This window comes from Parasteatoda tepidariorum, chromosome 4, assembly GCF_982258835.1.
Source record: "Parasteatoda tepidariorum strain Cologne lab strain chromosome 4, Ptep-v5.0, whole genome shotgun sequence".
Lineage (NCBI taxonomy): Eukaryota > Metazoa > Arthropoda > Arachnida > Araneae > Theridiidae > Parasteatoda > Parasteatoda tepidariorum.
Window position 1 is genome coordinate 22876537 of NC_141758.1, and position 144179 is coordinate 23020715.

The following is a 144179-nucleotide window of genomic DNA, read 5'->3' on the forward strand; positions in this document are numbered from 1 at the left end:
GTCTGGTACAAAGTATTCGATTCAGTAGTTTTGGAATAGGGTAAGAAAATGAGGGTTTAGACTGGGGTGGTTTTTTGGAACATAACGATGACAATAATTTTTACAATGTAATCAGATAAAGTGCTTTTTTATCAATGTTTTCAATGTTCTTTTTTTTTATCAAAGTTTTCGATGCAAAGTTGGAGTAATTTAGTAAAAAATAAATTCTATCGATGAAGAAGATCATGGAGAAAAGGTAGATATTAAAAAAAAAAAGAAAATAAAATTATTCGCAACTTAGCGGTTATAAATCTCATTTTATATCACTGAATTCCAGTGTTTTTCCTAAGCCTTGATGTTCGAATAAGATCTTTTTCGACCATAAGATATACAATATATATATTATAAATACCATAATAAGACCTTAAATATTCTAAAAATATTTTGAATTAAAAAAATAATATTAACTCACTAAATTGAGAAAACATTCAAAAGGAATTTTAAGCAAACGGAGATAATTTTAAAAGGCGGAAAAACTGCCTTGTTTGTATAGTGTTTCAGATATATTACATTTTGCAAATGTATTTTTTAAAAGTACTGTTAAGTGTTTTGTTTTGTGAGTAAAAAATTGTAATTTAATCACAGATCTAAGTTAATCTTAATGGTTAGTAATAAATTGGAGAAAATAATTGAAATTCTCAAATTTTAAGTTGACAAATTGTCACTTGACAAATTGTCCAGTTGGCAAATTTTAAGTTGACAAAAATTAGGACCATCATATTGCTGTCCAATATTTGACCAACTAATGCAGGTTTTGCTGTATAACTCTAAAAAATTTACAAAGCAATTTTTGCAGGTAGGATTTATATAAGCTCAACACCATTAAACCTAATTATCTCTCTCAATTCACGCTATTAGAAGCTTCTCGGAAAAAGTGGTTAATTAACAATTTATTTAATTGTTATTTTGCCATGTTCAAACAAAACAGTCGAATAACCATAAATAAGATGATATTCTGTTAACTGTGGGAAAAACCGTTTATTAACTGTATTCACATAACTAGGTTAAACAACCAGAATTTTATGGTACCAACTAAACCCACATAATAGAGCCACTTAGCTCCTTGCAGCTGGGTTGATATTATAGCGGTGAGGGCTAATCTGTCAGTCTCAGGACTGACCGAAGGGGAGTTCGAGTTCCAGACCAGAATATTTCCTCCATTTTCCCTTCAATATATGTTCTCCACGCTTTCCAATCTGTGTTCTGCATTCTTCAATTCCCATTATTATAAGAAAGGCCTAGATTTAATGTCCAGTTAAATTTCGTTTTTGCGGTTTTGAAACCAAGCTAGTTGTAAATGGTTAAAAAAACGTAAAGTTTTGTAATCATGATTTTGTAACCATGGTAGTTGTAAACGGTTTTAAAACTATTAAAAGTTCTTTAAAACTATTCTTTACCGTAAGCTTTACCGTAAACTTTACAGTTAACGGGATGGACAGACTGCTATCGGTTATTTTACCATAATTTTAGAATAAAATTTCTTACAGTGCAATTATGTATTAAAATTTTCAGTATTTACTTATTCACATTAATACAATATTAATATAATTCAGGACTCAATGATAGAAAAATTTTCAATAAATACCTTTGATAACATTAAACTCAACAATTTTTAATTACAACAAATAGGAATTTAATTACGTATACGAATTAAATAATTTTATCGGCTTAGAAAATGGAACTCTTTCAGCGAATTATTGCAAAACTAGTTTAAATATTTTGACTATATCAGAATTAATACTATTCACAATTGCATGAAAGCAGCAATTTAAAAAATATATAATAAACTTGATTTTTAATGATATTTATACAATATTGTAGTAAAATATGAAAATTTCTAATATTATTAATATTCCTCAATTATAATATTAAAGATTTATTAATGTTAATCAGGAAATTTTAATAAATCATCTTAATCTTACGTATATTCTGAATAATTTTAATATTTTTCATTAATATTAAATCAAAGAAAAAATGTTTTGTTTGAAGACATTTCAAAATTGTTTCTGTATTTTCTTTAAGATAGAAAAATGATAATCTTTGAAATGACTTATTGGAAGTTAATTTATCATTTTCTTTTTGAAATATTATTTGGTTGTCAGAAAAACTTATACTTTTTTCTTACAAGAAAACTCGAAACTACATTTTGTATACTTCTGAACTCATAAATGTTTCATAATTTTCAAAAATCTATTCGACTTTTCATATTAGATTAAAAAAAAGTTCTTAAAAATAGCATGAAAAAAAGCTACGATTAAAAAAAAACTAAGCTTCTTTTTTTTTCAACTCGTCCTCTCTCTCATATATATTCTGCCCTTTTTATTCATAAATTTTCAAAGTGTCAATCAATTCCTTTCAAAGTGTCAGGAATCGTTTCACTGTATAGAGTTTTGTTGGAAATGGATTAACGGTAAATAAAATTCAAAATGAAAAAAAAAAGAACATTTTAGAAATCAGAAATCTTTGGATATCTAATGCAAAAAAAATTTATATTTATTCGAAACAGACAAACGTTATGTTTAAAGATATAATAAATTTAAAATTATTAACATCATTTATAACACCTTACATTACTAAATTCTTACACTCACTGTAACTCAAGGTAAAGTAAAACTAATTTTAATTTTGCACCGATGAGAAAAGTATTTTCAAATATATAAGAATATGATAAAATTTACCTCGTTTCTGAACACCATTCTGAACCCATGTGAACACCATAAGGCTCAGTAATTTTTACCGAAGCGCGCTGTTAATGATTTTGTTAAAGTAACAATAAAATATTATTTCATAATGAGAGCTAAAATTCGGTAAATTTATCATGATACTTAAAAGCATGGAATAAGAAATATTTTATTCGATTAAATTTACTTTGCAGTTTTGTATTTTGTTTTCTAAATGTGTGGAAATAAGAAATATAACTTTAAAAACTAAAGTTTCCTTTAAACCATTACCATATGAATAGAAAAATTGCCTAATGAATTATTTAAATACCGTTTGGTTTGGTTTTAGCACTAGAATTATGTTTGTTTGTTTTTAACCAGAAATGTCCTTGTTATATGGTAAGTTAATTTTACCAAATTTTTTTCTTTCTCTTTTCATAAATTATTCTTATTTTTATAGTATTTATAAACCAAGACAGCGTTTCGAAGAAACTTGGTGCATATTTATCAGCAGATCGAACATTCTACTGATTATCAAGTATCAGATCATCATAATAAAACCATCAACTACAAGATAAAAATTCTGTTGATTACCAAGAATCTAATTATCTTAGTAAACTATCAGCAGCATAAAAATCTAACAGATTATCATAATAAACCATTATCTAAAGGATAAAAATCCTACCGATTATCATCGTAAGCCATCAGCAGCAAGATAAAAATCTTATTGATTTATCATGTATCTAATTATCATAGTAAACCATCATCAACAGGCTAATAATACTAGTAATTATCAAGTATCTAATTACCATAGTAAACCATCATCAACAGGATAATAATAATACTAATTATCAAGTATCTAATTATCATAGTAAACTATCATTAGCGGGATAAAAATTTTACAAATTATCAAGTACTTAATTATCATCACAAACCATCATCGACAGGATAAAAATCCGACTGATGAAGTCCCATCGAAACGCTTCTAGGTCTTAAGAAATATATTATTTGTGATTTTAAAACTATTTTTATTTAATAATAACAAAATTGAAGTATTTTATCAATAAAAAAATAGCAAGCTTAAAATACGTTTATCAATTTTTTTCTAAAATTGCGAAATTAAATTTATGCATGAGTCCTCATTACAGCGTCAATTTTAATTAGTCATTAATTCTGATGATACTGTGAGTAATGTAATCCATACATTTATCTGATAATACGATGAATATAATTTTTTGATTCCATCGAAATTATTCTTTACAGTCAGGACTATAATCATAATTGATCACTTACATCCTAAGTAATGAATGCTATTAAGCATAAAAATATAAAGAATTTGTCTCACATATATATTTATCTGAATATAAGCTCGCTAATGACAGGAAAATTTCGGTTTGAAATATTTTGAACTGACATGCTATCATACCTGATAGGAAGTAACATTTTGTTCGGGGGAGCATAAAATTAGAAGAAGTTCCAGAATTTTCCAAGAATTTAGGGGCCTCTTTAACCTAGGCCCCCATAAAGAGGCTGTGTTTGGGATAATGTCCCGAGGCTATTGAAAAGAAAGCAGTTTAGGGACCAGACAACGTCTAAGACAAATTTTTTTTATTCTCCTTGGAAATATTATTTATTTTCAAGGTTTAGTGAAAGTAATATTAGGCCAATCTGGTTAAATGCTATAAGATTTTGAAACTTAAATTAAAAATCATTTTTAACTAGAATCACGTAAACTCAGTTAAAGAATCAAAATATTATACACATATTTTAAATAAAAAGTTATAACAACGTAAAAAAAAACGGAAATAATATCCCATAAACTGGCATATATTCGTTTAAAGATTCTGAATCAAATTACGGTATAAAGTACCGGCATCATCCGTTTAATCCATTTTACCGTAAAATGGCATGGCCATAATTTTTACAGTGATATTTCTTTAATTGGAGTGATTCAGTGATTTACAGTTATTATTACTTTAAAAATCAGTTATTTTGTTCCGTAACATATTCCAGTGATAAAGGGATTTTGCAATAAAGAGTACCGGGATCCTGAGTACCGGTACTTTTTACCAGAATTTTTTACAGTGTAGTTTCAAAATCAGACTTTTTTTTACAGTGAAGTTGCATTTCTTTCTTCCTCTAACAATTTTTTTAGTTTTTACCTATCTTGACTAAAAATTCAATTTCAATTGCCAAGGCACCGAATGAAAAATGAAATTATGTCGAATGAAATTATGAAATTATGTTACTTGAATGAAAATGACGAATTTCGAAGTGGCGCTATTTTTGACCTAATATGAACGTTTTTTCGCATCTTGGGATTCCTTGTTGGATTAAATGGGTTAATTAATTCATTAAAACTAATATTTTAAACAAAACATTGAAAAAATTTAATGCAAAACTAATATGTCTTATGCCATCAAAATTAATTGCTCTAGTAATAAAATGTTTAAGCATAAAAAAAGTAAATTCTTTGTAAAATTAAATAAAATTTGAATTTATAAAAACAAATATTTCTAACTATCTCGCTGTTTGCTTAACAAATTATAAAGCTAAATTGAACGAAAAAAGACTAATATATTGATGTTAAATAGAATAAATATGTGTATAAAATTTATTTCCTCTAAAAAGAAGCTAAAATTATAATCGAATTACTGATAAACTGAAAATTCTGGCACTCAAAAATTTTGAATGATTATAAAAAGTGCAGAATTTTACAGTGAATTTCATAAATATGATAAATATTTTTTTATGGAATGGCAATTATTATTTTTCGAATTTCTTTCTTCAAAATCACTCTTTTTTTAATCTATTTGCTACAATTTTTATTTAAGATTAATTAAAAATTGTATTTATGCAAATGGGAGACATTATTTGGTTCATAACAAAAAACTACGAATATAATTATGTTTAATGAGATTGATTCTATTCACCTATATTAATAATGTACACTGAATAAAACTTATTATTTGTTTAATTCAAAAATTATTTGTTTATTTTAAAAATGTAAAAACACATTATTAGTAATGTATTTAATAAAAAAAGAGTATGCTTATTTTTTTACAGCAGTATAATTATAAAGGCGCTTAAAATAAACTATAAAACTAAAACAAAAAAACATTTTTGACTAGTTTTTCTAATTTATAACTCCTATAACTAATTTCAAAACTTACAAAAAATAGTGTTTATTATTTCACAAAGGACTTGTCTTAATAGGAATTCGAGGTCAATGTATCAAACTTGAATAATTAATATTGAAATACATTTAGTTTAAAATGAGAAATATGAAATTCAGTGCCTTTATTAAATATGGATAATTAGATACATATTTTTTTATATAATAGAGCAAAGCTATTTAATTCAAATAAATTCAGAAAATAATTCAGTCGCTTAGTAAATACATTATTTAAATTGAATAAATTCGAGTAATTTCCCTATAAAATTCTTTTTCTTGATTGATTAAGAACTTTTTTTAATACATTCAAAAATGGTTCTTAAATCTTTAGTTCTTTTAAATCATATAGATTTTTTTTTAAAGATATAGTATTTTTTCTTTTAGAATCTTTACCTATTGAATAAAAAGATACGTAACAAGAAAATATTTTAAATGTATAGATAAAGTAAATAGCCAAATTATTCGAATTTCATTCATTTTTTTTAAAAACAAAAACCCTATCATTTACAACTCACACACTACCTAGCCATGACTAAAGACTAACCTTACCCCGTTTTAAGAACTCAATCTTTCAAGTGTTATGTTGACCCCAGCCAGTTGACGTGGACAGCGGGGCGGATGAATAAATGTAACATAGCTATAATAAATGTAACATAGCTATTTAATTGTCAAAATCTCTCAAATGCTGGTCAAACCTCCCTTAATATCCATATTGCAAAAAAATTTATAAACTAAAAGTTAAAGGTGAAAAATATTATACTGATTTTTAGTATATTAATCAGAATACGCAAAGAGTACAACTTTTTTAGACTTACAGTGCACAGAAAAGAGCCACCTTGTAAAACTTTTGATCAAATGGCCAGATCTTCATGTTCTAGGAAGTCTAGGATCATGTTTCAGGATGGTGAAATACGCAATAATAAAGAGGTCTAAGTTTTGGACTGATCTCCTAACCAAATTAAGGGAATTATATTTTCTAGATTTCGGCTACACGAGCGGTTACCTAGATTACGGATCGATTTCTCAGGATTTATGCAACCGATTTCTCTCAAATTTTGAATTTTGCCATGTTAAAGGAAGTGAAAAATTGTACAACTTACGGTTCCAACTTTTTTCGACCATTTTTAAATAAAATAATAAAAAATAATGAATATTTACTAAAATTTATTTTTTGAGTGGAATTAGCTTTGGATAAACGAATTTTATAATTGTGTGCAAAATGTTTCAATTCGCTTGAAAAGTTCTCATGATATGGCGATCATACTTTGGATCGCTCTACTGACCAAACCATGGTGACCATATTTCCCAGATTGCGGCTATTCTCGATATTTTGCAGCTCAGAAATCCGAATCCATAGAATGAAAAGCTAGGTTTATTCAGAGAAAGTACATCCTTGGGCCTGATTTTTATAACTTTAAATATCGCCTGCATTAATTTATTAACATATTTGAGGTTACCCCCTCGTACCATTAAGATTGAGTTAGAACGTGAGGATACAATTATTAGATAAAAAATTTTTTCAAGGTAGTCCATTTGTTTTTTCCTTTTTTTTGCACTCTGTACGTTAATGATAGGTGGCGCCAGAGAGAACGTTTTGGAACAAAAAAAATACTCGTTCAAATGAAAATGAAATCACGTACGATTTCCACTTGATTTTACTTGTAAATGTCAACCATTTACAGGTAAATATCATACAAATAAGAATAAAACAGAATTACATGTTGAAAAAAAAAGTAATTCTGTTTGATTCCGTGATACAATCTGGTGCTCACGTAATCTTGAGCTTTTTAAGTACAAAATAGATAGGAATGGTCAAACCACCCATACTTTATCATTCTTACGCTTTACATTGGACACTAAAAGTGCCTGCTACTTATTTGGCTAATAATCCATAGTTTAATATTCAGCAAGCAAAGATCAAAGCCATTTAAACTTTGCCAGATTAACGAGCCTTTTTAAATTATTAAAGTTCGTAAACATCAATATTTACAAATCTCATTATCGAATTAATCTTTTCGCAGATTCCTTTTGCACCATTTTCTAATTAAAATAACTCATTATGCTACCATGAAGTAATTCTTCTTTAATGGCTGGAAACATCGCATTTTAGGAAATATAAATTTCCATTACCGAACTCTTAATTCTTTCACGATGCAAATCATGGCAGTTAAAGTTCCATAAATGCCAAAATTTGCAGCTTCAAAATCGCCAAACCAGGTCTTAATTTATGCGCTATGCAAATTGCTTCAAAGAATATGAGAATTTTGTCTGAAAGATTCGAATGAAATTCGATGACACTTTTAACTATTACTTAAGACTAAAAATGCAAATATTTGCTTCGCTAAATGCGCTAGTTAAATATTATGAAACGCTTCTGATGAGTATTGTCACGCTGAAATATGCGTAACATATTTCCTAACATTTAAAAACCAAATTAGTTTCATATTTAATCCTTTTTCAATAAATAAAAATCATTAATATATTCTATAAACTTTTAATTCCACAACCTTGAGTTGAATGCAGAATAAAATCTATTTTAGAGATTTCCTCTACATCTGCCTAACACATTAGCATAGAGTTCGAAATTTCTGAAATGAAACATTTTTATTTATTATAATTGGAATCTTTATTAAGCAAGTTATGATTTTTGTTAAATAATTGCTTGCCTACTTCATATTGGAATAAAATATGGACAAATACACCAATCAACATCTTCAACAAATAGTAAATTTCATCTAGCACCAAAACTATTTTCCTAGATATGTATAAATAAATAAACTGTATATTTTTAAAAAAACGAAACTTCAATCCAAAATATGATGACTCCCAGCCCTTTGAAAAACTCGTTGTGTTTTTTCAGTTAATAAATCCCACATTGACATAATATTTTTATTTTTATTTTATGTTCATAAATTAGCAGAACAGAATTTTGTCCCACATTTACCCTGAATCAAAGTAACCCCTTTATAAAGGATCTCGATCGTATTTATATTTAATTGGCCCAAAACTTCAGAACCGGTGTTATTCCAATTACTTCACTGAGAAAAAAAAGCATGGTCAAAAATACCAAAATATGGTAAAATTTACTGTATTTCTGGCTCTATGAGAACACTAAAAAGCTCCGTAATTTTAACCGAGGCACTCTGGTAAGGATTTTGTTAAAATTAACAATAAAATAGGGTTTTATACTATGAGAAAAAGTTTAGTCAATGTGGTAAATTTGGTAATTTTTATCATGATACCTTAGAGCATGGTATAACAACCTGTATTCGGTTAAAATTACTTTTCCTTTTATTTTTTACTTTATGAATATTAATAAGAATTATTTTGAAAACCAGAATTTCTGTCAAACCGTTACTATATGAACGGAAAAATTAATTACCCGATGAATGTATTATATACCGTATATTTTAATTTTATTTACGAGAATTATGTTGCTTTTAAGTTGAGTAATGGTGTTTTTATCTTTACTATACAATTAAAAGGGAAAAAAGTTAGTTTAGGATGGGTGCACACACTCATTTGTAAGATAAAATAAGTTTGCAAATCAAGCATACGCATAGAACAGAAAGAATGGCAAATTCTTAAGAGAACGGAAGTTGAAAAAATTAAATATTGCAAAATTATTTAATACATTGACAAATATTTAAAAAATAAATATAATAATCCTTGTTACACAATTAAACACATGCGTTCATTTTGATATATTGCTGCGTGCAGGAGAAACAACAGATTTAGCTTTTCATACTTGAATGTGAACAATCTAATGACGATATCCAAAATTTGCATTTTTGGAAGTAAAAAATTCGTGAATGATGAATGCGGGCTATCTCGGTGTAAATATTCTCCATTATTGTTGATTAGATGTAACAAAAACCTTATAAGTATATATGAACTCGGCGTTAGCTTAACATAAAGTGCTTTTCATGCAAATTTTCGGATAGTTCAACATTAAATATGCCATCATATAAATAATCATAAAATAATCACCATATAATAATAATCACAATATAAATAATCACAAAAATTCAACGTTGAATTGTACTATCGGTACTTCAAATCATAATTCGATGCAAATTTCTTACAAACTTAATAAGCGAACCATATTTTGTGTAATAATATGGTTCAAATGGGCACCATATTAAGAATATATCATATTTAATTGATATTATAATTCAACATTTCCAACTGCATGTTATTAAAACATAACTTGTAATATATTATTTTAAAATTTCAAAAATAGATTTAATATGATTTTGTGGATAATAATATCCATTATATCTTTTCCTTTTTTTTTATTTCTTTCCTTATCACCCATGCTAACATTTTTAGAACAACAATTTCCATTAGATATTCAATTTCTTCCCTTATCATTCCATGTCCTTCGAGAATTTCTGAAAAACGTGCACAAAACGATCGCCCTACAAAACAAGACAAATAAGAAATTTCTTACGCTTGAGGATATAGTCTGTGAGATAATACTTGTATCACAAACAAGGCCTCACTTAATTTTTTTTTTATTAATGTTTTCTTTGGGATTCTTTTTACTTTTGGCAAAGTTTTTCTTGGCGAAAAAGCATCTAATGACTCGCGGTGCTTATTGGGCGAGTCTTGGCTGACTCAAAACGAAAAAGCTTAAATTAAAGAACTTTTCAGTAACTTATTGTTAACTGGGAAGGAAGATATAATTAAATGTCAAGGATCCACCGTCGAGTTTTATTCTAAATCCTTGGAAAGTGGAGAAAGTTTTAGAATGAATATAATTGGGTGAGAAAGCCTAGTATTTTTACTTGGGTGCCTGGTATGGAATTCTAGGTTTCTTCTTAATCTTTATTTTACTACTCATGGTTTTTCTACGAAATATTAGTTTTGCTTTTATTATGACTTGGATTATAAAGATAAAAGGTGGAATTTAGTTTTCATTCCTTGCTGTCAACACATAAAGAGTTTAATGTGAAAGCATTGTAATCAGTCATTAAAAGTGTACAAATACAAATTATAATTTATTATATTAGTGGGACTGGAAAGTAATGTCGTTTTGGTGCATTTGATATTTGTTATCAAGATTATATTTTTTATCAATAATGTATTCAACCTCGTTAGCAACAACCTTTCAATGCCGGATAGAAAATGAATCGAAATGGAAAAATCTGATGGGAAAAAATGAATTGGTTTTTACGAATAGCAAATATTTAATGCTCCGAAACGACATTAGTTTCCGGTCTCCCTAATAAAATAACATAAAATAGCACTTTTTAAATCAAACCATTTTTTAACCAGACGCCTAGCTTTCAAATGTAATTGCGTAAAATTATATCACGCATTCAGCACAGTTTTTCTCTAAGTATTGGTATCAATTTTCCAGTTTTTATGTAATTTTTTAAGTTCATCTTAGGTAACAGAAACAATGCAAAAACAAATCTGTTATATTACGGAAAATTTCTGCCGGAGATTAACTGTATGTACAGAAAAAGCACGTTAACAGAAATTTTCCGTAAAAAAAAAAAAAAAAAAAAAAAAAAAAAAAAAAAAAAAGAGACAGTACGCATTAGATATTTTTGTAGTTCAGGGTACGACAGAGAAATTTGGCATAAAGGTAGCTGCGTACCATCCGGCATGCACAGGCAAATATATTTCTAAAACTTTGAATGATATTTTAATTATTCTATCTTTTTGCGCAATTTTTCGAGTTATTAAAAATCATCACTCATTATACATCACTCTGCTGTAATTGTTTTACCGTAGAATTTTAATTTTTTTCCATCATTAAGTTCTGTCTCTCCTAAGCTGGATTCGAACCCGGGACTTTATTGGTAGGGGACCAACTCCTAGACCAACATGCATACCAGTCGGCGTGTGTTTCAATATATCAAATTATTTGCTTCTGCTTTCATATCTACTTTAATATCAAAGTTCATATTCGAAACTGAAAAATCTATAACCAACAGATACATTCTGTATCGATGGTTAAAGATTAAATTTGTTAGCAAAAAATGTCTCTTTTGACAGATTATGACAGTTTAACAGTAAATTTCTGAAGTTTCAGAGAGCAAAAATTTTCTGTGGGAAAATTACAGAATGATTCTCCTTTTTAATTTTTGTTATTTTAACCAATTTTCACTTAAACAATATCTAATAACTGAAATATAAATTTGTAAAAAATATAAATCAGCAAATAGAGATGAACTCTTAGCTTATCCAAGTTTTTTAGTTTAACCAAGTTTTTTAGCTTATCCAATATATCAGCTATATATTGGATAAGCTAAAAAGATAATGAAGAAAAAAAAACATTATCTTTTCGTCCACGTAACGTTTTTTTTTTTAAAGGGAAAAAATAAATTTTATTTTAAAAAATTCCCTAGACTGATTCCCCAGAATCATTTCCTGATACGTTTGAAACAATTCTTCAAAAATACTTTAAACATATTGGTTGTTTTAACTAAATTTTACATAAGCAATTTCAAACAATATCTAATAATTAAAATATAAATTTGTGAAAAAAACGAATCAGCAAATAAAGATGAACTCAATATTTCTACAAAACATAAAATAAAAGAAAATTTAGTTAAAAAAATATTAAACTATAGATCTGTCCTGAAAACAAACCAGAGACTTTAAATAAGAAATTTATCTTAATTATTTAAACTAAATTTAATTTTATAATTTAATTTATATATTATGTAAACTTAAGCTATATAAGTTTTAAATTACTCTTTTATGCAAATTATTCTTCTCCCTAAAAGAGGAAAACAAAATGACAAAAATAATTTAGAAATGCATAAATTTCCATTTCAACTATTCATCTTCCGCTTTATCTTAACGTCAGCTATGTATTTGATAAGCTAAAAAGACAGTTCAAGAAAGAAAAAAAGAAACATTATCTTTTCGTCCATGTAACGTTTTTTTTTTAAAAGGAAAAAAGTAAATTTCATTTTCGAAAATTCCCCAGAATAAAAAATGCATATACTGTATCCAAAAGGATTGAGTTGAAGAGTTTGCTGTAAATAAGGTTTCCTCACTCAATCTTCCTGCAGGCGGAAAAAACGCATTTACAGTTTTTTCCGAACTCTTTTTTTTTTCAATCGGAGTAGGAATTCATCATTACTTTTTCACTTCGGATTTTTTTCTCCCTTTTTATTTAAAAGAATGGCTGATTTTTTTTTTCTTCCTTTGTACTAGAGTTTCTTCTAGCTATACAAATATAAGGTACAACTTTCACCAAAAGAAAGAAAGAGAAACAGAACTTTTTTTTCGTTCCTTTTGAAAAGCAATTTATTTCTTGTTCGAGTGTTAACAATTCAAAAACTGCCGAAAATTTTTTTTCTCTGAAGAAGTTTTTTCGATAAATCAGAATCTAGTGCTTCCAATTTGCATTTATTTGATAAATTTTTAAATTCATATACATATTAAAGTACCCTGGAGTTTATCTTGAATTTTACAAATTATCGTGTTAGAATTCAATGAATAGAGAATATGATAGCCTAGCACTGCAGATAGCGTGATATCCAACAAACAGTAAACATATTTTAGATTTTACTTCCATTTTTTTTATTTATCTTTTGTAATATGTTTTGCTAATTCAATTTTGATGTTAGATATTGACTTTTATATTCGGATTTCCATTTTTTCCCTCCATATTTGCTAAAGAGATATTTTCTTTGATTCGAAGTATAAAATGAGATTTAAATAAAATTGAGAAGAAAAATGCTGAAACAAAGTTATATTAGATTTTCTGTCTCTGCTTCCTCCCGTGATTTAAAGAAAATTTTGAAAAAGTATGTTTTTTATCCGATTTTATTTCCTTACGCTTCACATAGATATTTATTAAAAAACAGACAAAGTTTGTTAAATAATGTTGCAAATCCAATAAATCCGTACATTTTCTTTCATCGATTAATGATACAAAAGCATATTAGTTTATGACAAAGCATCGGGCAATTTATTTTAATATGTTAATTTTATAAACAGATTTAAAAATTGATTTTCAAGGACTTCTGTTTTCTTTGTTTTGTACAGAAACTGGCAAAAAGTGTATCTTAGAAATTTGAAAATATATTGCAATTTGTTATATGTAATTTATAAAAATCTAACTGAACAATATAATAAAATTAAATATTGTTCAAAGAAAGGGAATGTAGTTTTTAGTTTCAACATACTATACTATAAATTAGTAAATAAAGGAATTCGATTGTGATACGCTTTACTTTTTTTACAATTTTTGTTGAGGTCCTGTGTTCTAAAAATCCATAAAGAATTTCAAAGTTTTATCTTGATCGGTATTTAACATCCGCTAATAAATATAAGAAATTGCTTCAGGGCAAGTCCAGGAGAGATATAGCCTTATTTTTTCAAATGGAAATAAAAGTACTAAATATGCAAGCAATGTTTATGCATATTTCATACTTCTATGCATGTAATCAACATATTTTGTTCAAAATCTAATCGAATATTGAAAACAAAATATGAAAAAAAAATTTAAATTTAACTAGCAAGTGGTAGTCTCTCTTTATTGTCGAGATGAGATTGCAATCTAATTCAGTAAAAGAAACGTAAAGCTAGAAATGAAAATTAACACATTTTATAAAATTAAGAATAAAATATTTACAATAAGCTGTAAATAATGAATTGTATCTTGGCAAATAAGTAAAAAGCATGTAAAATTTAATGCATATTTCGAAAAATGTTTTCTATGATTTCACTGAATAGGAATTATAACAAAATTACAAATAACACAATATGTATATTTCAAGAAATGTTTTCTAAGGTTCCACTGAATAGGAATTATAACAAAATTACAAATAACACAATCTGTATGTTTCAGGAAATGTTTTCTATAGTTTCATCGAACAGGGATTATAACAAAATTATAACATAACACAGATGTATGTTTCACGAAATGTTTTCTAATGTTCCATCGAATGTGGATAATAATAAAATTGCAAATAACATGGTAATTACGTTACAAGAAATATTTTCGATGGTTTTACTGAATAAGGATTATAACAAAATAACACCCAAAAAAAAACATTACATTTCTTGTATTATATTAAACAAGAAATGTTTCAGAAAATGCTTTCTATGGTTACATAGAACAAGGATTGTAACAAAACCATTCATGTGGTTACAAAACCATTCGATGTAACAAAACCATTGAATAGGAATTATAAAAAAATTACAAATAACATACTATGTATGTTTCAAAAGTCTTTTCTGCTGAATAGGTATTGTAACAAAATTATAACACAACATAGTATGTATATTTTAAGAAATATTTATGTGGTTTTACCGCTCAGGAGGTTAAAAAATATAACATTTTAGTACTAAATACTAATATTTTAGTTTCTTTTTTTTTAAATGTTACCTTAGCGTAGATGAAAGATTTTGCTTTGTGTTTCAGCAAAGCGGATTGTGATAATTTAGGAAGTAAAAAATAATATTTTTAGGAATTTATAAGCTTTTTAAACTTTTCAAAGCATCAAGATACTTTTACTTCGCTTTTGTAACTATCGGTACTGCACGGATTATTCTTTTGAAAAGAGGTGAGCACTATCTATTTATTTATTAATTATGCGAAGATTATGATTGTTGTAAGATTTCAAAGAAGCATCTTAAAATGAAACATTATCTAAATTAATGTTTTTAAACAGTAAATTATCGGCATTATTTAAGGAATAATGTTTTTTTTTATTTATCTGTGTAATGCTTAATAATAGCTGTGTAATGTGTTTATAATAAATAATGTATTTTTATTTATTTTTATCATCTTTAGTTACGCAAATAACTATTAAAAAAAGTAAGGGCAGCTATTTATAAAAGTTAATGATGAACTTTTTAAAATAATTCCTAATTCCAAAAACTAATTTTTTTTTCTTTTTTGTTCTCTTAAAATGTGTATATTTTTAAACATAATTAAATGTAATTATTAATAGATCTCTTGCTTCTATAATAAAAATAATAAAAAAGAATCCTGATAATTTTCATTTATCATAGTAATGTCATTACCCGAACTAAAAACTTATAGTTTTTTAAGTGTTTAAATATAAGTTTATGAAGGACATTGCTGAAATGTTTCTAATAAATCATTTTTCTCAACAATAAAGGCAAATTTTTCTTTAATAATAATTTGGCAGCATAATCCCATAAATTTACTTCCAAATTTTAATAAAAAATGAGAAGCAGTTTTTTTAGGGGAAGGGAACCTTAAAATCCTTAAATTTTGTTTATAAAAACTGGAGAAGTTTTATTGTAAATAATAGTTTTATAACATTTTCTACTAGATTTCAATTTTTAACTCAGAGAACATAGCTTATAAATTCCCTTACTACTGCGTTGTTATACTTTTAAGAAATAAACTGCACGCTTTAGTTGAGTTTTCAAACTCAGTATAGATTATAAAAATAAAATAAAAAGTACATAGCTTGAATAATTCTATGAAAAATAATAACAATTATCTACTAGATTAACAGCAATAATGCTAACAATAGCAACAATAGCAACAGCAATAATGCTAAGCTTGCTAACTTTTATCAATTTAATTAATTGTTGCAGATAATTGTTGTAATAGCAGTTGTCTACAAAATTTAATAAAAATTATTTTGTTGACAAGAACATTTTTATTAATTCACTTTTCTTCAAACATATAAGAAGATAACAATTTTCGTAAAAGTCTGCGCAATATAATTATTTTATCAAGAATAAAACGAAAGATCATTTTGTTCTTTATATTCCAGCCTTTTCTTCGATTTTGAAAGAATTAGAAAGTTGTTGTAGATAATTGTTGTAATAACATGGTTTAATAAAAATTATCTTGCTTGCAAGAACATTATTTCTTAATTCACTTCCCTTCATTTAAAAAGATAACATTTTTCGCTAAAGTCAATTAATTCGTTAATTATTTTATATAGAATGAAACGAAAGATCATTTTGTTCTTTTTACTCCCGCCTTTTCTTTTATTTCACCCGCTAACACACTACTTCAGAGTCGGAAGTGTGAACTACATTCTCTCAGATAATGGAATAAATTTTCGAACAATTAACCAACTCCCAAATAGAATTCAATAGAGCGCCACCGACTCCTACACGAAATTAAGAAGGAACAGAAAAATGCAAATCAGACGATCGATTAGATTCCATTTCTGGAGGAACCAAGCCAAGCGGGTGTCTGTTGGTAAACAACCTTGACGGCCCTGACCCCCAAAATATTCTCTGAAAATCTGTAGCAAAAGATGTGTTTGCTTCGAAAAAAATAAATAAATAAATAAGATGCGCAAGATTTTTCTTTTTTAACATTGACCTTACATCAGAGCGAAGTCACGTGGCTCCATGTCAACGACCAACGGCTGACGGCGATGGGTTTCCATTGGCTGTGACGTCACAGGCGGCGGGATGGGATAAACGGCAGGTAAAAGAGTGACCACGGGTCAATTTTGTTGAGGTTCTCTGCTCATCCTGAGATTTGTCATTTCATCTTGAGGATTCCGAGAAGACATTGGTGGGATCCAGGAGCTCCACAAATTAACTCATCTTCTTAATTGAATTTTTTTTTCAAGGTAGGTTAGTTTCGAATTAAAGTGCATGAAATATCCTATTTAATAAGAGATATTGTGATAGAAAAAAAACTTATTTTTTCGAAGAAAGCTTTAAAAAACTTTTCTTATATTTCTTTTGAAATATTTTATTCTTCCGTTTTTTCTAATTATTTTATGGTATGGAATTTAAACGCAATATTTTTCAGCTAAAAAATAATTCCAATTCTTAATAAGATAAAAAAGAATGCGCTCATATCTCTCTATTTTTGCTGTTAAAAGTTATATGCATTTATATATGTATATAAAAAGAATTGTATCCAAATATTTTTTTTAAAAAATTAAACGGGCTCTTTAAAAAAATTGGATAAAATACCTATTTCTCCATTCTTTTTGCTAAAATAATGCAAAGAAAAAAAATTAACATTATGTGTTGCTTTATAAACATTTTGATAATTTCATTAATGCTTCCTTTCATTTGAAAAATGATATGAAATATTGTGATACAACAATCTAGTTTCGTAAAGAAAATTTAAGAAAACTTCTTGGACAATTTTCATGCTTTTATTTCTATTTCTGTGCAAGTTTAATTTCAATTTTTATACTATTTATTTATTACTCCGCGATAAATAATTTGCATTCAATATCTTTTAACTCAAATATTTTAAATCTTGGTTAAAGTGACATGAATGAAAAAAGTACATAAATTTTTATTTTTTTATCTAAACTTATTTAAAACAGATGCATTGGATAGAAGTAAGTTTGAAAACTCCGTAAATTTTAGCAAAATTTAATGTGTATATGCGTTATTTGTTTTGATACAAAAATCGTGTATTATTTAATTCAAAAATCTTATTATATTATTATCAAATATTTTTAATAATATTTTTTTTTGAAAAGTGACTATAATATATCTTGTTTCAATATTTTTACTTCTCATAAATGTATGTGCTTACTGATACACTTATTTTTGGACCCGCAAAAAATATTTTCTGAATATTAATTTACTATTTTCAAATAATACTCTCTTAATGAATTCTCCGAAATTTTACTACATTTAGTATAAGTAAATGTCTAGTTTAGTTTTCAATAATTAAAAGAATTGATAATTTATTATGAGTGCTTAATGTTTATAAGCGAGAGCTGATGACTTCAATGTTAAATAATTATTTTAATTCATTTTTTTCTAAAAAATGCATTTTTCGATAAGTAAATATTAATTCTCTTATATTTTTTGAAAGGAATAATATAGTTTTTAATTATATTTTCATTTAAATCACATTATTTTATTGTAAAAGAAAATATGCGTTGTGATGTATCAATGATAACTTGTCTTAGACTAGCCCTTTTTTTATGTCGCTTAATCAAAGTTTCAAAATGTTACATTAATAAATTATCAAACGCAAATTTGAAAAACATTCTACAAATATTTTTACACAAATTACTTAGACTTTAAATAGAGAAAAATTAGCCCTTGTTAATTTATAACTGAAAATGTAAATGGAGACAGCTGCAAGTTCTCTCGTAAATAAATTTACGTCATTAGTTTTTATTACGATTGTAACTTAGTTATAATTCATTATTTTTATCAAAATTCTTTTATAATTCAAAGAACAAATTATAAAAATATCATTTTATTTTTATCTAAGAATATTTATATTTTAAATTTTTCTTAAATAATCATAAAATAATCTTAAAAATGATAAACCAAAAAGGTTTTTTTTTAAATTTTATCATTTTATACAAACACTGTTTTGATTCATCAGGGCACTTTATAATACGATCAATTTAATTTTCCTTTTGAAAATCATGGTTTTTTTAAAAATTTCGAAAAAGAGAAGTGATGAATTTAAATATGTGTTTTTACTATAAACCAGTTATTAAAAAATAGCTAACAAAATATAAGGGTGAAATTTTAAAAATATATTTAATAACTATATAATTTAATGATAAAAATGTATTCTAGGTTCACGAAGTTTATTTTGAAGCACGATATACTTAATTAAAATGTATTCATGCGATGTTATTGATTTATTATAAAAAATTTATTTGTGGTGCAAAAAACGCTATAGTTTTCAAAAACTTTAATCTAGTCTTAAACCACAAAATACATTAATTTAAATTTACAAGTCAAAGAAAGGTCGGGAAAAGTATTAAAATATGCAATTAAATTTTCATTAGCATAAAAATTATTAAAATAACAATATTAATATAACTATTTCCAAAACCTTTTGACAAATATGCTATTTTAATTTACGATTTTTTTTTCACAAAATAACTATTTTTTTCTTTAAAAAATATTTTTTTTTCCTACTTGCTTACTAACTCGGGTTCCCACAGTGCACAATTTTTAAAAAGTGGGAAAGAAAACTAAACAAATGTTGATATTTAAGCACAACTCAGGGGATAAAGCAATTGGGTGGCCCAAGTTCGAATCCCTGCGATGGCGGATCGATACCAGATTTTTATCATGAAATTAAAATATCCTTAGTGGTAGACAGATCATGGGTTAAAATCTCATTGCAGTCGGGATAACAATAGTTTTCGTGGTTTTTCACTTCATGTAACCAAATGCAGGTTAGTTTCATAAAATTTCTCTTAAAAAGCTAGTTTGTCCCAATGCTTGAACTTGTCTCTCTGGGCTGGATTTAAAATTACAAAGATTTGAATATTGATAGTCACAAAACTGCAAACACCACTGCAAACTATTTTTCAATACATCTATATAAGTGTTCTAAGCTGCCAGTTCTCTAAATGGTTAAGCAATAACTTAAAGGAAATTCTTGTTCGAATTAACGTAAATTATAAATTTGCAAAACACATGACAACATAATTTTTTTAAAATTAAAATAGCTGTAACTTCTAATTTAATTTCAAAAGGATAATTTTCCAAAAGATTTGGTTTGTATATTCTAAAACTTGTGATAGCGTATTAACTTTGGATATTTTTGACATCACATTTGCATTTTCGCTCGATTAACTTTAAGATATTCCATTTATCGCGAAAATGTTTAGATTGCGCACCTTCGACAACGAGACTCTTAAAATTTCTTTAGAAGCACCAAAAAATGGCCCCACCCCTCAAAAGATCTGACAACCTTCACCCCGACTTTCGACGACAAAAACCTTGAACCACCCCTCACACTAAAATTACTTATCGCCACCCCCACTACCTCCCCACGTCTATAATAAACTACCATCAACAACAACACATACCTGAGGAAGAAAATAAATGCGCACACTATTCTGCGCATGCCAACTATTTCTTCTCATATCTGCTATTGATGGAACAGCAATTGATGATAGAAAGTGAAAGAGGAAATTCTTCTCGCATGAAAGAACTTTTCTTTTCTTTCGATAAAGAAAACGCTGAGAAGGGAGAAAAAGTCATGATAATAATGATGATGATAACATCCAGAAAACTGCTTACCTGAATCATTTTCGTTTAACCTTTCTCGTATTGGCTGCATTGGCGAGTTCAAGCGTTCTCTCTGACTGATGTCATAATGAGGGGTTTATGATACAAAAGGGGTTAGATGGCTTGTTAAATGGCGAGAGATAATAAATAGTGTCGATTTTTATGAAGTAATTGAATTTGATTTGGCAGCTACCGATGCAAATTGGCGCTTTTTTTGCGAGGGAAAACAATGGAAGGTTTTGTTTTCTATTTAATTTATGATGCTATTGCTGGTAAATTGCATGGTAGAAACGATTATGTTAGGCTTTATTTTTTTAAACAAAGGTGATTATTAGTATTTTGGTGATTAAGCATTGCTATTTTTTGGTGAAGTTATTATTACGTATATTTTCTTCATTTGATCATTTTCAAACGAGGAATGGGTTAGTTTTAAAAACATTTATTACTTCTGGGTACACTGAAAATATATTTATGGTCAAAAGTATCAAAACATGGTGAAATTTACCATGTTTATGGTTATGGAAGCACTAAAACGTTTCGAAGCGTTTCGGTTATGATGTTGGAAGAATTAACAATAAAATATGGTTTTAAAATATGTTATAAAATTTGGTAAATGCTGTAACATTTGGTAATTTTATCATGATACTTTGGAGCATAGTATAAAAACCATTTGCTCGATTAAATTTGCTTTTCAGTTTCGGTTTTGCTTGTTTTTTTAATATATATATACATTTTTTTTTACTAAATGTTTAGTAAGACTAACTATAATTTTGAAAACCACAATTTTCCGAATAGCATTGTCTTACGAACGGAAAAATTACCAAAGGAATGGTTAAAAGGAATGGTTTTTGACTTCATTGACCAGAATTATGACATTTTTTGTAATTTCCTATTATAATTTCTTCCGAATTTTTTTATCTCTATATGAAAAAAAAGTAATAAAAAGTAAAGTGGGTCATTTTAAATTTTCAAGGAAACTACCATTGCCTATATTTGAATATTTCTAGAAATAAATGAGTTTTAAAAACAAATACCACTTAGAAATATTAAAAAGAATTTATCAAGTTAGACTGACGGATTTTATAATTTAATAAAAACAATTCCTGCGTATATCAAGAAATATTTCGCGCGTGGAATGAGTTTAAAAAGCAAATATTACTCTCAGACATTTAAAGTTATCAAAGCTGGAATAGACAGTTATGTATTTTCAAAGAAACTACTCTTTATAATTGAAGTGGTGTACGTTTTGATGGAACTAACTAGCATTTGCATTCCATGGAGAGGAAAACCACGAAAACCTCCTTCTATTAGACTGACGGCAAGGAGACTCTAACCCATGATCCGACAACTACTGAGGATATTTTACGTCAGTACTGTGGTCGGGCCGGTGTGACCCGGATGCGGAATTCGTATCGACCAGCCATCGCTGGGATTAAAACCAAGTTCACCACATTGGAAGGCGAATACTCTATCCCTTGAACCATCACGGCTCTTAACCTTATCGTTTAATTTTTTTTTTATAACTGTCGTTGAATAGCCGACCCAATTTGGGGTTTAAGACTACTAATGTTCAACTCCGTAGCCTTGTAATTTTGAACCAATCCGGAAGACAAGGAAACTCCTGAATCAGTACCCCCAGAGGTTTGATTTGTTAAGAGAACATGGAAAAATTTGTGACTCGGTAGTTTTAACGTGCATCAGTCACCATTTACTACACGGGGAGTCTTCGGCCGGCGGGGATCGAACCCACGACCTTTTGTACATGAGCCCAGTGCCCTACCAACCAGGCCATCCCGTCTACCCTTCTCATTTGAAGTAAAGGTATTACGGTCAAAATTGTTTTGTAGAGACCCGAACAAATATTGAAGACAATCTATTTCTTGTTCCTAGTAATGATTCCAAAAGGGATAATTTTCTTAACGTTTAAAAAGAAAATCACAGATGTCTAATGCAACGACATACATTTCTTTCCTGAAAAATATGTAGAACCCATATGTCGAGCTTAGAGAAAAAACTTGGTCGTTTCAAATTATCATGAACAACCGAATTCGATCAATTTAATCTCTCACTTATATAACGAGTTCACCAGTTTGCATTAATTAATGTCTTGTGCTTTCTTCAGCCTAAGCTGTCGTAGTGTATCTTTATGCATCCTAAGCGAAATTTTGCGAACCAGTTTGTTAAGGTTGTTTTTCGAAAGCTCCATCGTAGTATGAAAATAATGTGCTATTTGCTAATAATGTGCTAATTTTATGCTAATTATGCTAATTTTGCTAATAATGTGCTATTTTTGTAACTGCTGTGAGTTGCAACTGTTACTTATGACTGTTAGGTCGACTTCAGTCTATCTAAAGCCAGCGTTGTCTACGCTTATTTTGAAAATGTCGCAAAACGTCAATATGGAGGAATGTCACAGTTTCGTGAAAACGAAAAGCGCTTGCAGACTAATTTTTTTGATACTTAAAAACTTACTCCAGGGCTGATAATAATTTGTAAAAACTGAGAATAAGGCTGTGATTTTGATAATTTTTGTCTAAGTGGCTAAATGTCGCCAAATTGATGAATTTTAAAAAAAGTTTAATTACTTTCAAAACACTTAAGTTATTCGTCTGTTCTAAAGCCAAGATACTTCTTCACGGCAGATTATATGCATAGTTTCAAATCACTGCAATGCTTCAAGTGTAAAGCACTTAAACTGCTTTTTTTCCCCTTGGCGACAGAGTTTTAAAAAACAGCCTTCATACACCTTCTCCAGACGAAACCAAAAAATTTTTTCTTACTTCAATAGAATTTTCAGCGTTCCTACAGTAAAAAAGTAAAATATAATGAGCATGCTGTTTTTCACTTTCTTTATTTGAAAGGGCGCCAACCAAAAACTATTGCGTAGAATCTATCTTTTTCACTAGTAAGCCTTTTTATTTTGCTTTCAAAATTTATAGTGATTACACGACTTCAGTGTGAAATTGGCTATGAAAAAATGCAATTAAGTAATCTGTTGGGGAAAAAAATGAAATTACTCTCCGAACAATATAATAAGATACACAGTAGCACTTGGAATTATTGCTTCATTTACGAACATGATTTATTGTGCAATTTACCATATCTACGTTCGTAAAAGAAATTATTTCGAACTACATATATTGCTCCGTTAAATTCGTTTCCATCTAACTGCTTTCTTAGCATTCAAAAATTTAATTTCTAAAAAGGTAAAGAAAACGATAAACGCTAGTTAAAACAAAAGAAGTGAAAAAAAAAACTGCGGATCATATCTTCATTATTTAAAGTCTCTCATGCTTAACCATTCATAGATAAGAAAAAATATTTTACAATTATCCGTATATAAAAACAAAATATAAAAATTCTTTTAGAACCGCTATCATGTTGAAATTTTGAAAATCTTTCTAACTGTTTTCTTCTTACATGAGTACGAAGGTCTTTACAACATAATAAGCCGACCAAGATGATGTGATAAACGTCTATTAGAATTTCTGACAAATTCTTAACCTGCCTTACCTCACGATATGAATCTACGGTTGATTTTCTTCTGAGTTTAAACAATGAGAATCATTACGCAAGAAATTAAAAAAAAAAAGGTAGATTCTCTTGGATGAAATTTATTTCGAAGAATGCATAATTAGTGATATATTTTTCAATGCATTCAAGGGTTTATGTTTTATGTTAGTGTTTGTACCAACCAAAACATGTCGTGCGTTGAAAGAATTTAAATCATCGTCTGAAAATAACGGTCGGCAGTTAAATGTCGTTTGGCGAAAAGCTTGTATGCTTTCAAGTTCTGTGTTTTTGTTCCATAATATATATTCAGAGAATATCTAAGTTAGTCAATTTACTTTTAACAGAATTCATATACCCGTGATATTAAAAAGGGCACGGAGAAAAATATTCGGTAAAATTACCGTAATGTATAGTAATAGCATTTCAGTAAAAAAAATTTTTTTAAAAAAACGTAATTCTGGTTTAAAGAAAAAACCCTAAATATAAGGTATTGAAGCCATTCATTTTGTAATTTTTCTGTTCATTTGGTAACGGTTTAACAGAAATTCTGGCTTTCAAAATTATAGAAATTATTGCCTCGAAAAGATTTTTATACCCTTAATGGTTTCCCAGTTTTAGTGGTAACAAATACACTTTCATTAATTTAATGAGGTTTTTTTGAAAAAAAAAAAAACTTTTTTAAAACGCTTTTTTTTTCTTAAAAAAATATTGATTAGAATATTTTTAGAAAATGTTTATTTAATATCAAATGAGGAATTGTTTTTTAAAAAAATGACGAAATCATCACAATTTTCTCAATAAATTTTTTCAAATAAATATCTGAATAAAAGTCGTCCTAAAATGTATGTAAATAGTATAAGGATTGTGCACTACAAAATTCAAGTTTATCGGTGCCGTAATTTTGGAAAAGAAAAAAACGTTACATGAGCTTATAGCTCTTAATTAAAGTTTCTTATAAATCTTTCCACTCAGTACAAGGCTTAATTTTAAGTCTGAAAATGTTAGAGCAAATTTTAGATGCATCATAGAAAAAAAGCATAAAAATAAATTAATATATATAGTTTCACAACACTCCATTAAATCTTTTGCAAAACGAGCAGTTGCCTACCTGAAGATTAACTTTTTTTTCTGTTTCAATATAAACTAAAAAAATTTTAATTTGTGCTCCGATATCTTACCACACGAAGTTTTTATCATATTTTACTTCTCAACTAAAAATTTTAAATTTAAAATTCAATGCATTTTGATATCGTATACATCAATTCAAAAAATTATTTAAAAGTATTAACTCTCAATTATTAGATTTTATTCTTATACATTAGTTCTAATTTCTCTACCAAACTATGAAATCGTTTGGGGAAAAAAACGAGGCAGTTGACCTCCTAGAAGAGATTAATGTCCTCTTTTTTTTCCTTTTTTTTTAAATAATTTTTTTTATCTTTAATCCTTTGATCCATACCTTTCAAGTTTGATAAAATCTCAAATCAAACGATAATTGAAAATTTTACGATCGCACTTATTGAGGCAAGTATGAGAGGTCATTTCGTATCAAAGCTTCACTCCCTTAGTTTACATACGGTGTGATTTTAGGGCGGGCAGAAGTAGAAGGCTGAATTCTTTGTGGAATGTGGCCCTCTACGGGCGGCATGTTTATTCACAAGTTTCGACCTCTGTGAACTAGTTAAAGCGTCACCAGAAAAACATCTCCACTAATTCTTAGTGACGCAACATACATGACAAGTTCAGAATAAAGCCAACAAACACTTCTTTTTTTTTTTCTATTGAAGTGTTGAAAAAAAAAATGCAGTTGCGGATTACTACTGTTTTCTCACCAATAGTGGACGACCTTTACTCGTCACGTTTCATCACAAACATTGATATAACAGATATTTCTGATATTGCATCATATTTGTTAAGAATTATATAAAATAGTCTGGGTCATTTAATGTTATTACAAACCTAATGTAGAGTTTTATTGAACAAAGAAAAACGTCTTAAGGTTTTCGTTTCGGATCAATAGTCGAAGTAATATGATTTTGAAATAACAAAGTTTGGTTTCTAAAAAAAATTGCTGTTATTACAGGGCCCGTCATAATTTCTTGTATTAAGACATTTTATACAAACTTATTAAGTAATTGTAGAAGACCAGTTGACTTTTATAACGTGTAACGATAGTGCAAATATTTATTTTAAATTAACTCCTCAATACATTTAGAGATTAAAAAGGAAATTCTTCCTTATAAATAAATATTAAAACATGACTGCAGCATATTTATATAAACAAATTCCGTTTCCTAATAATTTAGGTTTTAAAAGTTTAAATTTTTCGGGATACATCATGATGCTTTGATCTCCTTATTCCTCTACCCATTTCTCTATGGAGCTTAAAATTAGAAGAGAAATTAATCGCTTTAATTTATTTATGAATATGAAAATATATTATTAAAACCATAACTTCTTAGAATTACAAAGTATGAAGATTGTTGAAACTCCATCAAATACAAATCTTCAGCTATCAAATTTTAAATCTTGTTCATCTATTATTTAAAGCTTATTTTTCCTTGTAGATATTGAAGAATATATTTTAACATTCTACATTCATTTCTTTGTTTTTTGTTAAGAAAATTTATTGCATATTGAAGTTTGAAACCCATATTTTCCAGCATTAGTAATCGTGAATAATTATTTAGAACTTTTGCTATACTTTAACGTCTTTTGCATCACAATTTGTTGCATATTAAAATCTAAAACTGATATTTTCCAGCATTAGTAATTGTGAATAATAATTTAGAACTTTTGCTATACTTTAACGTCTCTCGCATCAAAATTTGTTGCATATTAAAATCTAAAACCGATATTTTCTACAATCTGTAATTGTGAATAGTTATTTAGAAGTTCTGCTATACTTTAACGTCTTTTGCATCACAATTTGTTACATATTAAAATCTAAAACCGATATTCTCCACCATTAGTAATTGTGAATATTCATTTAGAAATACTGCTATACTTTAACGTCTTTTGCATCACAAATCGCACTAAGCTGATTAAAGAAAAGTAGAAACACTGCAAAAATGTTATAAAACCGATTAAATGTATTTAGCCAAATTAGGTATTCATCATACATCATCATTTTTAGAAAAATAGAATTCTAGTTGATTTAAAATAAGCCAAGTGTTCTTAAGTTGCAGGAATAGACAAATGAAATTTTAGATATTTCTTTAGCTATTTTACTTCTTTTATTGAAAAAATTGAAAACAATTCCATTTTGAGATGAAAATAAAATAAATTTGAAAGTATTATCAGTAACTAAAAATATTAAAAATTAGCCAAAGAAAGTAAAAACACATATGAAATATTACATTCATTATTTTATCCCTCTTATCAAAATTGGTAATAAAAATTTAGGTCTCGCACATTGCTTAAAATATGAAGAAAAAAAATGTGCACCAATTTTACTGTAGACAGATCACAAAATTAATATGCTTAGCTTTCCAATTAAAATGTTAAATTCCTGAATTTTATATCTACACTGTAGAAAACAGTCAATTCTACAGAAAGAAAATATACATATTGTTTGCTTATTTTTACGGAAAAACTGTTTAAGGATATCGATTTTTTTTTCTGTCTTTAACCGTTAACCACGCGCCGTAAAATAATTCTATTTCTTACAGACATTCCTCGTATATTTGAGAATTTACAGATGAAAAACTGTTTTTTTTCCCGTCACAAAAGAGTTTCTCTCCATTTTTCAAACTAATCATAAGCAGATAAAAACTGTAAATTCAAAATCTAGTTTTTGTGTGCATTTTTGCTTAACATACTATAATTTTATATATATTGTAACTTTATAGCATATTATAACTTTATATATATACGCTGTAATACATCATGACATTTTACAGCGTATTAGTTATGTTACGTTTTTGCGTGATTCAAAATATGTCTTATGTTCATGGAGAAACTTATAAAAGTGATAATGAGTGAGATGAATCGTATTTCCTGAATATGTGCTAAAATAAATAAACAACTAAAATCTAAACAGCCTTCAGTGAAATAACTAACTAAAAATTTTATAGTTAAAAGCAAAACAAAAAATCAATGTGTTCTTAATGATAGAGTTACAAAGAGTTGTTGAAAAGAAAATTACATTACTCATCTTTATGAAGGGTGACGAATTATTGCGAAAAAGTTTGTTCTTCAACATAATTAAAAAAAATTTAAATTCTTCGAAGGACTTTAATTATTTACTCACATTTGAATGAAATCAAAAATCTATCGTTTGTCAGTATAAAAAATTTACTTCGAATTTCTTAATGGAATGTTTTTAATGTGCTTCCATAGAAAACAAAATGCGTGTTAATTACAAGAACATAATGTGTTTTGTAATTTAACAGAAATTGTGCCCGGAATTTTTCAATTTTAATTGAAGGTCATCAGTTTAAAATAACAATGCAAACCTTAAAATTATTGAAATTTTTCAGTTAAATGAAAAGCATGCGTCCAAATCAAGGTTAACATTTCGCCAAGGTCGATTTTTTTAAATCAAGTATTAAAAAAAACACATTGAAATTTAAAGAATATGTTCATTTACAGTTGGTATTAACTTCACAAACTGATTTTACTTTTTAAAAGAATAACCTTTTTAAATGTAATTTTCTATAAAATCATATAACTTTAGAAACATAATAACAAATTATTCTTCAATCTTATACTATTTTCATGTTACTCATTTTTTATTTGAACGGATTTTTTAAGTTTTATCTGCATGGTTTGTTAAAGTTTATTATGAATCGAAATGAGGAGGAATATCTACTTCTAGTTTCAGTTTTTATAAAATGATGACTCTTAAATATTAGAAATTGGCAACTTTATCCTTAAATTTGTCAAAAGGGACGAATTTAAAATATCTATATTTAAAAAAAACTGAATAGATATGTAAGAAGATTTCGAAAAATGTTTGTTTTTATTTTTTTCACTAAATGAAAGCTTTTTGATCTTACAGTCTAACGGTCGATTGAAATATATTGAACTTAAGGTTCTCGTTCATAAATGATTTTATTTTGCACTTAATTATAATGATATTTATGGTTCAATTAGACATGTTCACAGCATTTTATTCTTCTTTTTGCGTTTAAAAAGTAAACTCGGTTGCTTCGATTAAATGGCGACCCAAACTATAAAATTTCCATTAAATAGTAACCCAAACTATAAGAAATTTTAAAGTTAAAGTTACCTGCGCTATGTAATACACGTACTTTCTGAAAGAATATTACACCCTTCTTTATATGACAACGATAATAACGAAAAAAATCGTTAATTTTAATGCAATATAGGAAATTATTTTAGTGTAGTAATAGCATATTTTAGTGCCCTAAATTATAAATTTTTGGTGACTCTTAATTCTAAATTTTAAATAAAGCAAATAATTCGACTTACCTTCATAAGAGATGTGTTTCCCTTTCAGTGGTCAAAGTGTATTATGTCCTTCGAGAAAATGAATTCCCGTTAAGTGGCCTCTGCCCTCATTTTTCTTACTGACCTCGTTTTCCTTAACTTGAATTTGGCTCAGATTTTTCCTCATTACCTGATGGAAGTAATAAATTCTGGTTTCTTGGAAGAATTTTTTTTTATAGATAACAACGTTGTGGTACTTTATCTATGTAGAATTGGTAATTTTGGATTCGTTTGAAAATAAAATAAAAAATTTGAGTATAAAGGTATTAAGCTAACAATGTTATAGTGACTGAGTATGTGAAATTAATAAATGCCGCAACGTATAAAAAGGGAATGAAGGTTCTTATACATAAAGAGAGAAATTTATTGTGGTACCTTAAATGATTAATATCGATAAATACAAAAGCGTTATATAAAGCAATAAGAAATTGGGCATATAATAAATTAATAAATGATTGGATAGATTTTTTTTCCTCTTAGGTGAGATTTTTTAACAGATCTTAGATACTTTTATATCGTTTATCTCAAATCTGCAATCAATTTGTCTCTTCCAGTTACAAAATTGTTTTAAATGACATTTTTAGTCTATTTTTGTCGAAATGTACAAATTTAAAAACGTTATATGTAACAGGCGGATGCAAAAATATTGCGAAAACCTTCTAGAGGAGTTAAAGCTCATCATCAGAATTAAAACTGCATAGGAACCAATTGCTCGAAAATGTCGTCATATACCTCTAGGGGAGCTTCGCTACCATAAACTATTTTGTGTGCTTCTGAGAGCAGAAACTGGATTCGAATCCATATATTTGGCGTGTTATTCCAGCTGCTCTAGCCACTGGGTTATAGAAGCTTTTTTTTGTTCGAAATTATTGCATATATTTAAGTACTAAAATCATGAGTTGTATGGACGGTTTTTAAACTTTTGATTTTAATTTTTCTAATTATTGTTTGATGTTTGTTTAAAAACTTCTAAGTCTATTGTTAGTCGCCCTTTATGTAGAACGGCTAAAGCAAAAATTATAAAAAAACATTAATTGCAAGTTTTAAAAGATCCTTATAAAACTTCAAATGTTACACAAAATATCAAATTCTGATAAAATGCTATTTCCGATAACAGTATTTAAAATATTTGTTTCTAAAATGTCAACTTTTACTTTCCCTTATTCTTTTCTCTTTTTCCCTATTCTAATGTAAATGTCCCTATTCTAATATAATCTAGCTTTGCTTATTTACCAACTCAAACAGAATGAAATAATTCTGAAATGTATATACAGAAGTTTAAACTGCTTTACATAAGCAAAGATAAGTTTTAATTGATAAAAGTATCTAAAAAAAACTTTTTTTTAATTTTTGACGATAATGAATTAATAATCGCTTGCCTAGTTGCATTCCGAGAAGAATATTTAATGACGCAAACCTAAACTAGCATATAGCCAATACTTGAGCTAACTAAAGGCTTAAGCATTTAAATCATTGCTGTACCTTAAGTGAAAATTATTGCGACTCATACTCATTTTTCATTCTAAAACAAGCAATGTCTCAGTCCTGTATATTTGTTGCAAATTTCTTAATAGAATAAATTCTAATTCTATATCTTCATATCTCATTAAAAATAATGCGTTGATTCATTTGAGTCATTTAATTTTGATTCAAAAATGAATTCTAAAATATTAATAAAGTATGGCATATGTGCAATTTATTTAAAAATGCGAATAGGCGAGTTTAAAATGTCAATTATTGAAACGAAGTATAAATGTGAAATAGTATTAATGTATATATAAATGATTAAAAGTTGACATAAACTGTTAACATTAAGAATTCTTCATATTCGACATATTTTTGCACAGATTTTTTTCACACAATGAATTAATTTTTGTCTCATTTGAATATTTCCTGTTTTTTATTAATCAGCTTTAATTGTTGTTAATGTAATTGGTAATAAAAGAATAAAGTATATAAATGAAAAAAAGTCTGTTTCAAAAGATTAAAAATATTTTAGATCGTCTGCTTTATTTCAATTATATTAGCCTAAATCGTGAGCTTATGTATTTATTAACTTCGACTTTCATTCAAATTGGAACTCCGAAACAAGGCAATTTCAAATAATGTGACATCTAATCATTTCCTCATTAAACGAAATCACGAAAGTTAAATTAAACCGATGTTGACGACACCTCTTTCAAACATCGTGAACTCCGCATATGTTTGGAAATAAATGAAAACAGTCACGTTAAGTAATTGCTTTTAAATTGGCATCCTCTGAAGTACTACGTTAATTTAGTCGCCAAATAAGAGTTATTTACTCTCATTTTCCCCTCCAGGAGGGAAAAAGTTCGTTCAACTTATAATCATTGAATATTGATAACACATTCTCCCTTCCGCCTAGTGGTCATCTCTAAAGATAAACGTGTAGAAATTCTATTGTTTGTTTACATTGTTTTAACATTGTTTTCGCTACTTTGTATGAGAAATAATGAAAAGCCATTCAATGGCATTCATTAATCATTAAAGTGAACATCTTAAATTGTCCAAAGGCATTTTATCGTGAATATCGTGTCATTGAAAGTATTGCATTTACCTTGTTTGGATCGGCAATGGCTTGAAGACAGTGCATTTATTTTGGAGAATTTTTAATTGAAAATTGTTTTCTTTCTTAATTTAAACTGATTTAATGATCATAATTGTGACAGTTTTATTGAAAATTTATAAATATGATTTTAAATTTTATTTGGGATAAAATGCTTCCAAATATATAATTCTGATTGTGATAACTTTCTAATCATTTTATTCGAATATTGATTCACTATACAATTATTTTTATATATGCCTGGAGTTAAACAGCCGACCCAATTCTGAGTTTACGGCTATCAATGTTCAACTCCGCGGTCTCATAATTGTGAACCTAACCCAGAAGATAAGGGAACTCCTGGATCATACATTGCATTTCGACGAGGACTTTTTGATGGAACTAACCCGCATTTGTTCGATATCGAGAGGAAAATTACGATATGACCTGACATTAAACAGCCGACCTTATTCTGAGCTTATGACTATCATGTTCAACTCCACGGCCTCATAATTTTGAGCCTAACCCAGAAGATAAGGGAACGCCTGGATCAAACACTGCATTTCGACGAGGAATGTTTGATGGAATTAACTGGCATTTGTTCTATATCGAAGGGAAAAGTACGAAAACCTCCTATGGTTAGCTTGATGACAAGGGATTTGAACCTGTGATTCGACTACCACTGAGGATATTTTACGGCAACACTGTGGTCAATACGAGTCGGATGCAGAATTCGTCTCAATCAGCTATATCTGAGAGTCGAACTTGGATCATCTCATTGCAAACGCTCTATCCCTTAAGTCAACGCAGCACTCACTGAGAACTTCCACAAAAAAAGCTAAAAATTTCGAAAACAAATAAGTAAATAGAAAAACTTTAAAGTTTTTGTTTTACCGTTGTTTACTTGTTCTGGATAGCTTATAAAGATTTCGATTTTTTTTCTTTATCAAATGCGTTAATTTGTTTTTAAGAACTAGAAACTTTACTTTCAAAAAAACTTAAAATGTAAAATTGTTTGAATTTAATACCTGAAAGAATTTTTCAGAAACTTTTTTAATATCCCTTACACATACGATTAATACAATGATTCATTAGTACAATGCGAGGGCGAAAAAAAATTTCATAGAAAAACGTAATAATGACAACCTTTATTTATTGATGTTGAAGCAATACTATAAATTTTTGAACTTTTGTGCATATGAAGTGAGTGTCTACTCACGCTAATAAATCATTGCTTACTACTCTTCCAAATTTAAATGGAATAAAATTTTAATATTAAATAACATTTAAACAATGGACTTCTACTGAACTTGAAATATAATATTCAGTTTACGAACGTCAACTTTTTATATTAATGAATCATAAGAATTATTAATGATATAAAATGCCCGTATGCGTTTTAACTTAATAGATAATCTCACTTTATAAACATGTTATTAGAATAGTGTAAAAGCAATTAGTTGCAGTAGTAAAAGAAATTAGAAAACAGATAGCAATTGCTCTGTGATATAATGTTCGAATTCTGTTGTGAATATCAAATCTGTTGCGAAATTGTTTTGTGAATATCAAATGTTCGAAGTGCAAAAACAACGTCAAATGTGTTTCCTTATCAATAATTATTAAAACTGATAATAATTCACATAAGGAAAAACATAAGATTGTGAATTATATGCAATATTTTAATTTACTAGTCAAGAGGAAATAAATTATTTAAATCAAGGGAGAAAACATTGAAAACCTAGCCTTCACCTTATGTAAATTCTGCAAAAGATTTCTTTTTATATAATTGATGATACGTTTTGAATTTAAATAGTTAGTTGAAACCTAAAATTCGATACGAATTTAATATTTAGATTCTGACACTTACCACAAATTTTTTGTCTTAATATTTTTTATTTTTTTTAAATTCAGAAAATTTTTTACTCGTGTTGTTAGTTAATTAGGCGTTATTCTTTTAATTTGCTATAAAAAGTCGTTGCTTAAAAGAAAAACAAATATACATTAATACTGACAACGAAGATACCGATTACGGTGATGTTTACATAAATAACTAATTGATTAAAATATATATTTATAAAAGAATTATTACAGAGTTCTCTTCACTTATGAAAACACAAATTTTACTCTTTTTACTATATTACTTAATTTTGAGAGATACTTCTTTGCAATAAAAAACAAAGAATTTGTCAAGTAAATTGAAAGTTAAAATTACGTTTCTTACAGCACAAAACTAATTTGGTGGGATTTTGCTTTCCCTAGTAAAATTATAATTTTGATCTTTAACATCTTATTAACTAAATTTTATTAAAAAAATTCACGTGCTATTCTTTCCTCTGCTAACAAATTTAAAGCGTGTTTACAACGTTGTATCGTTTAAATTTTTTTTAAAATTTAATATGATGTTAAACTGAACCATACTATAGTTCATACTATTCTTGATTACGCTATAGTATGGCTCAGTTTTAACTGAAACTTGTTTCATTTTTTACGCCTTGTTAATGTAGATGCAAATTTGTACCATATTATGGTATAAAAAATCAAATGTTACGGTTTAATGGTGAACTGATTTATTTGAGAATGTATTCGAGAAAGTATAAAAAATAATATGAGATGTTCACACTCTCGGTGTCTACCTTAATACAAGTCTATATTAATTTTCTCTACAACTTAAAAGAAACAAATCTAATTTAGATATTTAAAGCACTCCTTAAAAGAAAGAAATCCAAATGAAATCAACGATGATGAAAATCTATTTTTTAATAAAATTTTTTTTAATTTAAAACTAGATTTATTATGTTATAGCAGGCATAATGGAACATAATTTTTTTTGTGAAATGAAAGGCTGCTTCAACCTGAATACTTAAAATTAGCATTACAATGAAATTCATTTACATAGAAATATTTTAACATAATAGGTGACAATAACACTATAAATAACATTTCATTGCTACATTAACCAACAAAACCTTTTCTAAATGGCTAACAAAAACGTCAAGTCAATTTGTACACATTTTTCGAGGTAAGAACAAAAGGTCTTATTCAATGCAAATAAATATCTTCAATGTTCCATTATTCTTCCTTAACAACATTAAAGACTCTAGAGGCTACCTCAAAGGACATTAGAATGCACTTTAGACGACAAAAAAGATACTAACTAACGAACGAAATTTGAAAGCCATTTGCGTGGATATTTTGACATTTTGAATAAAATGAGAAAAAAAAATTCATGTAAAATCGTCTGCTCTTATAGGGAAACTCAGAACAATAGTTGAATTATTATTCCTTTTAAATACTTAAATTAAATATAAAAAAAACACCAAAAAGGGTAACTATTATTATCAAGCAAAATTCGGGAGCCATTTGCGTTACTATTTATATAAAATGTCACAAATCAATGAATACGTTAACATCATTTTTAATTAAATAAAGTTTCCATACGTAACGTATTTACAGAAATTGATAAATAACGCCATTTTGAATGAAGTGAAGATGTTTTCGTGTAAAATATTGCCTGCCCTTATAAAGAAACTCAGAACAATAGATGAACCATAATTTCTTTTTTTTAATATCTTAAGTGAAAAATATTTGAATTCTTGAATGGATTTTATGAAAATTTGGAAAATTTATCTGAGTATTTGAAGCACCAATTGACTTTGGTAAAAAAAAATTAACAATAAAACAATGGTACGTAAAAGCCCCAAAATATTCTTTTATAGCCGAGAATTTGCATTTTAGTATAGTTATTCTAATATGAAATGACTTCATTTCGGGATGAAATAACTTTTTTTAGTTCCAAGAATACTTATTAGCATTTTTATTGTTGCGTTGAAAGAAAGTATCGCACTTGAGTTCAAAAAGCTTTTACGGTGTCTGTCATTTAAATGTAATATAAGACTAGAAATTAGCATATTCTTAGAATGTTAATGGAACATTATTTCATCTAGATGTAAGATGTTTCTAGAATATATTTCTGAATTCAAAAATACCTTGTAACTGCTATTGAAATAAAGAAACGGTTACTTATTCGCCATGGAATTTTTCAAAAGAATATTATTATTTTTACAAAAGAATATTAATGCATGAATATTTGCTTTAGATATTGATTTATTCTGTGTAAATTAAAAACGATCTTAGATTTTACTGGAATTAATAAGAAATACATACCATAATAACATACATAATATATTACCATATAATACCATAATATCATCCATACCATGAATATGTATAAAAATATAAAAAATAAACTTTTTTTTTCCTTTGTAAACTTAGAATAAAAAATAAACTTCAGGTTTTAACACCTGTCACTTTTTATGCAAATATCAACTAATTTGAACCACTCCTTATTTGTGTTTAAATCACTCCAGCTGCCACTCTAATCCATCAAAACCTGTCCAAAAATAATCTTCTTATTTTATTTAATAATACGTTTAATATGATGGACTGCCCAATGTTTTTAATTAAATTAAGCGCTTTGCAACATTTATTTAACCACGCATGACAAAACGAAGCTCTTATTTACTTTAGTTTTGATTGATATTCAATTTAAGAGAATGTAGGAAAAATGTAATTTTCCATCCTTTTTTTTTTGCTGTTAAAAACTTGTTTTAAATTATTTATAAAAAAAATCGCATTGTTCGCGATATATATGTAATATATACATATCTAAATGAATGCAATTTTTTTCCAATATATTCTTAATAATTACTGATAACTTTATAAGAAAATAATTGTTTGAAACAAAGAGATAGATAAAAACTTCAGAGTATGAAATTTTAGTAACATTTTAATGAACCTTTCCAGAATATAAACAGCAAAACGCAGTTGTAAAACACATTTTCTAATTAAAAACTGGTTAATTTCCAATTAAAAACTTCTTAATTAACTGGTTAACGCAGTTGACCTTACTATGTTTTTGAGCCCAATACTTTGTGCTCAAATACATAGTATTCTACTATCTTCAGTGTACTTCTATGTCAGTATGTACTTGTCTTCTCTCAAAGTTTAAATATGAACATATTATCAAAATATTCTCCCATTTAAACAATTCGTGATGTGTAAATAAAATCTTAGTGTGTATTCTGCAAACAGTTAGTGAATTAATTGATTAGTTCCATGGAATAGTTTCTTCTTTTTAAGAAAGTTGCTCTTGCATTAATTATGCCTTCATTTAAATTTTTTTTAATAATTTTTCAGAGTAAACACAGTCATTACTAAATTAATAATTAGTGTAAGGAATCTGTAAGAGAAGAAAATAAAATTGATACAAAAATTAATAAGTATGAAAGTCTAGACGTAATTTCATAAATATTTGATAAATAAATGTATATGTTTAGCCATTCGAAAACTGAATTTCTGTATTATGGATATCATTGTATTTAAATCTATCAAATTACTTTGTTTTGGCAGGAAGAAAAAGTGCAAATGTATGTTTTTTTAGATTTATTAACTACAAAAATGATTGAACTCACTGCAACGTTCCTTCTTCAAACTATCAATTATTGCGTTCAACATAAATTCATGGCTCTAACTTATCAGTAATTGAACTCTAAATAATAATTGAGACTTATGTCTTGCTTCGAGCAATAATTTCATCTTTCATCTCCAGAGCAAGTCAATCGACATAGCTGCATTATCAACACAATTAAAGTTCTATTATTATCCTGCTAATGATTAGACTGTATCATTAAGTAAAGAAAAATACATTAACTTCATTTTATTTTGTTTTCGTAATTTCAATTTTTTGAATTCCTCCCAATATGCAATCTAAGAAATAAATGTACCAATATAAATTAAGAAACAATTTTTAATGAAGATAAGAATCGAAAATGCCAACTGTGACTAATTTATTTTGAGGCTAGTATAAAAAATAAATTACGGAGAAAAAAATAATTCTCACAAAAAGAATCTATGGAAGTCATAACCTGTTTGGTGATTGTGAATGTTCGTGCCTGATTTCAAATCCAATTAAATACAACTCATTTTCATTATAATTATGAGTTATCAATTTTTTATTATTTTCTATAACAGTCTTTTAACGTTCAACACACTTTTAAATTATGTTCTTCTTTGTACAGAAATGGTGTGGTATTTCTTCAAAGAAAGCTTTAAAAAAAAGTTTTGCTTTTTCTTATGTTATGATTTTTCCCATTTGTATTGTTTTGCCGGGAAAAGAAATGAATTACCCGGAATGTACCATCAGTTCAGGAATCTGGTGATAATTTCCATCCCCTTAAGATCTATGTCAAAATTGTGAAAGTGGTCTCACAAATGAGGAGTGCTGCCATCTTTCCGGGAGGTTTTGAGCTAAGACGTATTTTCACCATGGTGGTACTCTCTGGTCAAACGAAACGCGCACTTTCCTGAATTAATTCGCAAAGGCTGGTATGCTTGGCTTGCTTGCTCAATTGTCCAAAAAAATGCAACAATATTTCGCCGGTCATGCAATGCAATATTTTATATCTATTCCTCTTTTATGCAAATCATATTACTCAGACAAAAATTCAGAAAAGTTTTAAAGTAAATATTGATATAAAAAGTAGTTTCCTTTTAGTAGTAACTATTTTTACAGTAAATCATACCATTCGATAATAGTAGGCGTTTCTTTCATTCACTATAACGTCACAATTGGTTTTCCAACAGATTTTAGCAATTTTCAAAATCGGGTACATTGTGTGACGGTATGGTACAAGGCTTAATGTGTTTAGCTTTCTAAACAGGTCTCCCGGGTTCGAAATACAGCTGTGACTAGCAAGATCTTCATTTATATTTATTTTCTCTTTTTATTCCTAAATTTTTGTTGTAAATCTGGAATTTCCAGTGAAAAGTATTAGTATCCTGGAGCAGGTATTTTTTACTTTAATTTTTGTGAAATATTTAGCAGTACTTCTGTCATAACCTAATGTATCCAGAATATTTTAAATTCTAATTTTGAAAATCTAACCATAAAAAAATTTATTAACATTTCCCATGCAAATCTGGTAACAGCACAAAGTAAAGAAAAAAGATCACAGTTGACAACAATGGCTAATTGTTTTGATGCCACTGTATGGAAACAAACTACGGAAAAAAATAATAATTTTAACGATAAAGATCATCATGCATTTGTCGACAACGCAAACTATAGATGAATTTTACGAACGAAAACTGTGTCTAATTGTTTTGATGCTACTGTGAGTAAACAAACTACGGGGACAAAATAATTCTGACGAGGAGAATCCATGAGATTGCACCTACAAGGTTGAAGCTAAGATCACTATCTTAGGGATAAGGTCCCCCCTTGAAGGTAAAAGTCACCTCTGCTGCGCTTTTTACGCATCTATGGTTGATTGATGAGTTAAACTTAGTTGATTAGAATTCTTTCCAAGAAAGGAATTATCAAGATTTATGACAAGCAGGTAGTGAGATGCCATGCTAATCAGAGATGGGAGCTATTTCGGACAGGCAAGAATTCAATGGCGCCTCATCAGTTCTATGTCATAAATTATTATAAATTGCGGGCTACTGGTCAATTAGTCATTGTAACGGGTTCTATATGAATGCATATTTAATAATTAGTATTCCAGAAAGGATCTCAGAGTGAAAAGAAATTAATCAATCAGTGTGAGAAGAATGCAGGTTTTGTGATAAGTGAATTTTGTGAAATTTTTTCTGCTGTACGAAAACGGGTTTGCTTATTACGTATAGAAAAAGTTATCGTAGATTGAAATTGTGATAAGCAAATGATAATATAAGGGTACAATTAGCATTGGATGTAAATTACCTATTCGTTCGAAGATGTTATATAAACATTGAAAGATTTTCGATTTAGGGACGCATTTTATTTATTTTAAACAGTTTTGGATTTTTAATATACAGTTACTCTATAACAAAAAAATATTATGTAATTCTTTTTTTTTAGCTTTTTAAATAATACACTTTATGTGTGAAGAAAATTTCATATCAATATGATCATTAATATTAATACGATTAAATTTCGTATCAATACGATTTTTGAATACACTAATTTACAATAATAGCTTACAGTCTTTGTTAATTTAGATATATTTCTGAAAAACAATAACAAATCAATTTTGATTATGTCGTCGAATAGAGAGGAGCTTCTTTGACCCAGAGGTATCGCAGTTTTGGAGGTAGCGGGTTTGAATCCCACAGTAACCCTGGAATTTTCTTTGCGCTGTCCTTCTCTTATTTGTGTTATCTGTTTTATAATTAACACTGACTTATAATCCGTTCTTGTATTGAGCACACGCGCTTGTATGTATGCATATAATAATATAAAAATAAAAACTGAATATAAGGAGAAGATATTTAACAAACGTAAGTGGTTTTATCATAAATTAAACTTAAGACAAGAGTTAGATGAAATGCTTTCACTTAATTACAATAAAACTGATATATTAATTTAGTTACAGTTTTGTGCAATATAAAGTTTTACAATAATTTAAACATTATATTTTGCAACTTAATGGAATGTCTTTTTTTCTTGCAGAAGTCATTCCTATATGACGAATATCTTAAGAGATTTTCAAACGAAGAAGTGAACATATTGCAGGTAAGTGTTTTTTTCAATTGTTTAATGATAAAAATTAAAGAATGTAAGCAACTCTTTTGTTTAGGCTCGCTATAGCGTTGCTAATACTTCGGTTTGTTGATGAATGTCTTGCACGTGACCAGGCCCACCCAATGGGAGTCACCTGGGTCAAACCCTTCCGAACGTTTGTCTTCCAAAGTTAGCAGACAACTCAGTAACAAGATTTTTACACAGTTAAAAACACGTTACGCAAGTTTGTTTCCCCCTCTAGTATTCTGAATATAAACAAAAAAAAGTGATCGTATGAAAGAAATATAGCTACTTGTGTTATAAATGATTTGGAAAATTATGCTAATAAATCAAATGGAATTTTTTTTTCAACTCTTCCATGGTTTTTTTCCATTCCTTTGCAACATGATATCGGTTAAAATTTTGTAGATGAAAAATGTACCGCTTTAATCTTTCATCATGTACTTCAATCTTTTATCGTGTATTATATAAGTAGTATAAAAAAAAAGAAAGTAAGTTACTGTGGTATAACTCTATTTTATAACGTTAAAGCCTTTTCTCAAAATTAATTTGTAATTAAAATTTTTTTGAAAAATCTTTAGAAATATACTGCTAGGAACGATGAGAACAGAATATCCATTAATTAAAATAAGAAATATCTAATAATTTTTTGCTTCGTTGTTCTGTTTTATTTCGTGTAAACTGAAAATCTTTCATTATAACGTTTTTTTATAATGTTTAAAAACATTTTAAAGTATTTTCTTCAGAAAATTGCATTTTGTATTATGAGTGCAAATATAAAAATCTATAGCTAAGCTCTCAATATTCAGTGCAGTGTAGAAACAATTATAAAATTGCAATGCAGTGAAGTGTGAAAACAATTATAAAATTTCTTACGCAACAATTATTAAAATCTCAAAATGCAGTGTAAAAACAATTATAAAATTTCTCATGATGAACAAAAAAAGGAATATTTACAGTAGGAAGTACCTATTTAATTTTTATTTTACGTTATATAAATACAAAAATTCTTGAAGGCCCCTAAAAGTTTATACTTAAATCTTTAAGTGATTTTTTAAAACTTGTGATATCCTACGAAAAACCCTACTTTGTTAAAATTTTTTAAAAAACTAGTTTATTTGTTTTATTATATGTAAAAACTTATATAACTAAAAAGAAAGTCTATTTTTTTTGCATACTTTTATTTGAATGGCCATTCTTAGGTGAAAATAAGGCATTTTTTGCATATACGTTAAGCACTGTAAAAAAAATTCTATTGCTTAAAAAGAAATATCTTTTACTGATTTTTATCATCTACCTTTTTATCAACTTTTATCAACTATGCTTTGAACTATTAACTTAAAAGCAAGTGCATCCACTACTGAGTTAGAAGCAGATAAATTTAAAAAAGCAAATTTTTAAAAAACTTCCGCATTTGTCTTTGCCAAAAAACATACAAAATAATTTAATTCTTCTTTTTTCTCTTAGTTTGTAGTTCAAAACATGCTTGCTATAATCATAAACACTCGTTAAAAATTGAGGACAATTAATTTTAAAAACAACATGAGATATCGTGTTTAAGGTGGCGTTAAATGTGAAAAAATCTGCTTTTGAAATAAGCCCATTTAAAGCCTTAAAATCATAAGTCAATCCCCTGCTATCACCTCGCACAGAAACAGCTACAATTTTGTAAATAGTGAGAGTACAAAAAAAAGTAAAGTATTTTTAGAAAACTAAGAGCGCAGGTTTTCTAAATTTTGCACGAAATCATGATTTTGCACTATTTTGATACCTTAAAATGCTAAAACTTGAAGATTAAATTTGAAAATTCCATTCTTAGTTAATAAATTCTAAAACTCTTATTTATTTTTACATTTTGCAAGAGTTTTTGAAATTACGATTTATTGTATAAATTAGAACTCTAGTGAGAAATCTTTTGCAATTTATTACTTTTGTGTATTTTAAAATATTTGCGTTTTGACGTATTTATATAGTTTGAAATATTTACGTTTAAAACTAAAATATTATGCTTAGAATGCAATGAATTTTCGAATCCTTCATTTACCTGTGCATCTCACAATAATTTTTATAACAATTTATTGGCTTAACTAGAACTCTAATCAGAAATCATCTGCAATTTGTTTTTTGACTATGAAAATCTTTTTTTACGAATCTTTTTTCTATCCTTCCCTACAAATCTTTTTTCACTCCTTCCTATAAATCTTTTTTTTTTTAAATCTTTCAATTTTTCAACCCTTTTTCAAAAACACGATGCTTCATTTATCAAATATCGCTTATTTTGTATTTAAATCTGTAAATGTCAGAAATAAGAATAACCAAATCTTACGCCATCAAATTTTGAAATAAATATTACAGTTGAAATTACAACTGTATTCGTTACTCGAAGATGTGCTTAACAATCACTTTTCAACTCCTCGCTGTGTCCTCCAGCTATCAATTCGCTTTTGGTGCTTTGCGTCCTGCCTTCCTCACTAGTAAAAAGACAGACTATCTTGTTTTTGCTTTTGCCTCGCTTGATTATAAATTTGTGATCCCTAATGTGCATAAGAATTCTAAAATATATGTTAAGGGTGGTTGGTACGTATTACTTTGCATAATACTTATAATATGAACAAAAGCTCGATCATTTTACAGCTGTTTCAATTGCTTATAAACAAATGTTCGCTATTTCTTGCAACATTTATTCATAGCATTAAAATGCATCATGACATTTGGCATTGTATTTTCATGAGTATAATTTTGAAAATCAAAAATGTTATTTAACGTTCGGACCCTAATTTTATCGTTTTAGTCAATAATCATTTTAATTCATTGTTTTAAGGCAATTTAATGATTATTTCTGCTAACGCAATTCGAAACCTAAGTTAGAAAAATACTTAATGTCTTTAAAAATGTAATTAAATTTAGACCCTTTTTAGTCCCTTTTATGATTTAAAGAGTAAAATGAATGAAACAAAATTCTAAACTGAAAAAATGAGTTCATTAATTTTAAATGATTGCAATTTAGAAATAAATATACCACTCACAGAAGTTGATGAGAAAGGAACTTATTTTACTTTTATCTTAAAGGCTTTTTAGAGTGTCAAAAAAAGTAATTACTCATGTCCTTCATTTAAATTCTACACTTATTTTCATTTTTTTGATTACGTGGGGCATTTATATAATAGGTATTTTAATTGCAATTCAAATAAGGATTACGTCTTAAAATCATTAGAAATATATTCAACTTATAATTATTTTCTTAATTTCTCCTGATGAAACGCAAGGTAAATAAGTAATTTTTTTATTTCTCTTTTAAGTTCATAGTGAAAATTAAAATTGTCCTTTGAATAATTAAAAGCAAGTCTATTAAATATTAAGTAAAAGTCACGCACGTGAAGAAATAATTGCTAGTAAAAGAGTTTTAAAAAATAAATCTTTCCACGTCTTATGTGTCTTTAAATCTTTATAATGAAACAAAAAAATAAAAAAGAAGTGTTTTAATTTTCTGCATAATTAATGTTTCGTGGGCGAATTTTATTTCTTCTGTGTTTTAAACTTTGATGCCTAAAATTGTTCTTATGTTGATAAAATATTTTTTTATAAATTTTCAATTTAATCAACAAACCACTTTGCTTACGATGAAAAATAAAACAGTCATTTAAATTTGGCTAATTGGTTGTTATTTTAATCTTCTGTATCAAATTTTATCTTGGTTTTTATCGCTAAATTAATCCAAAAATTCATACATATTTATGAATTCTTGATCGGATTTGTCTCTGAGAATTTTTTTAAGAAGTATTCTCTCGTGAATTAAACTTTATAAGCTAATATTCTTATAGGAATTTTGCGATAAATATTTATGATTTAAAATTTATAAAGAAAAGAAAAATAAAATAAGACGTGTTTCTAAAGCCTGTCGTATTTTAATTAGGTATACCTTAGGGGTATCTTAAAAAAGGTTTTATTCTGCTATCTTGTAATATTTGAAGTAAATAGCAAATACTATAACTTGTATAGTACTTAACATAATGCATTAATATAAAATTGTAATTTATTTCCTTAGCATGATTTGTAAAAGAAGTTATTTTTAAGTTTCAAACTTTCTGCGTATATTTACTAAATTAGTAGTACAAATAGAATTTCCTTAAAAAAATAGCTTCTAAAAATTGTATATATTTTTGGCTTTGAGCATTTTTATCATAAACCAATTTCATTATAAATAACAGTTTCAAAATTAAACATTTCAATAAACGCAATATACTTTAAAGTGCATGAAAAATCTTCCGAATTAGAATCAGCGTTGGGGGGGGGGCAGTGCAATAGACAAAAGAAAATATTAAAATAAAAGACTAGAATATTACCTCATAAAATAATTTTGCGAATTTTGGAAAATATCATTTAGTTTTGTCTCTATGCTTATAAGAACCTAACGAAACTGCTTTGTTATTCAGTGTTTTACATGTAAAAACAAAAGTTGTGAACAAAAGGCATTCATTTTGAGATATTATTATCATTATTCAGTGCTTTACGTGTGCAAACAGACTCTGGATAAAAGCATGTATTTTCAGATATTATTATCATTATTCAGTGCTTTACATGTAAAAACAAAAGTTGTGTATAAAAAGCATGCATTTTTGGATATTATTATCATTTGAACCAAAATATCATTGACATTTTCTGCTACTTTAATATTCATGTTATGTTCAGGTAAATTTACAGGAGTAAAATCGTACGAATAATTATTTATAAGAATCATTTATTTCCTTAAATAAACGATCTTCCTGAAGAAAAAAAATGTTTGGCTTTGATAAGCTCTAGAACTGAACCATACATAAACTCGATTTTTTAAGGCTGAAATCAAAAGCATCCTTGTTTCAATTGTATGAATACACATTTTGAATCACCCATTAAGTTTTAATTCAAATAATTCTGCACTTTATTACCCATTGGCAAAATGGGTCTTGTTTTGGGTTGGATGGCGTGCGCAACTTATTTGGACGTCATCACACTTTTCAACTTCGTTCAAGAGTAATAGTAAACAGTGCGCATGCGTCATCATTGCATGCGTTTCTATGGCGACCGGTGCTGTTTTTTCATATTATTCTCACTAGCAGGCATTTTTAATGTATTTACATAATAATAATTTAAAGTACTTTTACATTCTTTTTATTATTAACGTATAATTACTGGCTCGACTGTGATCTTAACATAAATGTGAGTCTTGAAACACGTACATAGGCAGGATTTGAAAACCGATCTGACGACAAACATCAATTGAGACAGTTTTTGCAATCCATGATTCTAAATGTTGGGGCGTTTATCGGAGTCAATCCAGAAAGAAAAAGTATTTAACCAATGGGTAACCAGTGATTATAATAAGGCTATCCCAACTTTTTTTTAAAATCATTTTTTAGTTTAAAAAAAAGTAATCTGAACCTATTAAAGAATCGTTGAATGGGTTCTGAAATTATGAGCCTCTAGAATTCAAATCTTAAAGAGAGATAAGAATTCTGGTAGAATTAGTGTAGTGTATTGTATTGACCTTTCTGGTGGGAAAAAAAACCATAATTATAGTAAATGAAACCAAAATATGTGATACGTAAACCATTCATTCAATAATTTTTCTATTCATAAGGCAATGGTTTACCGGAAATTCTGATTTCAAAGTTATAGTTCTTATTATCACATTTTTAGTAAAAAATTCAAAGCATAAAAGTAAATTTAACCGTATAAATGGTTTTTATGCCATGCTCTAAAGTAGTGTTAAAAAATTACCAAATTTTATTTTAATTACCAAATTTTATCGCATATTATAAAACCATATTTTATTGTTTGTTTTACCAAAATCGTTACTAAAGCTCTTCTGTGAAAATTTACAAACTTTTTGATGTTCCCATAGAGGTAAATTTTACCGTATTCTGGTAGTTTCCACCATATTGTTTTTTCAGTGTAGAGGCAACTATAAAAAGCATACTCCTCTCAACAGTAAAAAATATATAAATCTGAATACCATTCAATAACCTCTAAGCCAAATCAAATTCAAAAAAAAAATTTTTGTTTTCAAACAATTGTCACAAAAAGTAAACATCCCAATAAAAGACGAAACAGTGCAGTTACAACATATTTCATTTCTCATCGCGTGATTGAACACCAAAACCTTTATAACTTACACCACTTAATCGTGAATAAGGAAACGAATTCGATTCCTTTAAAAGAATTTCTTTCACTTTTTCTTCAAGAATGATAGAAAAAAACGCAAGGATAATAGGCAAGGGCGTTCGTTATCATATTGGTCACCCCAATGACCCGCTGACTGACGCCTACAGCTGCTGGCGCGTGCGAGTCGAGTTAAACAGGGATATAAAAAAAAGCAATATGCATACATATTATTCAATACACTTTTTTTAAAGAAAATATAAATGATTATTATGCAACGTTTGTAAGATTTTAAATAATTTCGTATGTTTATTTGTGTAAGATTACTTGGTTACAAGGTTTATTTATAGGTACGCAATTCTTCAAGGATGATTAAATGTTGAGTTGAGCTGTTTTCGACCTAAACAAGTTTTTTTCGATAGAGTAAAAATGGTGTTTTAGATAAAGGACATGTAAATTCTTGTAGAGTGTCAGCCTGTCTTGTATGTTTCTTTTAATCGATACATTAAGTTTCTGTTAGAGCGATATTGATTTGACGTATTGGAATTGTTGTGATAGGATCTCTAAACCATGGAATTTTAATTCGTTATTAATGATGCAAAAGTTTAATTATTCATAGTTATTGACTTATAAATAATGTTTCAGCTAAATCCAGGTCTAACGCAAGAAAAAGTGGACATTTAGTCTTCACTAAATCAATAGACTCCAAATTAATGTTCAAATTTGCAACTATGGTAATTTGGAATATATTAACGAGATTTTGCAGAGGATTACGGTTTCTCCTGACTTTAATTCTATTTGTGTTTCCCAGTTCATCGGCCAAAAAGTCCTTACAAATCTTAGTTTCGCTTAAGAGGAGAAAACTATGTTTTACGATTAACGTAATACAAAAGCTATGCAAAAACTCTCTATTATCATGCCAATTTAACTTTTGTAAACTTTGGTTACAAATTTAACTTTCTTAAACTTGGTTTCCAAATTTTGTGTAACCAAAAGCTAGTAAGTAGACTAGTTTTTTGGGAATGTACTTATGATGGTTATCAATATTATAAAGAATCTAGAATAAATCCTTGTTGCATAATGTATTTTAGGAGTCTAGTGTTTTTTTAGTAATAATTTAAACAAAATCATTCTTGAATTCTTCGATACTAAAAGAGTAAGCAGTTATATAATTAACGGAAAAAAGTATTTTTCTTTATATTATAGTCATTGTTTTTGCCAACACTACTATGATTATGTAGCGACAAAACAAAATAGAGGCTTTTTACAAAATTTGTTTTCGTTCTTTCTTTTTCTTTCTTTCTTTTTCGTTTGTTAACATTCTAAACTTTCCAGTTTGGCATCGTTTGATAGAAGAGTTTAAATCTTAAACACTATTTGAAAATCAAATTCCAACTGATAAAATATTAAGCTTGCTTCTGGAATAAAATTTAGACTGATAAAGACCGTGTTAAGCACTTTTTAAAAATTAAATTTCAACTGATGAAAATTACAGTCGCTTTCAATTATGTCTTTAACACTAAATAGACTGGTGTAGAAAAGTAAGAGAATTTTCAAACTTGGTCGATTGTCTCCAGAAATATTGAACCGATTTTAATAAAATTTGATATGTACACACATTGATACAATGCAAAACAAATACCCTTTCAACAATTGTAACACACATGCATGATCATGCGTAACACTCGCTTTAGTCGGAAGGTATGAAATTGCACACGGGACAATTCAGGCCAATTGCCCAAGGAAACTGACTTATTCCAGGTATGAAATCACCCTGCTAGGCCTATACAGGTTGATTCTAAAAAGATGGGGAAAATTTTAGGAAGTGATAGTACACACCCAGACAAACAATTTTTATCAAAGAATGCATGGTCGAAAACAAAACCCAAAACCGCTAGAGGGCGTCAAAGTTTATGTTCTTATATGAGGCAAAAACACACAAAGAACGATGAAGTTAAGTTATAAAAGCAAATTTAATGGCATGTGATTACAATAAGAGTTCAAAACAGTGGCCGGCAGCGGTTATGCTGGTACAACGGCGAAGAAAAGATAGGCGAACTTTCCCTGCAGCGGCCGAAAGCTTGGCGACAAATAACGTAGCGCAGTAACTCGCAATAGGAATGGAGCTTTCTCGTTTGCATGAAAAAACTTTCCAAATGCGCCAGCACCTTTGCGTTTTGTTTTCGACCATGCACTCTTTGATAAAAATTGTTTGTCTGGGTGTGTACTATCAGGTGTGTACTATTTTTCCCATCTTTTTAGAATCACCCTGTATATCTGTAAGAGGGGACCATACAATTTTTATCTATTAACAATCTATTGACAATTTTTTTTTAATTATGCAACCACTGTTTCATACCTTTCTACTACAACGAGTGATATTATGTAATACGCACGATCATGCGTGCGTATTACAATTGTTGTATGGTTATTTGTTTTGTATTGTAACAATGTATGTATATATCAAATTTCATTAAAATCGGTCCAATAGCTCTAGAGATAATCAACGAAGTCTACAATTTCTCATAATTTTTTACACCAATGTACCAAGCTCTAAAATTTTTATTTCCTACAGCGTCTGAGAATTTCAAAAAAAAGGAAGAAAAAAAAAATCATTTCCATGAATATTGTTTGTGCAATAAGGCATAACAACGATGAAATATATTTCCCTAACATTTCACACGGACTAGGAAATTTTATAGTGCAATAAAATCATCGTCATAAGTTCACAACATTACATGGACCACATCAGTCGCGCGAGAATCATTGGTGATTTATGAATCTTAAAGTTATTTCGTTTCCCGGGTAATAGCCGACCTTCAATGACGTTTTTCGGAAGATGATGCCTGGCTTTGTAGCCAACCTCTGGACATAAATTTCATGTCCTCAAGGTAAACAATGACAGTGCCCTTTATTGTTAGCCGGCTTGCTAGTGTCGTCTGCACCGTCTCCTGTATACCTAAGATTAGTGTCAGTTTCAAAAAAAGCACGCGTTCAGAATGAGTTTCTTAACACAACGACCAATTTGTTGTAGTTGGTGACTATTTGTTCTGCCTAATGGACCTTGCTGTTGAGAAAATTGGCAAGCAATAGGTGAAAAAGAGAGAAATTTTTTTTTGTCTGGACGAATTATTTGTGAGTTTTGAATTTTTTCTCCTTTGTGTACAAATAGCATCACGATTATGCAATTTGTAAACATATTTATTTCCTAAAAAAGTAGATATTATGTTATGATTTGGAATAAACAATTGATGGTCACTGAGAACACAAAATCTATTTTTGTTTCTGTGGAAGAAAAATGGATTTGAATATCGTGAAATTTGATTCGTGATATTATGCAGTATGAATAATTTTTGATACATAACTTGAGGACTGTGTTGTTTGGATTGATAATTATGTAACTATTTGTGAATTCTAAACCATCCTTCTTTGGTTATAAATCCCAACATGATTATCTAGTATGTAAAGTATTTATTTCTAAAAAAAGTATAGATTACATTGTTTCTGAGGTTGACCATTGGAAACACAATTATATTTGACGGTCACGGGAAACACAATTATTTTGTTCCAATGTGAGAATAATGGATTTGAACCCTATTTTGTTCGGTAAATTTTATTACATTCTTTGAAGTTTTTCTATGCTATTTGTATAATTTTAAAAAAAGTAACGTGATAACTTCATAACTTATATAAGATTTATTATCGAGTTATTTCTACATTCTGAGTCTTTCTTATTTCATTATAAATGGCATCACGTTTCTCAAGTTTATAAACATATTTATTTTACAAAGAAATTAAGTTATAAATTTTAATGAATGACTAAGGTAGAAACGTACCGTTTCCTACTTGAAAATATATTTGAATTTAAAATTTTACTGTAATCATCAAACTCAGTTGAAATCTTTAAAACATATTAGGTAGTTTTTATATTTGAAATATATCTAATCAAAATCATTTATTGGGAAAAAAATTTAATTCCTTCAAATTAATTACACTCTAGCTTAAGTAACTTAAAATTAAAATGCACTGTGTAAAAAATTCCCGATCAAATTACGGTAAAAAGTGCTGGCACCTCGAATGCCTATACTTTTTACTGTAATTTGATCCTGAGTTTTTAACAGTGCGAGTAAATATTGATGCAACAATTTTAGTATAAAAGGGGATTTTTTTATAATTACATGATTAATACTAAATAGACTTCTAGAGAATAATTACTTTGATTTTAATTATAAATACTAAATAGAGTCAAAGGCTTAACATTATTATTTAAATACAAGAATTATTGTTAATTTTTTGTAATTCGTTGCATTTATTACTAATACTTTGTCTCTTTTACACCATTATGTAAAGTTTATAAAATTAAATGCTAATTAAAGTCATGACAATGTTTTAAATACTGTCATTTGGAAGTAATAATAATTAAGTAGAAATAATTACTATTTCTACTATTACTATAATTACTAAACTGATAATTAAAAGATAATTACTAACAAAGAAATATGTTCTTCATTTTTAATTTTCTTTAAATTGCATAAATTAAATTTTCTTACAATTATCTATTTTTATCATAATAGTTTTATTTCTACCAATTATAGGCAAATGCATATTTATGACATTGCAGATATTTTCATTTTTGTTAAGTTATAAATACAGACTTTAATTAATTATTAATAATTGTATTTTTAATTAAATTTAATTTTAAAGAAATCTAATATTTTATTATCTAAACTGCAAAAAATTCAGATCAATTTATGGTTAAAACTACCGGCACTCAGGGTGTTGGTGTAAAATTCATTTTTACCGGAACATGTTGAAAAACAACAAATATGATTTACCGTAATTTTTACTGATTTTTTTTGCAGTAAATTCACGTAATTTACATAATTTTTACAGTAAACTTACGTAATTTTTACTTTAAATTCATTGAATCATCGATTAAATAAATATTACTGTAAAAATTCGGACATAATATTTTACGGTAAAAATGGATTTTGCGGATGATGCACCCCAAGCACCGGCACCTTATACCGTAATTTGAACAGAAATTTTTTACAGTGTAGTTAGCATTTTATTAAAAATATATATTTATAATTTTATTATTCATTTATGACATTTAATTCATCATACTCAGTTATTAAAAAACATGATTTCGGTGAAAATCTAAAACTGATTTTCCCTCTAATTAAATTTAAATAACTACAACAGAAAAAATATTTTGAAAATAAAGTATACACTGATTAATATCAACATTCGATTTTGCTATTATGCTTTAACAATTTTTAAAAGTCGAATATAAATTTAAACAATGAGTTTTTGTTTATCTTAAAATATCAATTATTTAAAAGAAATAAGGGGCGATTAAAATGTAATTGTAATTTTTTTCAAACTTATTGTTCCAAATATCATTAATTTTAGCATGAATAATTAACATTTTTTATATTTCTAGCTCAAGTTTATATGCAAGTGTTTTAGTATATTTTTTTCCTGCTCTTTAAAATATTTAAAATCACAACTATGTTTCTAAAAGTATGCAATTTATAATAAGTTTAATATCTGAAGTATTAATTTTTAAACCAACCATTATTTTAATGCTCATGTTAATAAATTTAGGATAAAAAGAATATAATAAACTTGATGTGTTTTTTGTCAAAAGCATTGTTGTCACAATAGAATTCGAAAACTTTTTTTCAATTTTAAGATTACCTTTCAATATATTACCGATTTTAACAATTTTGCTTTAATTATTACCTAATTGTTTTATTTTTTTATTAAATTGTCTAAATAAAGAAAGTTTGATATCATAATTAAAATTTTTGACCAGTTTTGTTTATTTTCAAATTTGTACACAGTATATATAAAATGTTTCAATTCATAAGAAATGCAATATTTTTCACTGAAATACACTTTTTGACCAACATTAATTTTTATAACATTTTTATGAATAAGTTAAATAAAAAATTTATAAGTTGATATGCGTTTGTATAAATCAAATCATTATTTATTAAAATGTGATTTAAAAAGTTTCATTAAGATCTTAATACTAATTTTGAATTATTTTTTAAACAAATTTTTGCAAATCAGCATTTATTGTTGCTCGTAATTTATTCACTTCTTTTAAAAGTGCCTAGTAATTTCTTAACAATTTAGAGTAAATATATATCACACAGTAAAAATAGCTGTTAAAATTACAGTAAAAAGTACTAGGACCCTAAGTACAGCATCCGTAAAATCCATTTTCACTGTAAAATTTTATACTGAAATTTTTACTGTAAATATTACTGTAAAAGTTACTGTATATGAGATTTTTAGTTCCATAAGATTTTACGGTAAAAATGGTTACTACTGTAAAATGTACTGACGCCCTGGGTGCTGGTACTTTTTATCGTAATTTTATCTGCAAACCTCTCTTGATATTAGATGATTCTCTAGCTGATTCAAATCATTATTTGTAACGATGCAAATTAAAAACTTTCGTTAAGATTTTAATACTCATTTTCAATTATTTTTTAAATCAATTTTAACGAGTTATTTTTTACAGTTGCTCGTAATTTAATCACTTCTTTTAAAAATATCTAGAAATTACTGAACAATTTAGTGTAAAATAATGAAAGATAAAATTGTGATAAATAGTACTGCCATCCTAATTGTAGCATCCTTAAAATCCATTTTTCTCGCAAAATTTTGAGCTGTAATATTTACCGTATTTATTTAATTACAGTGATTCAGCAAATATTACTGTAAAAATCATCATCATGTACAACAGATTTTGTGCTCCATAAAATTTTACGGAAAAAAATATGGACTCCTTAAATTTTTCAAACTGTAATTTTATCCTAAATCTTCTACAAGGCATATCCTAAGTTGAAGAGTTCTCCATATAGGTATTAAAATGAATAATAACTTCTTCTCCGATCCCTTTGGCTAAGTTTATTTAAGTCAATAAAAGAAATTAACATTTTATTAAGTGTATTCTTAAAATCTTTATTTAAGATCGTGTGTGTGAATTGTCTTGAAAATGTTTGAATAAATCGAGCTTTTAGTCAAGTTGCGCTATGATACAAAGCGTTTGTCAAAATAGGTTCTTTTATATGGTTGTGAAAGTTACTTACGTGCAAAAGATATAAGTGCATATTTGGAAACATTTGATATTTGTATAATCGGAACACTTTTACCTTATTTAGTTGAGAGTTTGCTCGGCAACACTTTCAGAAATTATATTACATTTTTCGAGAATAATAGATGTCATGGAATTTCTAAAACTTGTAATAACATTTAAAACTTTTACAAAAAGAAATCGTACTGAATAGATAACATAGTAATACGTTTAGAAATTAGTCGATAAGATAACATTAGGTTTAAAAATAAGCAAAGAACGGAATATAAGATTTTAAATAGTAAACATAGTATTAGATTTTAAATGAATATAGAACATGGTATTAGATTTTAAATAGAAAGTGTAATCCTCATCATAGGCCAGACAGCCCAATGTGAGCCAATGCCTTTCTCTGAAAATTTTTCCATAACGACTTCCGATTTATCTTTGATCTCAAATTCTTTTCATTAATAGCAAGAAAATCAGACTCCGCCGAGTCAGCTCATCTCAACCGCAACCTTCCGCTCTTTCTTGCTCTACTGGGTCTAAAGAGCAGCATCTTTTTTTTAATTGTATTGTCATCACTCATTCGAATAGAAAGTGTAATATTACATTTTAAATAAAGAGCATAGTAGTAGGTTTTGAATAGCGAACGTAGTACAGTCAAACCCCGCTATAGTGAACCTTCAAGGAACCGAAATTTCAGTTCACTATAACCGAGTGTTCACTATATCCGTAACGCAGGCAATTTAACTAATGGTTCCCAAACTCCTCCCTTTTATTACACATTATTCAAATAAATGACTGAAAAATATTATGTAGTAGCAAAAAATGTGTTATTTTTCATTACTCTTCGTCTTGCGTACAAAAAAAGATTAGTAATCTTTAGCTGATGAGCAATCCTCTACATCAGCTCTGGAAACACTTCCCGACTCTCAGATAATTTTTCCTGAATTTCTGTTATTCCGTTTTTTAAACCTGTCCAACCAGCCATTCGAGCACATGAAAGTAGTCTCATAAAATCACTTAGCAAATTTATCCACATTTGTCCAGATTGCGGCTTCTTCGAATGGTGAATCACTTCAGTAATGCTTCTTCAACATCCTTGTAATCTGCTTTTCTCAACTTTTTCTGCCATCTAAATTTTTTTTTATGAGCAGAAATTATTAGTTGCCTATTTTTCCATATGTTACAAACTTCAGATTTGGATAGTTTATATTCCCTAAAAATTAAAAAAAAAAAATAATGAAGAAAAAAATCAGTCGAAGTTCATTATATCCAACTTCCTTACTTTTTTGGTTCACTATATCCACAAAAAATAACATTATGCGTGTATAGCAAGGCACGGGACCGAAAATTTGGTTCACTATATCCGGGAGTTCACTATAAGTCGTGTTCACTATAGCGGGGTTTGACTGTATTTGATTTTAAATAGCGAATATAGCATTATTTAATACATAGCATAAATGCATAAATTTATTTAAATAGCGACCGTAGTATCACATTTTATATAGAGAGTGTAATATTACATTTAAAATAGAGAACATAGTATTGAGAGAGTAATATTACATTTAAAATTTCGAATATTTTTCCCAAATCTTCTACAGAGCATATCCTAAGTTGAAGAGTTCTCTATAAAGGTGTTAAAATGAATAGTAACTACTATTCCAATCCCTTTGGCTAAGTTTATTTAAGCCAATAAAAGAGAATAAAACTTTATTAAGTGTTTTCTTTAGATCTTCACTCTTTCTCCGGAGATCTTATGTGTAACTCCGTATTGTAAGTATAATTGAATTGTCTTGAAAACGTTCAAATAAATCGAACTTTTCCTTTAGTCAATTTACGCTATGATACAAAGCATTCGATAAAATAGTTCCTTTTATATAAAAGTGAAAGCTACTTAAGTGCAAATGAGATGAGTGTAAACTTGGAAGAATTGATAATTGAATAACCGGGAATACGTTTAGCTTATTTAGTAGAGAGTTTGTTCGTCAACACTTTTAGAAATTATATTACATTCTTTGAGAATAATAGATTTCACGTAATTTCTTAAACTTTTTATAATTTTAAGAACTTTGAAAAAGATCGTACAAAGGGAAAACATAGTAATACGCTTAAAAATTAATCGAGAGCATACTATTAGCTATAAAAATAAACGGAGAACATGATTCTATATTTTAAAACAATAGAGAACATAATAATAGATTTTTAATACCAAACATATTATCAGATTTTAAATAGAGAGTGTAATAAGACATTTTAAATGGAGTACATAGTAGTAGATTTTAAGTAGCTAGCATATTATTATATTTTAAATAGGGAACATAATATTAGATTCAAATAGAGAACTTAATATTCGATTTTTAATAGCGACCATAATATCACCTTTTATGTAGAGAGAGTAATATTAAATTTTAAATAGAGAACATTGTATTACCCTTTTAAAAGATAACATAATATTAGATTTTAAAAAGTAAAGCTAATTTTAGATTTTAAATAGAGAAAGTAATATTACATTTTAAATACAGAACTTAGTACTAGATTTTAAAATGAGAGCATAGTATTACATTTAAGTAGCGAGTTTAATATTCGATTTTAAATAGAAAAAAGGTATCACATTTTATATAAAAAATGTAATATTATATTTTAAATAGAGATCGAGATCATATAGTATTACATTCAAAAATGGAACATAATATAAGATTTTAAATAGTAAAAGTTGTATGAGATTTTAAATAAAAAGTGCAATATTACCTTTAAAATAGTAGATTTAAAATAACAAAAAAATATTAGATTTTAAAAAGAGAAAACATTAGATTTAATAAGAGACGGTAGTGTTCGATTTTATATAGAGATCACACTATCCCATTTTATATAGAGAGCGTAATATTACATTTTAAAAATAGAGCATAATATTAGATTTTAAATATCGAAAGTTGTGTCAGATTTTAAATAAAGAGTGCAATATTACACTTTGAATAACGAACATAGCATTAGATTTTAATAACAGAATATTGTATTAGATTATATTCTAAATAAAGAACATATTATTAGATTTTAAATTAAGGCCGATGTATTCTTTTTGAATTGCGAATCTAGTATAAAATTTTAGAAACAGTAAAGATGTAGATGAATGAATTATAATTTATCAATTGTATGCTATTCACACCAAATTTTATGAAATATCGAAATTAATCTTAATTGCTTGCTATTCAGCTCAGTATAAACGTAAAGTGAGAAAAGTTGCGTAAATAGTAAACGAACAAATATGAAAGTTTATATTCTGCTATTCTGTGACATCTAAGAGTGTAGCCGTTATGAATATATATATATATGTGAATTGCGCAATCACTGATAACAATTTCAGTCAAATAAATGTTTAATTCTGTTAAAAAAGCCACATCAATGAGCCATATATAATTTTAAAATGCGGCTTAGTGTATTATTACCCCAAGCCATTCATATATATATCAAAGTTAATTTCCTTATCATACGTATGAACTTCAGTCTAATAAATATTTAATTTTGTTAACAAAGCCATATCAATAAAGTCTGAGCTCTACATTTAATTCTGATAATTTGTTATTTTTGCGCAGAAAGTGAAAACATAATTTCTTTTTTTCTTCAAGCATTCAATGTAAATATAGCTGAGTAATGCTTCTGTTAGGCATTCAGAAAATGTGTCTTTTTTGGGGAAATAGAATTGGCTGTCGTGACTACATTGTGCTTTCTTAGAAAGATGAACCGATTCAGCGTTTTCCCTCTGTCTATGTCATCATTATTCTGAGAGATATTATTTCTCCTACGTTTCTTTTTTTCCGCGTTAACTTTCAGACATTTTTATGCTATACAATAATTTAATATTAAATGGTAATTTATTTGCACTTGTATTATGAAATTTATACGATTTTGAAACGGAAAATATCTTATCGGGACACATTTCTGTTGCAACAAAAAATTACGAACTCAAATTATATAAAAGTATAAAAACATTAACACAAGTTACATCTATAATAAGAAATAATAAAACTCATAAAAAATAAGAATAATGTCAATCAATGGTGTAATTTTATGTTGTGGAGTATTTGAAAAAAAATTAACATTGACAATCATGTTATCACATTATTTTAGTTTATATTTCACATTGAATATATATGAATACATAAAATATTTAGAATATATAGAATTCAGCTATTTAGTAATTAACTATAAAAAAATTATTATTTTAATGATTTCTTGATGCTGATGCATTTTTATAATTTTACATTCCCGTCTATCATTACTTTTATTTCGTCTAAAAATATTTTGGATTAAATTATTATGCGTTTTGTGAAGCAACTGTTATGCGAGATGAATTGAATGGACTTTTCAGGCTGTCATTTATGTATAAAAAAATTTATAACCACTGTTCTTTTTGACACAGTAAAAAAACAAATGTCAAATTATCTCCGAAACAAATAATAATCAAATTTAAAAACCCATGCATTTAAAACTAAAACAGCGAATACTCATTTTTGAGCAAAAATTCAAAAATGAAATAAAAGGAACAATGAGTGAGAGAGATAAACGGTGACAACCTGCAGGAAACATAAATTCTAAGACTTCTAGGTTCGTCGTAGGATGCTCTAACCACCATAATTGCTCATCCAAGTCCAGATTGAATTAGGAAGCTTCATATAGTGGCCGCCGAATTAACACATCCTGACATACATTACACTCGTTTAACAGTTTTTAACAGTTAGCTTAACAGTTTTGCTGAGCACCACAAATTAAGTTTTAACCCTTCAAAGTCTAGTTCCGCTTTCTTCACTACTAACAGGAAGCTATATAATTACCAACCTAATATTTTTTTGAATGGACAGCCTCTCTCCGTAGACAAGAACCCTAATACTTAGGATTTGTTCTGGACCCGGAGATTACCAGCAGTAAGCACATTGATCATCTGGTGCTTAGGAGTAGAAAATGTCTGGGGATTTTAAAATTCATCTCAGGGCACGACTGGGGAGCCGATTCGAAAACTCTTCGCAGTACATATTTGACTCTTATTAGACCAATCCTGGAATATGGTTATCCAGTTTATTGTTGTGCTTCTGAGATCCAACTTGAGAGGCTTGAACTGGTTCAGCTTAGTGCTGCGCGGATCATCACGGGTTTACGTAACAGCTGCCCCAACGATATTGTTCTCTTTGAGGCTGACTTACAACCGCTCAGTTTTCGAAGAAAATCAATGCTTGTCAAATATTATAACAAACTACTCAGTTTTGGTACTGGTAACCGAACGTCAGCTTTCCTTCACAGTTGGAGAAATAACCAAAGGCTCAAAAGAAACAGCCCTTTCAGTCTAGTGATCGGTGATAATTTGACTTCTGAAAATGTTGAGCCGCACTATCTGAACTCTTGTGTTGATCCAAGCGAGGGACTCCAGAAAGTGTATTTCCACCCATTTCTTCCTGTACATGTCAGCAAATCTTCTGACGTTCCTGAGTATCTGAGACAAATTGCTCTTGAATTGATCAACAGCATTCCGAGCGATACAGATGGCAGTAGGAATGCCGATTCTTGTTCTGGCAGTGGTGTCTTCGTCAGAACCAATCACAGCTCTTACCATATCAAGTTGTGAAATCCTGATCACTGCTCTGTCTTTCGCAGCGAGCTGATCGCTATAGATGCTGGATTGGGCGCTGTGCTTACTTTTCCTGGATCAAATGACATCTGGATTTTGAGCAATAGTAGGAGTGCAATCCAGCACCTTTCGGATTGGCATGGGGTGGGTGACAGTGTGAGTTTCAATTTTAAACAAGCTGAAGACCCTTTCTTTCTCCCATAATATACACTTGCAATGGATCCCATCTCATGTCGATGTTGAGGGTAATGAGATTGCAGACTCCTTGGCTAAGAGCGGAACTGATCTGCCCCTGCATTCTTCGGCATCTCTGACTTTCTCGGAGCTCCACTCCCGTTTTAACAGGCTTCGTGATCTTGTGGGCCCTCCTGTTAATCATTGGTATCAGTGCAACCGCCCAGGTGGCAGCCTGACCCTTCAGTGCAGCAGGCGGGATCAGACGGTTATATCAAGATTTCGAAGCGGTCACCTAAGAACTATGCTGTTCAGTAATGGTTCAAGAGTTTTCCCTGTTTGCACTAAGTGTAACGACCAACAAGCTACTCCTGAACATATACTTCAATGCCTAAATATCTCTAAAGTGGACCTCTTTTCAGATCCACTTTTTGTTACAGACTTGCTCAGAGTCTCTGGAGTCATGGACTTGGTTTAGCTCCGCTAACCGTGTGGGCCAGCAACAACAGTTTTTAAAATATAACGAAATAAGCAAATAGGAAAATTAAAATAATCGATCTCCCGATCAAACTATATTTTCCAAATTGCAACCCTTTGTAGCTTTTAAATTGGAAATTCGCATGTCATGATACGTCATTGCTGAGGCCACTTTATTAAGCGTTCTAACTTTTCCTCGATTACCCGGAGGTCCTTGGTTCGAATCCTGCCGGCAGCCAACGAACATCCCTCTCACACAGTTTTCCCTCCAAATTATTTTTGAAACTGCATTTTGTACAAAAACGACTATATGCTGTTTCAATTTTGAGTACCTAGGGTTTTCAAAATCGACGAATTGTTTAGAAATAGTGGTGGATAAAAATCTACTAAATTGAATTTATTAAACCAAGAATCACAATTAATAAACTATTCATTGATAATACTTATTCGCTGTCCGGTGTAAGTTGGCATCTCTGTGTATATAAATAAAACTATTTTTTGTGCGTTCTATATTGTATAAATTTCCTCAAACCATTTTAGTAACAATAATAATATAAAAAAATTAAAAATTTACTCGAATTATGTGTTTCTAATAATCTTGGCATCACCGGTGTCCCCCATGTCATTCAACGTGTAAAAAATGTGAATTGCTTATATGTTTCTTACAACGACTAACTTAATGGGAAGGTCTGATCGCTTTAAAAGGAAATAGGAACCTATATTCCGCTAACAAATCTTTCTTACTGGAACAAACCGCGTTTCGGCGGCAATAATTGCGACATAATTCAATGCAATATAGGAAAAAATTTATTTTTGAATCCAATATTCAACCAATCGTTTAAATAACAAATGTATGACTTGTTTATTAATTGGAATTTACTAATAGTGCTTGCTTATCAATCAGAATATATTGAATGTGCATAATCTACTAATAATTCTCCTAAAGTGATCAATCCTTCTGCATCAATCCTAAAGTGATATTTTAAACTAATTTTAACTTGCATAGTAATTACAGCTTATGATCATATTTCGAAGATCTGATAATTTTGTTTTCTACTTTATGAACCAAAATAATAAACAATCTCAATATGTAAGTTTAAGCTCTATTTTTAAACTGTACTGTTTTATCAACTTATAACACAGGCAAGAATGCTAAAAAAAGCTAATTATTTAAAACACAATCATTTCAGTAGTATTCGTTCATTTATATTTTTTTTATAAATATTAAATATTGTAAATCACTCTAAAAAATAACTAAAAGAATCTTACGCTATATCGAAATTATATTAATCATTATTAATTATATTAATCATTATTAATTATATTAATCATTATTAATTATATTAATCATTAGCAATTACATCGAAATTATATCATAAGAGCTTCAATAAAAATTTCCGAGATTTCTACTGTTCCTATAAAGCCTGACACACGGTAAATTTTTCCATATTCTGGTAGTTTTGACCATACTTTTTTCTCTAAGAAGGGTTCTGATTCGCAAATTTTGAGTGAAATTTCTATATTTGACCTGAAATTGATAAAAATTATTATAACATTTCATATAGCTGGTGATATGCTTCTGATATATTATTTAATTTGGATATTACTTTTTTAAAATCCCTTTCATAGATCGTAATCAAATAATCTAGATTTAATAATTATAATCTATCTTAGAGAGCAGCGATGGCTCAGGAGATAGAGCGTTCGCCTTCCAATGAGGCGAACCGGGTTCGAATCCCAGTCGATACGAATTCCGCATGCGGCTTGCAACGACCACAGTGCTGACGTGAAATATCATCAGTGGTAGACGGATCATGAGTTAGAGTCCCCTTTCCTTCATGCTAACCGTGGGAGGTTCTCGTGGTCTTCCTCTCCATGTAGCGCAATTGAGGGTTAGCTCCATCAAAAAGTCCTCCATAAAGACAAATTTCTCCCAATACTCGATCCAGGAGTTCCCTTGTCTTCTGGATTGGGTTCAAAATTACAAGGCTACGGAGTTGAATATTAGTAGTCGTAAACCCATAAAATTGGGTCAGCTGTTCAACGACGATTATAAAATTTTAAATAAAATCTATTTCAGAAAATAATCTTAATAATTAGAATCTATTTTAGAAATTAATTTTAATAATCTAGATTTAATAATTAGAGTCTATTTTAGAAATTAATATTAATAATCTTGATTCAATAATTAGAATCTATATTATAAATTAATTTTAATTATCAAGATTTAATAATTGGAATCTATTTTAGAAATTAATCGTAATAATCTTGATTTAATAATTAAAATCTATATAATAAATTAATTTTAATAATCTAGATTTAATAATTCGAATCTATTTCAGAAAATAATCTTAATAATCTAGATTTAATAATTAGAATCAATTTTAGAAATTAATTTTAATAATCTAGATTTAATAATTAGAATCTATTTCAGAAAATAATCTTAATAATCTTGATTTAACAGAATGACGAATTAATTCTGAGTGTTTAATATTTGGTGACGAAAATTAACCTTTATTATTCTTTCAAGTTTATATAAATATATTTTACGTATCTATGAATTCCATCTATGACTTTTGTGTTACTTTCAATCAACTACAAATGAGTTCACAACCTTCAAAAAAACCTGACAGAAGAGTTATTATTCTTGTAGTTGTGAAAGGATTAATTGTTGGTGAACAACCTTTTAAAACAAGCCTTTTTGATAGAGTTGCGAATCGAACAATCACAAAATTAATCGAAAATATCAGAACTAGAATACGACTGTCAGGAACATTCTTTTCAGGCGAAGTTGACGATTTTAAATGAAGAATTTCTATTCTCCGTTTTACACTTCTATTCATTAATTTATTCATAATACAAATGAAGAGCTTGGAGCGATATAATGATTAGCCAGTATTCAAATTATGTATGTTTTTAAGGAAAACGTTATGATTTTCTATGTAAGAAATAAGATGTTTCTGTGAATCGTGTTTTAGTCTAGTGGAAATTCCGAACACTCAAAAAGTTCTTATCAGAAAACAGTATTAAGCAGCTGTTTAGGCTAAAAAAATACATCACCTAACGAAAAAAGGAACTTATATCTATAAAATTCTTTAAATATTGAATGAATTTTGTAGATCTTTTACTGTATCACTTTTACTTTAGAGCTTTTACTTTAGATACGTAATAATCATCAAGTATTGCGAGAGAAAGAATAGCTACTCTAAGGTATCATAAAATTACCAAATTTTATGACATATTATAAAACTATATTTTTAGTTGATTTTACAAAAATTATTCAGAAAGCGCTTTTTTAATAGATTTCCAGTAATATATATGTAATAAGCAAGCATGTTAATTTGCTATGACCCTCTATCCGCCACTCCTTCAACGCCCACTTTTTTTTAACTTTATATTTTGATATTTCACGCTATGGACTACGAGATCATGACAGCTCTTACGTGAAACTGAATACGGCCAATAATGTGAGCCTGAATATAGCAAATAATGTGAGACTGAATGATTGCGGATTTAGATGACGACTTTAAAATAATATTTATTTTACCGGAATAGATGATTAGAAAAGTGTATTTTTCTTCTTAATCCCAAAAATGCTCAATAACTCTGAGAAAGCATCAAGAAAGAGTAGCAAAAGCATCTAGAAATTTCGAAGTTCAAAGCAAACAAATCGAACTTCAATCACGATACTAGCAGTATGGCAGGATACGTAATCAAGTTGAAAATACCAAAACTTATCATCAGCAGCAAATCATCAACATTACAGTATAAATCATAAACAGTAAATATACTTGATCTACAACGACATATAAGCATGCGATCTTATTTAAACTACCATGCACACGAAAGACCCTAAAGCATGACATTACACTATACGCCTTAGCTCATTTGCATAAAACTGCCAGGTGGTCGTAATAAAGTAATCGCTCTGCACCCCTGAAGAATGAAACAGATTAAATGCTTCATTATTTGTCCAAATAACACCAAACAATCCGAGTTATGAAATATCTCCAAACCATACACTGTCAGTAACATTTGTAATAAACAATCTCGTTTGTGATTATCTATATAAGAATCTCGCTATCTATTTTAAACAATCTCAGAATTGGTATTCTGAAAAAATAGCCTTTAACTCTTTTCTGATAAACACACTTTAAAATGTTCGATTCATATTAATCTACATCTAAGAAAATCGTTCTTTCTTTTTTTAATTTCCTATCACTAATGCTTTATTCCATAGCAGAGATCATCTTGTTAATATTCATAATGAGCACGTGTGTTTATGCTTCCCTTATTACCCTATCATTATCGACTTCCGAAGTAGGGAATAATAATCAAGAAGAACAGTTCTGAATATTGCAACGCTTTCCGACAATAAAATCATGACTCTTAAATTCTTTTATCAGTACGTAGAGATACATTTGTTATGAAGGCATAATTAATTACATCATACAAACAGTGTTATTAACCCTAAAATACAATGATGTCTACTACATTGGCATTCAAGATTCACTGAAGATAGCTTTTAAGAATTTTCTAGCTTGTAGCTTACGGGTACACAATCCATTTGATGACGATGAGGGATGATATAACTGTAACCACGTTATTCCTTTTCATTTTTTCAAGGGCAGTTATGAAGTAAAAGAAAAGATGTTTGTAACCAAGGACATTTTAAAAGATATACAAAGCATGTTCCATTCAAAGGGATTAAACAAAAGGTTTGATGTTGGGCGCTCTCTCCCCTAAACAATTGTTCCTTCATCAAAGAACGCGTGTTTACATTTTATTTTGGCTCATGTTGTTTCTGGGAATTGAGTCTTAAATTCAGCTGCGTTGGTTCATATACATTTTTTATTGCAGTAGACTGATATGAAAATGAAATTAGAGTTACATTAGCTCTGAACTCACGCAATTCTTATGAATTTCGTGTCTTACTATTTAAAGAGAGTTTGAGAAACGACGAGTTCCTGATCACAAAGACGTATAACTTTATAAATGTGTGTGTATTTCTTCAAAAAACATATACATTTAAAAAATTATATTTTCTTTCGTTCCGTTACTCTTAAGATTGAATCTGAATTGAAAGATCGAATTTAAATTGAAAGATTGAATCTGAGTTGATAATCTTGAAAATTGGATATCATTTAAAACTTTAAAAATCTGTATGAATACTTGAAATCAGAAAAAGCTATGAAATTGTTGATGCGTTTTGTAATTATGAATAAAATTGGATTACAATACATTTTAGTTTCAAAGATATCTGTTTTGTCAACTTGATGTTCTACGAGACATCTCCTCATAGTTCCTCTAAAATGAAAATTGATTTACAATAGACATTAAATTTAAAAAAAATAGAACTAGAGATTTACTAAAATAGCCAGATATTATAACGAAAAGCACCGAAAGATTATCAGAATTACATTTTAAATAATTTACAATATTGAATCGTAGTGAACTTTAATGAATTCTTGTCACTACTAATTGGAAAGTATTTATGAAATTAAATTTCAAAACTTTAAAGAACTAAATTTTGAACTTTTTAAAAAGGAATAAATTTTAAGAAAGTAAATTTGATTAAGTTCAAAAAGTATTAAAAAATGCTAAAATATAAAAAAATCTGCCACCTTTTTTCATATCTTTATTTCACTGTAATATTTTATGAACACTTTCATGCTTGATAATAATTTAGTCTAGCTCAAGAATAAAGATGAAAAAAGTACCAAATTTCTTGTTCGTAATCATTTTTGTTTCAAAGTTAGTGGAACAAGTTGGTCCCTTAAGTTGGTCCCTTAAAATAGAATATCCTGCTTATTCGACGAAAGTAGGACAATATTAAATATCTCATTAGATTGAGTAAGTTAAATTTCTGGCGTTAAAAAAATTAAAGATATTTGAACGATTTTATAATAATTTAATACTATGATGACTCAATTAGTGATCTGAAATCATTCGGAAATTAAGAATACGAAAAGAAACTGATAATTTCAGGCAGGCAAGTCGAAATAAAACACTGAGAAATGAAGTATAACATTTCTCATTTATTCGTTAAAACAGCATAACACACAAATACGGATATTAGCTGAATTAAATGAAACGATGCGACGTAACACAGATTTATAGGGGAACAAATACGCAAAACGCACTGAATCTATTTTACTAAACTTCATCACTTCCAGAACTCAACTTCATTTAAAGTGATTTGCACGATTCTTATGAGTTAAGAAAATCACGTGACTCAATTTATTCGTACCACTGCTTTGCTGGTAAATCATGCTATAATATTAAAATAAAGTAAATATAATATTAGATACACCAGCTAAAAATGTTCTAATTTTATTACACGAGTATGATTTCGATCAAAAATCAAAACTACCTGAAAAATCTGTGAAATCTAAAGCCAATAGTTATTTGGAAAACCAGAGTGGCAAGTAAAGTTCCCATTTCATAATACAATTATATCATAAATCATGCAATTTTATTAAAATAAAGTAAATAAAACATTGTATAAAAAAGCTGAAAATGTTCTAATTTTATTACACGAGTATGTTTTCGATCGAAAATCAAAACTACCTGAAAAATCTGTGAAATCTAAAGCCAATAGTTATTTGGAAAACCAGAGTTGCAAATGGAGTTCCCATTTCATAATACAATTATATCATAAATCATGCAATTTTATTAAAATAAAGTAAATAAAACATTATATAAACCAGCTGAAAATGTTCTAATTTTATTACACGAGTATGTTTTCGTTGGAAAATCAAAACTACCTGAAAAATCTGTGAAATCTAAAGTCAAATACTTGTTTGGAAAACCAGAGTGGCAAATGGAGTTCCCATTTTATAACACAATTATATCATAAATCATGCCATTTTATTAAACTAAAATAAATAAAATATTATATAAACCAGCTGAAAATGTTCTAATTTTATTACACAAGTATGTTTTCGATGGAAAATCAAAACTACCTGAAAAATCTGTGAAATCTAAAGCCAAATACTTTTTTAGAAAACCAGAGTGGCAAATGGAGTCCACATTTCATAATGCAATTATATCATAAATCATAAAAGAGATCAGATCGAATTACAAAGGTATTTTTTTTAACAACTAATTACCTAAGTATACGAAAAACAAGAAGAATAGGTAGTTTTTTTTATTGCGTCAATATTGATATTTATTTTTTTTCTCGCTTTTTTTTTGTATTAGCCAAAGGTAGAAAAAATGTTCTCCAAAACCACAAACATCTCACCTAACCCCTGCTGGAAATGTTTTTTTTTTCTTATCTTTGAACTGCGATGCTAACGGGTTATTTCATTCCGAGGTCATTCAGGGTCGTTCGGATGTTTAACTCGAGTCTCGCTGCGACCCTTTTTCACACGAATTAAAAGGATTGGTAGATTATTTCATCATGCATTTCATATCACGTCCGTATATATACCCTTTCAATCGTTTTTCCACCGCCGGGGCCCATTCTTGGCTTTTTTTAACTTTTTCCAATTCAAGGTCGTTGAAGGTAAAAAAATAAAAGAGTTAATATCCGAGAGCTAATCCATCAATGTTGTGTGTCAGATATAATATTTACTAAAATGTAATGCGAAAAACAAGAAGGTAATCGCTTATGTTGATTATTGCTTTCGAATCCATATAGACATAATTTAGTATGACAGATTTGAAAGGTGGTATCTGATTCTGTGTCTTGGATTCAGAAACAACAACATTCTTGATGTACGGCATTTAACTGATGTGCCATTTGAAATAACCGATGGATTAAGTGTCACATTCAGTCGCTTTTATTTGTCAGAATTTTAATTAATTAATTTAAGTGGATACAATTTATTTAATTTGTCTAATAAAAGATAATGATATTGCCAATATTTCAACCTGTTAATATTCTCTATATCTGTGAGGCTGATTATTAGTTTTTTTTTTAGTTTTTTTTAAACTTTTTCGCCGAAGAAAAAAAAGTTAATGTCCGAGAGCTAATCAATCAATGTTGTGTGTCAAATACAATATTTACTAAATGGTAATGCGAAAAACAAGAAGGTAATCACTTATGTTGATTATTATTATTACCTTCGAATCCATATAGACATAATTTAGTATGACAGATTTGAAAGGTGTATCTGATTCTGTGTCTTGGATTCAGAAACAACAATATTCTTGATATACGACATTTAACTGATGTGACATTTGAAATAACCGATGAATTAAGTGTCGCATTCATTTGTTTTTATTTGCAAGAATTTTAATTCATTAATTTAAATGGATCTAATTTATTTAATCTGTGTAATAAAAGATAATTCTATCGCCAATCTTTCAATCTGTTTATATTTTCCTCACCTATGAGGCCGATTCTTAGCTATTTCTTAACTTTTTTTCCAATTCAAGGTAGTTAAGAGTTTAAAGTTAAGTTTGAATGAGACTGATGAGATAAAAGCCTTTATGATTTTTTTGTGAAAAAAGATGCTTAAAAAAACTTTAACCCTTTGACTACGAATTTTAAAAAAAGATTTTTTTTTGTCCCGTTTATTATTCAAAAGGACCAAATAGGTCACAAATAAGGCAAATTTAGTATTTGGGATTTTTCTGACAAGCGGTTATCAATTTAGTTAACCATTTTTCCGGGAAGTTTCTAATAATGTGTAATATTTAACATTAAAAGGTATTTTACAGATTATGCACCCAAAGTGTCTGTACTTTATACCGTAATTTGTTGAAATTTTTACAATGTATTTTAGGAAAAATTATGTCATCTGCAGAATTTCTCAGGAAGATGTAAAAATGGATGTATTAAAAAGTATCTAACATGTTCATTTTTAATTATAAAAAGTATTTGGAGACAAATTATGACATTGGCAAAATTTTTCAGAAGAAGTGAAAGAAATCATATCTAAAATTAAAGCCGGTAAACTCACCAGCTTAAAAAAACTAGTTGAAATTAAAAATCATTAGCTCTAATAACTGAGAGAACCAATTTAATAAAAAGTAGCTATTTTCATTAAAATTCTGCTTCCTGTTTAAAAATGCAAAAAAAAAAGACTGAAAATAAAAATTTATTATGAACTTTGCATGAGTTGAGATTAATATTAAATTAATTTTTTAATTTCTTGATCACTGACAATGAACAACGAGTTAATTCGTAAAACTTTTGAATTTATTTTGGTAAACATAAAACTCAATTAATTTTTTTTGATGAAATTTTCTCTTCCAAAAGTAATCTAGGAAACAATTTTCTCTCCTCGAAAAAATAAACACTTAAAAAATTCATTGTATGGAAGCAGGGGGGGAGAACTTAATGATTTTGACGAGAACCAAATATTTCAGTTGTTATTTTTCATTTGAAGAAAATAAAAATAAAAATTTCAAAAATATAATTGCTTTCATAACAGCACCCCAAAAGCACTCGCTAATTGAAAAGAATTAAAGCAGCGACTGGGAATTCAGTTTAGCTGAAAATCTCTTGTTTTTATTTTAGAAAGAAAGAAAATCTTAAGTACTTTTTCCTTGTTTACTAAATGGCGTTGTTACATTAGTTTGTGAAACCGTAACAGAAACGATAATCTAAATCTCTGAGATTTTTAAATTTTTATTGCAATGTTTTGGAAAAGCTTTATATTAATTTCTTTAGCATGTGTAAAACGTAACTTCATTAAAAAAAATTAATTTCATACACAGCTGTAAAATAAAAAAACATAATTGAAAAGAAAATCCAAAAAAAACTATTATTGAAGCAGAAAAAGTAGTATTTCAAAATTTAAAAAAAACTAAGTCTCATGTTCTATAAAAAATAATAATAATAACAATAATTTTTTTCTAGAAACTTTCGGTGCATGTTCAAGGAGATTGCTTTAGTGATTGGCAAATGATTTAATAAATAATTTAAACAGATAAACAGTTAAATACTATCAATTTAAACTGTTTGCTAAGTTTTAATTGTCACTTAAACCTTTGAAAAAAAGTCCAATTTTGAACGGTAAGAAAGATCTTATTTGAATTTAAGAATTATCTAAAAATCGTAATATTAATTTAAACTGTTTGCTAAGTTTAAATAGTTAGCTAAACTTTTGTAACAAATCAAATTTTGAATGTTTAGAAAGATATTTTTTAGATTTAATATTTATATAAACATTGTGATATCAATTTAAACCGTTTACTAGGTTTTAATTGCAATTAAAATTTTATAATAAATTAAATTTTGAAAATCGTTTAATTAAATAAAATTGTTTAGAGAGATCTTTCCAGAATTTTTTATTTATCTGAACATTAAAATATCAATTTAAACTGTATTTCTAAGTTTAAATTGTCAATTAAACTTTTGAAACAAATCAAATTTTGAATGTTTAGAAAGATATTTTTTAGATTTAATATTTATATAAACATTATGATATGAATTTAAACTGTTTGCTAACTTTTAATTGCCAATTGAACAGTTTAAATAAAACTAGTTTTGAAAGTTAAGAAAGATTCTGAATATAAAAATTATACAAGTTTGCTTAATCAATTTATTTAAATCATTCTACAAAAAAAAATATTTCAAGTTTATAAAACCTAGGAATCATTTATTTAAAAATATTACTAAGCATTTCATTTTTAAAATAAAATTTTTGAACTAATTCTAATTTCATAATTATTTCTATGAATTATTTTCATTTGTAAGTTTCACTAAAGGAACTTTTTTTCTATAAAACTCTCAATTTTAAAATATTTTTAAATCCTCCTGCATTTTTTATATTATATTAAACTTAAATAAAACTACGTAATTACCTATTTTAACAGATTTCTATAAATTTTATTAATGAGAACTATTTTGTGACTTCTAATATCAATACCTAAATCTAATGCGCAATCTAAGTACCAAAAAAAAAAATTTGGGGCTTTAAAAGTCCTTTTTAAATTTTGTTTGTTCAGAAAAACGAAATATTGTATCATTATCAGATAAAGGTTAAGAACGTGTTTGGGCAAAGACGTCAATTACATGTAGTGCAGGTTGATTAATTCTCACGATATTTTAATCATCAAGATATTTTATTAAATTCACACAAAAAAAACTCACTTAACTGCTCAGCACAAATGAGCTATTACAACGTTTTCTTGAGATTCTTTCTTGTTTTTAGGCTGAGCTATTCGTAAGTTTATTATTTTTTTACTGTAATTTTAAATTTGAACTTGACCTAAAATGCTTTATTGAGGTGTGTTTCAAAAGTTTCTAAAGAAGTGCTAGAAGTTTCAAAAAAGTTCAAATAAAATTGTCTCAAATAATTTTTAAATTTGTTCTATAATGTTTTATTGAGTAGTAATGCCTCTCTAAAAATAGAATGAGATATTATAACGTTTTCAAAGACTCTCGTGAAGGCTTAGCTATCTTTTTTTTTTTTTTTTTACTGTGATTTTAGATTTGAACTTTATCTATAATGTGTTATAATGTGTGACGCCTCTCTGGAAAATTCAAAAAAATTCAAATAAAATTACGCCAAATTCTTTTAAAGGTCTAAAAAGGGAGCACTTAAATATTACGTAAGCATCTTAAGAGAGGTTTGCGGTTTGGTTCTTATGCTAACAAGGGGTATAAGACACAAAAATTACTCTTTTTCGCAAAATTTTTAAAAGAGATTAGGAGAAAAATATGATGAAAAACAAGGAAAAATTTCAAAGAGGAAATAAATTATTAATTAAAATTTTAAATTTCGGAAAAGAAAAAATTAGAAAAAAATTTATTCAAGCATTTTACCGGAGATCGGGAGATTTGTCCACAGAAAGAAAATTCGATCATTCTTAGAGAATATTCTACTCAAAACTTTATAAATTAAAATATAAATCTTTTGAGTAAATTTACACCTTCTATTTGAATTTTATCTTGAAATTAGATTGCGACAGTAAAATCGGAGTTGGAAAAAAAACATGGGGTGTTGCGACAATTTTTACGTAGATATGCGACGGTGGTCGGGAATTTGCTTATTTTTGCTGAAATAGAATAAAAAGGGGTCAAAAAATATTCAAAAACATGCTAACCTAATAATGGAACTGCCTCAAAAAGAAGGAAATTCTTCATATGCTTTATTTGTTCTACCAAATCTCATTTCGATTCTCGAAATGTTGACGAATTATTTTCACGATACCTTAAATCTTTCTCAGACTTTTCTTTAAACTCATTTTTTACAAAGTTTTATTTTTTATTCAAAAAAAAGTGTAGCTTAAATCATTATTTTAAAACTTTTTTTAATATATAAGCTATTTTTTCTGTTTTAAAGACCAGGCAATTCCTTTGAGCAATTTAATATACATCGTTTAAATTTATAGTTTTGTTTCGAATTAAAATCTCTCAAAATGTGACTATTTAGCAAAAAGCTTCGACGAACCTTTTTAATCATACTTTCATACTTTAAAACAGCTAACTAAGCTTTTTTTCTGTTTCAAAGAACAGGCAGTTAATTTAGAGCAAGATAGTATATATTGTTTAAAATAAGTTTTGCTTCGTATTAAAATCTCTCAAACTGTGGCTATTTAGCAAAAAGCTTCGAAGAACCTTTTTAATCACATTCACATACTTCGAAACAGCTAACTGAGCTATTTTTTTCTGTTTTAAGGAGCAGACAATTATTTTGAGCAAGATAGTTTGTATCGTTTGAAATAAGTTCTGTTTCGAATTAAAATATCTCGAACTCTGGCTTTTTAGCAAAAAGCTTCGACGAACCTTTTTAATCATACTTACATACTTTAAAAAAGCTAACTAAGCTATTTTTTTCTGTTTTAAAGACCAAGCAATTATTTTGAGCAAGATAGTATATATCGCTTAAAATAAGTTTTGTTTCGAATTAAAATCTCTCAAACTGTGGCTATTTAGCAAAAGGCTACGACGAACCTTTTAATCACATACTTTAAAACAGCTAACTAAGCTATTTTTTTCTATTTTAAAGACCAGGCAATTAATTTTGAGCAAGATAGTATATATTGTTTAAAATAAGTTTTGTTTCGTATTAAAATCTCTCAAACTGTGACTATTTATCAAAAAGCTTCGAAGAACCTTCATAATCACATTAACATATTTTAAAACAGCTAACTAAGCTATTTTTTCTGTTTTAAAGAGCAGGCAATTATTTTGAGTAAGGTAGTATATATCGTTTAATTCGAATTAAGTTTAAATTAAGTTTTGTTTCGAATTAAAATCTCTCAAACCGTGGCTATTTAGCAAAAAGCTTCGAAGAACCTTTTTTAATCACACTTACATAGTAAAAAATGACTATTTTTTAAAAAAAATTCCGTTTATTCAGTAACAGCTATCTGATACTGAAGACAAATGGAGTTGAGATAAATTTAATTTCAAGTTTTTTAATTTAAATTCTTCAATATATTTACCACCATCTTCGGTAGTAGAATTTAGTACTTGGAAGAAATTGTTTTGTTGATTTAGAAGGGGTAAAAACCTGTTTCCAGTCTTGCATTTTTTTCAACATCAATTTAGTACTTAATAAAACTGACAGACGATAAATCTAGAAACCACATTTTCTATCTCTTAAAGAAATTTATAACCTTTCTCTCACAGTATGATACAAAATATGTAGTAAAAATGGTGGTGGCTAAAGGCTAAGTGAATTTTCGTGAAGCTATTTTCAGATTAATTATTCAGTAGCCATTAATTAGCAACTCTAGGAGCTTTTATCGCAACAGGATCCCCATTATTACTCATCTTATGATAATAATAAGAAAGTTATTAATTAATTCTTAAAAAGATTAAAAAAAGAAATTGAATTTGTTCGTGAAAAAGATAATGCTATAATAATACATTTTGGTAGTATTTTTTTTAATCCATTCATCTTTAAAACTGGCATATCTTATTTGCGATTATTACTTGAGGATTATTTTATTAATAAACTTTGTATAATAACAATATATCAAAAATAATATTTTTTTTGTATTTTTTAAAAAAATACGTATTATTTTCGGAACAATTGAAAAAAATGTACCCCAATTATTAAATTTATTAAAATTATTTTGAAAAAAATAGAAAAACATTATTTATCTACTGCGTAATATTAAATTACATAATCAAATCTGTTCGTAAAAATATAAAATAATAATAATACCATCTTTGGGTTTCTTAAAACAGCGTTATGTATTTTAAAAATCAGTAAATTAAACTGTTTTTATAAAAAACAGAATAGGAAAAATTATTTATTGCGATGCATAATACTACGTAGAATCTATATAATTAATCTAGTATAGATCGATTATTAAATAAAAAGGAAATCCAAAACACTATAGATCATACCTGCATTGCAGTTAAAATTGCGTTTGCATTTTATGCATAATCACTTTAAATTTTAAACTTTTAAACAATTCCAATATATTTTTCATAAGAATGAAAAATTATGTTTAAGGAAAAGAAAAGAAAACGCTATCAAAATTCTTCGAAACACTAGTGGGGAAGGCGTAATAAAAATATCAAAACGAAATTAGTTATCGGGAAAATCTTGAGGTGTTTCTAATATTTGCTTTTCACTTCGTCGTTTATTTCAGTATTCAAACAGGTTTTAATGTTTTTAGTTCTGCCTTACTCAATAGTGGATATAAAGATACTAGCAGAAATTGTGTGTGTGTTTTGTTTTCCTCGCTTAAATATTAATTAGTGCATCCTAGAATGAATATGTATATTTCATTATTGACAAGGATTCAAAAGTTATGCCTAGATCAAGAACAGTTATTATGAAATAAAAATTGTTCTTTATATATAATCTATTAAATAATATCTCATTTATTATGATTTTTCTTTGCAGATATATAGAATGAGACTCCCTATTCTTCTGCTGCTTTCATTAGCAGTGCTTACAGTTAAAGCAAGGCATAGAAAAGGTAAGAGTCAGCTTTTTACCAATGGTAAATTTTCATTAAAGCATACAAAACTGAAATTAAAAAACACATATCATTAAAGGTTATACTGTCTATACTTAAAAATGATTTTAAAAATTTAAATTTTTTTTTTTTTTTTTTGCTAAGAACAAGAGCAAAATTCCTCAACGTTGAACACTTGTGAAACCAGTATGAATTCATAATCACAATACACATTTGAATCATTTATTTTCAATACTTCTTCTCATGGCATGACAGCCCTTTGTGGGCCAGAGCCTTCCCTCTATTTTGTTCCTTTCTTTACGATTGTTCTCTGGTTAGTAATTCTTAGGATTTTAAAATCCTCTTGCACACTATCAAGCCATCTGATCTTAGGCCTACCTCTAACTCTAGTTCCCATCGGTTTGTAATTGAAGATCTTAAATGTCAAGGAAGAAAGGTACCGAAAGCTTTAAGCTACTTGTTTTGATGTATTTGTTGATATCAGCTTCCTTGAATAGCCTGTATAGTTTAAAATTATGTCGTTGTCTCCATAAGAAATCCACATTTATACCACCGAAAAAATTTTTCTCTATGCCTTTCTCTCAAAAGCAGCAAGCAGGTCTGTTAATGATTTAGTCAAAGACCATGTTTCGGATCCAAAAGTTAAGACAAGTCAAATGATTGTTTTAAATAACATTATTTTTGTTTGCCTTATAATTAATTCTGACTTTAGATATGTTTTTTACCCTTTAAGACCTCGTGCAATTTAAAAGTACTTATTTTATTTTCTGTATAAATAGCTCAAAACGAAAAAAGTGCTTGAAAAGAAAATCATATTTTTAAAATATAATTTCTCAGGAACTATTCGACCGATTTTGCTGAATTTTGTATTCTGCTATATTATTAAGTTGTTTTTTTTTGTATTATTTATCTGAAAGCTTCATTTTGTATAACTGTCAAGTTAAATAAAAATACATCAAAATTTTTCTGTTGCTAATATAAATTGCATTTTAACTTCTCTTTTCTGTCCAGCTTGTAGCTCGGTTTGCTTCATGTCTTCGTTGCCAACGCGAGAAGAAATTACGTCGGTTTTCTAACCATCATTATTCGTTTATCATCATTTTGTTATTCATAAATGTTTGACTGCAGATTAGCGAAGATGCCATTTTAGAGTTTTTGAAAAAAAATTGTACCTAAACCTCCTGGGGATTTTTTAAATTCTGCAATCAGGTTTGGATTCACAATCCAGTGAAAAATTATTTTGAAAAGTTATTAGTTCTGATAAGGAAGTTATTTTTAATGCTCAGAGTTACTAAAAGATATACACTTAGGATTGCGAGTATATATATCAAAGTGAACTATCCCCATGAAAAATATTTTAATGCAAATATTTTGTTTACAACAACAACAAAAAAAACGATTTCCAATTTCTATACAGAGAAATTCAGTACTGTGGTTATATACTTGCGCGTTTTTAAACCATACTTTATTTTTATGACAATTATCTTAATTTTACGTCTATTTCACTTTTTCTAAAAATTATTTTTTTATCTATTTATTTTTTATTTTCTTACAACCGTCGTTGAACAGCCGCGACCCAATCTTTGGGTTTACGACTACTAATGTTCAACTCCGTAGCCTTGTGATTTTGAATCCAATCCAGAAGGCAAGGCAATTCCTGAATCAGTACTCCCAGTGGTATGATTTTCTATGGGAACATGGAGGAATTTGTGCCTCTACAGATTTAACGTGCATCAGTCACCATTTACTACACGGGGAATCTTCGGCCGGAGAGGATCGAATCCACGACCTCTTGGACACGGGCCCAGTGCCCTGCAAACCAGGCTATCCCGACCCTTTCTTATAATTATTGTCAAAAATTGCACTCAAATAGAAACAGGTTTAGTCGTTTTATCGTAGTTTGAAGAATAACCCACTGGGCTCACCAATTTGTTCGCCAATTTAGTAAAGTACGCTAAAGCAATTTTTCTGGCCCTTTGATGGCAAGTTTTGAAAATATTTATTAGAAATCATTCAAAGGAATAAAAATTATTAGAAACATTACGGCAATATATATAAAAAAACACTGTTTCAAATTGACACAAATGGCTTTCTACAAGCCCCACCATGGCATACAATATTTCCGGCCATAGATTGCCATTCAGTTCTTGTTCTTTAAGATGTGACCTAACTACCGTCCAAGTTCGTAACTTCTTTATTCTCTACTGTAATGTAAAATTTAGTATAGTTGTATAACTTATGACCATCTTTACATTCTCTTCCTCATTTATGCTAGCTTGCTTTGTCATATTTTTTTTTAATCTCTGTCTCATCACTGCTGCTGCACATGACTCTCAATAACAAAACCAGTTTTACTAAGAAACACAGCTTACTCAAAATACAGCTCATTTAAGTGAGGGTTCAAAATTTTGTTTAAATGTCTCTTTAAACACACTGAAAAAAGATGGATGCTAATGTAGAAATGTAGACATTGAACACACATAACTCTGTTACTGAACAACTCTACTTTAAAAATGCTAATTTAAAATTGCTGCAAAATTTATAAAAACATTTAAAAATAGATGAATGGTAAAAACAATGTTGAATTCAGAATTAACGCTTGTTGAATTACAACAACTAGTAAGGAAAGTGATGGTTCCAGTTTTCATTCTAACTGCAGAAATCCGATTTGCGAATCAAGACTGTTGACAGCCCATCCAGCACATTCCGCATTCTTCCGCATACCGCTGTATTAATCCACGTCTTCCAGGGTTTCATAGCACCAGCGAGGCATCACCCAGCGCCTCTGGTATTTCACAGCTTAGCAGTGCGAGCGTCATTCAACGCTTTATTTATGTTTTGCAAAGGGGCCGCGACACAAAAATGTTGATAAATTTTTTTTTAACGGTTTTCTGTGAAATGCTAAATGGGACATTAATAAACTTGTTTGACGATACTCATTTCGTCAAACGCATTACTCTCATTGCTACCTACCAATTACGCAATTGATTAGGAAATACGAAGTAAAAAATGAATATGAGTAATCTGTCATCTTCCGGAATTGTAACCGGTAAACCTACTTGACAAGCAGAAACCCTAACGCCATTATCCGGTTGCACAAACTGAACAGTTTTAAACAAAAATAAGTGAAAAGTTATAGAATTCTCTAAATGCCCTTAAATGACACACGAAAAACGAAACAATTTCCTCAAATATTTGAAGTTTCTCCTTTCGTCCGAAATCAAGGCATTTCGTGACGAACTTATTTTCAAAAATACTTAAGTACAGCTCAGAGATTCGCTGAATCGTCAAAAATGAGTTTCTTTCTGAGAGTGCAATCACAATTAAATTCACGTCACTCATTTGTAATTCAGTACCCTATTGTACTTTTTTATGTGTGTAAACAATAAATTAAATTTAGTATTTTTTATTTTTTTTTAGAATGGAAACTAGTTAATACGATGAAAGCAAGTAGAGAAATACAGTTATCTCATTACAATATAGAAGCTTCAGTGTGTGTGCGAGGTCCAGGCTTTTACCGTGATCCTAAAGACTGCCATCAATATATACGCTGCGTTGACGAATATAGCACAGGCCGTCGAATGAGTGCGTTTATTGGGAGATGTGATCCCGGCCTAGTCTTTGACCAAAATGTATCATCATGCAACTGGCCTGAACTTGCCGCTCCCTGCAGCGATTCCCCTGAAAAATTCCGTGAACCCCCCAGCAAGATCCATTCACAACAAGAATCTCAAAATACTGACATTTCTCAAAAGCCAGACAGAGTAGATAAGCCCTCTCTTGATTCACAGCCATCACAACAGCAAGTCCATGAATCACCTCAGACACAAACACAGCAGCAACATCATGAAGATTCTCAAGATCAACAACAAGTACAAATCCATGAAAACCAAAACCCAGAACGACAACAGCATACCCAGCAGACTGAGGAACACCCAAATAGACAAGAAGAAATTGAAATCCATAATGTACCTATTGCTCAAACACGATATGAAATCATCCCGCATACCGGGTTTCAAGAATATGATGCGACACAAAAACAAATATCTTCTAGTGGTTTCAAGGAAATAATGGATGATCAAGTTGAAGATATCCCATCATCACAAAACCATCAACAAGAACAAGAATGGTGGATTCCAGAAACGGAAAGTACCCCACGCAGAGAAGCAATTATAATTAGCCCTCCTCAAAGTGATTTCGTGGAAGTTCCTGCTACGTTAGATGATCCCATCATTTGCCAAGGTCCTGGATTTTTTAGACACCCAACGAATTGCAGTCGTTTTGTCAAATGCATTGAAGAAAATGGGGCTTATTCCATTCATTTCTTCGAATGTAACAGAAATCTATTGTTCGATGATGGAGAGAGTTATTGCACCCGATCTTCTCTGACTAACTGCAACCCAAAAAGAAGCAAAAGACAAGCAGAAAGTGCGCCTCTTGAATGCAGAGGCGAAGGATTTTTTAGACATCCTGTGGATTGCAAATCTTTCTATCGATGTGTTGTAGGAGCAACTGGTCAATACGAAACACATATGTTTTCGTGTCCAGAAACTCTGGTCTTTGATGAAGAGTATGCTACGTGTAATTGGCCTGATAAGGCTCCACCTTGCCAGACTCAAACATGGTCGGGATATCAGCCACGCCGAACTGTGCCTCCACCAAAATCAGCTTACAAACCTATTCGAAAAGCGACTACAGCTAGCTATTGGACAACATTGAAACCAAGAGGTGACGTTGTGGAAAATTCTCCTTTAGTTCCAGTCAGAGGAATCTCAAAGTCCACGAAAGCTCCGACTAGAGGTGAGCAATTATGCAGCTCACCTGGCTTCTTCAGACACGAGAGAGATTGCACAAAATTTTACAAATGTGTCCGAAAACGCAACTCTTTCATCAGATATGAAATAAGTTGTCCAAACAGTCTTGCTTTTGATGCTGCTGGATCTCGCTGCGTCCCTCAAAAATTTGTAAGTGAATGCAATAAAAAGAGGCGGCCATCACCACCCCGCCAAGATGATGAAGGCACTTCACCAGTAACAGAAGCAACTCGTACTACAGGAGGATCTGCCATTGTGACAGAGTCATCTGATAGTGACTCTTCAAAATGTCAAGATGAAGGATACTTTCGAAATCCGAGTGACTGCAATCGTTTTTACCGGTGCGTAGATTTTAGTGGAGAAAAGCAAGAATTTGTACGTTATGACTTCAAGTGTCCTGATGGACTCGTATTCGATGAAACGAACAACGTCTGCAACTGGCCGGATCAAAGTGCTCCGTGTGAAGGAGGCAGCGAGGACAAAGATAATACAGAAAGCTCCAAGCCGTCAGAAAGCAGTACAGAAAAAGACGCAATATCAACGACAACGATGTCCCCATCTTCTTCTGGGCGAACTACTCAAAAGACAAGAACAACAACGACGAAACCAACTCAAGCTCCGAGTACAACGGAAGCAACAACTGAAAACCAGCCTTCAGAAGATTCATCAGACTCAGGTGATCAAAAACCTAAACCGGATGAAGGAGATTCCAAAGACGGGTGTGAAAAAGAAGGCTTCTTCCGAAATCCAGAAGACTGTAATAAATTTTATCGCTGCGTTGATTTCAATGGAGATGGAGCAGAATTTGTTCGATATGACTTTTCTTGCCCAGATGGCCTTGTTTTTGACGAGGAAAACAGTGTTTGTAACTGGCCTGAAGACAGTGCTCCATGTGACTCAACAGGTGAAGATAAAGATAAAGACAAATCAGATGGGGAAGATACAAGCAGTTCAAAAGGAGGAAAAGACTCCACCACTGAATCATCAACCACTAGAACGACGACATCAGGAGGAAAAGGCACAACCTCATCTAGAACTGATGGTCCAAAAACATCTTCAGCAACAAGAAAACCTGGAAGGACTACCTCATCAAAACCTTCTTCCACACGATCACCTAGTAGAAGCACTCCATCCTCTAGCACTGAAGGTCCAGAAGACTCGTCTTCTACGACGCCTTCCTCTTCGTCATCAAGTGATGGAAGTGAAGATGAAAAGAAAAATCAAGGAATGTGTTCCGAAGCAGGATTTTTCAGAGATCCCAAAGACTGTAATAAGTTTTATAGATGCGTGGACTACAATGGAGATGGTAATGAGTTTGTCAAATATGACTTCTCGTGTCCTGATGGATTAGTGTTTGATGAAGAAAACAGTGTTTGTAACTGGCCAGAACAAAGTGCACCATGTGATGGTGGTTCCGGTAAAGAAAGTAGCACAAAGTCAGAGGATTCCTCAAGCCAAGCTACTTCTACTACCCAAAAAACAACATCTGCAGCAACAAAATCATCTGATACTACTGAAGAGTCATCTAGTGCAGCAACAGAAGCTTCAACATCAGACGGATCTGGTGATCAATCGACTTCTTCTGACAAAACAACAGATTCTTCGGATAAACGTAGCAGTACTACACCTTCTGATCAAACAGATGGTGAAAGTACGACAAAAGATTCATCATCCAAAAAGGGTGGTGGGAGCAGTGACGGGGAATGCACCGAAGCTGGCTTCTTCAGAAATCCGGAAGATTGCAATAAATTTTATCGTTGTGTAGATTTTAACGGTGATGGGCAAGAATTTGTGAAATATGACTTCACGTGTCCAGAAGGTTTAGTTTTTGATGAAACCAACAGCGTTTGCAATTGGCCCGAAGACAGTCCCCCCTGTGACTCAAGTGGAGGCAAGAAAGACGAAGGAAGCACTGAAAGTAATGAATCAAGCACTCAATCTTCTTCAACTTCTCAATCAGAATCGTCCACTTCTTCAACTTCAGAGTCATCCACCGAGCAAACCAGCCGAGGCACCACTGCAACATCTCAATCTACCTCTTCATCTGAGCAAACTACGTCAACAGCTAACGATAAAGAGGAATGTACCGAGTCAGGTTTCTTCAGGTGTAAAGATGATTGCAGTAAATTTTATAGATGTTTAGAAGATAACGGTGAATTAAAGCGTTATGATTTTAAATGTCCAGAAGGTTTGATATTTGATGATGATAACAAAAGGTGTGACTGGCCATCAGATGAGCTCACTTGCGAAAGTTCCTCAACTACTTCTTCTGATAAAACTACCGCATCCACAACGCAATCTGCCACTTCAACTACAAGACGAACATCAACAAGAAGAACAACACCAGTTCCAACTACTAAAGAAAGCACAACAACATCAAGCAGAACTACGACATCAGGAACCACTAGGCCAACAAGAACTACTAGACCATCACGAACAACTACTACATCCAGACCCACCACAGCTTCAGACAGAACAACTACACAATCAAGCTCTAGTACCACCAAATCTGATGAGTGCACTGAAGAAGGATTCTACCAGAACCCAGATGATTGTAGCAAGTATTATCGTTGTATTGACGAAGGGGATGGCAGATTTACAAGAGAAGATTTCTCTTGCGCTGATGATGAAGTATTTGATGAAGAAATGCGATTCTGCAACAGCAAGGACTTAGCCCCTCCTTGTGAAAAAACGACTACCGGTACTCAAATCACAACCTCACCATCAGGTACGTCGAGTGGAGGGATAGAAAGTTCGACTTCTTCAACAAACAGTGGCAGAACCACAACTAGCTCTTCTTCAACTGGATCGGAAAAAGGTACAACTTCTACCAGTTCATCAGAATGTACCGAAGAAGGGTTTACTAGAGATTCTGGCGATTGTATGAAGTTTTACCGATGTGTTGAAGAAAACGGTGAATTCATCAAGTATAATTTCACGTGTCCAGAAGGTTTAATATTTTACTTAAATAATGAAAGATGTGATTCACCATCTTCTGAACTAACTTGCGATACTGAAACATCAACTTCAACGACGTCATCTGGGGGATCAACAACATCGTCGGAATCAGGGACACCTGGAGAATGTACAGAAGAAGGATTTTTCAGAGATCCGAATGACTGCAGTAAATACTACCGTTGCCTTGATGAAGGGGATGGAAGGTTCACAAGAGAAGACTTCTCATGCGCCGAAGATGAAATTTTTGATGAAGAAATGAGATATTGCAACAGAAAAGATCTTGATCCACCTTGTGATGAAAGCTCTACGACAACCACCTCATCAACAAAGAGTGAAACGTCTACCGAATCAGGAAGTTCATCAACGGTAAGCTCTTCTACTGGATCTGAGTCATCGACGCAAACCACTTCCAGTGGTACGGATTCAACAAAAGAGGGTGATTGTGAAGAGGAAGGATTCCATAGAGATTCAGAAGACTGCCGTAAATTTTACAGATGTGTCGACTTTAGAGGCGACGGGAAAACTTTCACCAAATACGATTTTGAATGTCCTGATGATTTAGTTTTTGATGATTCAAACAATGTCTGTAATTGGCCATCTGCTGTAAGGTCTTGCGAATCAAGTGGAGGCACCAAGCAGACAACCTCAGAAAGTACCTCCTCTACTTCGAGTGGAGGAACTACGCGAACAACATCAAGTACCACTCAAAATGACAAAACAACATCAACTACACAGCAAGACCGAACATCAACAACTCAGCGAGATAGAACATCCACTACTCCGAGTGACAAAACAACTCAGACAGAAGGAACAACATCAACAACTCAAGGCGGAAGAACTTCCACAACTCCTAGTGGTTCAGAAGACGAAAATACTTCCCAAACAGAATCTGGTTCGACTAAAGATACAACTTCAACTGGTGATTCAAGCTCTCAAACTACCAAAGGAAAACCAAGTGATATAGAATGTACAGAAGAAGGTTTTTTTAGAAATCCAGATGACTGTAACAAATTTTACCGCTGTGTTGACTTTGCAGGAACGGGAGAATCTTTCGTACGATATGATTTTGAGTGTCCAGAAGGACTAGTCTTTGACGAAGTCAATAGTGTTTGTAACTGGCCAGAACAGAGTCCCGCGTGCGAGTCAGGGTCAAAAGAAAAAAATGATACAAGTAGTACAACAGAAAGTACTGGCTCGTCAGGAACAGAAAGTAGCACCACGACAAAAGATGACTCTACATCATCAACTGCTACATCATCTTCAGGGGAATCCACGACTACTACAGAAAAAGGAACCTCAACTACGGGTTCGTCTGGAACGAGTACTACTCAAACGTCAACCTCTAAAACGGAATCTCCCGAAGATTTCAAATGTGAAGAAGAAGGTTTCTTCAGAGATTCCAAAGACTGCAAAAAGTATTATGAATGTAAACGAGACGAAGATACTGGAGAACTAGTAAAGATTGACTGTGAGTGCCCAGAAGGTCATGTTTTTGATACTGACGGCTGGTATTGTAATGCAGAGGAACTCAGTCCTCCGTGTGATGATGGTTCGTTTAAATGCACAGAAGAAGGTTTTTTCCGAGATCCAGAAGACTGTGCTGGTTACTATCACTGCAACAAAACCAGATCTGACAGTGATCAGTTGACTAAAGAACGATTGCAGTGCCCAGATGGATATGTATTCGATGAGGAAGGACGTTATTGCAATGCTCCAGAACTTAGTGCACCTTGTGATAATTCAACAACTGCAGAAGGTGGTTCAACAACTTCAGGCACTAGAACGACTTCCTCTGAAACAGGTTCCACATCATCTGGATCCGGAAGGGGAACCACTTCCTCGGGAACTAGTACCACTTCATCGGGAACTGGTACCACTTCATCCGGAACCAGTACTACTTCGTTGGGAGCAGGAACTACATCATCGGGAATCGATACAACCTCATCCGAAAAGTCAGGTGAATGCACTGAAGAAGGATTTTTCAGAAATCCCGAAGATTGCACGAAATATTATCAATGCATTCGCAATGAGGAAACGGGAAGTTTTGAGAAACGTGATTTCCAATGCCAAGATGGACGTATTTTCGATGAAGGACCAAGTTACTGCAACGATCCTCGACTTAGTGACGAACCCTGTGAAACTGGGAGCACTCGAGAGCAAACCAGCACAGAGTCATCTGGCACAGATTCATCTCAATCAACAGCAAGTGAATCTTCAACTAGTTCCACTACTCAATCTTCATCGAGTAGCACTGGAAGTTCCGTGAATCGAAAAGGTGCGGGTGATCCTGAATGTACTGAAGCTGGCTTTTTCAGACACCCACGTGATTGTAATAAGTTCTACAGATGCGTCGATTTCGCAGGAACGGGAGAATCTTTCGTTCGATTTGATTTCGACTGTCCTGAAGGACTGCACTTTGATGAGGTGAATTCAACTTGCAACTGGCCAACAATGTCACCCCGCTGTGAATCTGAAAGTGACTCCTCGAAACGCTGAATTGAACTTAGTAACTCTTCTAAGTTGAGCTTCAAAACATTTCAGCTTGTTGTATGTACATATTGTATACATAACTCATGAAAGGACGATATCAGAAAAATTTACTTCTCAATTTCGGTGTAAGTCACAAATTTCAAGTATTTCTAAAATACATGGCCGAATTTTCTCTTACTTGAGGGTTCTCGCACTAACATAACCTAGTCAGTAGTTGAAAATCATAGTGCATCTTGCTTTATAAACCATTTCATAAATAACTCGTGTCTTAACATACTTCCTTAAAGAAACATTTTAACCCTCTTTCTTGCCTCATTTCGATTCAATTTTCCGTTTATAAAATAGAGATTTTGTACTATTAAAATGCTTATATTTCACCATTGAAGAGCTAAGTTCTAAATAGCTGGGGTCATTTTTGACAGCATAATGTTAAGAGCAGAAAATTTTATCAATAAGTTAATTATTGATCTAATATTTTAGCCTTTAACCTTCATTAGAAAAGACTCCAAGTATAAACAGACAGAAGGAACTTCAATCTTTTTACTACTGTAAGAGTCAAAGTAATTATATTTCTATTATTTCAGTTACTTTATCATAAACTTGCATGCTCAATAGTTCACAAAATCATTTCATAGTTTTTAAAGCAAGCTTATATTTCTTTTAAATTGCCAAATTACTTCTACATTACAAATGGGCAATTTCATTCTTTTTCGATTGACAATGAATTTTACATTTTTCTAACATCAAGATTTTTAAAATTCAATATAAGACGTTTCACGGGACTATTACCGTCACATTCATCACAGTCAGCCTTTTCAACTGAAACATTTGAGACAATCTAATAATAAGCCACGTTTTCAACTGGGATGAAGAGAGTTTTTTTTTCTGGTGAAACATACCATGATTTCCATGAAGGCAATAAGCCTTCTCCCTGCGTTGTGCTGCCATCTAGTGAAAATTCTGTTAACTTGCCAAGAACCTACCTGGAAACAATAGCGTGGCTCATCACTATATTGGCTCAACCATTCAATTATTTAGTATTTCTAAACATTTTAGTATTCTTTTTTCTCTTACAATCCTATTTTTGTAGTTTTGGATGTTAAATTTTTCGATATCGTCCTGTTTAAATGATTTTTTTCCAGGGTATCCCAACTGTTTCTTATGTATGAGTGCCAATCTGTAGTAAGTGTACACAGATTTTGGTTATGGTCATTGAAGTTATTTATTTCATTATTTATTTTATGTATGTTGTCACTTGTTCATTATTGCACATTTATTTGTTTCAAGTACTGCCATTTTCACATCGCATTTGCATTTAAGTTCAAAAATGTGTTTCAATAAAAAAAAATTCCATTGTTTACATGTAAAAACTTCGTTGAATTTAAATCTCTTTTTTTTTAATAAAATCAATTTTGTATCAAAATAGATGAAGTTTTAAAAAAGTTGAATTAAGAAATTATTTACAGCTCGCAGATGAGTGCCAACATTTAAAAATTGACGTTATAGATGTTAAAGAAATGAAATGAGTATTTCAAATAAATTAGGAAACAATCAACCATAAAGCAAAAGTCATCGAGTTTGTATATTCTTTTTAGAAAAATATATTTCTAAGAACGAAAATGCCATATATAAAAGAACCATTTTGTTTAACTTTTTTAGTAGAAAATTATGCCAATTTAATTCTAAAACTTTTAGCAAATTGTTCATCAAAAGCTTTAAATTTTAAAGGACTTTTGGAAGCAGATCTGATTCTGTAGCAGATACTAACTATCTATTGCAAAAAACACTATCCTTCTCAAATAATTAATATGGCAAAATTTTCTACGAGTATTGGATAAGTAGAAGTTTAATTTTCATTCATAAAAAATCATCGTACTTTAGTCGGATATTATTTAAGTAATTCAATAAATGTTGTCATATCAAGTGCCTTGATAAAATGTATTTATATCTTCATATGTGCCTGAGAAAAATGCTTGTTATTTATGATGTGTTTTAATAAAATTTGTCGTTATTCTATGCAGTGTTTTTAATCTCGCATTTATTTGTGTTAATCAAAACATTCTCAGCTAAATAATATTTTTCTGTCAGTGTTCTTTATTTATTTATTATTTTATTTAACAGAGCTCAAAATGTTTAATTTAAGAAAATAGACATCGCTCAAAATGCTCATAAGAAAATTGATATAACTCAAAATGCATGCATAAGAAAATAGACAATGCTTCAAATACATTCATAAGAAAATAGACAAAGCTTTAAATACGTTCATAAGAAAAGAGACAGATCTTCAAATACGTTCATAAGAAAGGAGACAAAGCTTCAAATACGTTCATAGAAAAATAGACAAAGCTTCAAATACGTTCATAAGAAAATAGACAAAGCTTCAAATACGTTCATAAGAAAATAGACAAAGCTTCAAATACGTTCATAAGAAAATAGACAAAGCTTCAAATACGTTCATAAGAAAATAGACAAAGCTTCAAATACGTTCATAAGAAAATAGACAAAGCTTCAAATACGTTCATAAGAAAATAGACAAAGCTTCAAATGCATTCATAAAATAATAGACACAGCTCAAATGCATGTTTACAAAATGAACACAGCACAAAATGAGCTTTTATGGTTAAAGAAAAAAATCCCTGATCTTAATCAATTAAGAATTTCGATTACTTTTTTTTTAGGTACTGAGTATAACCATTGCTGTACTAAGTCTCAGACTTCGGAGTTGGTGTGGTGGTTATACTAGAAATATAACTAATAAAAACTGTCATTTATTTACTCTAATTTTGTTTTAAAATGAAATTTAGTTACAAAATAAAAGCAAATCAGAGTCAGTTTTTTTTCTGAACGTTTTCATCTTTCAGATAGATTTTCTCATTCCTCATTTAATTAAATTTTTTACTTCTTATCATGCAGGTTTCTAATAAATATGTTTTTTTTATTTATGCTGTAAATCATTCAAATGTAAATTTTGTGATATTTCGTTGAAATTATTTTGCGAGTTTCATTAAAATATAAGGAGTTCTATTATTCAAGCACTTAGATATATTTAACATACAGTCAAAAATGAGATTACAGAAGTAAACGCGTTATGAGTCGCAAATTAAGTGAGCTGATTGAAATCCGATGAATTGCTGTAGAAGAAGGCGAGTTTAAAAATGTTTTTTTTTTTTTTTTTTTTTTAAAAAACAGTTTGATTGCCGGCTGAAACTTTTAGAAGATTCTAATAACATTGTTGTAAATTCTCGTTGTTTCTTCCGGCAAAAAAAATCCTATTTTGATAATTTTAATGCCGCCTTTAGAAATGTTTCGTCAGATTTTGAAACTTTTCGATTTAAATTCGTCTAATTATCCCAGGTATACCTTTTTTTTAATTTAATTTCAGCTAAGGATTCGAAAAAACAGAAAATAACCTTCTTAACGCCAGAGGGAAAAAGAAAAAGAGAAAAACGTTAGAAGTAAAGAAGATAAAAATCTTGAAATTTCTATCATAATTTTCTGTTCCGGAAAAGGTTAAATGTTATAAATTTTAACCCGTCTTTAACGCAGGGTCGACTAAAAATGTAAAAGTCGGAAAATCTAAATTCTTTTTTTTTTTTTTTAAATATTTAATCGCAACTACCACCATAACTAACATTACATAATATTCATATTTAAAAAGAAAGCAAAGTTATTTTGATGTTCAATTTGTAAAGTAAAAAGCTATGCTAAAAAAAGGAGCTAATTTATAAATTTTCTCTCTTTTAATAAATTTTCTCTTCTTTTTAATCACCACTTTTTAAATTTTTAGTTTTTATATCTATTATATAATGTAACTCTTTATTAGCAAATTAGATGTATATTAAATTATTGTAGGTGTCAATAATGCTACGTGGTAACTTTTTAAAAACAATGAAATGCATTATGAGACAATTTAAATACCGCTTTAATAAATTTTAGCTATCGCAGGACACCTATATAAATACATTCGTAATAACAAATTGATAAAAAAAATTCCTATTGTCCTAGTATTTCAGCTGGTACCTATCTCAATTACTTCATTTTTATGCATTTACTTTTATGCTATAACTGTACACAGTTGAAAATTAACCTTGATTTATCTTTTAAAAAAATACTTTACATAATTGGGATGCAGGTGAGCAATAAAAACTCTGTACGTCAGACACAATAATGATTACAAAAACCACCTTAAAAAAATGATATAAACTTTTTCCTTGCGTTTGTAAAAAAAGTAATTAAATGAAATGAATAGTATTTTTTTGGATCTCGCCATTTTATTATAAATGCACACTAATTTTATATGGATACTTATCACTGGCACATGTAAAAAAGTAAATAGATAAAAACTGTAACTGTAAACACATAGCTGTAAATACAGTGTAAAAAAATAAGGAAAGAAAGAAAAAATCATGGTAAACATCATCCTTCTAGCATGTTTCGCTAAACAGAATTCTCTAAACAGCGGAGCAAAAAAAAATTTGGTTGAAATTTTTCGATTACTTAATTTGGTTAAAAATTTTGAATAAAAAAGATCTAAAACAATAATAACATTACATTTTTAAATATTTAATTGTGCGCGATTGTTTTAATTTCATGTTAAACAAATTTCACACAAATTCAGATAAAATTCTGGTATGGAAATAAAGTAGTCTAGGGGAGAGTGGGGTCAATTGTAACATTTTTTAATTAACTATTTTTAACTAACAACAAATCCAATATATTATTAGCATTAATTGACAGACGAGTAAAGTAGACTATCCTCTACTAGAAAAAATAATAAATACCTTATTTTAAATGTTATTATATTAGTTATTAACAATTTTTGACAGTCGTGCACTTGTTACAATTGTCCCCACTTACGGGGTCAATTGTAACAGTTCATAAATTCAACTGAAACATAGTTAATTATACATATTATCATAGTTGTGATATATTTTATTATTGATCAAAATAGTAGTGATATTTTAGGAGTAAAAATAATAATGAGCGGAGACCTAAAGGGTTAAACTTTTAACTTTAAGGGGCTAAAATTTTTAATTTATGCTGTGAAAGGTGACAAATAAAATAATGCACATGCAACATAATATAAATGATATAGGAAACTATTGGTGGTTCTTAAAGAGTTAAGTAATAGTTTGTTAACATAAAATTATTTATTTTCAGCTGTTACAATCGTCCCTTTACTTATTGTTACAATCGTCCCCAAGACGCCATTTCAGCTTCATTTGTTAAAAACATTGCTAGTTAATTAACAAAACTAATTCTTTTTTATTGAAATGTTAATTAAGGTGTCCACTTACATATTCGGTTAATAATTTTTATTTGTTTAAACAAAATTACTTTGTTACAATATAATAATCTAATACCAAAAAAAGTACTTACGTAGCGTGAAAATATCTTTTGTGATGTAACTCTTTCAAAAGTACATAAAAATGGTTGCCAGCAGAGGTGTACATGTAGATTTATTAAATACACCTTGTGCGCCACCTAGGAACCAAATCTAGAACCCGACACTCGAAATTTTTGCTCTGTTACAATCGTACCCTGTTACAATTGACCCCACTCTCCCCTACCTACCACTACAATGATACACTTTTAATTGACTGGTATATAAAACTTGTTAATAACCTGAGAAACTCAGTAAATAGCAAAAACGTCAAGAATTTTAATTCAGCAAAAATTATAATTAGTTTCGTTATACTATGACAAAGATGCTGACTGCTTCGGACGTGCCAAAATAATTTTAAAAAAATGATAAATAACTACAAGGTAAATTTTGCATATATTTGACTATTTTTGCATGCTTTTTGAAAAGTATAGCATGACACAAGTACTTGACCTGATATATAGGTGTTTGGCAAAAAAGATCAGAGAGTTGTTTGTGAAGCCTCTATGAAATGCAGTCTTATCTGAGTATGATACATGCAGAGATGCCAACTTGCTCCGGACAGCAAATATATATTTTAAAGTGGTAGTTTATCAATTGTGATTCTTGGTTTAATAAGTTCTAATTTAGTTGATTTTTATCCACCACTATTTCTAAATAATTCCTAGGTTTATATAATTCACCAATTTTTAGTACCAAAGTCCTACTTTACCCTTTAAAAAACAATCAAAAATAGTCAAATATTTGCAAAATTTGCTTTGTTGTTATTTACCGTTTTTTTAGTTGTTTCGGTGTGTCCGGAGTAATTGGCATCTCTGTACATGTGCTGAAAGTGGTGAATTATATAAGCCTACGAATTATTTAGAAATAGTGGTGGATAAAAATTGACTAAATTGAATTTATTAAACCAAGAATCACAATTGATTAACTACCACTTTAAAATATATATTTGCTGTGCGGAGCAAGTTGGTACCTCTGCTATGTATTTGAAATATTCATTCAGAGTAAATTAACTATAGTCATAGTAATACTGTGAGGTCAGCTGTCCATGTGACTGCTGGATAAGTAGTTCGCGCACTTAAGGAAATATAAGTAATTGGAAATAATAAGAAGCAGCCTGCTCAAAAACTTTAGTTTGCTGGCTGTAGATGAGGATGAAGTTCATGCTCTTTACCATCACTTCCTATATCAAAAAGCCTCCACACTATTTTTTATAAGTAGTCTAATCAGACTATTTAAAAAGTGAACGCTGTGCGCATAAACCCAAATTCTTTTTCTTTTTTTTTTAAAGTAATTAGGAGAATTTTATCATATATATTTGAGAATTGAATTTGTGGTGGTTAACAATTGAATAAGACAAACTAATAATATTCATAAAATAAACAAATTTTTAGAGATATATTTGCTACCACTTTCGTACTTTTACTAGATTTTCTAATAAATGGCTCTTTTGCATGCTGGTTTACCTTACCAATGCCATTAGTTCCAGTCGCCCTAGGGCAGGGATGGCGAACCTTTATGCACCAACGTGCCATTTTTTCAAAAAAATTTTTAATGACGTCATAGACGTGCCGTCAAATAATCTTGACTTCTTGATTATTGGGAAAATAATAATACTAAATTCTATCAACTCAAAACTCTTTATTTACTATGAAAAAAAAAACATTTTGCAATGTCTCAGTTAAACGCGTAATTCAACCTAAAGTAACATTAGTGTGACTTCTGTTGTTGCAGATTAGAAGACAAATGACTTATATTAGGTTGTAAGATGCTAGTTTAAGCAAGACTATTAATGTTTTTTTGCTAGTTATTTATTGAAGTTATACTTCTTATGCGATTTCCAACAAGGTTGCGTTAAACGTTTAAAGCTACATTTTTATTGGCCGGGAAATCACGTGGTAGGATCCAGTTCCATATTGTTTTGGTTCTCACTAGCATAAAAATAATAAAAGTCATAAAAGTATTGCTTTTCCATAAATATTTTTTTAGTTTGAATTGATACACATATAATTTAATAGGATAGTATTTTTTATTTTCAAATTTAGTGGATAGCAATTCGCGATCGCAACGCTCGAGTACGCCGTCTAGCGGGAGCCTGTAAATATCGGACATTAATTTATCACGTTTTCATTTAGTTCCATCAAAGTCATTGACTGAATCAGACGCCATTTTTTAGCAGCAAATAAGAAACAAAATTTCCCTAAGGAAAAGGCCGAAAAACTTGAAAAAAATCTCCAGAATATTAGTAAATCTTTCAGGAACAGAACACGCCAAACATTTGAAGAAAAATTCCTCAATAATTTTTAATTTCTATTATCAACAAACTTGCAACTGATGACTTCCGATTTCGGATACTGTTACAGATGTGTGTATTAAGGTAAAATGCATTTCTTCTGTCTTCAATTCATTACGAATTAAAGTGAAGTCAACATTGCTTTCGTCATTCCAGTGAATAAATATGAATTCAGAACATACAGAATTGTAATAGTTATAGCATATTCTTCTTCGTTATGGAATAGTATATATTTCTGTATCCATATAATTCGGAAAACAACAATAAAAAATTATCCAAGTTACTTGAAATAGTGCCATTTGTGCTGATTCTTAATTAATTTAAATCGTTTTCTTGGTAAGTTTTTTTTAATTTTGAAAGAATAAGTTCAACTAGAATTCAGCTATTCTGTTTTTAGCTACATATTCAAATTCATATCAATTATAAAATTTTGCTGTGTAGTATGTTATCTAAAAGTAATGAAGGTATAAACTATGTATCTATTATTTGAGAATAAAGTTTTCAAACAAGGAACTTATCATTTTGGAATTCTCCGGGAATCATAAATCAGGTAAGTGCAATGATTTTTACAATAAAAAATTTGCTTGTAAATATTTTTTTTTTCATTTGATGATGGTTCTCTACAGAATGGTTTTTTACGTCTGATTAAGAACTATAAGAATAATAAAAAAAGAAACAATATGAAAGTTTTTATTTCAATGTTAAGAATTCTTAAAATCGTTTTTTTATCCTAAGAATTCTTTATTTTCCGTTTTTTAGATTATAATTTTTTGATAAAAAATTGTTCTCAAAATACTTTTGAAAAATTAAATGGTATAACATTATGTGTTTATGTATACTTCTTGTATATTCCAATGTTTGAAATAATATGATTCAGAAAAGTATGGAATAAAAATTCGGTACTTAAGTATTAACGCCACCGCCGCTACAGATTTGGCGGTTTTTAAGTGCCGCCAATCTACACTTAAAATTTTTGCGACAATTCATAAAATAAAACACTTTATTTAAAATCAAAATAGTTAATCGGATTTCGGTGGAAAATGAGCCGATATAGAGTTTAGCATAGATTCAAAACAATCATATCGCCATATGAACTCTGATGAATAAGATTCCAAATTAAATAACATTTCCAAAACGTACGTTTACCAAGATAAAGTTTTATGTTGTGGGAATTGGTACATTTTCGTTTTTTCGGTAAAATATATCCCTCCTGAAAAAATAAAATTGCATCTTGTTTTGTTTTTGGCAAATCCCAAAGACGAATATTCGTAGCACTAAAAATGGCGACAAAAAAGAATTGTTTTTTGTTTTTGTTTCGTCAGCATTCTTTATTTTACGTTTCTTAGTTTCTAAATAATGATTTTTATTGAAACTTGAAATTGTTTGATAAAAATTGTTGTCAAAAAACCTTGTTTACAAAATTAAATTTCATAAAATTATGAGGCTTATGTATACTTTTTGTTAATTTTAATTTTTGAACTAATATGATTCTTAAAACTATAGAATATAAAGTTTAAATGGGCCTTTCATGTTATATCATTAAATTTAGTAATACTATTTCTCGGGCATTAGGTTTTAACTCTTATAAGAATATACATATTTTTTTCTGTTAATGTACAAATATTTTTCCGATGTGTTTTGGATGTTCCTTCTCTAATAAAAAGAGATACCATTTTGTTTTCGGTTGTACAAGAAAGAAGATCAAGCATTTTTCTTTTTTAAATTTAATAAGCCACATTAAAGAAGGAACGTTGCAATGCTCAGGGCCGTCTTTAAACTATTTGAGGCCCTGGGCACATTAGGATCATGGGGCCCCTATGACCTTGAGAAAACACTATTTAGTTACAATAGATAAAGAAAGACAAACAAGGTTCTAAATTTATTTTTATTTAGTTACTAGCTATAAAAAAATAGGAAATATAAAAAATAATCTACAAAAGTAACTCGCTTAACTTAAAATCCTTAGATTAATTCTATGTTGATTGCAAAGGTACCCTTCTAGATTTAAGATGAGCAAAATCGTTAATCACTTCTTCAAAATCTATGGTATTGAGAATATCACATTCTATGGACATCAGCGACAAACTATTTAATCTCTCTTGAAGCATTGTACTTCTTAATTCATTTTTTATTCGTTTCAATTTGGAGAAGGAGCGTTCTCCGCTGCAGTTAGTTACCATCATGCTTAAAAATATTCTCAATGCAATTTCTACGTTAGGAAATGTGTCTTCAATTTTGTTTTGCTTTAATAGATTATATACTTCCTGTACACTGTTAGATGCTTCATTTTCACTCTGAACATTTATTAAGTATTCTTTTAAATGTTGACATTCTATTTCTAACTCTTTTTCATTTACATCTTCGTGATAGATTTGAGAAAATTCTTTGCATCCTTGTCGTATCTCTTCGGAATTCAGAGTTTTTAAGTGAAAAAATAAACTAAAACGTTGACTGACGATCTCATATGAACTTTGTCGCTGTTTTAGATGAACACTCAAGGTATCGATTATTGGGAGAAAGGTTTCTACGTTGAATCGCTCTTTTCCATTCAATTGGACTGATGGCGCAGAGCCATCAAAAAAACTCTGCCGTGAGCTTCTACGTCTTGTTCTTTGAGATAGATCCTTGTAGTCAGATTCTGGGTTATTTTCTTTGGCAGATGATTCGAAGTTATCAAATTTATCCCTGAGGTTAGTAATAAAATCATAAAGTGAAGTCAACAAATTGGTTGCAACGTCCAGTGTTATTGTTTCTTTCTGAAGATAATTACTTGTTTTGTCTATTCTTTCCAATATAGTGCTCCAGATTTATGTCAGTATAATAAATTCTAGATTTCCCATTTTTCTAGACAGACTAAGGGCTTCGTCTCTTGTTTCTCGTGCCTGTTCAGTATCGTTTGCGATGGTGATTAAAGCTTCTAATATTCTTTTATAACCCCCATGCAAAGCACTTACTGCATCAGCTCGGGCTGACCATCTGGTTTGTGAAAGACTCTTAACAACTTTTTTTGAACCTAAATGTTCTGTTAACATATTCCATCTGTGGGTAGAGCCCGAAAAAAAGTTGTACACTTTCTGAACTATTTCAAAAAACTGTGATGCCTCCGGTACACACCCAGCAGCATGGACACCTACCAAGTTTAGTGAATGTCCTGCACATGGTATAAAGGTGGCAAATTCACATTTTTCCTTGATTCTTGTTTGTAGACCACTATACTTTCCCGACATATTTGAAGCATTGTCGTAGCTTTGTCCTCTGCAATCTTTTATGGGAATATCATGTATCTCTAAAAAATTTAAGATGGTCTCCGCTAAATACTTAGATTTATGTTCTTTAATAGGTATAAATTTCAAAAACCTTTCAACAGGAACACAGTCTTTTACGTATCGAATGATGAAAGTTAGCTGGTCAATATGAGACAGATCGGGCGTACTGTCAACGCTTATGGAAAAATATTTTGCTGATTTAACTTCATTTATAATTTTTTTTAGAACCTGTTTTCCCATTACTTCAATAAACTCATTACAGATATTTGCTGATAAATAAGAAATGTTACCCTTTCCAGGATTCCCAAATTTTTTTAAGTGATCTGCAAGAAATGGATCAAATTCACTCAATAATTCCACACAACCCAAATAATTTCCATTGTTTGGAGATCCTAGGATTTCATTGTCGCCGCGAAATGGAAGCCCTCTCGATGCCAAAAATTTTACAACAGCTACAATCCGTTTAAGTACGTTTCTCCAGTAATCCACTTCCTTTTGATGTTGAGATAATAAGTCTATATCTACTCTACCAACCGCTTTACTTCGTGCCAGATAAGTCATCATAGATTGCTTATGCGCTGGGCTATTTTCATGTGTTAAAATTATGTGATTAATATGCTTCCAATCATTACATCCATTCCGAGAGCAAAGATTAACATCAGTTGGGTTAAATAAGCAGCATGAAAAACAAAATACAGAGCATTTGGAAGGCGAATACAGCAACCATTTTCTTTCGACGCTTTCATTGTTCTTTAATTTGCGAATAAATAATGCTTTGTTGAAATATCTCGTTACTAATTTATTACCATCTTTGTATGTTCTGGATGCCTCGGAAAAGTCAGAATCTTTATTTTGAAAATATACTGGTCCCTTACGAATTAAAATTTCGCGATTTATTTCAACAAACTTTTCGTGAAAATAATCGGCGGGATCGTGCGATATTAATTCTTCTGTGTTGGAAAACTGCTGTTCAATTGACACAGTTGGAGTTGTCGGTTTTAGTGAAGTCACTGAAGTCATTGCACTTTCGTCGTAGGAATAGTCGCTTTCTGATTCAATCTCTTTTTCAAAATTGGAACATGAAGGTTTAGAAATTCCCGCAATTTGTAATTGAGCTGAGTCATCATGTGGAACATTTATGAGTTGATTGCTACTTACAGAAGTTTCTCCAGTAGTAGTAGTAAAATATGATGTTAATTTTGGTAACTTTTCAATTACTTCTTTCTGATGTAGAGCTTTTTTCCTTTTTTCAGATCCACTAGGATATGACCGTTTCGACATTTTATATTATAATTCACTATTTAATTAATTTTATAACGAAAATATTCGCTAACACAAAACAGACAAAACGACGATTTAATCAAACAATACTATTTTTTTTATCAGAGCTCGAGCACAGTCAGTAACAAACTAACAACTACAAACAAAACAAACGCCACAACATCGCAGACAAATACTTGAAGGGAATTCCCGTTCGTCAAGTCAAACGACGATCGGGAATCGGGAATTCCCCTTTTTTGTCTTTGGTATTACGAATGACGTTCGAATAGGTTTCTTTAAGACATAAACCACACCGCATCAAATAATTCTTTTTTTAATTTAATAATTTTTTTTTAAATTGTATTCTTATACTTACATATAGGTATTTAAATTAACCTAAACATACTAATATCGGAAAAACTCATTTTTGAGAGAGAGTGGAGTATTATACCCTGTTTATTTATTAGTTTGATCTTTCTTTTTGACAGATGTCAAATCTGAAATCGATATAACTTTGCAACGACGAACAATATCTTCTTATTTTAATAATATTAAAAATTGATAATAATCATAAGAATAGACACACAACATAAAAGTACCTGTTAAGGACTCAAGCATTTTCCGAAAGTCTTAAGTGGTTTTTATTGCTTCGAGGTAAAATTTAAATAGAAAAACTGAAAACAATGGTTTCTTACCTACCCAATGTTTTTATGTCTAGTGCAATAAAATTGATTGACGAATGAATTTATTTATTTTGAACAGTTTAAAACATACATACAGCCACATATTTAGCCAACACATTTTTTACACCAATAGATATTTTCTGTTTCCCATCACTGACCCATCTGTCAAAAAGTTCAAGCTATGTTGTACAAGGTATAGCTATCCGCATGCGGCAAACTAAAGCTAATATAATAAGCGTAGGTATTGTAGTAAGTCATTATCATCAGATTTTTCAAAATTAATGTTTTTCGGTAATAATGTATCGGTTATGATTTGGTAATCTGGCAGGAACTAGGGGGCCCCATTCGATCGCGGGGCCCTGGGCACGTGCCCATAGTGCCCAGTGGGGAAGAGGGGCCTGGCAATGCTACACGCTACATTAACGACGTCTCCAGAGTAACTGAATGACGGTTCATATAGAAATCGCAGGTAAGCGTCTCATACAACAACGCCCCCTATAGTTCGTTGCGATCGCGAATTGTAAAAAATAAGTGAAAAACAATCCCACGGACAATGCGACGGATTTAAGGTTATGTCAAGGTACGTCTCTTGCGAATATCAATTGATTGTTAGGTTTTGTCTTTTGAAATTACATTATGACGCAACATTACATTATGAGGCAACCACAAGCACTACCAATGGTTCAAGAGGTCCACGAGGGAAAAATGCACAATTATTACCGTTATTACAAAGCACGGAAGCAAGCGGAGCAGGAATAAGAGTCGTTGAATAGAACTAGTGATCCTTCTACGACTGCTGATTCTTCTACAATTAACGTCACAGGTTACGAAGTTTAACTTCTTCCACGCGGAGGGACACCACGCACTATTTTTTTGTTAGCTTGTTTTTTACAGTTATTGTTTTTTGGCATTAAATTGTTAATTTTTTTTGTTAATTGTTCATTTTTTTTTTGTTTGTTTTTGTGCATTTCAATTTAATTGTTAATATGCTTCATAGTGAACTTTGTGATCGATGGCGTGCCCAGATTATTGTGTCGCGTGCCATTGGTTCGCCATCCCTGCTCTAGGGCATAACTTAGATTAAGAGGTCTGGTGCCCGCTAACGCGGGAAGGTACCTTATCAAGCACAGATCGTCGTCGTCGCTGGTTTATCTTTATAGTGGTCTGATCGGACTATCTCTAAAAATCAGTATGGAGACTTTACTCAAGGAAATAATAGTGGTAAAAGTAAAGAAGCTTTTTATTCGCAGTTGCAAGAAAAGTATTAGTGCAAGAGAACGCCTTGTATTCTTTTTGCATGTTGGGCAGTCACAGCAGTTGAAATTTTGTTTTTTGTAGAATCTGAGTTGAAGAGTGGATTAACTATTTTTATGAAATAAAAAATTTCAAACTAAGATTCTGGTACCTAAAATTCTAGCTACCATTTAAAAAAAAAAAATCTTCCGCAAGAAATATAAAAGTTGGCAAGTAATAATTCAAAACTTTTAAACCATTTTATATAATTTTTCATTGGTTCTAGCCAAATCTGCGACTGTCACGGCTTTCCATAACTTAGGATAATTGTTTTGTGTATGGCGCAAATTACCCGCCAGCGCACCGAATTATGCAACAGTCTGCGTTTTAAGACTACTTACCAGTATCAACTGGTATTCATTTAAAGTATTTTACTATATATTGGTACTAGACAGCCTTTAATGTAAAAAGTGTTTTAATATAAATTATTTTTTGAGAAAAGTAATGGTAATATAGCCTTTTTATTTTGTTAATTTTATATTAAGTATAAATAATAAAAATTAAAAATTTAAATTGGCAACTAAAGAAAGAATCTTAAAAACGTAAAAAGTTTCAAGAAATTCTCTAAGTAATTTTTGTATTTTTTATAAGTAAGCTAAACAAAAAATAAGTAATTCTTTAAAAACACGTTTAAAAGAATTAATATAAATAAAATATAAAAGACACTACGTTTCATTTATTAAAAAATCCTTATTACATATAAGCATACCCTCCAACTGCTACGGAATTTCCGTAGTTTCAGAAATCTTCTTTTCAGACGGTAGCAAAATTAATGTCTTAATATTTAAAAAAAATTAATTTTAGCGTAACTTGTTCACTATTACTTATAAAAGTGCAGGCCATATGGCTAGATTCTTAAGTTCTGATAAAAGTTTTATGAGATATCCATTTGCTTTAAAAATTTCTACTTTGGTTCGCTACCACTAGAAAGAATTATTTTCAAAATCCTTATAAGTTGAAGGGTATGTATAAGTAAGGATATTATTAAAGTTAAATTTAGTCTCATAAGAAACGCGTTAATTATGAAGAAAAAAATTGTGTTCGCTTTATTACGATCACTAGTTACCCATTGGTCAAATGATTTTTTTTTTCTGGATTGACTTCGATAACCGCCACAACATTTCAATTCATGGATTGCAAAAACTGACTCAATTGATGTTTGTCGTCGGATTGGTTTTCAAGTCCTGCCTATGTACGTGTTTCAAGATGTCACCTTCTTTCTTCATTATTCATACTTAGATTAAAATCACCGTCAAGACAGAAATTATAACTCAATAATATATAGAATATAAAAGTACTCTAAATTGTTATTATGTAAATACATTAAAAATGCCTGCTGGTTAGAAGAGAAGGAAAAACTCTAACCTTTGGGACCGTCTCAATCAGCTTTGTGCTCTCTTTATTTGTGATATTCACCTGAATTAATATTGAAAACGATCCAGTTTCAACTGTAGGTTAGATTTTCCGATTCTTAATTAAAACAATAAAAACAAAAATATCGCTCAAATGATGAAATTCTCTTTTATTCTCTACTCAAGAAGTATTTTTGGTGTCTCTCTGGTCCCATATCTCAAAAATGAACTCACCAATTTAATGCATAACAAAATTAAACGTGAAAAAAGGAATTATAAAAAAATTATCAAACACCAGCTTCATAGCAACGCATGCAATGACGACGCATGCGCGCAGTTTACTATTACTCTTGAACACAGTTGAAAGTGTGATGACGTCCAAACAAGATGCGCTCGCAATCAAACCCAAAACAGCACCCATTTTGCTAATGGGTTAAAAAAAATCTCACCATTGAAAGTAGAAAAAAATTCACTTTCTAACTTGTCAAATATGTAGCTTTTATTTAATCTTTTTTATAATATGTTCATTAATTTTCGTTGTATTAGCCCCGAATTCCTATAGTACTAATATTATACCTCTAATATTTCTCTTGTACGTTGTCTCATGTCTAACATGTAAACGAAACGATTTAAAGATAATCCATGATAATTTTTTATATATCCGTCGTTGAACAGCCGACTCAATTTTAAGTTTACTACAGCCAATGTTCAATTCTGTGGTCTTGTAATTTTGAACCCAATTCCGAAGACAAGGGAACTTCAGGATCAATTATTGGGATAAATTTTGCCTCCGTGGAGGACATTATGATGGAACAAACCCCATTTGGGTTACATGGCGGGGAAAACCACGAAAACTTCCCACGGTTAGTCTGACGGCAAAGCAACTTAAACCCTTGATCCGTCTACAACTGAGGAGATTTTACTTCAGCACTGTGGTCGGTGCAAGCCGGATGCGGAATTCGTATTGACCAGCCTTCATCGGGAAATCTAAGGTTATTGACATTATTTTAACAAGCCATTTCCTATTTCTGCATAGTGTAGATACCAAATCTCCTAGTTTTCACGGGAGATTCGGCATCTACGCAGAAATACCAACTTGCTCCGGACAGCAAATAAGTATTTTCGAGTGGTAGTTTATTAATGTGAGATTCTTGAGTTAATAAATTCTATTTATTTGGTTTTCATCCACCACTATTTCTAAACAATTCGAAAGCTTATATCATTTGTCACTTATTTTTGAATTGCCACTTATATAATTCGTCACGTTTAAAAAGTAAGCAAAATTAGTCAAATATTTGCACATTTAGTTTGTACTTGTTTACCGTTTTTTAAATTATTATAGCTCGTGCGATGCAGTTGGCATCCGCAATTTTTTTATTACGGGATTATAAATTATAGAATTATAAATCACTTCATTTAACGCTTTCTCAAAATTTCAAGGGGTTGATTTTGGTTATCAAAGATTTAATTCCAATCAAGTTAAATTCGTATTACTTCTTAACTTTTAATTTATGGTCAATAATATTTAAAAGTAATCCAATTAATATAATTTCTCTATTATGATCCCAATTTTACCAGATTTGTTTTGTAATATTTTTTTTTTTTTTTTTTTTTTTTTTCATCATTGCATTACTAAACATTTTCTAGTTAAGGGTTAGCAAATGCTTAAAATTGCGATTTGGCCTTGTTTTAACAAAGTAAAAATGTTTTATTATTATGAATTTCCCTGAATTATGCAACGTGTTTCCGTCTAACTTGAGTTTTAGTAAACATAAATGGAAAAGTAGTGCCATTACTCATTTCTAATTATTAATTAGTTTTGAATAAAATAGTGGTAAAAAATAAATAACTTAAGTTTGTTATTTTTCTGTAATAATATATTACGTTATTTTTTTTAAAATCTAAGTGGTTATTAAAGAAATAAATTAATCAAGACACACAATTACTAATTTCCCAAAACATTTTAAATCTTCCGTTATTGTTTTCTCACCCTAATCATCCTTATATCGTGATTTTCGAATAATTTGAGAAAATTTATTTGAAATACTCAAAATTTTAATTTTTTAACGCCAATGAGGCAATTAAATAAAAAAAAAATTATATTCCCTTGATTTTTATAGAAAACAAATTTCTCATTAATAGTTCAGGATAATAGTTGATAAGAATAACTTTATAACAACATTTTCATAATTCATATAGGAACTTTACTATCTGTTATTCAATTGAATACAGCATATTTCTTTACTATGACGGCCGTTTATTATGAATAATTGTTCTTGGCATATAAATGAAAATATAACATAGTAAAAATAGTGATAGTGCAAATAGTGTCTTCCTCAGTTGAATGCATCATTTTTTTGACAGAGGATGAATTTTATATCGAAAAGATGTTAGTATGTTATTTTCATATTCATCTTCAAGATAAAAAGAAAAATTGATCTTAAGAGTTCTACATTTATGTTTTCTACGGAATATTTTCCTATGATAGAATTGAATAATATAAATTTTTTTAAAGGAATTACGTTGATAATTGTCCTTTATATGCATGTTTAACATAAGTTAAAATTTAATAAAATTATAGCAGTATTTAAAAAATTATCAAAACTTGCAATGCCGAAGAATTAAATAGTGTTAGTGCTGCTCTCTAGTGGGCTTAGAACGAAACAAAGTATTATGTCTCAACTATTTGACACCAGCTCACTTTTCCCGCGCTTAGAAAAAGTCTGAATGAGAGACTTATGTCAAATGTTAAAATATACCTTATATTTAAAGTTGTAGCTAAATTTAGGCTTCTATTTTCTATTCAGAATAACTATGTTCATCACAACATGAATCCAAGTGGCATATATTAGGTAAAATAAACATATACGCAATTGTCCAATTATCTGAAATTTTCATAGATTTGCTTTATTGAAACCTTGCTTAGCTACCACTTTTAATGCTACAAAAATCTAATATTTAAAAAAAAGTCCTGTAAGCTGGAAAGTCACAGGTGACTTATAATTAAAAAAAATGGTAGAAACTGAATATTTTTTTTAAATTTATTTATAATCTCCTTAATTATTTAATAGTAAGATTTATATTTCAAATTCATATTTTTTTTTTTGAAATTAAACTAAAAAAAGTAGGCTAGAAAAAGGCTTTAATCCTTTTTCATAAAATTTTGAGTTTTTATTATTAATTATAATGGAATGACTAATAATTTTGAGAATTTATTAGTCATTCCATTTCTCATTTTCAGTCGCTAGGGCAAACCTGCTGAATGAATATATTGGGAGAACATATTGAATAAAGAAATATATAAGGAATATATAAGATGTTCTTACAGCTGGTGACTCATTATAAATGTATCTATGTCATAAAATATATTTTTTTATTCTTATCTAATAGGTAAGTGTTTTATTTTCAAAAACTTTTGAAAAAAGTTTCACATATATTTTTTAATTTCAGTTTCCTTCATTTTTTTATTTTTCGTGCACGTTCCAATGACTGATGCTGAGGCACCACCACCTTAAATATGATCTTGAAGTAGAACAAAAATTCAATTTAGCCCCAAAAAATTTAACATAGTTTTTTCAAAATATATTTATTTTCAATTTTATACATAATCTACATATTTACAGAAATGATTTTGTTTATTGTTACAATAATATTATAAATAACTGTTCGTCACAAATATTTTATGCATTTACGCTATTTACTAATCCCAATTAAAAAATGAAATCTTATTGGGAGAAATACATAATGCAGGGTTGGCCATAGGCGATTACAAATGCAAAAAGTGGTGACTAATAAAATTAAAGTCTTATTAAAAGAGATAAAATTAGCGACTTTTAATAGTATGTATTTTCAGTTTACTATTGAAAACGCATATAAGGTATGTTTTAAGTTTAATTATGTATAGTTTGAAATGTATGTCATAGTGGCATTTACGATTGAATAATTGAAGAGATAATAAGTAACTAAAAATGGATTGAGTTGCTACCACTTTTTACATTTTTAGCCATCTGTGGCATCCCTGATAATGGATAAAACACATAATACACAATTTATTACAAATTATTGTTTTAGTTAAACTGTTAACCTTGTTCTATTGCTCCAGAAAAATTTTACAATATATAATTTGGTTTCACAATAAACAATTTACAACAAATTATTGCTTTGGTTCAACTCTTAACTTTGTTCTATTGCTCCAGAAAAAATTTAAAAATACATAATTTGGTTTCGCAATAAACAATTTATTATAAATTGTTGCTTTAGTTCAACACTTAACCTTGTTCAATTGCTCCAGAAAAATTTAAAAATATATAATTTGGTTTCACACTAACAATTTCGCTCTGCTATAATTTTGCAAACCGTATCTGCAAGTTATAAAAACTGACAAAATAAATTATTAAAAACGAAATTAAAGGTGCGTTATTAAGCTGCAAACTATAATAAATTAAGCTGTGTTTGTTTACGAAAAGCTCTTATACCTTCATCAAACCTAGTGCTATAAAATAGGACTGTTTGAGCCCTGAAAAAGAGATAAAGCTAGTAGTAAACTAATTTCATATCAAACTTGGTTAAAGAAGTCGTTGCACTTATATATAATATATAAGTTATAAGGAATATATTAAACTGTTTCTTAAAATATAAAATGACCGTTAATAAGTAGGTGTGATGACTGTCATTACATCTACTATACCATTACTTATCATTATACCTGAAGAAGTATAATGAAAATGTTTGCCTTACACCTACTCTGCCATTACTTATCATTCATTATGCACGAGGAAGTATAATGGAAATATTTTCATTAATACTACTCGGCTATTACTTATTATTATACCTGAGAAAGTATAATGAAATATTTTCAATACACCTACTCTTCCATTACTTATCATTATACTTGAGGAAGTATAATAAAAAAGTTTTCCTAACACCTACTCTGCCATTATCATTGTACCTGAGGAAGTATAATGAAAATGTTTTCACTACATCTACTCTGTCATTACTTATACTCTGTTATTACATCTACTCTGTCATTACCTAAGGAATCATTATGAAAATATTTTCATTACACCTACTCTGTCATTACTTATCATTGTACCTGAGGAAATATAATGAAAATGTTTTCACCTGAGAATCATCATGAAAATATTTTTATTACACCTACTCTGTCATTACTTATCATTGTACCTGAGGAGGAATAATGAAAATGTTTTCACTACATCTACTCTGTCATTACTTTTCATTATACCTGAGAATCATCATGAAAATATTTTCATTACACCTACTCTGTCATTACTTATCATTGTACCTGAGGAAGTATAATTAAAATGTTTTCACTACATCTACTCTGTCATTACTTATCATTATACCTGAGAATCATCATGAAAATATTTTTATTACACCTACTCTGCCATTACTTATCACTGCACTTTCATTATACTTCCCACAAAGTGAGAAGTTCTCGCTGTTTTTTATGACCTTCAACTTCTGAACTAGGACTGCAAGTAACAGCACACCATCCAAACACGGCAGGGATCTCAACTTTCTTCCGAATTGGAATCTGCAAAAAAAAAATTTAACTGAAATGTTTTATACAAATGGAGAAACAATCTAAGAAAGTTTCATAAAACCACTGTAAAAAAATTTTTTAATTCAAAATAAAGTTTTAATTATTTATTAATTAATAATTAATTAAATCAACTAATAGAAAATAATTATTATTAAAAAATTATTATTAAAAAATTATATAATTAATTACTTGGGAATTAAATATGAATTAATCCAGAATTTTCTTTAATCTTTAACCCTCTGATACAGAATTTTAATTAAACATATTATCACACTTTTTTCATTATATTATTTAAGGTCATAATAAGTGGAAAAAATTATATTTAACATTTTAAAAATTTATGGTTATGAAATACGTCAAAAAACACAGGTGTATTTTTTTCTTTTTTTGCATTAAATGTAACATTTTCCTAAAACGGTTCACTTCTAAACAATAGTTTTTCAAATTTACACTCAATTGCAGTTATTTAGATGTAAAAGAAACAGTTATTCATCATTGAAATTTCTTTAATTTACAAAGTTAATTATTGATAAAATACGAATGGAAAAACAATTCTTTCAAACTACTTTTTTTGGATTTTATATTTTAGTACAAATATAATTTCAATATTCTAACACATTTTTTAGTAACTATTAGACAGTTTTAATAAGACATAATTAAAAGACATAATTAACAGACATAATTAAAAGACATCAAAATGCATTTTTGCTTGTTATTAGATCATCAGATTAAAATACTATATAATAAGAACACCAGTGTCCCATCTGCAACAAAGGGTTAATGCAGACCTGCCAACTTTTAACCCCTTCCATTATCATTTTCCCAGTGGTATTAAAATGGAATTAAAACTTCAATTTTAAGCAAACAAATACGTTGTATTTGTAATAATTAATTTGACAACCATGATAGTAACGCATATTAATATATAAGCTTAATTTTTGTAAGAATAGTGGTGATCAAAATCATTTAAAAATTAAATTTATATAAGAAAAAATAGTATATATTTACTACCACTTTAAATATAAAAATAAAATCTCCCTCAAAATCCGGGAGAGTTGGCAGGTATGGTTAATGGTTAATGGTTAAATGTTAATAATACATTATAGCATATTTGAGTGCAGAACCTTATTCTTCAATGCATAACAAAACATTTAAAATTTAAGAAACGCTAAAAAAAATTTAAAATTTTGTTAGATATTCATAGTTATATGAGTTTTGCAAACTTTTACAAAAGCAAAAACAACTAGTCTACAAAAAATGTATGACACAATATTCGTGATAACATGAAATCCTAGGAATAACTATTTTTGATCAGAATCGTTCGCAAAGTTTAAAAAAAATGTAAGGCGTCAAAATAAAAATAAAAAATGTTGCAAAATGTTTTAGAAAAACATCAATCAATGTGTTAAAAATATTAAAAAGAAGATTTATATAAAAAGTATCGAAACAAGTTTAATTAAAGATGAGAAAATTAATTGATACCTCTTGACTTCTAATGACACATATTATGTTTATCCATATAAACAATGCAAATCCAATAAAACCCACTCGAAAATACGGTGGTATAAAACGGTAGCTAATGGCTTGTGCTGGTACCCAAAAACAGATGTTACACTAGAAAAAGAATGCATTTATTTAAAGCATAAAAGAAAACATTTACAATTTTTATGCAATGAACAAGATCAATGTAGCTGGGTCAATGAATATTTTCGTTTAAATCTGTTGACAAAGTAGTTTGTAAATATCACAAAATTCATTAGACTGCCAAAAATAAACTTATATTGTCAATAAACATTTTACTTTGGAATCTATCGGAAAATGGATAGAGAGCTTGAAACACGCGTTTTAAAAAAATAAACATAGCTCAGCATATACGTTTAAGAAAATGAATAAATATTGAAACACGCGTTTTATAAAAAACATAGCACAATGTTTACGTTTAAGAGACTGGACAGAGCTTGAAATACGCGTTTTAAAAAATAAATATAGCACAATGTATACGTTTGAGAAAATGGAGAGAGCTTGAAATACGCGTTTTGAAAAATAAACATTGCTCAACAAATACTTTTAAGAAAGTGGATTGAGCTTGAAAGACTCATTTAAAAAAAAGAAATATAGCACAACATAATATGCTTAAGAAAATAATATTGAGCTTGAAACACGCGTTTTAAAAAATAAACATAGCTCAGCATGTACGTTTAAGAAAATGAATAAACCTTGAAGCACGCGTTTTAAAAAATAACCGTAGCACAATGTATACGTTTAAGAAAATGAATAAAGCTTGAAACACGCGTTTTAAAAAATAAACATAGCTCAGCATGTACGTTTAAGAAAATGAATAAAGCTTGAAACACGCGTTTTAAAAAATAACCATAGCACAATGTATACGTTTAAGAAAATGGATAAAGCTTGAAACATGCGTTTTAAAAAATAAGCATAGCTCAGCATATACGTTTAAGAAAATGAATAAACCTTGAAACACGCGTTTTAAAAAATAACCATAGCACAATGTATACGTTTAAGAAAATGGATAAAGCTTGAAACACGCGTTTTAAAAAATAAACATAGCTCAGCATGTACGTTTAAGAAAATGAATAAACCTTGAAACACGCGTTTTAAAAAATAACCGTAGCACAATGTATACGTTTAATAAAATGGATAAAGCTTGAAACATGTGTTTTAAAAATAAATATAGCTCAACATATTACGTTTAGGAAATTATATGACACTAGAACTGGATAATGGGGAATCATGAACACTTAAAATTGCTTTAAAAAATTGCTTTTAATAAACCCGAATCTTTAACGCTCGTTACTTTAAAAATTATTCCGGACTAGAGCTCCACATTTCCAAGGCATGTATTTCTTATTCTTATATGCCTGAAAGGACATTTAATTTAAAAATATACCATAAATACGAAATAATTGCTCCTCAAATTTTGAGTGAAATCGCCAAGATTCCGAGTGGGGAGCATTACAACAAAGCAAAAGAAGAAAAGAATAGGAAATAGATTATATTTGATTAGACTTAGATGTTATTGAAACTAATTTTGTAAACAGGACTTTATGTTATCCTTCTTTAGTCCCTATGGAAGCTGGTTCCAACCTTATTAGTCATGCAAACTATCAATTTTATAAGAATGAAAACTTTGAGACCTGCTAACTACTAAAGATGCAAGTAAAAGATATAATACCAAATTGATACATATTATGTACTCAAATATAGTGGTTTTTTGTGCTGCATTTGGTTGTACAGAAAAATGTTCTTAAGTTTTTAAAACTCTAAGCAATTTATTTCAGTTTATATATATAGAACAATGGATTTTTCTAAACCCATTTTTAATCTAGCTAACTCTTGTTCAAATATGATCCAATATTTTACTATGCCGCTTATGTTAACTCTCTTGTAGTTTTTAACTTGCTGCCATTGCCTTTTGTAAGCTCTGCGGTTCAAAATAATCCATTGTGTTACCAAAAATAAAGATAAAGGAAAAGAATGCTTCATATTTATTTATTTATTTTTAGTTTAACACGTTGAATGCCACAGGGGTCACCGGTGACCAGCGAAGCCAAGATTATTAGAAACACATAATTCGAGTAAATTTTTAATTTTTTTATGTTATTATAGTTACTAAAATATTGGGTGGTTCGGAAAGTAATTTCGTTTTTTTTTTTCGGGGGGGGGGGGGAAACGAAAGACAATTTTTGTATAATGAATAAATATTTTTTTTAAATTATATATTAACCATTCTGGTCCAACACCTTTTGCCATCTTTCTGGTAGTAGCATGATTCCACGCTCATAAAATGCTTGGTCTTTGCTGGCAAAACACTGATCCAGGTGATTTTTGACCTCTTCATTTGAAGTAAAGATTTTAGAGTCCAAAAAATTTTGCAGTGACCGGAACAAATAATAATCCGAAGGTGCCAGATCTGGAGAATATGGTGGGTGTGGTAGTATATCCCATTCAAGCTGTAAAAGCTTTTGGTGAGTGACCAAACTTGTATGAGGTCTCGCATTATCTTGATGGATCACTATACCTTTTCTATTGATTAATTCTGGCCTTTTCTGTTGAAGTGCCTCATTCAGTTTGTCCAGCTGACGACAGTAGACTTCCGAATTAATTGCTGTGTTATCCGGTAAAATCTCAAAAAAAAAAAAAAACATTACTTTAAAATCCCACCAAACAGACAGCATTACCTTTTTTTGATGGATATTGGTTTTCGAAATGCTTTGAGCCGGTTCATATTTTTTGCTCCATGATCTCTTGCGTTTGACATTGTTATAAACAACCAATTTTTCGTCCCCAGTAATGATGCGCTTCAAAAATGGATCATTTTCGTGACGTTTGAGAAGCGAATCACAGACGTCGACGCGACGACACAAATTTCTCTCCGTGAGAACATGGGGAACCCATATATCGAGCTTCGAGGTAAAACCCAGGCCTTTCAAGTGACCATAAACAGTTGAATTCGATATATTTAACCTCTCACCGATCTCACGTGTTGTTATTCGCCGATTTTCATCAACTTATGCCTTTATCGTGTCTTTATCAGCTTCAACCGGCCTTCCAGAACATGGTGCATCTTCGACACCAAAATTGCTAGATCGAAATTTTGCAAACCAATTCTGGCACTGGCGTACTGTCAACACATCTTCTCCATACACCTCGGTTAATTTCTTTCTGGCATGAGCAGCATTTTTACCTTTTATATAGTAAGAAAGTAAAATATGACGAAATTGCTGCTTGCTGCTCTCCATATTTAAAAGGATACCAACCAAAAACTACTGCGTAGAATTAATTGAACTTTTTCACACACAAGCCTTGCTATATCAGCTCTCAAAACATATAATGATAATGCGGCTTAAGTGCGAAATTGGGTTTGAAAAAATATAATTAAATCCTCAATCGGAAAAACGAAATCACTTTCCGAACAACCCGATAGCTTGAAGAAATTAATGCAATATAGAGCACACAAAAATAGCTTTATACAAATACACAGTACTTTATAAAAATACGCAGAGATACCAACGTGCTCCGGACAGCAAATAAATATTTTCAAGTGGTAATTTATTAATTGTAATTCTTGGTTTACTAAATTTAATTTAGTAGATTTTTATCCACCACTATTTCTAAACAATTCTTATGCTTATACAATTCACAGCTTATTTCAGTGAAGTTTCATGCTAAACCTTTTAAAATACTTGCACAATCTGTCAAATTTGCAAATTTAGTTTGTAGTTATTTACCGTTTGGCCAGACGGGTAAGTGCAAGCCATGTAAAATTAGCGAGGCATTCAACGTGTTAAAGTTAAAATTTCCTTTAATGTTTTAATAATTTCTTGCAACTTTTAAGTAACAGTTTTTCTTAAAAAGTCCACTTATTAGCCTACTGTAAAAAAATTACTTTCACTCTATTGTTTTCTTCTACAAAAACTTATTCTACTGTCTAATTATTATTATTTTTACTTTGATAATTCCTACTCTTATGGAAGTTTCTCAGTTTTCTAATCTACAAAATTATAAGACATGAAAGATATGTCACAAATTAACCTTTAAACGACAATTCATCATAAAAAGAAATTTGTATATTGGCAAATGAACGAGGAAATTTATTATGTAAAACGTTAATAGAAACGTTATATTAACTACGTTAAATGAAAGCAATATTGCCATTTAAGTTGAAAACTGTCAAATCTAAGTCTCTCAAATTAAAAAAATTTAGAAGACTGAACCAGGCTATCGTTGTTTAGAAACAACACAGTAAGTAAAGATTAATCACCTGGTTTAAAATGCATTTAAAAATTAATTGCTTCACTGTACTCAAAATATACTTACTGTCATTACTTTTGAGAATCTGTGTTTAAGTTCAGCAAAGATATCTTCTCTGCCTTCTAATATACTCATACCTTATCGAAAAAAATAACAAAACAATCGATTATTAAAATAATATTAAGAATCAATAATTGGGTATATAAATAAAAATTATATGAATAATAATTATAATTTATTTATTATTTTTACTATTAAATGTTTATTACATCTATATATATAAAAATATTTCATAATCCCCGATAAAGGGCAAAATTTGTTTCTTCCCGTTGACACAACAATGCTTTTATTGCTCTAAAAAAACGAACACTTAAATGACTATTAAAATGTAAATTTGCTACCCGAATAAAATCGAAGCACCTAGCATTTTTAATCTAAGTACGAAGAGATTACCTAATTTAAAACTTCATTCGCTTCAAAAACATGTTAATAGGAAAAAACAGTCGACGTCTTTTAAGCGCTCAAAAACAGGCGTCCATTTTCAGGACTTCCCAAACATGAATAAGAAGAAACAGAAATCATTTGAAATATAAAAGGAAAATTTTCCAAAGAAAAACGGAAAAATATATGTGAGAAACAAAACTTGAAACACCCCAGTAGCCGAGAGGGAAAAAGATAATTATATCCGTTATCAAAAATACGAGAAATCATCACTTTCTGCTCATTGTTGGAATCTTAGGCATAAATTCAATTTCAACGATGCCAAAATTATTTCCATCCTAATCATATCAGATCATCTTGATTCCTTGGAATCTCGTTTTCTTTATATGAATCATGATTTCCTTGTTAACAACATTAGTTCCTCGCCACCTCTCCATAGCGCGTGGAAATGCATTATACCTTGATTTGTCCCTCTCGGTCACGTTGGTTTTTCTTATTCTATTTTTCATCTTTTTCATTTCAAAAGATAATTAAGTCTGTTATCAAAAATACGAGAAATCATCACTTTCTGCTCATTGTTGGAATCTTAGGCATAAATTCAATTTCAACGATGCCAAAATTATTTCCATCCTAATCATATCAGATCATCTTGATTCCTTGGAATCTCGTTTTCTTTATATGAATCATGATTTCCTTGTTAACAACATTAGTTCCTCGCCACCTCTCCATAGCGCGTGGAAATGCATTATACCTTGATTTGTCCCACTCGGCCACTGTGGTTTTTCTTATTCTATTTTTCATCTTTTTCATTTCAAAAGATAATTAAGTCTGTTATCAAAAATACGAGAAATCATCACTTTCTGCTCATTGTTGGAATCTTAGGCATAAATTCAATTTCAACGATGCCAAAATTATTTCCATCCTAATCATATCAGATCATCTTGATTCCTTGGAATCTCGTTTTCTTTATATGAATCATGATTTCCTTGTTAACAACATTAGTTCCTCGCCACCTCTCCATAGCGCGTGGAAATGCATTATACCTTGATTTGTCCCTCTCGGTCACGTTGGTTTTTCTTATTCTATTTTTCATCTTTTTCATTTCAAAAGATAATTAAGTCTGTTATCAAAAATACGAGAAATCATCACTTTCTGCTCATTGTTGGAATCTTAGGCATAAATTCAATTTCAACGATGCCAAAATTATTTCCATCCTAATCATTTCAGATCATCTTGATTTCTTGGAATCTCGTTTTCTTTATATGAATCATGATTTCCTTGTTAACAACATTAGTTCCTCGCCACCTCTCCATAGCACGTGGAAATGCATTATACCTTGATTTGTCCCACTCGGCCACTGTGGTTTTTCTTATTCTATTTTTCATCTTTTTCATTTCAAAAGATAATTATGTCCGTTATCAAAAATACGAGAAATCATCACTTTCTGCTCATTGTTGGAATCTTAGGCATAAATTCAATTTCAACGATGCCAAAATTATTTCCATCCTAATCATTTCAGATCATCTTGATTTCTTGGAATCTCGTTTTCTTTATATGAATCATGATTTCCTTGTTAACAACATTAGTTCCTCGCCACCTCTCCATAGCACGTGGAAATGCATTATACCTTGATTTGTCCCTCTCGGCCACTGTGGTTTTTCTTATTCTATTTTTCATCTTTTTCATTTCAAACGATAATTATGTCCGTTATTAAAAATACGAGAAATCATCACTTTCTGCTCATTGTTGGAATCTTAGGCATAAATTCAATTTCAACGATGCCAAAATTATTTCCATCCTAATCATATCAGATCATCTTGATTTCTTGGAATCTCGTTTTCTTTATATGAATCATGATTTCCTTGTTAACAACATTAGTTCCTCGCCACCTCTCCATAGCACGTGGAAATGCATTATACCTTGATTTGTCCCTCTCGGCCACTGTGGTTTTTCTTATTCTATTTTTCATATTTTTCATTTCAAACGATAATTATGTCCGTTATCAAAAATACGAGAAATCATCACTTTCTGCTCATTGTTGGAATCTTAGGCATAAATTCAATTTCAACGATGCCAAAATTATTTCCATCCTAATCATATCAGATCATCTTGATTCCTTGGAATCTCGTTTTCTTTATATGAATCATGATTTCCTTGTTAACAACATTAGTTCCTCGCCACCTCTCCATAGCACGTGGAAATGCATTATACCTTGATTTGTCCCTCTCAGCCACTGTGGTTTTTCTTATTCTATTTTTCATCTTTTCCTCCCTCAGAACTGTGGTTTTTATACTTCTATTTTTATCTATTTATTGCTTTTATTTTTCCATTTTTTGTAGGCAGCTTTGCGCTTTATATTTCAAATCACTTCTGCCCGACGACCTGCACGTGAAGTTGAGCAATTTATACGGTTGATCCGTTTAACGAGGACCGATACAACGTGCCCTTTATGCAGTCTGATCATAGTGCTCACCCGCCCGCTCACTGACAGCAGCCAATGATGCTTGACTTCGCTGTTCTACTGGGAACGGTGTCTACAATTAATCCATTATGGGACTTAAACTATATTTAAAAATCAATTTATTTAACTCAGCATAAATCTATGATTAGTACAAAATTAGCTACAATTAGGAGTAGTCTAACTTTTAAACAAATAATAATAATTATACGGACAAATTACGTACAGTTTTATAGAAAATACTAAATTTATGGAGGATTTAGTACAATTTTAAAAAATAATTATTGTGCATCAATATAAGGCGCAATCAGGAGAAATTAGAACATAATTGAAATAGGTTTAAAACAATTTCATAAAATAATGTCTGGTTTTGAAGCAGATTACATCATTAATATTAATAACAGTTTAACTATTTATGAAATACTGTTTTTTTTTTTTAATGCATGTGCACAAGGAAGCAATTTTCTTTATGTTTACATTTAAAAAAAAAAGAAAAAGATAGTTGATTAAAAACTGCGTTGTTAAAAGATAAAAACTGTCCACTTATTGTTGACAATAATATAAACCATTAATTTCGTAACAGTTTTTATAACAAAAGATATAAACTGTTACGAAATTAATGGCTTATATTATTGTCAACAATAGTTTAATATAATAAAAGATAAAAAATTGTTACGAAATTAACGGTTTATATTATTGTCAACAATAAGTGGACAGTTTTTATCTTTTCACAACGCAGTTTTCAATCAACTACTTTTTTTTTAAACTGTTACAAAATTAATGGTTTATATTATTGTCAACAATAGTTTAATATAATAAAAGATAAAAACTGTTACGAAATTAATGTTTTATATTATTGTCAACAATAGTTTAATATAATAAAAGATAAAAACTGCTACGAAATTAATGGTTTATATTATTGTCAACAATAGTTTAATATAATAAAAGATAAAAACTGTTACGAAATTAATGTTTTATATTATTGTCAACAATAGTTTAATATAATAAAAGATAAAAACTGCTACGAAATTAATGGTTTATATTATTGTCAACAATAGTTTAATATAATTAAAGATAAAAACTGTTACGAAATTAATGGTTTATATTATTGTCAACAATAGTTTAATATAATAAAAGATAAAAACTGTTACGAAATTAATGGTTTATATTATTGTCAACAATAGTTTAATATAATAAAAGATAAAAACTGTTACGAAATAAATGATTTATATTATTGTCAGCAATAAGAGAACAGTTTTTATCCCATTACTCCTCAAAGGTTTAATAAATATGATTTTAAATATTTTGCCTACAAAATAATTCAATAATAAGCATTAAAGGCCACACTATTTTAATTATCTCATTGTGATTTTAAAGATTAAGCAAAATTCTGGAGAAATTCATATTTGATTCCCGAATTATTAATTAAAATATTTTTAAATAAAAATTAATCTTGATTAATTTTTAAAGAATAATTAACATTGATTAATCTTGAACTCTCGATTAATTTATATTTCATAATTATTTAATTTTCAATAAATTATAATCAATCTTGATAAATTTTTAAATAATACTTAATTTTAAATTAATAACTAATTTTAAACTAATAACTAATTTCACATTAATTATTTATATTAATAAATTTTTAATTATTGTCTCTAATTCAACAAATTTGATACCTTAATTAATTAATCTTCCATAAATAATAATCAATATTTATTAATTTTTAAATAATAATAAATCTTTGTTAATTTTTAAGTAATAATTTATTTTAAATTAATAACTAATTTTAAATTTAAAGCTAATTTCAAATTAATTATTAATATTAATTAATTTATAATTATTGTTTCTAATTCAACAGATTTTATCCCTTAATTAATTATTCTTTCTTAAATAATAAACAATCTTGATTAATTTTTAAATAATAATTAATTTTAAATTAATAACTAGCTTTAAATTAATGACTAATTTTTAATTAATTAATAATTTAATTAAGTTTTAATTAATGTCTCCAGTTCAACAAATTTGATCCTTTAATTAATAAATCTTCATTAAATAATAATCAATCTTGATTAATTTTCAAATAGAAATTAATTTTGAATTAATAATTCATTTTAAATTAATGATTAATTTTAAATTAGTAACTAATTTAGAATTAATTATTAATTTTGATTAAGTTTTAATTATTGTTTCTAATTCAAAAAATTTGATCCCTTAATAAATTTACCTTCCATAAAGAATAATCCTTCTTGATTAATTTTTAAATAATAGTTAGTTTTAAATTAATACTAGTTTCAAATTAATAACCAATTTCAAAATAATTTTTAATTTCAATTAATTTCTAATTATTGCCTCTTATTCAACATATTTGATCCCTTAATTAATTAATCTTCCTTAAATAATAATCGGTCTTGATTAATTTTTAAATTATAATTAATTTTAAACTAAAATCTAATTTTAAATTAATTATTAATTTTAATTAATTTTTAATTACTGTCACTAATTTAACAATATATTGTAAATCAACAATATATTAAAACATTTTCATTATAAATAAATTATAAAAATATTATTATAACAAATATTTTGCTTACTTGTAAAATAGATGGAAATAGTCCCTGGTGTACACACTGCGAGATCTACTAAAACTTTGAATATGATATTTCTTTTCGACACGGCAGGCAAAATTTTGTTGAAAAATCGAAACCAACCATAGAGGACAGGTCCCATGATACAATATCCTATGACACCATGATTAACAACGTTTCGGAAGTCTATATCTTTTTTATCGGGGAGAAGATGTTTCTTAATGAGCTGATTCGAAAACGAAGCTGAAACATAAGCTGTCCCAAATGTTGTCATATTCATCAAAAGAGGTCTTTTGCGAAATAAATTCGTCACACTTTTTAACATCTTTTATTACAAAGACAATGCTATTCTTATCAAAATTAAAATCAAATATCTAATAGATTAAATCCAGCCTCGAATTTTTAATATATTTAAACCAGCCTCGAGTATTGAATGAATTAAATCCAATCAAATTTGAATAAGTTAACCTATATTTGAGGCCAATATGCATAATGTTTTAGTCAGAAAGCTATATTCCTGTTGTTTACGGACATTTAGCAAGAAAAGGACAGTTTCAAAGTATTTTATTGTTAAATACTGATTCAAAAGATCATAAAATACAAATTCAATCATCGTACTTTGACGTAAGAAATTTGTTTTAGGTACAGGAGTAACAAGGTACGTTAAATTTATTACTTGCTTTAATGGCTTATTATTGAACATGATCTTGAAATTTACTGATTCAAGCGAACGTAAGATTGAAATTAAACTTAATGATTGTGGTATGTGTATTAAAAAAAAGTAAGAAATATAGATTGTTGTATTCATATTAAAAAGTTTCAATGAAAAAAATTTTGGTAAGCAATTTTTTACTGAAAGCGTAAAATAAATAATTTTCATTTCTCATAATATTACGACAATAGCTGTTCTAATAACATACAATTTGCTTTTAACTGCTTGTTAAAGTTGTTTTTTTAAGTTGTTTTTTTTTATTGAAAGTAACACTTGAGTCCCACACACACGTACACACTCACAAATAGATAAAACTACAAAGAAAGGAAACATTTTTAAAAAGAAAAAATAAATAAAACAATTGAAAAAGCATGAAAAAAAATTTTAACTTTTTTTTAAAATTTAAACAAAATGAAAAGCTAAAAACAAAATAACGAAAGGATGTAATCTTGTCGTCAGCTCACACGATTATATCCGCAAATTACAGTTTGTCTATGGTAAGAGCTCCCCCCCCCCCCCCCGCCAAAAAGTCTGAGGCCATCTGCTGCTATGGAAAAAAAAACAGCGCATTCCAGGGAGGGTAGCTTCTCTTCACTCTAGGGCAGTGGTCGGCAAAATGTGGCTCCAGAGCCGCATGTGGCTCTTTGGCTCCTTAAGAGCGGCTCTGGCAGAAATATCCACGGAAGGCGCAATAATATTTTCATTTAAAAAAAAAAAAACTTGGTAAGAAAAAAATTGCATCTTATTTTGATAAATTAAAATTCTTCTACAAATCGAGAACATGCATAATTTTTTGTTTAAGTTAATAGATAGATAGGTAATTAAAATTTTATATTGTTGTGAAAATACGTAACGAACATCGAGTTAAATTTTATTAATTTTTGTAAACATAAGCGCAAACCATGTACAAGTTACTGGCTGAAATTGTTCGTATGTTTTCGGCGTACTCCGGTGTGATACAAAGGTACCACAACCATGCGCGCATACTTTTTTAAAATAGTGGGGGTACAAATTGGCATCACAGACCTGCAGGGTGAACAGTTATGTCTTATCCACCGTGTCTGCCGTTGTCCTGTCTTATTAAAAAGTGTCTGTATTTTTCAATCTAGCTGCACATCTTACAGGTATTTTTATACGATTTTATTACACCTGCTATGTATGTTTGTGGTTCCGGTACAACATTTTTCATCGATTTTTCGATAACCTCTGTTAGTCCAAATGTTGGAAGTTTTCTGCCGATGCTTTGCATTGCAAGCAAATTTGGCTCCCACTTTTTTTATTACATTGTTGTAATGTTCATATTTGGCTCTTTGGCTAAAAAGTTTGCCGACCACTGCTCTAGGGCTAACACAATAGACCAAAGAAAAATATTCCGTTTATTTCGCTGACCCTACAACCCTACTTGAAATAGTTGTACCTCGGTACCATAGTCACCACTAGAGTGCCTGTATTGAAAAGAGTGATGACAATACCCAAGAGCGCATGCGCCGCCGTCATATTTTTGTCCAAGGGGGTTGCCAGATGATACACCGCAATTGGCGCCATTCGCTTATTTGGTGTTATTCCGAAGGACTTTTAACATTTTAAATTTTGATAAAAACAAACTGTGAAAAATTATTTGAAGGTATCATAAACCCACATTACACACCCCTTTTTCTATTTTTCTGTATAAATGATACAAGATAAAAAAAATTTTATAGAACTTCTAATTCTTATTAATAGAAAGAAAAAAATTAGACCTTAAATTTTAACTATAGCTTGATATATACTGACAAATAGTTTTACATTTAAGTTTCCTGACTTTTTTTATGCAGAAATAAATTTTGGAGAATTAAAAACATAGAAGAGATAAATATTTTTGTTTTAATTTACTTTCATTTTGTATTGAAACATTTCAGAGGGAAAAAAATACAATGTGTGAAGAATTGAACTGAATTGTAATACAAAATGGATAATACATTATTATTAATGACATGCATGAAATTTTGGTATTAAAAACACATTTCATTAAAAAGTTAAGAGATATAACTTATGGAGCATAGGAACCTTAATCTGAGAAAAAGTATTTTTAAATATGTTTGTATTTAGAAAATATATTCAGGTAAAAAAAATATATTGATTTGATTTATTGAGATAAAAAGAAAGCGAGCATTCCACTTAAGTATTTCAAATTTCACCTAAGTTAATAATCATGCAAAAATAAGTAAAATTTATCAAAAGATAAATGAATGAAAAGAAAGTCTCCTTCTGAAACTTTCTATCAAATGTTTTTAAAAATAAATTCTACAAAATATAATGTAAAGTCATTCTTTTATATTTGAGTGAAAAAGAAGTTACTTTACAACTCAATTAGAAATCAAAGTTAAGCATTTTAATGAAGAGCTAGATCTATAACCTGTTAACTGTATTAGTTTAAGAAATTAAATTTAATAGCACTGCAATCTGTACTGTAGGGTTCATATCAAATATAACACATATGATTTTCACTATTTTTTTTTAAATTTTATTCCCAAATGCAATGATCTAGTTTTGATAGCCTAATTGCATTTTATTATTGCAAAATAATTGAGCTGTAATGCAATTCGATACCATAATCTTTTCTTATGAAATGTTTCTTTAAATATAAATTTTTTTTTAATATTTTCATACAAAAATTATTTAGTGATATTGGCATCTGGGTTTTTCAGGACAAAAAAAGACATATTTTAATAAATGATAACTTACTTTATCTTATATAAAACATTACCTTCTATGATGAAGCTCCAAATTTATAAGTGAAAAAAAAAATCAGCACAAATTTTTATTCTAGTAAACTTTATTACATAGTATGCAAGCCTAATTGCTCGTAATTACACATTCTTTGAAATAACGAGCTGCAAGATTGATACTTATGAAGTGAAATTTTATCATTAAAATCAAAGTTTAATAACATTTTAAACAAACAGCACAAGGTATTTACATTATTTACAAAATAATTTGGCCTTTTACATCAATGTATTTTCAAGTGAAGAGAAAACTATAGAAATAAGTATTTATTTAAATTGGTATTACAACTACTTGTATTTACACATTTATTGAAATAGCAAGCAACAATATTGATATTTATGAAGTGAAATTATATAAATAAAATCAAAGTTTACTACATATTAATAACATATTAAAGAAATGGTACAAAGTATTTACATTATTTACAAAATAATTAATTCAGTACAATCAATAGCTTGACCTTTTACTTCAATGTATTTTTAAGTGAAAAGTAAAATGAAAATTATTCAAATAAGTATTTACTTCTACCTTTGTTTTAAGATTTAGAAATATATATATGTTTCAGTCTCACACAATGGAGGGCAAAGAAAAATGACAAATTTAATAATTAATAATAGTAAAAAATAGTTTTTAAAATTTATATAAAACCTAATTCTCCAGCTGACATTTTCCCTCTGAAATATTAATTAATTCTTCAAAACTCATTGGGAAAGCTTATTATAAAAAACATAATTTCCAATTTAAAGAAATTCTATATTTCGAAAACTATATTTATTACAACTACCAGTATTTACACATTTATTGAAATAGCAAGCAACAATATTGAAATATTATGAAGTGAAATTATATAAATAAAATCAAAGTTTATTACATATTAATAACATATTAAAGAAATGGTACAAATTATTTACATTATTTACAAAATAATTAATTCAGTACAATCAATAGCTTGACCTTTTACTTCAATGTATTTTTAAGTGAAAAGTAAAATGAAAATTATTCAAATAAGTATTTACTTCTACCTTTGTTTTAAGATTTAGAAATATATATATGTTTCAGTCTCACACAATGGAGGGCAAAGAAAAATGACAAATTTAATAATTAATAATAGTAAAAAATAGTTTTTAAAATTTATATAAAACCTAATTCTCCAGCTGACATTTTCCCTCTGAAATATTAATTAATTCTTCAAAACTCATTGGGAAAGCTTATTATAAAAAACATAATTTCCAATTTAAAGAAATTCTATATTTCGAAAACTATATTTATTACAACTACCAGTATTTACACATTTATTGAAATAGCAAGCAACAATATTGAAATATTATGAAGTGAAATTATATAAATAAAATCAAAGTTTATTACATATTAATAACATATTAAAGAAATGGTACAAATTATTTACATTATTTACAAAATAATTAATTCAGTACAATCAATAGCTTGACCTTTTACTTCAATGTATTTTTAAGTGAAAAGTAAAATGAAAATTATTCAAATAAGTATTTACTTCTACCTTTGTTTTAAGATTTAGAAATATATATATGTTTCAGTCTCACACAATGGAGGGCAAAGAAAAATGACAAATTTAATAATTAATAATAGTAAAAAATAGTTTTTAAAATTTATATAAAACCTAATTCTCCAGCTGACATTTTCCCTCTGAAATATTAATTAATTCTTCAAAACTCATTGGGAAAGCTTATTATAAAAAACATAATTTCCAATTTAAAGAAATTCTATATTTCGAAAACTATATTTATTACAACTACCAGTATTTACACATTTATTGAAATAGCAAGCAACAATATTGAAATATTATGAAGTGAAATTATATAAATAAAATCAAAGTTTATTACATATTAATAACATATTAAAGAAATGGTACAAAGTATTTACATTATTTACAAAATAATTAATTCAGTACAATCAATAGCTTGACCTTTTACTTCAATGCATTTTTAAGTGAAAAGTAAAATGAAAATTATTCAAATAAGTATTTACTTCTACCTTTGTTTTAAGATTTAGAAATATATATATGTTTCAGTCTCACACAATAGAGGGCAAAGAAAAATGACAAATTTAATAATTAATAATAGTAAAAAATAGTTTTTAAAATTTATATAAAACCTAATTCTCCAGCTGACATTTTCCCTCTGAAATATTAATTAATTCTTCAAAACTCATTGGGAAAGCTCATTATAAAAAACATAATTTCCAATTTAAAGAAATTCTATATTTCGAAAACTATATTTATTACAACTACCAGTATTTACACATTTATTGAAATAGCAAGCAACAATATTGAAATATTATGAAGTGAAATTATATAAATAAAATCAAAGTTTATTACATATTAATAACATATTAAAGAAATGGTACAAAGTATTTACATTATTTACAAAATAATTAATTCAGTACAATCAATAGCTTGACCTTTTACTTCAATGTATTTTTAAGTGAAAAGTAAAATGAAAATTGTTCAAATAAGTATTTACTTCTACCTTTGTTTTAAGATTTAGAAATATATATGTTTCAGTCTCGCACAATGGAGGGCAAAGAAAAATGACAAATTTAATAATTAATAATAGTAAAAAATAGTTTTTAAAATTTATATAAAACCTAATTCTCCAGCTGACATTTTCCCTCTGAAATACTAATTAATTCTCCAAAACTCATTGGGAAAGCTTATTATAAAAAACATAATTTCCAATTCAAAGAAATTCTATATTTCGAAAAAAATAATAATTTTGTTACTAGTAAAACATTTTAAAGTCAGTTAACCTTAATTACCACAAGAGAAGCAGATTCAAAACAGTTATATTTCACAAGTAATTTAATTAAAAGTACCAAAGAGAAGTCACATTTAAAAAAGAAGACATATATATTAATTTCAACCAACCTGAAGTATAAACCACAGGATACTACTCAACTTAAATTTATTTGAATTTAAATAATTTTATTAATTTAATTAATTCAAATTTATTTTGAATAGAAGATTGCAGAAAAATCAGTAGCACATAAATTTCTCATAAAAAAAAGTATTTGGAAAAAAAATTAATAATAAATGTTTTCAGAAATTAAAAATAAAAATGAATAGTAAAAAAAATTAATAATAAAATTTTTATAAGTTACCAACTATATCACGCATAGCACAACTTTTACTGCTCATTCTAACTATTTTTTTCAAATCCCTATTTTTCTTCATTCCAAATATTTTTAATCTGAAGCTGACAAAACGTTGAATTATCTTTAATTTTATATTGTGGCAGGAGGGTACATTTAAAACTTTAATGGTATCATCAGCTTCAAATTTCTCTCGTAAAAATACAGAGCAATTTTCTTTGTAAGTGATTAAATGGGATTCAAGACTCCGAAACAAAATTTCCATTCGATAAAATAAGTTTAGAAAGATATTCTCTTTGACGAAAGTTAAAGCATTTGATTTATATTGTTTAAGGTATACTAATTGGGAAAATGAGGCGGAAACATTTTCATCACTAACAATGTGATTTAAACATACTGCACAGCTGGTGTTCAACTTTTTTATTCTGGACATTATGTAGCCTGCAATATTATAAAGACAATTCATTTCTAAATTGCTTAATTTGGAAGGATTTTTGTCCCAATCTTTTGGTAAGACAATCTCTTTGTTTTTTTGTAAGTCAGTTGATTTTTTTCTATTTTCTTTATTTACTATGGATGTGGAAAACAATTCCAAAAATCCTGGTACCAACTCCCGATCATCATTCTCATAACTGCCAGAACAATTTTTAAAATACTGGGAAATGCAAATTAACTTAAGGTTATTTTTGAACTGCAAAGCAGTTGGTATAACTTGCTTTGATCTTATTAGGCTAAAGAAGTTTTCTACATAATCTTGTGTGAAACGAGAAGTTAAAATATATTTAACATTCATTTCACCAAGAAGAACTGATTGTAATTGCAGCATCGACATAGTTGATATAATGACACCAGTCTGTATAGGTTTCCAAATTATTTTATCTTGATGGTTTACAATTTTTAGGTTTTTGAATAAATTTATGGTCTCGGCTAAAAAAGTTATTGTTTCAAAATACGATTGTTTATTAAAGTTACTGATGGCAATAATGGCATGTCTGGATGTCATTAAAGTAAACCATCTATGTACATGCTGCAAAAACCATGCAGTAGTTTTTAACTTTTCATCTTTTTCTTCCTCAGCTATAAGTTTCAATGCACAGCTTACTTCGTGTGAAATAACAGCTGTTGCATTTGAAACTTTCATTTTTTAAAAATGATTGTTTTCCAAGTGCCCTAACGTTAATTTTGGTGCTAATTTCAATTCAGCATTTTCTTGGTGATAAAGAACTTTACCCAAATGCTTTGATTGTACCTTAGGATAGGACAAATCATACTTGTTTAAAAAATATTCAGGTAGAAGAAAATACTTATTTGCTAGAAGGCACGAGTTGATGTTCTTTATAAGGTGAGGCACATCAGCCATAAAAGTCAACATCTTTGTGGAATCACAAGGATGGGGTATGGATGATTTATCAACACCGTTTCGGCTGCACTTTATGCCGAAGTCTTTCCAGGTGGCTCTATTTGAGGACCCCATGTCTGTTGTAACATTAACAACACAGATACCTATCTTGTGACATTCTTGTATGATTTCTATGATGATGTTTTTAAAATCAATACCCAGCCCTTTACCATTGCTAAAATAATAAGCAATAACCTGCTTCCAGCGCGTGCTAATTCCTCCTAGCATAAAAACCAAAGCATTTTTGGCTTTTCCTTCTTGAGAGGGGTATGTCACATCCCCAAAGTATGTTCCCGAAGAAGGGTCATATTCAACGCTAGGAGTTATAGCCATCTCATCAATGGCTAAATTACTCAGCTTTTCCTGGCTATACTTAAAGTTTTTCACTTTTACTTCCAAGAGCTGCAAAACTTCTTTCAAAATTCCAGAAGGAAACTTTATGCTTTCAATCCTCCTTTGGAGCGTGCGCTTTGACGGATAGGGAAGATTATTCGCCAACAAAGCGTCATAGCCACTAGTTCCACAAGAAAATTTTAGGCCCAAAGCAGTTTGAATGGTTGTATTAGACCATTTCGATACTTTTGATTGACCAAGAGCTTCTATTTGGTCTGCGTTAAAAACTTTTTCCAGGGGCTGGAAGTTTTGTTTTAGTTTTCTTTTAAGTTTAAATAGCTCTAGGGATTTTTTTTTCAGTCTAGCTTTTAAGAGTAAATTTGCAGTCTTCAATTTTTTATTTTCAGATTGAGACTTATGCAGCTCAGTTTTCAGCTCACTTATCGTGTCATTTGGTGAAACAACAGTTTCTGTGAAAATTTGAGGGAGTGGTCTTACAATGGGAAGCTTCCTTTTCACATGCAAAGGAGAATAACTAAAAAGTGTCGGAACAGCATTCCTTTTTAGCTTTCTTTTGTCATTTTTTGTGTCGAGCTCCCATTGGTCATCATCAAAATGAACCTAAAATACAAAAAAACTTTTTTAGCATTTTATGCTTAAAATAAAAAAAGATCACTTGTGGTAGGACAGTTATTTGTAAATTGGCGTTTACCTATAAACTTCAAAGTCTTATTATAATTCTCTTTAATTTTTTAGTGTATAATCATAATTCCTCTAAAATATAGTTCTGGTATAAATAGAAATATTTTAGATCCTTACATATTTACCATATATTATACAACACAACAGAAAATATTCAAAAACTATAAGAATTAGGGAGATAATAAAGCAAAATGGTTTATATAGCTAAATTAAATTAGTGAATAATTTGAGTACTTTAAACTGAAAGCTAGATAATCATCAGGAAAAAAAAATTTTTCAGAATTCTGGAAAATCTACAAGAACCCAAAAAATAAAATAATGCAATAAGATTTGAGTAGCTTAATATAATACGATAAATATAACATAGATTTTCATTAATATTGAAAATTTTCAGTTAGGATTCATATTCTTATACACATAAAAATCATCCAAATATTGATGTAAAAAATGATGTAAAAATATGAATGATGTGAAAACAAATAAAAAATATTAAAAGGCTAACACAAGGAGTAGTTTCCAGAATAGATGAATGAAGAAAAACTTTTAATAGATAGTGATTATTTTAAATTTACAGATAAGTTGACAGATAGAAAAAGTAAAATATATATATATATATATATATATATATATATATATATGTATATATATATATATATATATATATATATATATATATATATATATATATATATATATATATATATATATATATATATATATATATATATATATATATATATATATATATATATATATATATATATATATATATATATATATATATATATATATATATATACATATATAAAATCATTTGATTCACTTCACTTGGTCACTTATATAATAGAAAAAATCCTCCTTTTATAGCTTTTCAAAAGTTTCAAAAAAAATTTCTTTTATTTGTTTCATTATGCATAAGATTATTTTTCTAGTCCATCTTTTAAAAATGCATTAGCATTTGAAAAAAAAAAAAACTTTAAAAGAACTTTTATATAGCTAGATAGTTTTAAATATATTTCTAGTTTATTTTCAATAAAATTTCAAAACATATATTGAAAACATACAAAATAAATACTAAATTTCTTAAAGTATTTTTAAAAATTCTTTTATTATTTTCTTCAAAAAACCGCATAGAAACTCATGAACTCTGTGCATATGAACCATGAATTAAAATTAAGATTTTTTTTTCTTTTTATAATTTAAGCCAACATATAAATAAATAAGTTAAGCTACTTTGCAAAATGTAATAACTGAAAGTAATGGAAATTATGGGAGTAATGTGAATTTATAATGTGATTGAAACAGTCAAATAAGATAAACAAAATATACTGGTCTCATTAATTATTAAATCAGTTGAAAATATTTGTTTTTATTTAATACCAAATTAACTTTAGTCAATGTAAGCAAAATTTGCTTTTATTTTAAATATATACAAATTAGTAAAACTAAATAGAGAAATTGAAATATGAATATTCTTTGAATTCATAAATACCTATGTTTGTGAATACAGGATATTAAACCTGAACTACAAAAACCAAGGTATTTTACATTCATATTCATACATAATATAACAAACTTTCAAAGCAAAATAAACAAACTAATAAAACAACTAACCTTCAAAATATTTAACACATTAACCATTCTCAAAAGTAAGCAAAACAAATTTATGTCTTAATGACAAACAATTTTATAAAACGTAAAGAAATAAAATAAATAGAATTTTAAATAAATTCATAACTCAACATGAATATTTTTCAGTTTTTGGCGTTTTTACAAAATTATAAGCAACCTGGATATTTTGCATATTGGTAGTTAAGAGAAATAATGCTTATTATAAGAATAGTTCAGATTTATTATTTAAAACACTTAACATTTAAAGATAATAAATTGTACTGATTAATTATCTAAAAATCCAATTTTTACTTTCCTCTAAAAGTTAAGTAGAATCTTTCAATTTAAAGAAACTATATAAAAACTTACTTCACACAAACAGCTAGAATCAGTAGGTTCCCAATTTAAGCGCTTAACTTTAGATGCCCAAAGTTTTCTTCGTTCAGGATCCTTGGGAAAAACTTTTAATTTAAAGCCTTGTTCAGACCTATTACTGCATTCATATGCAGGGCATCCAGGCATTTTGCTAATAAAAGAATAAATAAATAATTAAATAAATCGATACATTTAAAGTTTATATTGAGAAAATACATTTTTTATAAGCAAAAATATAAAAATTTAATACATTATCTCATATAAAAAAAATATATAAAATATATTGAAGTTATTTCAATCCTAAATGAATATACTAATTGATTATTTAACTCTATCCATTTGCCTAAGAGTAAATACTAAAGTATCAGTAATATAAACTTTAAGATTGGAAAGCACATGTTATTACAGATTTTTAAGAAACATAGTAAGAAAAATTAGCATCTCACATTGTTAAAAAAAAGACTGATGAAAAGACTTCTTTAAATAAATGCTACAAATAAAATATAAAAATTAATATGATTATGTTATTCATTTCAGAAATAATAATTAACAAAACAAATTGCATAATTTATTATTTTTAATTACTTTTTCAGGAAAAAATTATCGCATATTCACCTAAAAAGGTATTGCTTATTTCAACAAATTGTAAACAAAATTTCGATAATTAGTTGAAATTTAAAACAAACGTGCATTTTAAGTTGGTAACGAAAAGTAAACAAATGCTACTTGGCGAACATTGTAAAGCGCCAACATTTCAAAGTAATATCGCCAAACTCTGCTCTTCTGAAGTTTTTATAAAAGATGTGCAAATCTTAAAATTTATAGGTAATTTAGATAGAAATTACGTTTATTAAAAGTAAATACATTTATTCTTATGAAATCATTAGTTATTTCATCACCTTGTTCTCTTCACAATGAGATAAACAAAACTTTATATGCACGCAAGTAAGTAATAATAAGGATTAATTCAAATAACTAATAATTATCCAAATTTTCAGCCATAATTTTTACATTTACTGTAACTGTGAAGTTTCTTATTGAAAAAAAGTAAGTAATGAACTTATTACATACCTTTATTAATGCAGAACGTAAATTTTTTGAGGCAGCTAATTTTCACTCCATGTTATTTCAATGGCGAATTTTCCACTCTCGCCTCCGGCGGTAAAGTTTTTCTGTCCACCAATCAGGAATCGTTTCACCCTTGTCCACTCTCTTTTACTCTAGGCTCTCTAGTCACCACCACAGACAAATGGCTTGGGGAGTTCTTACTTTAGACAAACTATAGAGTGCTTTTTAATATTGTTTTAATACGTTCAAAGTAAAATATATCAATATACTAGTGTGAGGAACATTTCAATATATTATCATCAAGTACAGGGGGGGGGGAGAAAATAATTGAAGCACTTCTACGCTAATACATTTTTCCATATTTTTTAAGAATTACTTGAAGAATCATTTTATAACTTCAGAAGTATCATGCGATTTCTCCTATTTATCTTTGAAATTGAAAACTTTTCGAGGATTGAGGGACCAACAAAAATTACAAACGGAATTTAGTGTTTTTGAACGTCCTATGACCACAAAAGCAGCAATAAAAATTATAACTTGTGGATATTATTTTGGTTATTGCATGCAATAATTGCACAAAATTTCGTAAGCCTTGCATAAATATTTATGGAGATATGGACATTTTTTTAAATTAAAAAAAACTAATTTTTTTCTTACATTTTTTTGCTATAACTTTAAAAATATTCAACGAAATTAAACAAAATTTTTAGATCAATTTGAAATTAGTTAGAAAATAATTTCTTTAAAAATTTGAGAAAAATTCATTTATAACTGAGCAAGATATGAGTTATTCAAGTAGTTATTTTTGTACTGCGGATATATGAGGGAAGAATATGATTTATTTTTATTCTTAATTTTGCAGAGAATCGTATTTGGCAGCTATTAAAAAAAAAGTCCGATTTGAATACATTACAAATTAAAAGAATTTTAAGCAATTTTCTAAGTAGTTTTTGTACTTTTTAAAAGAATTCCAATAACCAAAAACATGGGCGAGGATGAAGTATATATTTTTATATATTTAAGAGAAGATGAAAAATTATTAAATAAAATAGCTTTTAAAAATATTTAAAAATTCAAAAAAAAAAATTAAAGCAAATTTAAAAACTAAAAAAGTCGGAAAACAAAATAATTAAAAGACTAATCTTGTCATCAGCTCACACGATTATATCAACAAAAAATTGTGCTTTCTAATATTGTATTAATATAGCCAAAGCAAAACATATCAATACAATATATCAATACTCTGTTGCGATATCAGTGCACTTTTTGGGTTTATAAATACTACTATATCCGCAAAAAGTGCATTGATATCGCAACAGAGTATTGAGTATTAAGTTCAAAATGAAGGTAATACAAAGGAAAGTTACAGACAAATGAGAAAAAGGAAGGAAGAAAAATAATAATAATAAAAAAAATAATAACAAGCAACTGGGGAGGGGGGAAGGATAAAAAAATTTTAAGAAATCCGGAAAATAAAAGATATAATCTTTTCAACAGCCCACACGATTATATCCGCCAAAAAGAGTGCTTTCTGATATTGTATCAACATAGCCAAAGCAAAATATATTAACACAATAGTGTGAGAAACACTCAAAAAATTTTTTTACAGAAATTACAACAAATAAAATAGAACAAATCAAGTAAAAATAACACGTGAAAACAGAAATAAAATAAGAAAAAACAGAATAAAACATGAACTATAAAGCGAGTAGCGAATTCAAATGTACTTACATGAACGGGAAATTTTTCAAGAATGATTTTAAAAAAATTTTCGTAACAAGATTGCCAGATTGCAAAATATGAAAACAAAAGCGTAACTAGAGGAGTTTTGTTTTAAAGTGCCGTTCTTACTGCATTGTTGAAGTGTGTTTGATTTGTTAGTCACCAAGGATGGGCCCGAATTGGATATGCGCAAGGTAATATTATGCTGGATAATTTAAAGAAGTTGACCATAATTAATTTTAGAAAATAAATATTTATTTAAGAAAAAAATATAAAATAGAAAAAGGAAACATGAATTGCCTGTTTCGCACATAATTTTACCCACGGATTTACCCAAAATGGATTTGTACATGGAAAAATTATGTAAATTAACAAAGAAAAAAATTTTTAGTAGATAATTTTCGCCACGGATTTGCCCGAAATGGATTTGCACATGGAAAAATTGTATAAATTAATAAAGAAATTTTTAGCAAATAATTTTAGCAACGGATTTGCCCGAAATGGATTTGCACGTGGAAGAATTATATAAATTAACAAAGAAAGATTTTTAGTAGATAATTTTCGCAACGGATTTGCCAGAAATGGATTTGCACATGGAAAAATTGTATAAATTGATAAAGAAATTTTTAGTAAATAATTTTAGCCACGGATTGGCCCGAAATGGATTTGCACATGGAAAAATTATATAAATTAACAAAGGAATTTTTTTAGTAAAGGAATTCTTTGTAAATATTTTTGACCACGGATTTGCCCGAAAAAGAATTGCACATGGAAAAATTATACAAATTAACAAAGAAATTATTTAGTAAATAATTTTGGCAACGGATTTACCCGAAATGGATTTGCACATGGGAAAATTATATAAATTAACAAAGAAAATTTTTTTTAAATATATCCACAAAAATATACGATTAATTCAATGATTTTATATAGAATTTTATTACTTTAGTTGGGTATCCATTGTTTTTTATCAAATTTTAAAAGAGTTTATCGATTTATTTTTTGGATAAATAAAAATTACAACATATTCTTTTAATTCTATTCATTTCATTAAAAGTGGTATTTAAATAGATGCTCCTAGAAACATTAGAATTCCAAGTAATTAGTTCATTTATATTAAAATTAAAATCATTTCTTTTATCGTATAAATCAACAAAGCAGATATTTTCATCTTTTATAATACCCAAATCCAAAATATTGAAATTAATATTATCATCATGATTACGAAGCAAGATTAATTCCTTGGGGTAAATATCATTTAATAAAATAGTATAAACTTGAAAATTAAGGATAATTAAGTCATCAATATATCTAAAAACAAATTTAATACTAAGAGTATAATTTTTTTTCATAATAATGCAAAAATAAGTTAGGTAAGAGAGATGAATAATTAGATCCTTGTGGTATTCCATCAATTTGAAGAAAAATATCCCTTCCATTGTAAAGATAATTATTCAAAAGACAAAATTAATCAGAATTTCCCAATAATCAAAATCGCAACAGAGGATATTTTTAAAATCATAGTAATAATGCAAAAGGACATCTTTTAGTTTAGAAAGGAGAATGCTATTGAAAAGATCCTGGAAATCAAAAGTCGCAATAGAATTAATTTTATTATGTTTAATGAATTCTAAAATCGGTTGATTAGTGATAATCCAAGAGAAACCTTCTTTAGAAATATTGTTAATAATTTTATTTAAGTAGTTAGAGAAAATGGTGCCAGATTTAGCTAAATAAGTATTAGATCCACATGTGATAGTTCTAAATTTTACAGGAATTTTATAAAATTTAGGACTGATAATTAAGTAAGGAAATTGTATATTGCTAATTTTCATTTTTAATCTTTTATATAAAGTTAAAAAATTTTTAAAATGACAATATTATTATTGAAATTACTAAGTTTAAAATTTTTACTATTTTTTAATTCCGTATTTAAAGGTTCAGCATAGAATTTTTTACAGAAGATTGCATAATCTTCTGTAAAAAATATCCGTTGTTTTATCTTCATATACTCGTATATATATATATATATATATATATATATATATATATATATATATATATATATATATATATATATATATATATATATATATATATATATATATATATATATATATATATATATATATATATAAACACGTCGCAACATAATTAGAATTCAAGAAAGCAGCTTATCGAATTATGAAGTTCTCCACACCTGTAAAAATAGTAAAGCTAAAAATTTTGTACCTTTTTCAAGCGGACAATCGAAAACAGATGAGTGCATCAATTCCATAATAAACTTACTTCAATCATGAGTGAAAATTACTAATTACTTTTAAAAAATTTAATTCATTTTATTATTGAAAATATCATCTTTTAGAGGCAACAAACAACCAATAAGGTTAAAAATAAAATTCGAACACTAAGAAATTTTCTTTTTGTATGTTCTTGAAATGAGACTTAAAATTTAGTGTGATTCATTCCTACATATATCAGTTGTAAATAAAAATTTATAACTCTGCTTCATGTCTTTTAAGATGACGTGTTTAATGTCTATTTTTTTTTTCAATTTTGTCGGATACAATGATGGCACATGGCAAAATAACATAAGTTCTAGAACTAAACCAAAATAACATTAATGCAAATAAAATAAAATATATTTATCATACAAATGAAGGTTAGTAGAGCATGATAAAAGCAAAAGTTCGCTTTCTTATACTATAGCTAATTATTTAACAAATCTAATTAACGAATTAATCACAAATGCTTCCATTTCTGGAAAATATCTTTTTTCCTTTTTTTAAAAAAAATGACTAAGTCTAGAAACTGGACTATTTTATTCTTATAGTTTATGCGAAAATGACAGATCATTCGTTTTTATCATCGATATACTTGATAACATAGAAACTTCATTAGCTTCAAAAGTTATAAATGTATAAAAAAGCCAAGTTATCTGGAAGACTTGAGAATGGACATCCATTCTCAATAATCACAGACGTGAATGTAGAAAACAAAACAGATTTGAAGAAGAAAACGCGAAGTTGCTAACCAAAAAATGGAAAATAAAGATGAAAAACAAAACTAGGAAAACCGTGGCTGCCGAGTGGGGCGAGTCAGCGAAGACTGCATTTCCAAATGCTGTGAAGGTGAAGTGAGGAACACAATATTTGAGTTTTTTATTGATCTTCGATAGCGTTTGTAAATACAGCCGGCTCTGAATTTCCTCTCTTAGCGACTGAAGTTTTTTTAGTTTTGTTTATCATTTTTATTTTATTTTCAATTTTTTTCTTTGGCACTCTTGGCAGCATTATATTTTCTTTTTTCAAATCTGTTTTGTTCTCTTCACTTCCCGTGAATCATGAAACTGGGTTCCTATTCTTGAGAGCTTGACTATTTCCACCTTCATAATATTTGAAGCTAAGTAAGTTTTCACATTTTAAGGGAAATATTTCCATTTCAGTCTCTCTGGGTTATTCGTTTTAATAATAATGATAGTTTTATTTTTACATTTGAAAATATAAAAATATAACTTTTTTAAAAAGAATTAAAGTGGTTGCTAAACACTAAAAAAAAATCTATTTCGTTAATTTGGTACTATTACAACTTTTTATGTAAGGTCATTTTTCTCGTCATTACGGCAGATAAAAGGTTAAAAGTATTCCTTACGCACGTGATTGCTGTTTTATCAGTATGTTGGTGAACACCTGTAGGCGATGTCATCGTGGGTAAATTGTGGTATTCATCAATTCAGGAACCAATCACGTTCGACACGCGTGACGTCACTTTCAAGTATCCAATTAAATTTGAATTAAATCATATCGGCCTAATCACGTTAAGCTTCAACGGGAACAGCTCTATGCATCCTCAGAAGTTCCTACCCCCATAATTATCTTACACCACCTGCCTTCGATTAACTTCCCTCCTATCAGTTCAAGATCGACTGCCGCATAAAAATTTTAAGCGTGTGCGCCAGAATAGCGAAATAAAGCCATATCTAGATGGATGAAACTGATGGCCGCCTTCTTATGAATGACTTGTAAAATAGTCGTCTTCAATGATTTGTAGTTACAAAAAAGTTGCAGCTAAGAACATGCGAAAAAAATGGCGATGCCGAATAAAAACAAGTACCAGTCAAAATATCCGTACATAAAAAATATTTCTTAATGTGTGTGTGTGTTTTTTTTAAAATTTAGAACTGCAATGTAAAAATTATTTCGACAATTAAAAATTTTCTTCATACATTTCTAATATGATTAATTATTAATTTTATAGGATGGTCTCGAATTCTGCTAATTAACTTTGTGAAAGTTTTCATGAATAATTTTTCTGAATTTAAAGAATTAATTTTTAAAAATTTTAATGATGAAGTTATAAATGCTATTGATAGAGGCTAAAAAATTAATCCGATCAAAACTATTGTAATTTATCATTTCTTAAAAATGTGAATATTTCTTTTTATCAATTGAATATTTTTATTTTCCGTCCTAAAAATGACAATTTCGATATAAATCTAGATAAATTAAACTGCAGCAAGATGAGAAAAATGCTATACATAAAGCTGCTTAAATTTTATTTATTTTTCCCCATTTTTTACTTTATTTTTCACTATTTTATTTTTCACTTTAAAAATTCGAAGCAAATAAAATTTACATTCAAGAAAATAAAATTTATTGTCAAGACAAGCCATTAAAAAGAGTTTTTTATTTAGGAAAGAAATTGTATGCTTTTTTCCTTGATATGATATTTGCTTTTGAATTTCAAAGAAGAAAAAATAATCCCGTGTCATGATTGTTTAGTCATATATAATTGCATGACGTTGTGAATACATATATTTACATGTCATTCTGATCAGAAGTTTCAATAGGCAAAATATTCCAAATTGAATCTTTTTTTAAATATTGTCATATTTTAGGACCCTGCACACACTAGAGCAGGGATGGCGAACCAATGGCATGCGTGCCATCTATGGCACGCGACGCAATATTTTGGGCACGCTACCGATCACGAAATTCCGATATGAAGCATAATAACAATTAAATTAAAATTCACAAAAAACTGAACAATTAAAGCCAAAAAAGCAATTAGTAACCATAAAAAAACAAGCTAACAATAAATAACTAGCAAACAGTTTTGCTTAAACTAACATCTTATAACTCTAATATAAGTTATTTGTCATCTAATCTGCAACAACAGAAGTCACACTGATGTTACTTTAAGTTGAATTACGCGTATAACTGAGACATTGCAAAATGTATTTTATTTTGTAATAAATAGTTTTGAGTTGATAGTATTTAGTATTATTACTTACGCTATAATCACGAAGTCAAAACTATTTGTCGGCACGTCTATGACAACATTAAAAAAAGTTTTAGAAAAAATGGCACGTTGGTGCATAAAGGTTCGCCACCCCTGCACTAGAGTAACACAACTTTATTTTTACCTCGACGTTAAAGATATAACTGTGAATAATTTTTTTAATAGTGACTTTTTTAAAAAGCGATGCATAAAGGCCTAAAATTTCATCCAATTTCTATATCACGTGTTGAAAACTTTCGATTTGAAACCAATAAGTTATTTCATTTTTTATAACAATATATTAACCAGATTCAAGAAGTTTTATAAAATTGACACTTCATGACTTGTTTTATTACTACTTTATACTTTTTATGATTACTTTATTTATTTAATTTTAAGTTAGTTAGATGCTTCCATTGCACACAAGTGATATATGTGCCAGTATTATAAACTTTAAAATCAATATAACAATACAGATATTTACCAAAATTGTCTGAAAAATTAAGTAAAAAAATAATAGTAATAATTAATAACTTTATGAATTGAATCAGCTTCAAATGTTATTACTTCTTTTTAATTTTGATATATCATTTTATATATCATTTTATATCATATGTCATATGGTAACCAAATTATATATAGACGGAGCAATATTTTCATCAAAGTCTTAATTTTATATTAAATCCATTTTTTGATGTTATAAAACCTACGAAACACAATTTTCAGTTTCTGACTTAATTCCATCATACCTGCCGTTCTACATACCGGATAATAATAATGATAATCTGAATCAAAATATTTTGGTTTTATTTGATGACCTATATTCTTAATAGCTTCTTTTAATTTTTTTTCTTTGATAGACAATATCAATAGAACTCTTTTGGCATTAAGATTGTTGTTTTTATCATTAATTAACTTAAATAACGAATGAGGAATGATGTTTTATCATCAATTTTCAAATTCATCATATCCAATTTTAAAAGTTCTATAATTAATTTGTTTTTGTTTAGTTTAAGTAAAATGATAAAACTAAATTATTTAGTCAATCAAAAATATATTTAAGTAAAATTGTTAGAATTTTAAAATGTATGTACGAAAAACAAGTTATTTCTTAAGAATAATTTCTGAAAGCTAAAAATATGCAAAAATTATATTAATCATAAAAGTATACACAAAAAATTATATTTTCTTTTAAGATTATGACTGAAAGAGAAAATAGAAGTCCCTGGGCAAAGAAGAACAGGCGATATTTTAAATCAGAAATTTTATTATATTAAATTAAGAAAGACCTCAAGCATAAAAATATACTTCCTCTGAATAAACATTTTTAGTGTTAACCAATTTGGATTTTTAATCCTTAAAATATCACAATATACTACTATCTGGTGGCTGGGTGGCGCATTTGGTTTGTCGTCGGCCTTCTGAGCCCAAGTCTGCGGGTTCGATCCCCGGCCCAGACACCGGATTTTCGGGATGCAGAAAATCCTCAGCGGCCATGTCGTATGATTATGCGGCATGTAAAAGATCCCTGGAGTGCCTTATTGGCTCTTGGCATTTCCGGCAAAATTAAATTCCTAGTGCACTTTAGCATCCAAATAGAGTCTCGGTGCTGCCATCTAGTGTGGCAGAAACTAGACGTCCAAATTAACATGACCAACGGTATCTCACCCATTGTGGTGGTCCTGAAAGAGTGGATACCAACTCTGGAGAACGCACTAGGTCTGCTCATCGGCAAATCCGATTGTGCAGCTCAATGGAAATAAAAATAAAAACTACTATCATAATGTTGAAGTGATCGCCATGTCAAAAACATTGTTCCAGTTGTTTAGTCAAAGTTCCAGTCCTTTTATTTTCATTTTCTCTTTTTTTTTTTTAAATTTTTCGGTGTATCTGGAACTGTTTAGGCGGATAAAAAATTCCACTAATTGTAAAACTGTTTCTCCAAAAATTTCATGAAAATCATACTATTATAGATAAGTCATTATTATTTATTATTAAATTTATGCTGGGAGAAGTTTTGTACTGTAGAGTATAAAAAATTTCATGTCATTTTAAATGATGTAATTTCAAGTAACAAAATTTGAACAAAAGCGTCTGAACTGTTACTGAGAACAGAAATTTCAAAGATATCGGGCTTTGGAAATATTCCCAAACTATTTTGCCGATTTTGCGTAAATGTTTTTGTTTTTTTCATTTAATAATATAGTTTAAAATAAGATGAATACTTGCATATTTTACTCTTCTATACATTTGAGACTATTATTAATTAAAATTAAGTAATTATATTTATTCTTACAAAGTTATATTTTCTATTAAATTTTCTTTGCATAAACGAGTCTTATAACTTTGTGTACAATTTTTTTCAACATATTAACAACAGTCAACATATTACTTTCAAACCATTGAAATTGAAACGTAATGAAATTTCAATTACTGAAATCAAAATTGTGTAGGGTGTTTCGCTTTGCTTTCATTTTACAAACATAGCATTTATACGAAAAGTATTATATAATCTAGGTTTAGAGCTTTAATTCACAGGAAGTAACGCCTACAAAATTGTTTATTATAGATATGTTATTAAATTAAAAACTTAAGTTAGTTTATTCTCTAGTTTTTATTTATTAATTTTAAGTGAATGAGCGGCAAAGAATATTTTTGCTTGGGCTTGGAAATTAGCTTATATAAATCTTGAATGATTTTTTTCCACTTCAAATAATATTTTCATAGTTTGAAAAATGACACATTTGGATTCTCCTAAGATTATTTGTGCACTTTTTTAGCTTTTAAGTATAACTCTGTAACTACTTGTGCACACTCAATTATTATAAAACTTGTTCACGAGAAAATTGATGTTACGCACATAAAAAATTTATAAACATTAATTATTTCTCTAGTTTAAATGGGAAAATTATGAAACAGATATATTTAATAATAACAATGTATACAACTATACAACTAATTTGAAAATATTAAATCGGACAATCGGGACTTGGCATCACCCCCCCCCCAGTCAAAAAAATTTGGCACGCCACTGATTATTTATCTTGTTCAAATGTGTTCTTAATATAAAAAGTAAACAATCTCTCTTTTTTACCGTGGTAATTTATCTTTCCTGAAAATTAAAATTTCATCAATATTGTTTTATAATGAAATATTCTACAACAATCATGTTTACTAATTAATTACAATTATATATTTTTTCTATGTAATTCTGTACACTGATAATGTTTTTAAAACACAATATTTTACTGTCAAATTTAAACAAAGTCATATTGTATAAAATTGAGTAGTTTAAAAAATTAAATAATATTAAAAGTCTAGAAAATTATTGTTCCCAAAAATTTGATTGAACTTATATTTTTAAAATATCAATCTTATTAACTGTGTTTTATCTTAGTTAATTTTAAAAATAGTATGGATGGTGTATGTATACTGTTTCAAAAAAAAAATGACGCGATCTTTTTTTCTTTGATGGACTACGAGGCCTGAATTGCTTGAAACTTTCTGAATTTATAAAATCAGATCAAGTTTTTTTTAATTCCTTTTTAGCGCATGCGCAGCATAAAAGAACTACTTGGAATACTCATATCTTGCGCAGTTTTTTGCAAATTTTTCTAAATTTTAAATCAATGCATTTGTAATTAATTTTAAATTGCAACAAAAAGTTTGTTTAATTCCATTGAATATTTTTAAAGTTATAGCAAAAAACCATAAAACAAATAATTAGCTTTTTTTTAATAAAAAAAACCATCATATCTTCAGCAATATTTACGCTAGGTTTACGAAATGTTATGCAGTTACTAAAAACAACAACTTAAGTAATTGGTACAAGTTCCAAGCTTAGTGCTTGATTTACTGGTATCCGGAATAGGGTATTAAAAAACTTGTTATTTTTAATTATTTATTATAGGTTTCTAAAACCTCTGAAAGCCATAAATTGTATTTTTAATTAATTTAAAATTATATCCATTCTTTTCTTTTTCTCGAAATTTTCATTTTGGACGCGAGTACTAACACTTGATTTCATGTCAAAAGGTTCAAAAACTGAAACATTTTAATAAAACACTGATTTGATGCTGTTAAAAGTTAATATTTGTATCGAAACGTTTAAAAATATAAACGGTTCGAAAGAAATTTAAACATTCAGTAATTTTAACAGTTATATGATAGAAAGCTATATTTATAAATTTTTAGCAAATAAAATTAAATCTTAACAAAATGTTCTGAAAAGGGTAACGAGAATTTTAAAAACAAAATCTTTTTTTTAATCGATTTTTAGGAAGAAACAAAACTAAAATGATTCAGATAGATGTATAGGAGTTGTTAAACGAAGTGATAGTGTAATGAATCATCAAGTAATTAACAAAAAATTGCTGTTTTATGCTCAACACCCGTTTTCTTTTCTGATACAAGACCAAGCTGTCTTGTTCTTCAATTCCCCATGAAAATAATAGAACTACTTTTCATGTTTCAGGATTTTTTTTCTCCAAATTTTGAATTATGAAAAAATATATCCATCTTGATTGCTAAAAATACTATATTGACAACACGTGGTGGTATAATCTTTAGGGGTTGCTAAAGAGATATTTCATTCGTCAAATGTTTGGCGATGGGCATTTGTTAAAATTCAAGCGTCACCACTTCAAAGATCTATTCATAATACACATTTTCCCCTTTGACACATTGATGGATCATATCTATTGTTATGACCCTCTACCCCACCTTCAGGTTAGAAAATCGCGTTCCTGCTCCTTCATCACACGAATTCTCCCCCTCTTCAGTGGGCGTAATCCTTAATCAATCTTCAACTGTCAAAATCGGAGAAGGAAAATCCCAGGGGTGAAGAACTAAGATGAAGCTTGGAGAGGGGTGCTAGGGGATTATCCTTTATCACCTCTTATTTGCAAATTATTTATAACAAGCTGATTATAATGCTGATTAGTAGAGGAAAGCACGTGTTTTTTTGAAAGTTATTATCTTAAAATTTCAAAAATTTATTCTTGATTTAAATTTAAATTATTTAATTTCAGACAATTTTTCAAAAATGAAATAAAATGATTCTATATTTATCACTTAATATAAATGGTGTTTTAAAAATCCTACATTTCCAAGAATTATAACTTAATGTTAGTTAATAATTTTAGTTTGCAGTTATTTAATTAAATTTATGTTATGTTATTAATGTTCAGTTATTAATTATTATTAATTTCTTATAAACATTGCGTAATGATTCTTAAGTATAAGTTATCAAAGGTTTTAATGTTGGTTTAAATTTTTCCTTGGTTTACATTTATCCGCATTTATTTTTTCTTAGTTATGATACTCAACTTATACCAGTTTTTTCATTATTTCGATTGTAACTTAATGATGTTAATGTTAACTTCTCCTAATTGTAGTTATTTAGTTTAATTTACGTACAATGCAAATTTTTATTAATTATAGTGATTTTTTATCAAAACTTTGTAAAAAAATTTTAGGAAAATTTTCAATTTTTAAATGTCAAAATTTTCATTATTTTGATGTCATGTCATTTAAACTTATTTTTTATCTCTATTATCTATATTTATTTATTCGTTAATTTACAATTATACTACTGTTTTATTAAAAATATATTTTGTGAATATTTGGATTATATTTGATTTTTTATTATTTTTCAATCATGGCTATGCGCGGAAATTTAACTGTAGCATAACTCTTATACGAATAATTTCGTTATCTCTTCTTAAAGAAGAAATGTTAGGGAAATCTGTTTTTAACGGTTAGCAAAATGTATTAATAATTATAAAATCGAGAAAAAAAGTTATATATTCATTTATTTAAATCGAAAGCCTTATCTCTTTACAGGAAGGGTTTATAAAGTGAAAAATTATGCTCGGGCTTTCAGTAGTTGCACAATATATACATCACAGTATATGTCATGCCCTGCGAAAGATTTTATTCACTGCAAATTTTTCTTGCTGAAAAGCCGAAAATTTTGTATTTGCTGTTATTGTATTTGTTTATTATGCTACATACATGCATACATACCTTATCTTTGAAAAAATTTAGTCAATAAATAATTGTGTCAGTAAGTATTACAAGTAAGTACAGTCAGTATTTTTACAATATAAGGCATATTTTAACGAACTCTTAATCTTTAAAAATGACTTATCATTTCAAATCTTAAAGATAATTATTAATGTATTATAAAAACTAATAGAACCTTGTTTCTTTATTATATTAATTTTTTTCGTCGCTATTAGGGTATAATATAATCTTTTACTAACAAAAACCTACTTTTTGTATTACTTAAGTTTTCTTTCCTATTGCTATAAATGCTATAATTATATATTAATTAATATATATTAATGTTATATTTTAAAATAATATTTTAATGTTATAATTTAAAACTGAAAAATAAATCTTTATTTATTATTTTCTAAAAAAACCATCACTGCTTTTGTCCAGCAAGTGCCAATGCAATAGCCAAGGTGTATACAATCGCCGATGTCGACAGAATAATTTCGTCAACAAAACTTTATGTTAATAAAATATACAAAATAGAATATTGCTTAAAATTAAATTTCTTTATTCTTAGTTTGCATATATTTCTGGTTTTACATACTAAAGTTAATTGTAATTTTGAAAATTTTAATTTTTTACATAATAGATTTATCAATAGGGGAGATGAACACGTGCGAATATATATATAATATATATGATCAAAATAAAAAAATTAAAAAAATTATATAAAGAAATTTTGATTATTGATATTTCTAATTTCTGTTAAAAAAGACTTCAGATAGTTTATTTTGATTTTTTTGATTGCCATTATTGATAGTAGAGTCGTACCTCAATTTTCACTAGCATACTACTAGCATTACAATTTTTAGTTATACACAGGGCTGACAATTCTAAGGTTGCTCAGTAATCTCTTAATTTATTCCTTTCCTTGTGCGCCAGACATAGTTTAATGCATTTTTTGTCAGTATACCTGGTGTAGTAATTATTTTTGTCTGACTTTATTACTTTCTACATTTAGTCATGTAAATTTGAAATGCATTTTCCTCACATTTTAATTTTCAAACTTCGTTCTTTACTTTGATTTTTTGTTAGTTAATGAAAATCCGAAGAAAATGATATTTTTTGAAAATTTCTCTATAATAATTTTTATTCCTCGGTCTTTGTTATTTTTCAAACGTTTTTAAACTAAATGGTACTTTTTGTTCA

General features: G+C 28.6%; 2 protein-coding genes across 2 annotated transcripts; one reads left to right on the forward strand and one right to left on the reverse strand.

The window, feature by feature from the left end:
• Positions 1-16811: 16811 nt before the first annotated feature.
• Positions 16812-87540, forward strand: LOC107444068 (uncharacterized). The gene is made up of 4 exons (XM_016058143.4): positions 16812-17423; positions 40842-40904; positions 75187-75262; positions 78683-87540. Exons 3-4 carry the CDS (start codon positions 75196-75198, stop codon positions 85528-85530), a joined length of 6915 nt encoding a protein of 2304 aa, XP_015913629.3. The 5' UTR covers positions 16812-17423; positions 40842-40904; positions 75187-75195; the 3' UTR covers positions 85531-87540.
• A 17585-nt stretch (positions 87541-105125) lies between these two features.
• LOC122269638 (mpv17-like protein) lies at positions 105126-118455 on the reverse strand. The gene is made up of 4 exons (XM_071182033.2): positions 117883-118455; positions 112456-112526; positions 108100-108231; positions 105126-106608 (listed from the first exon to the last, which is right to left on the reverse strand). Exons 1-4 carry the CDS (start codon positions 118199-118201, stop codon positions 106483-106485), a joined length of 648 nt encoding a protein of 215 aa, XP_071038134.2. The 5' UTR covers positions 118202-118455; the 3' UTR covers positions 105126-106482.
• Positions 118456-144179: the final 25724 nt, after the last annotated feature.

Coding starts and splice junctions, on each gene's coding strand:
- LOC107444068 (XM_016058143.4), top strand. CDS start 75,196: ATGAGACTCCCTATTCTTCTGCTGCTTTCATTAGCAGTGCTTACAGTT. Junction 75,263..78,682: donor TAAAGCAAGGCATAGAAAAG/GTAAGAGTCAGC, acceptor ATTTTTTTTTAG/AATGGAAACTAGTTAATACG.
- LOC122269638 (XM_071182033.2), bottom strand. CDS start 118,201: ATGTTAAAAAGTGTGACGAATTTATTTCGCAAAAGACCTCTTTTGATG. Junction 112,527..117,882: donor TATTTCCATCTATTTTACAA/GTAAGCAAAATA, acceptor TTTTTCGATAAG/GTATGAGTATATTAGAAGGC. Junction 106,609..108,099: donor GTGTCATTAGAAGTCAAGAG/GTATCAATTAAT, acceptor TTTTTTTTGCAG/ATTCCAATTCGGAAGAAAGT.